Source organism: Hermetia illucens, chromosome 1 (genome assembly GCF_905115235.1).
Source record: "Hermetia illucens chromosome 1, iHerIll2.2.curated.20191125, whole genome shotgun sequence".
NCBI lineage: Eukaryota > Metazoa > Arthropoda > Insecta > Diptera > Stratiomyidae > Hermetia > Hermetia illucens.
Genome location: NC_051849.1, coordinates 41,670,284 through 41,814,170, shown reverse-complemented (window position 1 = coordinate 41,814,170; position 143,887 = coordinate 41,670,284). Strand labels below are relative to the sequence as shown.

The following is a 143,887-nucleotide window of genomic DNA, read 5'->3' as shown; positions in this document are numbered from 1 at the left end:
ATTTTTCTCGGAGATGGTTGTAGCGATTGACACTAAATTTGGTGGAGAGGTGGGAACTGTGAACGCTCACGCATACAGTGAGTTACATCCTTTTACGACGAATTTAAGGGGGGGGTCCCCATACATGCAAAAGGGGGGTGTAAATTTTTTTTTCATCAAATATAGTCGTGTAGGGTATCAAATTAAAGGTCTCGGTTAGTACTTTTCGGAAGTGGCCTTAGTTTTGACATTTGTTAGAAAGGTGGGGAGTGCGGGGGGTTGAAAGTGATCATTCCTTTAAGGGGGCCATTCTCAGAAACTACCAAACCGAAAAATCTGAAAAAAATCAGGAGGCTGCCACTATATGGTGCCTGGGCTCCGAAATACCTTCCATAGTAATATCTGTACAAATAAAGTTAATAATAGTATATTACTAGAATTTTTAGTAATTGACTGCAAAACCCCCCTTAAGTTCATGCTAGCACGACGAAATTTCACAACAATATAGAGTATAATATAGAGCATGATCTTACCAAGTTTGGTGGAAATCGTACTATTACTAACAAAGTTATAATACGTCAAAGTTGTGGCTTCTTCGCAAATTCAAGACTATGAATGTCAATATCATCCGAAAGTGGATATTCTCACATAATATATGCATATATCACCTGCTACGTACTAAGGAATACACAAAACCTTTCGTACCTGAAGCGTCCAGCTTCCGGTTTCCCGACTTGTTAAAATCGGTTTACCGTCTGTCTGTCTGTCTGTCTGTCCGTCTGTCTGTCTGTCTGTCTGTCTGTCTGTCTGTCTGTCCGTCACACGCATTTTTCTCGAAAACGGTTATAGCGATTGACACAAAATTTGGTAGAAAGGTGGGAACTGTGAACGCTCACGCATACAGTGAGTTACATCATTTTACGTTGAATTTAAGGGGGGGTCCCCATACATGCAAAAGGGGGGTGTAAATTTTTTTTTCATCAAATATAGTCATGCGGGGTATCAAATGAAAGGTCTCGATTAGTACTTTTCGAAGCCGGTCTTAGTTTTGACATTTGTTAGAAAGGTGGGGAGTGCGGAGGGTTGAAAGTGACCATTCCTTTAAGGGGGCCATTCTCAGAAACGGCTAAACCGAAAAATCTGAAAAAAATCAGGAGGCTGCTACTATATGGTGCCTGGGCTCCGAAATACCTTTCATACTGATATCTGTACAAATAAAGTTAATAATAGTATATTACCATAATTTTTAGTAATTGGCTGCAAAACCCCCCTTAAGTTCATGTTAGCAACATGAATTTTCGCAATAATATAGGGTATAACATAGAGCATGATCCCACCAAGTTTGGTCGAAATACCGCTATTACTAACAAAGTTATAATACGTCAAAGTTGTCACTTCCTTGTAAATTCAAGACTATGAATGTCAATGTCATCCGAAAGTGGATATTCTCACATAATATATGCGTATATTACGTGCTACGTACAAAGAAATACACAAAACCTTTCGTACCTGAAGCGTCCAGCTTCCGGTTTCCCGACTTGTTTATATTTGATGTTGGTTAAATTCTTGGTATTTGCTAATAATATTAAACTCAGAGTGTGAAGCGTATGAGGTTGACTATTATCAATACAGGGTTTTCCATCAAATGATTTATTTAAATCGCTTTCTAGAAAATAGAGGGCAATGGAATTTTTAGCTATGTGGCACGAAGCTGCCGTGCACTCGTCGCTCCTCACATCTTTTTCTTTTTCTTCAGCCTTCAGTTCACAAGCGGAGTCGGCTCGCCGTGATCGGTTTCGTCATTTTATTTTATCAAATGCCTGATCAGCATGTAATCGCGAGACCTTTAAATCCCCATCCAGTGTATCAAGCCACCATTGTTTTCACCGCCTTTTTGGTTGCTTACCATAGACTTCGATGTTCAGACCAATACTGGTTATTGAATTCTCGTTAACGTGACTAACGTGACCACACCATCGAGAACGCCACTCTCGCAGTTTTCCACGATCGGTGCAAACCCATATCGATCGCGGATATTCTCATTTCAGACGTGATCAACACATGTCCCGCCACCAGTGCAATGCAACATCTTCGTTCCCATTACCGCAAAACGCCGTTCATCGCCCTTTATAGTCGGCCAACACTCAGAACTATAGAGAGCAGAGGGACGTGCGCTGATACGTCGATTCCAAAGAACACCAGTTGAGGAATGCCACTTCATCCAGGTTCCGTTAATGCGTGAAACAATTTCATTACGCACTTCTCCATTGGCTGATAGCATTGACTCGAGATATTTAAATCGCTGAGTTCTGGCAATGGCAGTAACCTGCCCCTCGAGATGTTTAAATCGCTCAGTTCTAGCAATGGCAGTAACCTGCCCAGAACTGAGCGATTTCAATATCTCTGGTCAATGCTATAAACTAATGGAGAACTACGTTATGCTCCTCACATAGGGAAACACAAAACCTTTTATACCTGAAGCGTCAAGCTTTCGGTTTCACGACTTGTTAATGTCATAGCCCCGAACTTTGGAGTTTGTGTAACTCCTTGGCTTGTACGCTGAGTTTAGTTCTTTCTGCCCAGATTGCCGCCCCATAGATAATCATTGGCGTTACTATTGCAGTGTATATCCAAAGAGTTTTTTTGATCTAGCGTAATTTCCAAATATTTCACCTCTGTCTCTCGTTTCACCTCCATGTCATGTAACCTTATGGCTTTCAGGTAATCAAACTTACGTTTCCTAGTGAATGGTACTATCGTGGTTTTGGCTAGATTGATACGCAATCCCACCTTCCTGCACCAGGCGCTAGTAACCCTTAATCCAGTCTGGATTCTAACACATAGGGTATTCTCTCGTCCCTACAGATTAAAACAATGTCGTCCGCTTAACCCTGGGCCTGTATTCTAGTATTTGTTAGCACGTCCAGGAGTTCATCCGCCACCATACTTCGCATAAGCGCTGATAGTACCCCGCCCTGTGAACAACCTTGAGTACTGCTCATGACAATAAAATTTGTACCTGTCAGCATTTCTATTTGCCTACTCTCTAGCATTTTGTCCATCCAGAAAGCCAGAGTGTTTGCCACTCTCTTGCGGGTCAGGGCATCCTGTATCTCTGTGCGTGGTGTATTATCGAATGCTCCTTGGATAAACAAAAACCAACACCGTGCTATTTCTTTTGTTTCTATGACATTCCGTAGCATATCCGTCAGCCCTATTCTTGTCCCTGCTTTTTGAGCAGTAGTCTATGTATACGAATATTGACCTAGAATCCTTGACGTTCCAACTTCTTTACCTGGCTCTCAGTATTTCGTAGGTGTACCTCCGACTGGTTATCCAGTTTGCGTACGGTACGGGGTCTCGCTTGTTTTGTTATAGTTTTATTTTTTTTAGTAAAGTTACTCATTTGATTCCCGCAAATATGGGGATTAGGAAGTCTGCCCACCCCCGACTGCAATCCAATGGGCACTGTTCATATGACACCTTGAATTGGAGGAGACGCCTCCCCCGTCTTGTTTTTTTTGTTTTGTTTTTAAAATCATTTTTATTTTTAAGAAATAGGTAACAATAGTATATAGATTGGAAAAATGAACAATAAAAAACAACCTTTTAAAATAACAAAAATAACTTAAATCTAATGGTCACTGTGGGCTCTCAAAATTTTTGAATAACAATTTACAGACAGAGAAGAGAAACAGTAAGAAATGAAAATCTAATTTTACAATAAGTTGTCGGGAAATGGTCAAAAACCCGACAGAATTCACTTGGCCTTAGTGGCAAATAAAGAAATATAAAAGTAATAATAAATATTTGATCGCTTCAAAAGATACTTTTAACTTAAATTATTGTTCTTAAAACTATCATAATTATATATTTTATATTATACATTTTTTCTTTTTTTTTACAATAACATCCATACAAAAAAAAAACAAAGAATAATAACGTATGTATTTATAAGTTACAACTGGAGACAAAATCAGCACCCGTTCAGTATGTACATATTTACAAAGCCTCACCAAGAAACAAATGGCAGAACTGAGCACGGCCACCGCTAACCGGCATTCCGCAGCCACCAGTACCAAGATTTCTCTTTTTCATCCCGCTTAATGTCAATTGCTCTCGCTCTGGAGTACCTCCAGTCGAATCCCGGAGCCCCTACTGTCAAATTCGGGGGGGTATTCTATCCTTTTGTCCGTGGCCCGTCTATGTATATGATACATAACCGGATCACCGGCAGAATCAAGAATTAGACCATTCCTGTCAAGATACACGAACGCTTCGGGAGGAATGAAGCCTGTCGTGAGAGTTTTCTCGAAATACCCATCATTTGGGTAGAACGGCTGCGAAACCCAAGGGTTCTCACCATGCGAAGCAGATCGTACTATATGATTCCGAATCAATCTGACGATAACTGTGTCGATTCTTGGCACAGCAGCAGCTGCATACATCACTTCATTAGTTATATAGTGCTCATAGTTTGACGAAGCAGTCCTATTAAGCCCCGTGCAAGCACGCAGACATTTCCTTTCAAAGATCCTTATTTTCTCCATTTGGCTAGCACTCAAATTAAACCAGATAGCACACCCGTAGGTGAGCACCGGTCTAACCAAAGTAAGATAGCAAATAATCTTAACCTTCCGGCTAAGATGTGGAGCATAAAAGAGTCTTCGAAGAGACATGAATGCCTTGCGAGCGCTTTCTAGCGCGACTTTAACGTGCTCGTTAAATTGGAGACGCTCGTCAAGACGCACACCCAGGTATTTAACACACTTCTTATGAGGAATGCGCTCAGAACTATCCTCGTTCGCGACAATGTGGAAATCTCTCCAATTCCTTTTCAAGTTCCTACTGGCATACGCCAAGGAATTCCGAAACAGAATCGTTTCACACTTTTGCGCATTGATTTTCATCCGCCAACTGTTCGTGAAGAACTTAATATCATTGAACATCTTCTGAAGTTCAACTTGCACCTCAGTTACCTTCTTGTGCGCCGTGTAGGCTATCAGATCGTCAGCAAAGGCAACCAACGACCTTTTAAGAGATTTATTAAAATCGAAAGAATTGAGCAATTCGCCGGCAAATACCGCAAAAAGTGTAAGCGCAGTCACTGTCCCTTGCTGTAATCCATTCAGAACATGAAATTCTCTGCTAGTAGTGAGGTTTCCGTCCGTAATGACAAAGCACTTGCCATACAGCATACTACACATCATCGCTACGAGGTGACTGGGAAACTCATTCTTCAGGAGCCTGAAAATCAGTCCATCCAACCAGACGGTATCAAAGGCTTTCTCCATGTCTATAAGGCAAGCGCCTACGCACTCACCATTGTTAATCCGCCAGCAAATATCAGACGTTACCTTCGTTATTGCATGTATTGTCGAATGTCCAGATCGAAATCCGAATTGCGCGTTCGGCAATAATTCCTTCTTCTTTATATGCCCGTTGAAGGCTTTCAATACCAAAACCTCAAACACCTTGCTGATGTTAGGCAGCAAACTGATTGGGCGGTAGCTTTGAGGGCTGGATGAATCCTTCCCTATCTTTAAAATCGGGAATACTCGGGCTTTCTTCCATTGTCGTGGAAAGAAGGAATTGTTCAATAAATTATTGAACAAAATGTAATAATTACGAATGGCAATGTCTGGTAAATGCCTGAGGACCACGTTGGGAATGCCATCCATACCGGATGATCTCTTATTGTTTACTCTTCTGAATATGGAAGTTAACTCTACACATGAGACAAAGTAATCAAGCAGATTATCACTCGGTATGAGATCAGCCTGCAACGCAGAGCTAAATTGGAGAACTGTGGTGCCGTTCAGGCTATATTTGAAATTGTGGACATCTCGTTCTACAATTTCCGAAAGTCGCGTTGGCTCTAAGTCCGTTCTTGGCCGATGCACCGATTCAAAGTGCTCCCCTATAAGTTCGAGTTTCAGAGCATCATCCATCACGATGTAATTGCCTTGCGCATCACCAGTTACACTATTCGTGTCTATACCTGAGTCAATAAGGTGTTGTATCTCGCTGCCACCGACTTTAATTCTCGGTACAGTTATTCGTGACTTCTTCCGGAATAACGTATTTATCTTAGTAAACATGGAATCTGGATCGCTTGGTGAAATACCCTTTAACTTCTCCCGCCACTGGGAGTTCACTTCATTTACGTAATGTTGACGGATAAGATCCCGCGCGATCTTTAGAAGTGATTTGAACTCAACCAATATGGGATGATGACAGTCCCCATATCTCCGATAGATTTTGTTGACGCGAGTGAGCAGAAGGCTTTTCACTTTTTTCAACCGATTTATGGCTGTAGTTTCATATCCTTCCATATTATTGCGAGGTTTAATTTTAGGGACGACTTGTTCAATTGTTTCCAGCGTCAAGTTCTCCAGCTTGAGAAGATACTGAAGTATTTCCTCGTTGCTCAAGTTCCTGTCACCTGGTGCAATTGTACTATCGTTTTCCCCATCAAGAGGTGGGCATTCCTCTCGATATCCCCGAATAAACCTCTCTTGGAATTTCTTCCAATTTGTTTGTTTAAAGTTCAGCCTGTGGACGCCACTGTCCATCGGCAGAAGGCGAACTCTTCGTCCATCAAACAGAACTTCAATAAGAATAGCGTTATGGTCGCTATCGTAAGGAAGAGTCTGTAGTTTCCGTTGAGGATTCCTAAAATTAAAGTTCAAGCGCGCGTCAGCAATGCACAAATCCAGATAGGAATTTGCCCTGGGCCAGGTTGGACTCTCTGACCCATATAATTCACATTTATACTCTCTCTGGTATTGCTCTATTCAAGATTTGAGGAATACCCCTCTGGGATTGTTTGTGGCGTTTAGTCACGAGGTATGCTTAGCATTCAAGTCGCCAGCTATAATATAGTAATTATGCAGCCTATTCAGTTCGAGTATCGTAAACAGAGAATGGAATTCCTCCTTGAACTTGGCTCGGTTGTTTCCCACTGCATAGACTGACAGAATGTATAAATTCCCTCCTCTAGGCAGTGAAAAAAGAATACATGAGACTTCGATACACTCAAAGGTTTCAAATTCAGGCCTATTAATATGCCTGAAACGATAATGGCGACCCACAAGTATTCCGGTATCACCTCCCCCATCACAATTTCGTCTATCGTTTCTCACGAATTCAAAATCCTTGAATGTTATCGAATGCCTCGGATTGAAGTGGGTTTCTGAAATCAAGACTATGTCAGGCTGTTGTCTGGCAGCGAAATCAAGGAGCTCCGCTCTTCGATGGATTCCTACGATGAAATTCACATTAATCGCGATGATCCGGAGACCATCCAGTGGTACCGCTGTGACTGCAGACCTAGCAGCGGACATGCTGTTTGTGTAAATATTCTGTTATGCTATTTATTTTTGTATTGTGTACGTGTAGCGTATGCTGCATGTTTTCACACATGGTTAGTATTTTATTGAGGATAGTGTTCATCCCGCCACTTGCATCTTGTTGGGGCTTCTTAGCTCCCCCTTGTCGAACTACTTCTGCAAATGGGATCCCCGAGACGGTTGGTGCCGAAGGGACGGTACCGTCCAACGCCGCTGACACCTTCGTTCTTTGGGCCGATCTCGATGCTTGCTGCCTTGTGACCTTAACATTGCGGTATGCAGGACATCCACGGTACGAAGCCGGATGCCCTCCGCTTCCGCAGTTAACACAGAAAGTTTTTTCCTTGGCATCTGCTTCAGTCAGCGAACATTCAGCTGCGGTATGGTCTTTCCCGCACTTTACACATCGTAAGGTCATTTGACAGTTCACTGCCGAGTGACCATAGCGCTGGCATCTTCGACACTGGACTATTTCGCCCCTTAGCAGGCGCTCAAAACGAATGGCCTGGTAATTAAGCGACCTGATGCCGATCAGATCGCTTCCCCGGCTCTCCGGGCTTAACTACACGAGGAAGTGCGGCAGGATTCGTTTTTCCAAAACGGATCTCCTCGTACCCGTCCCGTCTCCCGGAGCATTTTGAGCACCTCATCGGGCTCTTCCTCCGCATCCAAGCCTTTCAGAAGGAAGGTTTGCACCTTCTCTTCCTTTGGAGTGTAGGTGAAGTGAGGAGCCTTCACTCGCTCGAGGACCTCCCGTGCTTTTTTGTAGTCTGCAATTTTATTACATTTGACTTGGGCTCTCTCGGCCCCCGTCTTTTTAATAACAAAATTTGAGAGCCCCGCGCTCCTATTAAGTAGAGTGGCTAAACCTCTACCACCTAATTTATAAACATTAATGGGGGGCACCCTTTCCTCCTTTTCTTTATTTCGGGTGCTAATTGTATCCCCAGTCGGACCATTTTTTAAATTTTCACTCGTACTTGCATTATTTAACATTTTTTCTTGAGTTTTGTTTTTTTCTTTAATTTTTTGGAAACATAGACCAAAAACTCACCCAATTTTCCATCTTCACTATTGCAACTTGCCTGGTTAGCATCCTCATCTGGGACATTTCCATCGCCACCGTTGTCGCCGACTCTCGTATTGTCTGCTTTACTGCTCTCTATGTGCTCCATACGGACAGATTCGCTGTCGAGAACTTGTTCGCCCTCAAGGCAGCCCGGTTCCTCCATGATTGCAAAAGTAGTCGAAGATAGCTTAACCTTTTTTCTGGCTACCTTTGGAGACGGCGGGCCCGCCTCCCCAGCCATTAGCTGCTCTGTAAGTTTTCCATTTTTTTTATCAATGTTGTCATTTGCTTTTTCAAATCTTCGAGTGTCTTCGCCAGCTCGCCATTTCTTCTTTCAAGATTGGCTATCCTCACTTTGGCTATTTTCAAGTGTGGATCCTCCTCGTTGCGGACTCCACGACCGATCCGAGTGCCCCTAGGCCTTATGGTGGGGGGCCGGTCTGGTCCACCACCCGCCGGCGGCTCGCCGCTCATTCCCGCCAAGCCAAAAAAAACGAATTTTTTCCCAAAACTTTTTAAGGAAAAGTAACTTAGATAATAACTCAAAAGTAAATTAGTTTCAATTAAGTTTTAAATTATATATTATTAATTAAGTAATATAAATATCTTTTTATATTCTTGATAAAAGTTAATTTAATTTCAATTTTAAATTATTTTTATTAATAATATCAATTTGTAGACACGTCCATTCTCTACCCCTCCCCCGTCTTCATCCATAACGTTTTGTTAATAGTACGGCCACCTCGTACAGGGTGTGGTTATCGCCACTCACTAAGTTTCTTGGCCACTGGAAAGTCACACATCACCATAGAGCTTACTCTAAGAGAGAGATACGTTGGCCTCAGGGAGCTGTATTCCGCGTCAATCTATTCAGCAGTGCACCGCTTCATCCCAAGTGTTCAAACATGCCTCCAGGACTAGATGCAAACTAGAATGTTGCGAGTTCGAGTATTACTATTATTTCTGAGTTGAGACAGTCTCGGCGGATGTCATATTTTACCTTATACTAGCAGGTGACAAGCAGTATCTGTCTATATGGAGCGCATGGCTCAGTTTATTCATACTGGTGGATGGAAGACCTACCTAAATCTTTACGGAACTAAGAAGTACGGCGCCAGTGTTGAAACGCAAGACCACGCCGAATCTCTAAGGTCTCTGTTCGCTTGAACGTAACCTTAACCCCCATAGAATTCCCACTATGGGACCAACCGCTATAACCGAGCTGAACGCATATGACCTAGCAATTCTCCTGAGACATACGAATTCTGGGACTATCCTGGTTTCCATGGTACCAGTGAACACCTGGCAAGTTTTCGTGACCAATTGCCACTTCAGATGTGTCCTCATGCAGACTCGGGTCTGATCGTCCTAATAGACCTTTTTTAGCATTCGCCTACTGTATCAAAGCCAGCAAAGCTAAGTGAATATAGTGTTTCCCGGTGCGGTGGTTTAGCGGACAGGGCTTTACCCGCCTTTTTCATCACCACCTCAGAGCACCTATTTTAAGGGAACAGCCACCTCAATAATATACGCGGAGCAACCCATCTTGTCAATTAACAAAACGTCAGGCTTGTTGTGTGGAATGTAGAAATCAACTTGTCAACCGGCAAATACATGCCATAAGCGGAACCATTTCGTAATTCGAGCATGGTTTTACTCAAGGTTTTGATTCAGGGCAGCCAGAAGCCAAATGGCCCAATGTCTCTAACGCCAAACCACACATTCTGTGCTGGTCGGGTTGCACCCACCATGATCGACGGTGCAACAACCGGTATTCGTTCTAGACCTGCCTTAATAAGGAACTTCAGATCTATCCCTTTATTTGATGCCGCGTCTGCCACGTTCTCTTTTTCTACCATAGAAACTTTCCGGGCTGAATCATTCACACCCATACGGATTTAGTGACCCACCCGTCGCAACCTACTCACCCGGATTTCATCAACAACTCATAGATTTCATCGCTATATCGTTATACTTCAAAGTTCTAGTCTCCTATTTGGATTGACATTTGCTGTTGTTGTTACTTTGGGTTTTGGTGCTAACGTTGCCACCATATATTTGCTATCATTCATATCCAGCCCAATCGTCGCCTTATCGATCTGTATGAAGACAGTTTGTACATATGTGGTTGTCCTTTCCTTAATGTCAATATCGTGAGCATAGACCAATAGTTGGATTGACTTGAAGGGAACGATACCTCTCGCATACACACAGTATCACGGATCATTTTTCCGAAAGCCTGGTTAAGAAGGATGCATGGTAGGGCATCTCCTTGTCTTAGACCGTTTTTGATGTCGAATAGTCCCGAGAGTGATCGTGCGGCTTTTATCTACCCTTTCACATTGGTCAGGGTTAGCCTAATCAGTCTTACAAATTTAGTCGGGATACCAAATTCTCTCACGGCAGTGTACATTTTTACCTTTTTTTTTATCATCGAATGGTGGCCATATATTCCAACAGTTTTCTATCGCTTGTCAGATCGCTCTTTCATAATCAGCTTTCTACTAGCACAGCGCCCACGACATCCTGAATGGCAAACAGAAATCCCCTCTTGTGACTTTACACTACTACTCACTAGAGGATTGAAAATTCGATCATTCAGGTGAAGTGGGGTCAGCTCACAATTGGTCTCACAAAACAGCTAAATGCAAAGGACTAGTCTACACCTTGCTATAAAAATAAACGAGTAGCGAATCGACTTGGCGGATATGTAGTTTCGCAATGCCAACCACGCCCTTGCCTGAGACGTCACGAGGCAGGCTCATCCGCTCTACAGCAGAATTTAGAGGTGAATGAGGAATTTGAACGTAGTAGTCCATATCCGCCACTGAACGTTTACCTGATCGGCATATGGCTTGGATTTTACCCTTATCTAAATTAAATTCTATCCGAATATCACGGTTGAACTTTTAAGGTGGCCATCAATATCAACATACAACTTGATGTCATATACGTACATCAAAGGAAGCGCCCTCTCACCACTCCTCTTTGTCCTTGTTATGGACACCGTCACACGGGATATCCAACGTTCAGCGCCCTACACACTGCTTTATGCAGATGATGTTTTCCTAGCATCTGATAGCAAAAATGATCTCGAGCAACTTGTTCAAAAATGGAATGATCGCCTCATGCAACACGGTCTCAGATTGAATTTAAACAAAACTGAATTTTTGAAGACCGATCCCCATGAAACAGGCACAATCACTGTCAGCGGCAGTGATCTGCCCAGAACTGAGCGATTTAAATACCTCGGGTCAACGCTATTAGCCAATGGAGAACTGCGTTATGAAATTGCTTCACGCATTAACGCAACCTGGATGAAGTGGCGTTCCACAACTGGTGTCGTTTGTGATCGACGTATCAACGAACGTCTCAAATCTAAAATTTACCGCAATGTTGTCCGTCCAGTCGCTCTCTATGGTTCTGAGTGTTGGCCGACCATAAGAGACAATGAACGGCGTCTTGCGGTAATGGAGACGAAGATGCTACGTTGGACTAGTGGCGTCACACGTTTAGATCACATCCGAAATGAGGATATCCGCGATCGTTATGGGGTTGCACCGATCGTGGAAAAGTTGCGAGAGAGGCGTTTTCGATGGTATGGTCACGCAATTCGTGCAAACGAGAATTCACTTGTCAAGATTGGTCTGAACATCGAAGTCGATGGTAAACGACCAAAAGGCAGACCTAAGCGACGGTGGCTTGATACGCTGGATGGGGATTTGAAAGCCTCGAGATTGCACCCAGATCAGGCATTCGATAAAGCCAAATGGCGAAGCCGATCACGACGAGCCGACCCAGCTTGTGAACGGGACAAAGGCTGAAGAAAAAGAAGAAGAAAGGTGTCAACCTGCACTTAGCACGTAGGCAAATTCATGCCCTCTAGTATTATTTAGTAGCAATATAAGGAGGGAGCGCTACACACCAAAGATGACTCAAGAAATCCCCCTGGAAAATAATAATAATAATAATAATCGTTGGCGCAACAATCCATATTGGATCAGGGCCTTGAAGTGTGTTAGAGCACTTCAATTCAAGACCGTAACGGTACACTAGCAGGCAATGTGGTCAGCATTGCGCTCGCCCGGGATTATTACCCTGATTTGACTCAGGTACTCATTCACAGCTGAGTCGACTGGTATCCGACGTCAAATCACGATGCAAATTCCACTGCCACCACTGAGATTTGAACCGCGACTTTCCGTATGATAGCCTAGTGCTCTAACCACTGAGCTATCCGGACACATTCCCCCTGGAATATGCCTTGCTTAATGCGGTTGGGTTCTGAAGTGTTGATACACCCAAATTAGCGCATCGAAAAGGTCGTATGCCATCCGCCCATGACGGTCGTTAAAAACTTTATCACTGTAGTTTCGGATCAATGCAATACAGACGTAGGACATCGATAAGAAGGTATGCGAAATGCTGTCAAAAGCACGTAATCGATATATTATAGTAAATAAAATAGGTCCATTTGACCTCTAGTTGCCTGTCCTACAACCACCAGGTCGATAATGAGTTGCTGTTTGCAACCCATTTCTGCTTCTCCGACGGTATGCTGTTGGTCTCGAGGTATGCATTTACCCTTTACCTAATAATGGACGTTACGAACTTGTAGAGGGTTGGTAAGTAAGTAATCGGCCTCGTGTCGGTGGTGTCCTACACCGTGTCCCTTTTAGAGGTTGATGTTATGGGCCAACCGACAATCTATACCGGTAAACTTTTTGTACCAAACATTTTCCACCTAATCTAGACCATGAGTCTTCTAGTTCTCCGAGCTATTTATGTCTCGTCGAACCTGCTGCTCCTCCTCCGAACCTTTACAAAATTAATACCCGGGATAGTGGCATGGCGAGTGCCTCTGGTTCTGTACACCTTCTTTGGAATTCGTTCCAGGACTTAGTGGAGACTTCAGCTGGACCGTAAAGAAAAGTGCTACTGCAATTTTTGCCTGCAGTGCAAGGTTTTGCTGATGGCGCGCCTCAATCCCTATCGACTGTTATAATAATAATCGTTGGCGGACTTCATTCAAGACCGCAATGGTACACTACAGTTTTATAGTAGAAGGCAATGTCGTCAGCATGGCACTCGCCCGAGATTATTACCCTGATTTGACTCAGGAACTCATTCACAGCTGAGTCGAGTGGTATCCGACGTCAAATCACGATACAAATCCCACTGCCGTCAGTGAGATTTGAACCGCGACCTTCCGTACGACAGACTTATGCTCTAACTACTCAGCTATCCGGACACACTGTTTCTCTCTTTATCTCCTTTCCTCCTCCCTTTATCCACGGCCTTCACACGGGATGACCCCCTTAAGTTTTCCCCTTTCCTTATTTATTAGCAATGCATTTTATCCTTAACTGCCGGGTGTGGTCATACATTCCTAAGTGAGTAATCTGGAAGAAAACAAGGTGCTTGCACTTCCCTTACTTACTCCCTGGGACGCTGCGTTGGCCGTTCAGAATGAAGCTATAAAGCTCCTCCCCCACCACTCGCGTCTTTCACAACAGAGCTTGAGATCGACTATGGCACATTATAATTATTACAGACTAGTCAGATTAAGACATCACAAGATCTAGTAAACATGAAGCGTCATTGCTTGAATATGGTGAAGCCGTAATTCATTCTATGTATTCAAAGTTATACTTTATAGTTACACTTTCCTTAGCTGAGGGTTGATTTGAGACAAAGTTGAGAAACTGATATATCTCTACCCTACACAGCCAAACGAAGTTCGTCTTACAATTAGACCTGATCGTGAGAGCCTTTACGTGCGTTCTCTGCAATGTATTGGCAGTGTGTAGGCAGTCATGTTCACCTAGAAAAAAAAATCCACAAGTAACACAAAAGCCGTTTTTATTCATGAATATAACAACACAATCAAAATCTTACAAATTATTTATTTTAACAACTTTATCAATGAATTCGATAAAATCTTTATACAAAACTTTAGGCAATTCAAAAGCAGCAAAGTGACCACCATCCTTATGATATGTACTATGGATAAGATTTGTAAACTTATCTTTTAGAGCCCAATCTAAATCATGAGCTAAATCTTGTTTAAAACGAGCACATCCTGTTGGGACATTGGTTTGAACACGATCAAGCTGAAGTGCAAGTTCACGCAAAGTGAAAGCCTCCGAATAGAGACGTTGCGATGTTGTGATTGAGTTAGTCAAATAGTAGATCATTATGTTATCCAGCAGGGCTTCAAGAGTGAACCTTTTCTCCAAACCTCCATCACTTAGTTTCCTGTAGTCTTTGTTTGTCCAAGTTGAAAATTTCTCTAAAATATAGGCAGCCAAACCAACAGGATTATGTGTTAGTACAGTTCCAATTGTATCTGGCTTTGTAGCTTGAATGTGAAAATATCCTGTTTCCTCCAGCATATACTTGAACTTTTCCGATTGTGGGAAGAAGAAATCCTCGTATCCCTCCGGAACGAAGGGTTTTGGATAATAGCTAGCAATGGTCTTTTTGATCATTGACAAGAATGAAGGAGATGCACACATGTTAGAGTGATATCCTAAAACGACCTCTGGGAACAGTGTAGCGATATTTGATCCAATCAGTGATCCCCAGTCACCTCCTTGAATGAAGAATTTCTTGTAGCCTAATCTGAACATTAGATTGCGGAATATCACAGCTATTTCAGCTGGTCCAAGGCCTGTCTTAGATGAACCCTGTGACCAACCATATCCTGGTAAGCTTGGGATGACAACTTCAAAAGCATATTTGCTATCGGCGTTGTCAACTAGTAGCGGTATCAAATCATAGAATTCTCGTACAGATCCAGGCCATCCATGGAGGAGCAAAAGTGGAAAAACTTTCTTTCCCTTTGGTGGATTTCCGTAGCGGTGGTGAATGTAATGAATGCGCAACCTATGAAATAAATGATTATTTTAGTTGGAATATGTATATATGGAGTTTTTTTATATTAAAATCTTCAAAAAGCTTTTAAAAGCTTGAAATTTTGACCGATGATATATTTATGAAAAGGCATCGACCGTCATCATGGCTCTGGCAAGAATGATGCCGATAGTTGAAGTCCGCGGCATACTTGCAGGCTGCTTCTAACAAGGGTGGTGAGCTCCATCTTTCAATATGCGGTCCCAGATTGGAATTTTACGCTGCATTTTTTATCTTGCCCTGATATACTGTACAGACGAACAGCCCCAAGAGTGAGTTCTGCCATCCGTGCCATCTCAGATGATGCGGCGTTCGTTATCTCAGGACTGGTGCCGATTGACATCTTGGCAGATGAGACGACGAACATATATGTATAATATCAAGTCTATCTCTCCTTTATCGGAAACGAGAAAGTCGAAAGGGAGAGACCTATAATTAGATGGGTACAGCGATGGGGCCACTCAAACAAGGGTCGTTGAAAACACAGGTTAATCTCTAACTAAGAGTGGCTGGAGAGATTAATCATAATCTTATCCAGTTTCTATAGGTTTAAATTGGACACAATACCTGATTATCCAAACTGGGATGGTGTCCTGGAAGGCCTAGCGTACGTATTCTTCCAATGCCCAAGATTCACGGAAGAAAGGAGGAACTTTAGGTGAAATGCTATCACCGGAAATTTTTTCCCGGAGAATGGTAGCTTCCCTGGATGATTTTGATGCGATAAATTCCATGATCGCAACAATCCAAGGCAAACTGCGAAAAGCGGAAGAGGTGAGGAAAGCACGGTTATGATTGCCGCGGGTACGCGGGAGAAGACCTAGCTAAAGTAAGCTAACTCCGCCCAGAAATGTAATACTTGAAGGTAGTTCCACGGGGCAGGAGGGAGCCGTGGGTAGTTTAAGTAGGTAAAACCCCACACACTGGTGTCCCCATACCACTGTCTTTAAAAAAAATAAGCAAAAGAAAGATAGACAGAGAGAAGGACATTGAAACGATTTTCATAAGGTTTTATTCCACAAACATGAGTGACATTACTCATGAGTGACATTCTAATTTTCAAATACAATGTAATGTAATGCGCATGTAGACATAATTCCTTGAAGGTGTGCTACAGCATTCATCGAATTTAATGAGGTATCATTGGCAGTTATAGGCGAAGGAAGCAAAAGAAACCAATGTGGGCATGGATATCAAACAAGAAGGCATCAAACTGGCCACTGAGTGAATTGCCGGTAAATCAAGATTGTCGAGGGTTCTGGAAATTTGTTTAGCACGATCCGGAAAGTAAACTTCGAAGTGTGGTGGAATATCAAAACTGCTTCGTGTCTCTGTCGGTGTTCACCAAAGAACGCCCTCTTACAATTACTTTTTGTTCTGGTTATGGATACTGTCACAAGGGACGTTCAACATCCAAAACCCTACTGCTTTATGCAGATGACATTTTCCTGGCACCTTGTAGCAAAAATGATTTTGAGCAACTTGGAATGATCACTTGATGCAATACAGATTAAATCTGAATAAAATATAATTTCTGACAATCGATCCACCATGAAATCGGCATTATCACTGTCAGTGGCAGTGACCTGTCCAGAACTGAGCGATTTAAATAATTCGGGTCAATGTTATCAGCCAATGAAGAACTGCGTTGTGGAATTGCTTCACGCATTACCATAACCTGGATGAAGTAGTCTCAAGTAGACTGAAATCTAAAATTTAACGCAATGTCGTCCGCCCTGTCGCCCTCTATGTTTCTGAGTGTTGGCCGACTATAAAAGACAATGAACGCGCGAACATGATTGTCAAGAATGCGTTCAAAAATCTTTATGCTATAGGAAAGTAGCCGGATCGGACGTTATGTTGGACTACCTTTCTTTTTCCATATTGGAACTGTGGTACTTTCCTTCCAGCCAGATGGTGTTCTATCTTCCTGAGTAACCCGATTAAAGAATTCACTGAGCCACAGTGTTAGGTTCCAGCTCTTCGCTTTCCAGAGCTCAGATGCGATGTAGTCAGGTCCTGTTACTTTCCCCAATTTCATTCGTTTCATTTCCTACTCGACTTCAGTTGCGTTGGGCAGGTGGAACTTCTCCCAATGTCGGCAAAGATTATGGAAGTGGAGGATGAGCAAATTCTTCTAGTCATTAACGCAACAGAAGTGTTCGACATCCTTTGTATGCTCGTTTCGGTTTTTGGCAAGTCGATACAGATCTGCCTCCCCATCCCGTGTGTCCACTTTATCGTAAAGATGTTTGTAATGGGCCGCTCGGGTGACAGCGATCGCTTTCTTTGCTACTCGGTTGGCATTCTTATAAATTTGTCAATTTGCGAGCGTTTTATCGTCGAGAAACTTGTGGTAGAGGCGTTTCTTTCGACCGACCTTCATTTCAGCATCGTCATTCCAAAGCCAAGTATCTCGGTTGATGCACCACTTACTTGGCTTGGTGACCCCGAGGGTTGCAGAGGCCGCTTTGTAGACCGTGTCTTTCATTTGATTCCACGATTCTTCTTCACATTCGTAATGGTTGGTAATCGCGAAAGTGAGATAATTTCTTTTCTCTTCTTACGAAATCGCCACCATGCGCGGCGATCCAGTGCGTTCCTCACGCTATTTTATCGGTGGCCTGATTCGCAGTACGGCAATCAACAGGAACAGCTTTGCAATTAGCGACGGTGGTAAAATGTCGGCGTCTTATGAGAATATAGCCGATTTGCGTTTGACTGTTCCCACTATAAAATGTAAGAAGATGAGACAATCGTTCGATGAACCATGTATTCATAAGTACAAGCTCATGGGTGTCTGCAAAATCGATTATACGCTCGCCACCCTCATTGCGCGCTCCAAGCCCCATGGCATATGTTGACGCCTAGTTTCTCACTCACATGACCATTAAGGGCACCTGCAATAATGATATAGTCACCAGCAGCTACGTTACACGTATTTGCATCGAGAAGTTGCCAGGAGGCGTCTTTCTCGTCATCATGTCGACCTTACTGTGGTATACGGCGAAGAAGTGAATAGTGCGATGACCTGATATAATGGTGAGTTTCATCAGCCGATCTTCAAATCGTTCGACTTCTTTAATGGCTTCACGGATACTCTCAGAGATGGCAATGCCAACACCGTATTGAGTATGTACATGTGCGATCTATGTCGCAGCTTTTGGCCCCAAACCAACGGGTTTCTTGCTAAGCGCGGATATCATTGCGCCTTTTCCGAAGGGCTCTTGCGAGTTCCTCGGTCTTCCCAGTTCGGGCGCAAACATTTAGCGTGCAGACACTTATTTATTTTGTTCGGACTAACTTACTAACGCCCATGCGTCAAAAACCCGTGCCCATTTCTCGACAGGACCGGGGTCCGTCCTGCCGCGCCGACTAGGTGGACGCCCTAGTATTTCTCAGAGGCTTGTTCCTCAATCGGATCATCTTGTTTCTAACGACATTGGATGCATTTTCTTGGTTAGCCTGTCGCAGGACATGTCACCAAGAGAGATCAGATAGGAGCATAATGGAATGACTACAACTATGAGAGAACCAACAAGTCTGTGAACTAGAAAAGTACAGGAAGCAACCGCACCAGGCGCGGGAATTTTACAAACAAGTCAGCACGATGAAGCCTTATACACCTTGATGCTCATCCTGCCGAGACAAAGAGGGATATTTGATTTCCGACAGAACGAACATATTGGAGCTATGGATTGAGTATTTTGATGAACCGCTCAATAATCAAAATATCGGCGATTTGAATGTCACGCCAACTGAAGATGACGGACAAATGCTGCTACCACCAAGCATAAAAGAAACAGTCCGTGCAATTCATCGGCTTAAAAACCATAAGTCGCCAGCAACAGATGGAATTACAGCCGAATTGGTTAAATATGGAGGCGATCAAAAACACCAAGTGGTTCATCAACTGATGCTCAAAGTATGGGGCAGCGGATCAATGCCTGACCACTGACAACGAGGATTATCTGCCTCATGCATAAAAAGGGGAATGTCACGCATTGCAGCAATTGTAGAAATATCACGTTGCGGAGTACCATCTATAAGATATTCTCCGCTATCTTGCTAGGCCGGATAGCCCCATACGCCCAGAACGTCATTGGCCCATACCAAAGGGGTTTCACTCCAGGCACATCAGTAACAGTTCAGATTTACTCTCTGCGGCAACCGATGGAAAAACCGTTGAGTGTGGACATCAGTTACACCATCTTTTCATCGACTTTAAAGCCACCTATGACAGCATAGCCAGGGCCATAAGAGAATTCGGTATCCCAACGAAATTAATAAGACTGACTAGGCTAACCCTGACCAATGTGCGAGGCCAGATAAAAGCAGCATGATCACTATCAAAACCACTCAACATCAACAACGGTCTAAGACAAGGGGATATCCTATCATTCGTATTCTTCAACCTGATCCTGGAGAAAGTGGTCCGTGATGCTGAGGCAAATGCGAGGGGTACGATCCTCTTTAAGTCCACCCAACTGTTAGCCTATGATGACGATATCAACATCATGGGAGAAACAACTCGAGACCCCGAGAGCAGGCGGTAATCGGCGCGAAATCTTGGACTGCACATCAATGAGGGCAAGACAAAATATATGGTAGCAACGTCAGCACCAAATACCAACCAACCAACAATATCAAAGCGCACTGGTCAAACGGGAAGAATAAAGATAGGAGAATACAATAATTTCCCCTATCTAGGGTAGAAAATCACAACCGATAACAGCTACGATGATGAAATCCGCGCACGGTTGTTGTCAGCCAACAGAGCCTATTTCAGCCTACAAAAACTGTTTCGCTCGAAACGTCTCAAAGCTCTTACTGTACATGACTATGATCTTACCAGCCCTGGAGACCTGGGTTCTAAGCAAAGAAATTTCGAACTCCTGGCTGCATTCGAGAGAGGAATTCTCCGAAGAATTGTTGGCCCCCTACATGAAGATGGACGATTCCGTAGTCTACATAATAACGAAATCTATGAGCGATACCACGACTGTCTGGTTGTGGATAAAATCCGGCTCAACAGGTTGCGGTGGGCGGGTCACTTAATCCGTATGGATGAGGATAATCCAGCCCAGAAAGTCTATAAGGGCAATATCTATGGTAGGAAAAGAAGACGAGGCAAACCCTTCCTGAGATGGAGCGATGGCGTAGGTCAGGACGCCAGACAGCTTTGAGGGATATCGAATTGGTGGCCCTCGGCGCAAAACCGAGATGTCTGGGGTTCCTTATTAAGGCAGGCCTAGACCGGATACCGGTTGTTGCACCTTTGATGATGAATAAGTAAGTAAAAGATAATCCTACGGTTTATAAACGAATCTGTGGTATTCTATTAGACAGTTTCTTCGCGTACAATAGACCACAGCAATCGATGTGCTCAAGGGCTCAGCCTTTTCTCCAGCTATTATACACAGCCTCACATACATATTGCTGGACTACTACATGAATTCCAGGTTTTCACATGAATTGATTGTTGTTGTCAGCAATCATTTGTAAAAGTCATGTTTTTCCCTTTAAACAAACACACCGAAGGGCAATGGAAACTCCGATATACAATTCAAACTGGTTTTAACTACTATATACATAAGATATGTCATATCAATATTTATATTAGCAAATCGAACGGTGAAGTGTATAGGTAGAAAAAAAAATGTAACTGGTTTTATTTGGTTGCAATAAAGTCCAATTATTTTTAGATTATAATATATATGTTTCTATGTAATAACTTGGATTATCGGCAGCACGCGCTTACCAACAGGTATCTTGCGTTTTTCATATTAAATTTATGCAATGTGCAATACACACCAGCGAGTGCTTGAACATTTTCAACAAAATGCAGTCATTTCAGCTTATTATTAGTACGTAATCACTATGTCCACGAATTACCACAATCATGTAATTTTAATGAGGGGCACTAAGTTCAGATTATCATTTGAGACTCTTTGTTCTCTTGGTCATCGGTACGTGAGATGCGTAATGTTATGAAACTCCACACCCATAAGTACTGTCTAATTGAATATGAACTGTTTCTTACCCTTGTATATTGGTTGTAAAATGTGGCCATTTGCCCAGGAAGAGTTCCCGTGATTTCCACTTAGGCAGGTACTCATCTCGCCAATATTTTATGACTTTTTGCAAGTAGACCGTGTTGAATCCATACTCAAACCCAATGCCTTCAAGAGGAGCTTGAAATTCGATTGCTTTACTCAAATCTTTCTTCAAAGCTTCGATCGCCTAGAGTTGATTGAAATAGTATCATAGTTCACTTTTTCCGTTATTATCAATAGTTTTCAATCTAATGGTACTTACTTTATCTGGGAAGGAGATTTCATATTTCACTACTTCTGTGTTCTCCTTGTAATCCGACTTCTTGCCTGGTCCCCAGTATTGATTCAGATCAAATTTGGGAGCTTCTATTGGCTTCGTAGATTCTCTGAACTTGTAGGCCGAGAAAGCAACAAACACCACAAATACTGCTAGACTCGCCCGGCATAGAAATCCCATGGTGGAGTTTGACCACTATCAACCGAACGCACCGAGAGAATCTCGCTTAATGACTACCAATTCCAAGTGGAATGGTATAATCACGCTGACATGCAAAAACACAAAGATCCAATGAAGATAGGAACGACAGTACCCGGCGTTTTGATTGCCAAAATTTATGAAATCTCTTCCGAGTTCAAATTTGAATTTCCAAACTCCAGCAACGCCCGAGACGAAGTGCGTTCGGAGTCTCTTCTGACCTTGCGAATCTCGAGTTTTCTATTTCTGATTCGGAGAACAGATACAGAGCCAGCTTCGAGCTTTCTGTGCGTGATTGCAATTCTCAGTCCACTAGGGGCTAGCATTACTATTAGTAAATGCGGTGTTTATCTCTGCTCTCTGCTGCTTGATATGATTATTTTGTATTTGTTGATAAATCGCCGGCTGTGGAAGCAAGGCAGGGCTAGCCGCTATACCGGCTACAAATACAGAAACAGAAGACCTCTGTTGATAAGATTGGGCAGTTGATTACACAGAATACACAACACATGTGAAGAAGCAAAATCTAACATAGGTCATAATTCATTCAAAGCACATAATTGTAAGGTGATGCTAACTGAACCCAGAAAATCTCTAAATCGCATTCTGCACACTAATTTAAATAAATCAATTTACTAATATAGTTACTAAACTATTATCCTAGAGGTGCTTTGATTAACATTTGTTTGGATTTTTTTCTTTCTTCACCTTTTTATTGGCTTAAAATACCCTAAAACATCTCTAGATTAATAATCAAGAGCTATATTCTTTTCTTTTTCTTCAGCCCTTTTTCCCGTTCACAAGCGGGGTCGGCTCGGCGTGATCGGTTTCGCCATTTGGCTCTATCGAATGCCTGATCTGGGTCCAATCTTGAGGCTTTTAAATCCCCATCCAGCGTATCAAACCACCGTCGCTTAGGTCTGCCTTTTGGTCGTTTACCATCGACTTCGATGTTCAGACCAATCTTGACAAGTGAATTCTCGTTTGCACGAATTGCGTGACCATACCATCGAAGACGCCTCTATCGCAACTCTTCCACGATCGGTGCAACCCCATAACGATCGCGGATATCCTCATTTCGGATGTGATCAAAACGTGTCGCGCCACTAGTCCAACGCAACATCTTCGTCTCCATTACCGCAAGACGTCGTACATTGTCTTTTATAGATGGCCAACACTCAGAACTATAGAGAGCAGCAGGACGGACGACTTTCCGATAAATTTTAGATTTAAGACGATCGTTGATACGTCGATCACAAAAAACACCAGTTATGGAACGCCACTTCATCCAGGTTGCGTTAATGCGTGAAGCAATTTCATAATGCAGTTCTCCATTGGCTGATAGCGTTGACCCGACGTATTTAAATCGTTCAGTTCTGGACAGGTCATTGCCGCTGACAGTGCTTGTGCCTGTTTCATGAGGATCGGTCTTCAAAAATTCAGTTTTGTTTAGATTTAATCTGAGACCGTGTGGCATGAGGCGATCATTCCTTTTTTGGACAAGTTGCTCGAGATCATTTTTGCTATCAGATCCTAGGAAAACATCATCTGTATAAAGCAGTGTGTAGGGCGCTGGACGTTGGATATCCCGTGTGACGGTGTCCATAACAAGAACAAAGAGGAGTGGTGAGAGGGCGCTTCCTTGATAAACACCAACAGAGACACGAAGCGGTTTTGATACACCCGCCATACTTTAAACTTTACTTTTCGGATCGTGGTAGTGCAATTGAACCCAGCGCACCAGTTCTTCTGGCACTAAGTGTTGTCGTAAAGCATACCAGATGAGTTCGTGTGGCACACGGTCAAACGCTTTCTCTAGATCCAGAAATGCAATGTAAAGAGAGCGATGCTTCTCACGGTGTTTCTCCGTGAGTAACCGTGCAGCGTATATTACTGTACAAGACTATGATCTTGCCAGTCCTAATGTATTCCTCGGAAACTTGGGTTCTTAGCAAGAAAAATTGCGAACTCTTGGCCGCGTTCGAGAGAAGAATCCTTCGAAGAATTTTTGGCCCCCTACATGAGGATTCCGTAGCCTACACAATGACGAAATCTATGAGCGATACCATGACCGTCCGGTTGTGGATAAAATCCGGCTCAATAGGTTACGGTGGGCGGGTTACTTAATCCGTATGGATGAGGATGATTCCACCCAGAAAGTCTATAAGGGCAATATCTATGGTAGAAAAAGAAGACGAGGCAGACCCTGCCTAAGATGGAGCGATGGCATTATGTGAGAATATCCGCATTTAGTCTTGAATTTGCAAAGAAGCGACCATTTCGACCCATTATAACTTTGTTAGTAATAGTACGATTTCCAGGAAACTTGGTAGAATCATGCTCTACCCTACCCTACAATTATGCATTTCGTGCAACATTGTAGGTAGTAATTACTTACTATTATTTAAACTGAAATCGGTATATAGGGACCTAGGCACCACATATTTCATATTTTTCGGTTGTGTAGCTTCCGAGAATGGGTCCGTTAAAGAAATGATCATTTTCAACTATCCGCTTTCCTCACCTTTCTAACAGATGTCAAAACTAAGACCGGCTTCGAAAAGTACTAACGAAGACCTTTCATTTGATACCCCAGGTGACTATATTTAATGAAAAAAAATGTACACCCCTCTTTTACTCACTGTATGTGTGACCGTTCACAGTTCCCACCTTTCACCAAAATTGGTACGAATTGCTACAACCGCGTCCGATGGGGCGTATGACGCGCAGATAATAAACCGGTTTTAATAAGTTTTTGTTGTACACGAAACCTTAAAAATGGATGAATATAGTCAAAATTAAAAATATCGTAGCCCTCCAAAAAATATTTTGATTTTCACTATTTTAAGGTTTTGTGTAAAGCGAAACCTTATTAAAATCGGTTTACTGTCTGTCCGTCTGTTTATCTATCTGTCCGTCTGTCATATGCATTTTTCTCGGAGACGATTGTAGCAATTGACAGCAAATTTGGTGGAAAGGTGGGAACTGTGAACGCTCACGCATACAGTTAGATACATAATTCTACGTTGAATTTAATGGCTGGGATATTGGTTAGTACTTTCCGAAATCGTTAGTTTTGACACTTGTTGGAAAGGTGGGGAGTGTGGCGGTTGAAAGTAATCATTTCTTTAACAGACCCATTCTCAGAAACTACCCAACTGACCAGAAACTACGCAACTAAATTAATGATTAGCTTCTTTAAAAATTCACTCTTTTAATTAAATTGCAATTAATTAACGGAGAGTTTGGCTAACAGTTGTTGTCGCTTTCGCCAGCGGTTGGAACAAGAAGGACGCGGAGACGGGATACGCGGGAACCGACACCTCCACGCCCGTGTCTATCAGAGAGTCGTATAATCTAGGCCTCAAAACACATATTATTCCGATATCTGCTTAAATAAGTTAATAATACCATATTACTATATTTTAGGAATTTGGTGGAAACCCCCCATAATTTCATCCTACATCTACAAGATCTGGCACTGGCACACTAATAAATAATATAAGGCATAACTTTGGAAAGTTTGAACGAAATCCAACCATTATCAACAAAGATATGGTCGTTCAAAGTTTTTCATTTCACGTAATTTTATTGCACTCTAAAACGTGTATGACGTCATCATCATATAAAGTGAACTTATCTGAACGCCGGGGTCCATGGAAACACTTTTATTTTTATTTTTTTTTAGCTTTTTAAGGTTTTGTTTGCAAAATCGGTTCAATGTCTGTCTGTCTGTAACACGCACTTTTCTTAGAAACCGCTGTACTGACTGACGCGAAATTTGGTGAGAAGGTGGGAACTGTGAACGCCCAGATATGTAGTGAGTGATATCCTTCTACGTTGAGGTTTAGGGGGGGTCCCCATACATGTAAAAGGGGGGGGGGGGTGTCTTTAGGGACTTCCGCGGCCGTGGGGCGTGCGTACACCTCATGGAATTTATCGGCTGTGGCGGACATCACCTCCCACAGTGACTAGGCCTATTTCGACCCGAAATAGCTGCTGAACCTATCTATCCGCTGTAAACGACCAAGTTATCAATTTTTGGTATTATTGGTTTTATCCACACCCTTCCAAATTTGATCTGCCATCAAATGTCTTGTTAAATTGAAACTACCTTGTTATGTTGTCGTATTCGATTTTCCACCAAGTATTCTGGCCCACTGTTTGTAGAAATGGGAAGGAATAGATCCTAAGAGGATCTATAATACAAGAACGCCATTGGGTCTGTTCTCATGGCCCCTGTAAGCTCTCTGCTTCTCAATTCTCTCTGCATTTACAGATTTTCATTGTTCCTTTATTTTTCAAACTTACCAATTCGAAATCCATAAAAGTCAATTATGTAGTCATATTCATCTACTAATATATTAGAAATACCAGCAGTCACATAATACAAAACATAAATAAACTTACAAGTTATATAATTTAACAACCTTTTCAACAAATTCAATGAAATCTTTGTATAACACTTCAGGCACTTCAAAAGCAGCAAAGTGACCTCCAACTTTATGATATGTACTTTGTATAAGATTTGTATACTTGTCCTTCAGAGCCCAGTCTAAATCATGGAGTAAATCATATTTAAAACGAGCACATCCTGTTGGTACGTTGGTTTGAATACGGTCCAGTTGAAGTGCAAGTTCACGCAAAGTAAAATTTTCTGCATAAAGACGTTGAGATGTTGTAATCGAATTAGTTAAGTAATAGATCATAATATTATCCAACAGAGCTTCCAAAGTGAACCTTTTCTCCAAACCTCCATCACTTAGTTTCTTGTAGTCTTTGTTTGTCCAAGTAGAAAACTTCTCTAAAATATATGCTGCCAAACCAACAGGATTATGTGTTAGTGCAGCTCCAATTGTATCTGGTTTCGTAGCTTGGATGTGCAAATATCCACTTTCTTCAATTACATGCTTGAATTTCTCCGATAGCGGGAAGAAAAAGTCCTCATATCCCTCCGGAATGAAGGATTTCGGGTAATAACTAGCAATGGTTTTTTTGATCATTGCAGAGAACCCATTAGCAATACACATATTAGAATGATATCCTAAAACCGCATCTGGGAACAGTGTCGCAATATTCGAGCCAATCGTTGATCCCCAGTCACCTCCTTGAATGAAGAATTTCTTGTAGCCTAAACGGAACATTAGATTGCGGAATATCACAGCTATTTTGGCTGGGCCAAGACCTGGCTTAGCTGAACCCTGTGACCAACCATATCCAGGTAAACTTGGAACGACAATTTCAAAGGCATATTTGCTATCGGCGTTGTCAACTAGTAGAGGTATCATATCGTAAAATTCTCGTATGGAACCAGGCCAACCATGCAGGAGTAGAAGTGGGAAAACTTTCTTTCCTTTTGGTGGATCATCGTATCGGGTGTGTATGTAATGAATCCGCAATCTGAAAAACGAATGAATAATTCATGTATTTAAGATATATTATTTATTCTCGAAAACGCATTAGAATCAACGAAATCACAATATTCATTTATTTTTAGTTAATTCGTTTAGATTAGTGGAGAGAGCCGCAGCTCCAAGCACTCAGACTTTTGCTAGGCCCATTGTACTATCCCCGGAGATCTCCTATTTATCGGCCTTCCGCCGACGGCATTCGCTGGCTTTCGCAAATCTGAGAACATTCTCCAGAGACAGCGAATGCGCAGACTCTTCTTCGAAGAAAACTTTACTAAGGTATCTTCGTCTGAGGTCTGAGGGGACCGTGCAGCTGCATACGAAGTGCAGGACCGTCTCTCCCTCTTCCATGCATTAGCTGCGTATGGCCGAGACCACTACTCTGACGTTTGCCATGTGGTGATTTAAGGAGCAGTGTCGCGTTCAAAACCCTGCTACGGTTTTCATCTCCCACTTCCTAAGGGATAACAAATATGTCACTCTAGGGGCTCTGGCTTCCTTCACAAAGATTCAAATTTCTCCATATGACTGCGTAAATCTTTGCCATTTTCTCCTTCAGGGTAGACTTGACACTAGATGGCCTTATGCCAAAAGCTCGTTCTGGCCCCATCGTTGTGGATTCAGAATCTTGGTGAGCCAGTCTGTCAGCCTCCTCAATCCCAGCGATGTTTGAGTGCCGTGGCATCCACATCAAGATTGTTTTACTCAGTAGGCCAAGTTTCAGTAGCACCTGATGGCAAATCCACACCAACTGGCTTGATATATCGTTTAGTGCTGATAATGCTGCCCGATTTTCGGAACAGATTCGAATGGTGCGATACCTCTTTTTTGCCACAAACATTCTTCTATTGCCACTAAAATGGCATATATCTCCGCATGGCATAGTGTCGTCATTTTTCCGAGGTTCGAGCCACTCCATAATCGGATTTCCCGAGAACACCCCTGAGCCCGACCCGTTTTCCATGATTGACTCGCCGGTGAAGATTATTAAGTCTGTAATCCCAAAAGACTCGCCACCATTTACCGACTATTTTTCTCTTCTGGTGATTACGACGGAATACGTCTTTTCGAAGAAAAATCTGGAAACCATATGATCGGGGGGCATCAGAGCCAGCTGATGTTTGCCAAGAAATTTCCAGAAGGACGCATGATTGGCCGCCTTTCCACGTGCCAATACTATCAAGCCTATATGCGTCGTTAGCTGCTTTTCATATCACCTCCAAATCGATTGGGGGTAAAATGAGATTGGCTTCGAGTGCCACGGTCGGCGCACTAGCCATTGCTCCAGTAATACTTAAGCAACCGCTGAATCTACGTCAGCAGTGTCCTGCTGTTAGAAAAGTTCAGTCTAGACCACCAGACGATACATGCATGCATTAAAATGGGTTTTATTATCGATGTATACATCCAATCAATCTGTCTTACTTATCGCAGTCCTACACTACCAGAGTAATCTGCAGGATTTCTGATATTGTTCCTGGATATGGTGCTTCCACGTTAACTTGGAGTCGCTATGTACTCCTAAATATTTAACTGTTTGTACCAGCTGGATTTCCGCCCCCGCTAAGGTGGGTAGCGTGTAGTTGCCCCTTCTGAATTTTCTGGTGAACATAACTAATCCAGTTTTCCTAGCGTTCACCGTGAGTCGATTATGGAGGTACCAAGTATGGATTACATGCAGTGTTGCATTCAGGCGGTTACATACTGTGCTCGCAAACTTGCCGCTAATTATTACGACTAAATCGTCCGCAAATGCTTGTTCAAAGACTTTTGTGTCCTCCAGGAGCCATAGCAAGGTGTCCATTACCAGGAGCCATAGCAGAGGAGAGAGAACCCCTCCCTGTGGGCAACCCCTAAGACACCTTGCGTTAACAGACTTCGGTTGGACCACTATGTGGCTCTTTCTCCACTTTAGCATGTGAAGGATCCAACTGATTAACAGCGGATCGATTCCATGCTGTCTTGCCGCGATGCAAATCGCCGCGAATGAGACATAATTAAGAAGCCATCGATCTCCATGAATGCGCCTATTCGTGTATTCTTTATCGGACATTGCCTTCTCATTTTTTTCCGTTGGCTCATGGAGTGCTGTCTCCGTGGATTTGCCTTTCTGGTCTTTCGACCCTAGACAGGAGAAATTTTAAACGGTCTCAACGTTGTAGTCTACTACCTATATTCTTCCCATTTGCCTGCTCGATCTGGATGAAAGTACACTATACATCTCGGGTTGTTCCTCCAATGATGTCAATATCGTCAGCGTAGGCCAGTAGTTGGGTGGACTTGAAAAAGATGGTGACTCTCGCATTTACATCTGCATCGCAAATCACTTTCTCCAGGGCCAGGTTAAAGAGGACGCATGATAAGGCTTCCCCTTGTCGTAGACCGTTGTTGATGTCGAATGGTCTTGAGAGTGATCCTGCACATTGGTCAGGGTCAGCCTAGTCAGTCTTATCAGTTTCTTTGGAGTTTTACCCTGGCTGTGGGGATATAGGCGGCTTTAAAGTCCATGAAAAGATGGTGCAACTGATGGCCATATTCCAGCAGTTTTCCATCGTTTGCCGCACAGAGAAAATCTTATCAGTTGCTGATTTGCCTGTAGTGATGCCTCTTTGGCATGGGCCAATAATGTTCTGAGCGTATGGGGCTATCCGGCCTAGCAAGATAGCGGAGAATATCTTATAGATGGTACTCAGCAACATAATACCTCTATAATTGCTGCACTGAGTGATATCTCCCTTTTTATGTATAAGACAGATAATGCCTTTTTGTCAGTTGTCAGGTATTGATTCGCTGTCCCATACCTTCAGCATCAGTTGATGAACCACTTGGTGTAAATGGTCGCCTCCATATTTAACCAATTTGGCTGTAATTGCATCTGCTTCTGGCGACTTATGGTTTTTAAACCGAGGAAGTGTACGGACTGTATCTTCTATGCTTGGTGGTCCCAGCATTTGTCCGTCGTCTTCAGTTGGCGGGACCTCCAACTCGCCGATATTTTAATTGTTGAGCAGTTATTCAAAATACTCTGCCCATCGCTTAAATATGCCCATTCTGTCGTAAATCAGATTTCCCTCTTTGTCTCGGCAGGATGAGCGTCGAAGTGTATAAGGTTTCATCCTACTGACTTGTTGATAAAACTTGCGCACTTGGTGTGGTTGCTTCCTGTACTTTTCTAGTTCACAGACTTGTTGGTTCTTCCAGGTTTCCTTTTTCCTTCTCCTCCTTTCCACGGAGTTCGTCATAAGCCTCTGAGCGTGCCCCTCCGAGAATGCAACATTACACAGTGTGCAGCATTCTTTCGTTCCATTGCTAGCTTACATTCATTGTCAAACCAGCCGTTCCGACTTTTCTTGCGGCTGGGGCCAAATATGTTTGAGCCGACGTATCACCTAAATACGGGCTCCAACCCTACTTGACTGTTGAAATCTCCAAATGTGATTTTGATATCATACTTGCGGCAGGCTTCGAGGGTCCGCTCAACTGCCTCGTAGAAGGAATCCTTCTCCGACTCTGCAGTCTCCTCTGTGGGGCCGTGAGCGTTTATGCGGCTTATATTTTTAAATTTGCTTCGCAAACATAGTATGCATAGCCTTTCACTTATATTGTCAAAGCCGGTAACAGTAGGTTTAATTTTTTGGCTGACTAAGAAACCTACTCTGAGCACATGGTTTACTGGATGGCGGTTATAATATATGGTGTAGTGACTCTTCTCCAGGAAACCGTTGCCTGTCCAGCGCATCTCTCGCAACGCTGTTACATCAGCCTTATATTAAGACGGAGTATCGGCTAGCTGCTTGGCAGCTCCATCTCTGTACAGGCAGCGCATTTTCCATGAGAAAATGCGCAAATCGTTATTCCGTTGTCGTTGCCGAGTTCGTCGTTATGAAATTCATCCTGTCCGAGGCTTCTGTTGGGGCTTCATAACTTTGGTTTTCCGTGTAGAGTTGTCACGCCTACCCAACCCTCAACCAGTACCAGTACCAGTTTTTACATTTTGTCCCGTTTTTAGGCTATTAATAATAGAACATTATTCTAAATATAATTTCGCGGTATTTCTAGCGATGATGATGAAAGGAACAAGTGGTTCCCGAAATATCTGCATTTGTAAGTTTAATAAATATTGCTATCGGAAAGAAAAGGCAAACCTTAATTATTTCAAATAGTAGATTATTATATTTTGGAAATTTACTGCGAAAATTGAGCATAGATACGTAAAATTTCGCAGTAATATAGGCTTTGATATGGATCATCATTCTGGGAAATTTAGTGGAAATCAAAATATTATTAGCAAAATTAAGCTTGTCATATTTATCCTCATATTACTACTCCCTAAGAGATAGAATATCAGTATCGCATCGAATTGAATATCAACAACAAAACAGTTCATGCTTGTAGTGCTGAGCTTTCAGTTTCCGATTTGTTTCTTTTTATATATTTCGAAAGAAAATATTGTTTGTTAAAATTTCAGAAAAGTTCAAGTGTTATTTTCATAGTTACGAACGATTAAGCGCACTCCGTGTGTACTTGACGCACGGATCTATAAGGTTCCGCCTCTCTAAATAGTATATTGCATATTTTGAGAGTGTGTTTATGGAAGCCAAAAAGAATAACATAAATATCTACTTCAGGGGTTTTATAGTAAATTCTAGGTAAAATTTCAATAACCTGCTAAAGAAAAATGGTTAAAAAAGCAAAATAAGATGTTTCTTTGGACCTTCTCCTCCTGGTTGTATAGACTCTGAGACCGAGAGCTATTATACTTTATCGTGCGTAGATTTTGGGTCCTAAATCTCTCATCTTCCAAGGGATATTGGAAGTTTGGTCAGTTTTAGAAAGTACCAATCGAAACCTTTAATTTCATACGGCATATGAACATAATTTAATAAAAAAAATTTTGGCAATCCCTTTACACATACTTGGGGCATTTCATGACAATATATTCTGCCGTTTCAGAGTAAATTGCAGCAATTACAGAATAAAAAATTTATTTATTAATGTAAAAGCATAATCATAAACTTACAAGCTATCCAATTTAACAACTTTTTCAACAAATTCAATGAAATCTTTATACAAAACTTCAGGCAATTCAAACGCAGCAAAGTGACCGCCATCTTTATGATATGTACTATGGATAAGATTCGTGAACTTGTCCTTTAGACTCCAGTCCAATTCATGAGATAAATCATGTTTGAAACGGGCGCATCCTGTTGGTACGTTAGTTTGAACACGGTCCAGTTGAAGTGCAAGTTCACGCAAGGTTAAACTTTCTGCATAAAGACGTTGAGATGTTGTAATTGAATTAGTCAAGTAATAGATCATGATATTATCCAACAGAGCTTCCAAAGTGAACTTCTTCTCCAAACCTCCATCACTTAGCTTTCTGTAGTCTTTGTTTGTCCAAGTTGAAAATTTCTCTAAAATATAGGCAGCCAAACCAACAGGATTATTCGTTAGTACTGCTCCAATTGTATCTGGTTTTGTGGCTTGAATGTGCATATACCCGGTTTCCTCAAGTAGAAACTTGAACTTTTCCGAATATGGGAAGAAGAAATCTTCATATCTCTCCGGAACAAAAAGTTTTGGATAATAGCTAGCAATCGTATTTTTTATCATTGCGGTGAATGCATTACCACCACACATGTTTGAATGATATCCTAAAACCGCATCTGGAAACAGTGTAGCGATATTTGCGCCAATCAATGATCCCCAGTCACCTCCTTGAATGAAGAATTTCTTGTAGCCCAGACGGAACATTAGATTGCGGAATATCACAGCGACTTCAGCTGTGCCAAGACCTGGCTTAGCTGAACCCTGTGACCAACCATATCCAGGTAAACTAGGGACGACAATTTCAAATGCATATTTGCTGTCGGCGTTGTCAACTAGTAGAGGTATCATATCGTAAAATTCTCGTATGGAACCAGGCCAACCATGGAGGAGTAGAAGTGGGAAAACTTTCTTCCCTTTCGGTGGATCATCATATCGGGTGTGTATGTAATGAATCCGCAGCCTGAAAAACGAATAATTCATTTAGCTGGGATGTATCAAATTATTTTCGACAAAGTACATGATTTATTAGAAAGTTCATTCATCTTGAATGCATCTACTCTCTAGGAGAGCAAATATGGATCTAGGGTCGAAAATGTCGCACATGTTTGCTTCCTATAGAGGAATTTTGAAGCCAGATCCATTATAATTAATCCAAAATGAATCTTTAAGGAAGCTCTGCCTTTAGTTCCCGTTGGGTTGTGGGAAACGATAAACAATTACTAATCTATTTTCATGACAGATGTTGCCATGTGTCCGCAACTATGTGGGCGCGGAATTTTTGTCGCGCAACTTCCATCACGGTCGAAGATGTGCAATGATTTTCCGTCACCAGAAAATTTCAATGAATGCGCTGGGAGCTGAATCTCCGATATATAATTTGGTTTGATTTGATAAGTTGTAATTCAAATGAGAAATACCGTTGTTTCTGTTTTGTCTGTAATTTAGTTTATTCATACATATCCCGTTTTTCGGAAATCAGTTGCACGAAATAAGTAATAAAGAAAGGATTGACTGGTTCGAAAACGGAAAAACCAACTTTTTTCACCTTAAGAACTTTCCAGAGAAAGCTGTTTCCACCCACACTTTGTTTTACAAAATTGGAAAATGACCCTCCGGCTGTTTACACAAGTATATCAAACCATATTATTGGCGAAAATAGTGGTTATCATACATTTTTAAGTTCAGTAAAATAATTGTATACAGGATGTCCCGTTTATGATGGGAGACATTTTAATGGTGGACAACACCACTTGTTTTGTTGTTTCAAGATTTCTATATATTATCTTGACAATTTGTAACGTTAGCCTTACAAAAATTAAGTCGAAACAATAAAGGAGCAGTTCAACAAAAGGACAATAATTTCAACATCCACGCACCAAAACCATCACCCAGCCTCATTCCTTTTCTAGTTCTTCCCAAATTCTCCTTTGGCAGTGTTATGATCGAGTTAGTTGAGAATCAGCCTCTCGCGAACTAGCTCTGGTCGTATAACTTTAGAGTTCCATTCTTAGTTAATTTTTTCATGTGGTTCTGTTATTCATTAAGATTTTGTGTAAGAAATGGCGCTGTGAAAAATATTTAATATTTAATATTGGAAATCACAGAATATATTATACTGAATTTCCCGTTTATTATGATAAAAAATTGGTCCATGGAATGAATACTCTATCTTTTACCTTTACTAACTTATAGCGTTTTTCGTTAAGTGTGTCAAAAAACTTGAACTTCACAAAAAAAATACAATTTCATACTAGCTCAATCATTTAATCCCAGATTTGATAACACGGTGACAACATGGTGGCTTTCATTCAGTGGATACGCCTTAGAGTCTCCTCGCGGATGTAACGTTCCACCAGTCTGATCTGTCTGAATTTTTCTGGATATCAATAGTCATTCTTTCCCAGCCCTCGATGTGACGACTATCCTAGGCACCAAAGCAAAACATGCTAGAAAAATATATTTATTCCTAGAAGTCCAAGAGTCCAACTTGGTCCACACATCTCTTCTAAGAACTGGTTATAAGTCCCTCTTTTCACTTCCAGTTCCTCACAAAATCTTCAAAAGGCGACTTGTTTCAAAATTTTTACTAACCTTTTTTAATCACATTGGGAGTTCCCAGAAGTTAACCTGTCTTCATTCTTATTGTTTTTATAAGGCAAATCGAATATCATCCAGTTGATTTTCTACGTTTTTGCACCATGCATCTTTGCTGTTTGAATCTTTTACCAATCGGTCTCGGTTAATGAAAGTATGCGATTCAGAGTTTTCAACTAAGCCTCAACCGCCAAAGGAGTCATTTAGAAGGCTTGACTTTATTCACAAAAAGTTTATTGAACTTTGTCCAATCCGTTTTCCCAAGATACCGTCTTTACATTGCAATCTGTTCGCCTGACAACAATTAGCAACATGAGCAAGAGTCAGCATGTCACCCAGTTGCTCTTACATTCTACCCTCTGAGATTAGCTCATCTTTAAATTTATTTCTCTGACAATGGTGCCATTTGGCAATGCAGCATCCATCCTTGCAATTCTCTACAAAGGATTTCGTCTCATCACGCAAACCATTCTTCTGTTTTCGATTTAGTGCTTCCTCTAGTTCCGGTCAGTACTGCTCTGATTCCATAAACTAGCAACGAACCAAGTTCGTCCGCATCACTAGCTGACAGTGGTCATTACTTTTCATGTGCCAATCGCATCTAGCTGCGCATACGGACATTTGCGTACCAGATGAGTTCGTTTTGCACACAGTCAAACCCTTTCTCCAGATCCAGGAATGCAATGTAGAGAGGGCGATACTTCTCACGGTGTTTTTTCATGAGTAACCGCGCAGCGTGTATTGTATCAATAGTTAGGCAGTTCTTGACAAACCCTTCTTAATTTACAACTATTTGAATGATTTCGCGAAAACGATTGCCAAGAATGCGTTCAAAAATCTTCACGATATGGGACAGCAACACAATTTGAAGATTCTGCTGCTACTTATCTTTTTCCATATTGAAACTGTGGTGCTTTCTTGCCAGTCAGATGCTGTTCTACCCTTCTCAATAACCCCATTGAAAAATTCACTGAGTCATAATCTTGGGTCCTAGTCCTTCGTTTTCCAGAGATCAGATGCGATATCGTCAAGTCCTGGTGCTTTCCACGTTTTCATTTGTTTCATTGTCTACTCGACTTCAGTGGTGTCTACTGGAGAAACCGGTCCAAATCCCGGCAATGCTTGGTGATGAGCAAATTCTTCCGTTGAAATCTGCTCGAAATATTCCCATCATCTATCCATCGCAGCTCATCGATAAGAAAGCAAAGTAGTTGTTAAGGCAACAGAAGTGTTCTATATCCTGTGTGCGTTGGTGGCGGCTTTTGACAAGTCGATACAAATCTCTCTCGTCATCGCAAGTGTCCAGTTTATCGTATAGATTTTTGTAATGGATCGCTCGGGTAACATCGATCGCTTTCTTTACTTTCCGGTTGACATTCTTGTAAATTTGCCAATTGACCAACGTTTTACCGTAGAGAAGTTTGTGGTGCAGAAAGCAGTAATCTAACCCCTTTTATTTTGTCTTTGAAGAATATTGTTATTGTTGGGAACTATCAAAACGAAGGTTTTGGAAAAGATTCCCTCAAGGTTCATAACAAATATCAAGTTTATCAAATGGAATCGTAACGATCTATGTACTGCAATATTATCCAGAACCGTATATGCTTCCGGAACATCTAAATTAAAAACCTGATATAACCCTAATCTCTGCGAACCAATCCTGGAGCTCTAGGTAACCCTCACCCAGAGATTCCATTATTTGCGGATATATTTGTATTCACTAATTTCTGATTTTATTTTATTTTTCATCTTCATTGTTTTATTATAACACTACTAATATGGCTAAAGTGGCTCGGCATACAAATCACATTCTGGATCCGACTATCAACTGGACACAACGAGGCAATCTTCCTAAATGGCACCCAAATTTCAACAATATTATTTTGATTTATTTTATTTTATTTATTTTTTATTCCATATCGTTTTCAGTACTCTAACTTACGGCATTTTTTATTAAGGTTTTGTTTGCAAGGTTTGCAAAACAAAACCTTATTAAAATCGGTTCAATGTCTGTCTGTATGTCTGTATATCTGTCTGACACACGAACTTTTCTCAGAAACGGCTATTCCAATTGACACGAAATTTGGTGAGAAGGTGGGAACTGTAAACGCTCAGACATGCAGTGATATCCTTCTACGTTAAAATTTAAGGGGGGGTGTAAAAACTTTTTTCACCGAATATAGTCATGTGGGGTATCAAATGAAAGGTCTCGATTAGTACTTTTCGAAGTCGGTCTTAGTTTTGAGATTTGTTAGAAAGGCGGGGTGTGGGAGGGGTTGAAAGTGATGATTTCTTTAACGGACCCATTCTCCGAAACTACCCAAACGGAAAATCTGCAAAAAATCATGAAACTGCCTCTATATGGTGCCCAGGCTTCAAAATACTCTCCACATCGATATCTGTTCAAATTAAGTTAATTATAGTATATTACAATATTTTTGGGAAAATTGAGTGAAACCCCCCTTAAGTTTATCCCAGAGTTATAGAACTTGGTAGTAGTATAAAATATAATATGAAGCATATTATCCCCAAGTTTGATCAAAATCATACTATTAGTAAAAAAATTACAGTAGCTCAAAGTGGACATTACCATATAAATTTACTACAACTAATTATCAATATGACACTGAAGTGAGTAGTCAGACATGCTAATTGCATACACATAACGGGCTACGTACAAATGGGATAGTTCTACACTCAAATATACTCACAGAAGAAGCAAAAAAAAGCTTTCATACCTGAAGCGCCCAGCTTCCGGTTTCCCAACTTGTTACCTTTACAAGGGCGATATTCTAGATCATCTGGTCGATTTCCTGCATTTTTGCACACCAGGGAACTGACTGTAGATAACCACATTTCCGACATGAAGGCGGATCTAGCACTGATATTCCATAGCGTGACAGTTCGTTATGACAATTGGAAAGATTAAAATTTCCTAAATATGTATACAAATTGTTCAACGCCTTCGACGTTCTGAGACCCTGGTTTTGTTAATGCTTATCTTCAATTCGGCTTTGTATGCTTCTAAATGTAGAACAAGCAAAGGTCATCAGCGTCACTGAAGCCTTGTAGTATTTGCGGATTTAAAACATGCGCAACATTCCTTTGGCCTAGTTCAGTGGCAATTTGGCGAGAGAGAACATTTGCTACTATGCAGCATTTCTTCAGTTTTTCTCATGTTCAAGCACCCCTCTTGTGCCTTTCGCCAAAACTCTAGAAGCAATTTCCATTCAAATGAGCATTTACTTTTTTGTCTGCACGTAAGCTTGCCCAGGTTGGCTGCTTCACTATTTACATGTGGACTTTTGTGGTCAATTTTGCCACCTTTCTTTTTCTTCTAGATTTTTGGGATAGCTCTTCCCTCTTGATCGACTTCGATCCCCCAGAATGGTATGGTCATTGGTCATGGTCTACTCGCGATATGTTATAGTGTTTAAAGAAAGTTGTTATGGCCCATTCCCACATTCAATTGAAACTTAAACTAGATATATCAACATTCATAATCAACGGTCGAATGTATCGAAAGTATCGAAAGTAATCAATAATCAAATAAAACGGTGAAAAATGAAAAGCTAGATAACCTTGGCTCCAATTAATTAAATTTTTGGAAGGACAAAATATCGCCGATTATCTTTAAATGTATGTAAAGCTGAAATATTTTTAGATTATATTAGATGATATCTACGAATACAGATATGTGTAACCTCTAACTTGAATAATCAGCAGTGTACGCTTAACAACAGATAGAACTTGCGTGTTCACTATAGGTGTAGATGAATACGTTTATGTAAGGCATAATATCAATCAATGCACAAAAGAATTTGATAAGACGACTCCATTTCAGTTCATGGTCAATAAGCACAATGGACTAACAGATTTGTAAATTGTCACACGCACGTAAACTATTATTCGAGGCTCAGTATTCGAAACATAATCATATGAAACTGAGCATATATATATATAGTATATGCATTTGTACTGACTAGTTAAATATAAATTGTTTCTTACCCTTGTATATCAGTCGTAAAATGTGGCCATTTCCACAAAAAAAGTTCACGTGCTCTCCATTTAGGTAGGTACTCGTCCCGCCAATACTTAATGACCTTCTGCAAGTAGACTGTGTTGAATCCATATTCAAACCCAATACCTTCAAGTGGAGCTTGGAATTCGAATGTTCTATTCAGATCTTTTTTTAAATTTTCGATAACCTGGAATTGATTGAAACACACTTTAGTCTACCATTGATAGTTTTTAATTTAAAAAGATGCTTACCTCTTCTGGAAAGAAGATTCTATTTCCCACCACTTCAGTATTTTCCTTGTAGTCTGCCTTGTTACCTGGTCCCCAGTATTCATCCAAATCTAATTTAGGAGCCTCTATTGGTTTGCTAAATTCTCTCAGCTTGTAAACTGAGAATGCAACAAACACTACAAATATGGCTAAAGCTGCTCGGCATAGAAACCCCATTGTGGAGCTGACTATCAACTGGTCACAACTAGCCAATCTGGCTAAATGACACCCAAGTTTAAGTAGAAGTAAAGCAGGAAAACATAAAGTGACTGAGAAGAGCTACGGCACCCGGCGTTTTGGTTGCCAAAATTTATGAAATCACTTCCAAGTTCAAGTTCAAATATTCAACCCCAAAGTAACGCCCGATACAACGTGCGTTCCGAGCTTCTTCTGACCTTGCGAAACTAGATTCTCTATGTTCAGCTCGGAGAGCAGATACATAGTTATCAGAAAGCTACGTAATGGTGTTACTATTGGTTAACGTAGTGTTTATCTCTGCTCTCTACTTCTAGATATGATTATTTTGTATTTATTGATAAATCGCCGGTCTCGCCGGCTATGAGGAGCAGGGTAGTGTTGTATATAGTATAGAGGCTAAAGCATATAAAAATAGATTAGTGTTGATAAGATAAGATTAGACAGATAATCAGGCAGAATGCACATCTGCTTATAAGGAAGCATTGTTTACAACCGACATACAGTTAGTCGCAAAAGTATCGACTCATCCCATATCATTGAAAGCGTATTGAAATTTGATTTTGTCCAAAGTGAAAACCGATCCTAATTACAAACTGTAATATTCGTTGCCTAAAAGCCAATAGATTAAAAAAAATACAATCAGCAGTATCACAAAACCTTTAATAATTTGGCTTTAAAAATGGAAATGGATCTCACAAAGGCATTGTCTATATAAATAATAAATGTTTCCTGAAATAAGTAGAATTCTCGGAGCAATTCTTTGCCTAAATTTAATAAAGTTCTGCAGATGAATACTTTAATTTTGTTATACCGCGCTTTTATGATCTTGAGAAAGTCTATTTTGCAGTTACGCCGAAAGTACATGAAGGAACGCTGACGGAAAAAGGTATATTCGCAGGAAAAATAGGAAGCGAGTTTAGAATGACCCAAAGTTTGGCGAAAACAACTATAACAAAATTTAAAACTAGAAGAGCTATAAAGAACAAACCACGTTCAGACGACCAAGTACACACGCATATGAAGTGCTATTTGTAAACGAACATGAAATAAACCGACTCCCTGGAAAATGATTTATGTTTTGTAATGGCCGGGAAAATCCAGAAAAAAATTGTAGCATATCCTTTAAGTATCTCATGTTTCACCAAATTTCATAACGACTAGAGTATTAGGTACGAAATTATAACTATTTATAACGCACTAGCACTGGTGGGTCGCCCTGGTCAATAGTGTCAATTTACAAATTGCCTTGTCAGTGAAAAAAAGTCATCATCATCATCATCAACGGCGAAACTACCGGTATCCGGTCTAGACCTGCCTTAATAAGGAACTCCAGACATTCCGGTTTGCACCGAGGTCCATTATTTCGATATCCGCAAAAGCTGCCTGGCCTACGCCATTGGCCCATCTCAGCTCTGCCTCCTCTTCTTTTTCTACCATACTTTTCGGGCTGGATCATGCTCAGCCAAAGGTGTTAAGTGACCCGACCACCGCAACCTGTTGAGCTGGATTTTATCCACCACCTGCTGGTCATGGTATGGCTCATAGATCTCATCGTTATGTAGGCTACGGAATTCTCCATCCTCATGTAGACGACCGAAAATTCCTAGGAGAATTCTTCTCACGAACGCGGCCAAGAGTTCGCAATTTTTCTTGTTAAGAACCCAAGCCTCCCAGCAATACATAAGGACTGGCAAGATCGTTGTCTTATACAGTAAGAGTTTTGACCCTATGGTGAGACGTTTCGAGCGGAACAGTCTTTGTAAGCTGAAATAGGCTCTGTTGGCTGCCAACAACCGTGCACGAACTTCATTGTCGTAGCTGCTATCGTTGTGATTTTCGACCCTAGATAGGAGAAATTATCAACGGTCTCAAAGTTGCAGTCTTCTATCTCTCGTTCGACCAGTGCGGTTTGATGTCGCTGGTTAGTTGGTTTATATATTTTGTCTTGCCTTCATTAATGTGCAGCCCAAGATGAATGAGAATGAAGTCAGTTTGTACGTCTCGGGTGGTTCTTCCCATGATGTTGATATCGTCAGCATAGGTCACTAGTTGGGTGGACTTAAAGAGGATCATTCCTCTTGCATTTACCTCAGCATCACGGATCACTTTCGCCAGGGCCAGGTTAAAGGGGACGCATGATAGGGCATCCCCTTGTCGTAGACCGTTGTTGATTTCGAATGGTATTGAGAATGATCCTGTTGCTTTTATCTGGCCTCGCACATTGGTCAGGGAGAGCCTAGTCAGTCTTATCAATTTCGTCGGAATACCGAATTCTCTCATGGCCGTGTACAGTTTCACCCTGGCTATGCTATCACAGGCGGCTTTAAATTCGGTGAAGAGATGGTGCAACTGATGTCCATATTCCAACAGTTTTTTCATCGCTTGCCGCAGAAAGAAAATCTGATCTGTTGCTGATTTGCCTGTAGTGAAGCCTCTCTAATAATAATAATAATTGTTGGCGCAACAATCCATATTGGATTAGGGCCTTGAAGTGTGTTAGAGCACTTCATTCAAGACCGTAACGGTACACTACAGTAGACTGTAGGAGGCAATATGGTCAGCACTGCATTCGCCCGAGATTATTTCCCTGATTTGACTCAGGTACTCTCACAGCTAAGTCGACTGGTATCCGACGTCAAATCACGATACAAATCCCACTGCCACCAGCGTGATTTGAACCGCGACCTTCCGTACGACAGCCTTGTGCTCTAACCACTCCGCTATCCGGATGAAGCCTCTTTGGTATGGGCCAATGATATTCTGGGTGTATGGGGCTATCCGGCCTAGCATGATAGCAGAGAATATTATATCTTATAGATGGTACTCAGCAACGTGATACCTCTATAATTGCTGCACTGTGTGATATCTCCCATTTTATATATGAGACAGATAATGTCTCTTTGCCATCGGCTCCTGGCGACTTATCATTTTGAAACCGATGAATTGCAAGGACTGTTTCTTTTATACTTGGTGGTGGCAATATTTGCTGCCGTCTTCAGTTGGCGGGATCTCCAACTCGCCGATGTTCTGGTTGTTCAGTAGTTCATCAAAATACTCAACCCTGCACTCCAATATGCCCATTCTGTCGGAAATCAGATTTCCCTCTTTGTCTTGGCAGGATGTATAAGGCTTCATCCTGCTGACTTGTTGGTAAAACTTGCGGGCCTGGTGCGGTTGCTCCCTGTTCTTTTCTAGTTCACAGACTTGTTGGTTCTCCCAGGCTTCCTTTTCCGTCTATAAAGTCGCTTCTCCACTCGCCGGAGGCGCATGCCCGCGTTCTTTGAGAATACAGCATTGCTCGGTATGCAGCATTCTTCTGTTCCGTTGCTAGTTTACATTCATCGTGAAACCAACCGTTCCGACTCGTTTTGCGGCTGGAGCCAAGTATGTTTGTGGCCGTATTTATGATAACGTTCTTCAGGTGATTGTGAAGATCATTTGTTGATGCTTCATCTCCAGGATCTCTGTTGACTGCGGTTATTGCGGCATTCACTTCCCTCTTATAGGTGTTGCAGAAGGCTGTGTTGTGGATGGCTTCAGTTTTAACTCTCATCTGATTGTCAGAGGAGATTGTAGGTGGTGTTGTAATTCGAGCCCGGAACACCATGCCGAGGAAATAGTGATCCGAGTCTATATTGGTCCCCTATATGTTCTGCCATTCATCAAGGCTGAGAGGTGGCGGCGTTCAATCAACATGTGATCAATTTGGTTGAGAGTGGTCGCGTCTGCATAGGCCCACGTATGTTTGTGGACCGCTTTCCGCGCAAACCAGGTACTTCCAACAACCATTTCGTATGACACTACTAATTGAATGATCCGCAGTCCGTTATCATTTGTCTCTTGGTATAAGCTATGGGAGCCAACGTCTCGCCTGCCTGCCCGCTACTTCCCTACTTGGCTTTTAAAATCCCCAAGTATGATTTTGATATCATATCTGGGACAGACTTCGAGGGTTCGTTCTACTGCCTCGTAGAAGGTATCCTTCTCCGACTCTGCAGTCTCCTCTATAGGGGCGTGAACGTTAATGAGGCTTATATTTCTAAATTTGCCTCGCAAGCGCAGAGTGCATAGCCGTTCGCTTATGTTTTCAAAGCCGATAACAGCAGGTTTCATTTTTTGGCTGACTATGAAACCTACTCCGAGCACGTGGTTTACTGGATGGCCACAGTAATATATGGTATAGCGACTCTTCTCCAGGAAACTGGTCCCTGTCCAACGCATCTCCTGTAACCCTATTACATCAGCCCTATAATGGGACACGGTATCGGCTAGCTGCTCATCAGCTTCATCTCTGCACAGGGAGCGCACGTACCATGAGAAAAAGCGCAAATCGTTATTCCTTCGTCATTGCCGGGTTCGTCGTTGTATTATCCGTCCAATCCGAGGCTCCTGTTGTGGCTTCGTAACTTCGGTTTTCCGTATGGAGCTGTCAGCGCTACCCAACCCCCAACCTGGAGGACTAGTTGGTACAATTTGTCCCGTTTTTAGGCGCGGAAGACTCGCCTTCATCCTTCTCCGTCTGCAGCTCTTCGTTAAGAAAGAGCTCCCAGCTATCACCACGTGGAGGTGGGGATAAGGTTTGGTAGTAGAGCTGTTGGTGTTGGTTCAGCAGGCGTTTCCCAGGTTTTATGCTCCATCCTGGGTACCAATCCACGTTTCACCCTGGGACCTATACTACCATTTGACCACTGATGTATCACTGAGATTTTTTCAAATTTTTCGGCTGGATAGGTTCTGAGAACGAAAATGTTGCCCCCCTCCCTGCGCATATAGCCCCCCTAATACCCAACATAAAATGCTGCAACTCGTTGTCTGTGTAGCAGTTCACGGAGCAGATATTCTCACCAAATTCCAAATTCCGTGACGATAGCTCTAGCTGCTATGGAGTAAATCCCATTTGATAGACAAATCAGCGACGGAGATTGTGGGTGGTGTATGGGTCACATATTCAACTAGTGGAGCGGCGATAAGGATGTGCGGTGGCCACGTCATACATTATACCATGGGTCTGACGGCTAATGACTTTGAATGGGAAAAAATAAGCGGTATATTCGTATACAGCAGTATATACATATACATAAGCAGGAAGAACCTCAAGCTCGCCATTCGGGAGAGGTGGCGTTCGAGCAAAAGGGAATATTTTATGCGATCTTCTTCGCAGGTGGACACAAACCCGTGGGGTAGCCCCTATAAAACCTTGACGGGATTCAAAGGCTGTTCATCTCCGCAGGTCACGTGCCCTACCCTCTAGTCAAAAATTATCCAGGAGTTATTTCTCCAGTAAGAGGCAAGTACTGACAGTTTCCAGTGACCTCTGAATGTGACGCCAATTCCAGCAGTCACCACAGATAAACTGCAGGTACAATAGGCGATAGTAAAACTCGCCATCCTCCGCCATGTGGTATTGCTGTTTTCCAACAGGAAGGTTTCTTTACGCGAAAACAGGGATTTTCAAAACAGAGAAAAGAAAGAGTTGTCTTCTGTTACCAAAAACGGAAAATCCCCAATAGCTTTGGCTTGCGTTTTGCGTCAATTGGTTCACGTGGAGGGGGATCATCATCCCAATCAATATATACAATAGCATCATGAAAGGACTTCCAGTCAATTGTAAGCCCTTCAACGGTCCAGTAAAAGGTGTCCGGAGGTGAAAATAGAAAGCAGAATTATAACTCTCCCAAATAGAAATAAAACCATCTTTATCGTCAAAGCCACTGGCCCACCGTCATAAAAATATATAGAACACCTCCTGCATCGATGACCTTAACACCCTTGATGGATCATTGTGGAGTAATTCGCGCGAAATAATCTCCCATTCCACTTGCTTTCCATCGATCCACTCTAATGAGAGCATTCTCAGCGAAAATTCGTTCTTGATGGCTCAATGAGGAAGCGAGTAGCCCACTGAGGAAGAATAAGAGCAAGAATGCTCTTCCTATGTATGACGAGCTTAGTTTTGAGATTTGTTGGAAAGGTGGTGAGTTCGGGGAGTTGAAAATGATCATTTATTTATTCTCAGAAACTGTCCAACCGAAAAATCTGAAAAAAATGAAGGCTAGGCTCCGAAATACCTTCCATACCGATATCCCTTCAAATAAAGTTAATAATAGTATATTACTATAATTCTCAGTAATTGGTTGCAGAACCCCCTTAAGTTCATCCTAGAACCACGAAATGCAACAATGTAGGATATAATCTAGAACTTGATCCTACCAAGTTTGGTGGAGATCGCACTATTACTAATAAAGTTATAATAAGTCAATGTTGTCACTTCTTTAGAAATTCAAGATTTAGAATTTCAATATCACCCGAAAGTGAATATTCTCACATAATAAATGCGTATATTATGTATTACGTACAAGCGGGACAAACTCACATTCAAATGTCTTTATAAAAGAACTACACAAAACCTTTCATACTTGAAGCGCCGAGCTTCCGGTTTCCAGACTTGTTATTCCTTCCCGAAGCTTACTATTACCCAATCCTTGAAAACCCCGTTTCCCAGTCATATTCACCTACAACTATGTATGCAAAAAGTTACAAGATACACAAAGTAAAAACTTTATATAACAGCACTATTGAAGACCTATAAATTATTTAATTTAACAACCTTTTCAACAAATTCCATGAAATCTTTATACAATACTTTAGGCAATCCAAAAGCAGCAAAGTGGCCACCGTCCTTATGGTATGTACTATGGATAAGATTCGCGAACTTGTCCTTCAGAGCCCAGTCCAAAGCATGAGCTATGTCATGTTTGAAACGGGCACATCCTGTTGGAACATTGGTTTGAACACGTTCCATTGGAAGTGAGAAAACACTTGCATTAGAATTCTCGGCATAAAGTCGTTGAGATGTTGTAATTGAATTAGTCAAGTAATAGATCATAATATTATCCAGCAAGGCGTCAAGAGTGAACTTTTTCTCCAAACCTCCATCACTTAGTTTCCTGTAGTCTTTGTTTGTCCATGTCGAAAACTTCTCTAAAATATAAGCAGCCAACCCGACGGGGTTATTCGTTAATGCTGCTCCAATTGTATCTGGTTTCGTAGATTGGATATGCATATATCCGCTTTCCTCAAGTAGAAACTTGAACTTTTCCGATTGTGGGAAGAAAAAATCCTCATATCCCTCCGGAACGAAGAGTTTTGGGTAATAGCTAGCAATTGTGGTCTTGATCATTGAAAGGAGTCCATGAGACCAACATATGTTGGAGTGATATCCTAAAACCGCATCTGGAAATAGTGTAGCAATATTTGATCCAATAATTACACCCCAGTCGCCTCCTTGAATGAAGAATTTCTTGTAGCCTAAACGGAACATTAGATTGCGGAATATCACAGTTATTTCAGTTGCACTAAGCCCTGGCTTAGCTGAACCTTGCGACCAACCATATCCTGGTAAACTTGGAACAACCACTTCAAAAGCGTATTCGCTATCGGCGTTGTTAACTAGTAGAGGTATCATATCGTAAAATTCTCGTACAGAACCAGGCCATCCGTGGAGAAGCAGAACTGGGAAAACTTTCTTTCCTTTTGGTGGAATATCATATCGTGTGTGGATGTAATGGATGCGCAATCTGAAAAATGAATAATTCAGATAGTTAGGTTGAATATGCATGTATTATAGTTGATATTTGTCATAATAAAATCTTGATAGGGTTTGCTAAATTTAGAAAAACAGAGAGGTTTTCTCCCGGTCTCGAAATTTCTTTGTTGATCCAGAAGAAAGACTAGCAAAACTGAACCAATTATACAATTTCGGCAGGCCACCTAATTTTCACCTCGGGTCCAGTTGCTTCTCCTTGATTAGAGTGGAAAAGGATATTAATTATAATATTATTAATATCCTTTGGCGCAACAATCCAATTGTTTCAGAGCCTTGCAGTGTGTTAGAGCACTTCATTCAAGACCGTAACGGCTCACTACAGGATTACAATACCCTGTAGGGGGCAATGTAGTCAGCTTTGTGCTCGGCCGAGATTATTACTCTAATTTGACTCAAGTACTCATTCACAGCTAAGTCGACTGGTATCCGATGTCAAATCACGATGCAAGTCCAGCTGCCACCAGTGAGATTTTAACCCCGACCTTCCGTACGACAGTTTTGTGCTCTCCACTCAGCTATCCGAACAGAAAAAGGACATTGTTATCCTATGAAGATACTTCTGAATTAATGAAAGATATGAAGAGTGCTAGAATGGTTATCCTTTACCTAAAGAGTTCTAGAGTGGGGAGCTTTGGCAACAATATAGGCTAAATTCCATGCAGTCAATGCAACATGCTTCCTTTTGTATATCAATATTTCGGAGACCACTTTACACTCTTCGTCAGTGAATCTTAATCTCACTTCTGCGACTAAAAGCTTGTTGCTTAAATAGCTAAACCTTAAGTGCTTAACTATACTATTATATACTAATTACTTATACAAACAGTCAACGGTGAATGTTACCAAGATGGTCCTTGATACTTTTATCTTGAGATGTTTCATGAATTGAGAAACTTTCCAAAGCATCTGATTTGCGGAAAATGTTCATCTCCTAGATTATCCTTAAATGATCCTTACATATTGTGTACTTCTCCTCTAGCTGCTAATGATTTAAGGGCATATACTTTTCTCGATCGCAAGTTTTGCTTGCTTGAGTAATCTGTGGTCTGGTCGTTATGTCTCAGCGACAACGAACGCCGAGAATGTCCTTCCTCAAACTATCTCGATCCATCGGTTGCGTCCTCCGATTTCAGTATCCCAGCAGTGATGTGCTGTTTTCGTCAACAGAATCTGCTTAGCACTTTTAGGGTTTTCCCACCCGTCTTCGACCTACCATACTCCCTTCGAGTACCGATTTAGGTACCCGAATGTCATCCACATTTTGAACGTGGCCAAGTCATTGGAAGTTTCAAAGTTTGATTTATTCGAAAACTTGTGGATCGTCAAATACTTCATATAACTCATTGTTGTATCTGATTCCCGATTGATCGTTTAGGTATTATTATTCTCCTCACGGCCCTCTTGTCAAAGATATTGACCAGTTTTTCGAAAGTTTGTATTTCACTCCACGTTTCACGTGTAACGTTGCATAGGCCTTATTATCGTTTTGGTCCCAATTATCCACACAGAAACAACACTAACCAGGAGCAGTCTCAAATTGATCTTGGTGTTGAGAAACTTTATTTCCAGATTTCAGGTAGGACAGCGAAAGCGGATCGCGGAGCGCTTTTAATGCGTCAAATAAAATCAGCTTCCTAGACATACAAATTGGTCGTACCCTTCGATGATCTGCCCATTAATGCAGACAGGAACAGTGCGATGACCTGTCAGATTGAGAATCTTGGTTTTGTTGGTATTTATTTTTAGTCCAACTCTACTTGTTTCCTTTTCCAAATCCAACCAGAACCATTTGGTCAAGGTTCCGATGAATGTTGAGAAGAGATGCCAGCGTCCATTGAATTCCTCCACCTTCTCCAGACAAGGCATCCATAACAAGGAGTAATAATATCGGATAATCCAGCCCTGGCGGACTCCGCTTTGGACATCAAAATTCTCCGAGATTTGACCTCGGTGCAGCATGTGCAACCATATGTCGCTCTGATAATAGATATTAGTTTCTCCGGAATGCACCTCCTGTGTAGAGCACTCCATATACACCCCCTGTTCACACTAAAGGAAGCTTTCTCGAAATCGATGAAAAGCAAGTGAAGCGAAGATCTAAACTCCACGCACTGTTTCAAAATGACCCGTAGGGTGATGAAGTGGTTAATGCAGAACAACCCAAGGCGGAAATCGGCCTGCTCTCAGTCAACCAAACTTTGGAGATGTTCTTTGATACGTTCCAGAATTATGTTAGTTATTATCATCCCGACGGCAAGGAGCACACAGATACCCCTCCAATTGTCACACTCAAAGCGGGTGCCCTTCTTTATCATCATAACGATCCATTTTTTCCCGGATTCTTAAAATTTCCGTACGACTGCATGAAGCAGATCTGCGGTAACTGCAGGTAAAGTGATAAATATCTCTGCGGGGAGACCGTCAAGCTCAACGGCTTTTCTCCATTTGAGTGCATTAAAGGCCGAAATGATTTTACTCCAGTCCATATCCGCATGCTACGGTGACTAGCCATTTCATCCACAAGAGGAGGAACCTCACCGGATGCGATACGGTTAAGAACAAAGGTGAAGTGTTCTTTCCACATTTTCAGTTGCTCGTCATGGTGGATGAGAAGACGACCGTTGACGTTGTTCACAAGGTCATCGAAATATTTACGACCATATGCAAGCTGTTATTGTCCGGATGGCTTAAGTGGTTAGAGCGTTGGGCTGTCGCAGCGGAATGTTTCACTGGTGGCAGAGGGATTTGTTATCGTGACTGGATGACCAGTCGTCTCAGTTATGAATGATTACCTGAGTCAAATCAGGATAATAATTTCGCGCGACCGCAATGCTGACCACATTGCCTTCTATAATGTACAGTGGTGTACCATTATTGTCTTGAATGGAGTCCTCCAATACGCTTCAAGGATTGTTGCGGATACGATTATTATTATATGCATGCTCCTTCGTGACATTATTGCGATTTGCGGTATCTTGCACTTCCCTGACTAACGCAATAGCTAATTCTGTCTAGTCACGGCCTACACTATGCTGAACTTCGCGGGATTTCGCTCGGTATTGGAGTACGAAACGTCACACCTGCCATCGCTTCCACGAGTTCACAGTCAGCCAGATCTTATGAAGCCCCTTCGGAGCGCGACCGACGATCAGTGTAGCACAAAAGAAAAAAGGATTTTGATGGCATCCCAATGCTCATCGATATTCTAAGGTGGGTTACTCAACATAACGCAAACAAACGTAAACGACCATCAGATGGCAATCTCTTTCGATGTCGATACCAATGCCTTTCTTATTATGCACATCAAGAATACCACTCCTAAATCTACTGCTGGTCGCAAAGTGGTGGATCTGATTGGTCGTGAATTCCAACAGACCTTATGACTGGGTCTCTGCGCTCGACCAATGCACCACTAATGACGAGGCTGTGGAATGAGCAGGCGTTGTCGAGGAGTATGCGCACATTCCAGAAACCAATCCTAGTCCGTTTTCGATAGCTTGAGTCTTTGGCGTGAGGTCAGTCCCTATCCGAGGCGTTGTAGACGTTTCGATAGCAATGAAGTTTCAAAATTTCTAGGTTGCCCACACATTTTTATCCCTTTTAGTCGCCTCTTACGACAAACCCCTCCGTTAAAAAGTACTAAATGAACTACCTATTTGGATATGAATAGTTTCTTACCCTTGAATATTGGTTGTAAAATGTGGCCATTTCCCCAAAAAGAGCTCGCGCTTCCTCCACTTAGGCAGGTACTCATCACGCCAATACTTTATGACCTTTTGCAAGTAGACTGTATTGAATCCATATTCAAACCCAATACCTTCAAGTGGTGCTTGGAATTCGAATGATCTATTCAAATCTTTTCTCAAAGAATCAATCACCTGGAATTGGTTAGAATAGTATTATAGTCCACTTTGTCCATCCACTATTATCACTAGTTTTATAACTCAAGGTACTTACCTCATCTGGAATGAAGAATTTGTTTTCCACCACTTCCGTGTTCTCCTTGTAATTTGACTTCTTGCCTGGTCCCCAGTATTCATCTAGGTCTAATGTAGGAGCGTCTATTGGTTTGGTTAATTCCCTGAACTTGTATACTGAGAATGCAACAAACACTACAAATGCTGCTAGAGTCGCCCGGCATAGCAACCCCATTATAGACCCGGAACGCTATAAACTTGCCACAGTGAAAGAATCTAACTTAATGGCTCTTTATTCGAAAAGAATAGTGTAATCATGCTGATAGGAAAAAACGGAATGAAGAAGAGAAACAAGAAAATACGGCGCCCAGCGTTTCGATTGTCGAAATTTATAAAATTGCTACCAAGTTCAAGTTTAAATATAATATTTAACTCTCAACCGCTCCCCAAGGCGCGTTTGAAGCTTTTCGTGACCTTGCGAATCTCAAGCTCTCTATCTTGGATTCGGAGAATAGATCAACATGCTCGATTTGAGCATTATGTATGGGACTCGCAGTTGTCAGTCCTCTACGATTGGCGTTTCTGCTGAGCGGTATGGTATTTGCATACCGTAGCCCTCCCACGTTCGGTATTATTCTTTCCAGAGCCATACTCATCGTGGATATTGCATGTGTTGTTTAAAACTTAACTTCGTATCTATCATCATTCCCAAGTAGTTGATGGTCGGCTTGGAAGTGATGATGTGATTGTCTATTCTAATTCGGGCGTAATTTTGTTTCTAGTGCTTTGTGATGAGCACCGCTTCCGTCCTTTTCCCCCACAAGTGCCAGTCCACCATTCTCTAGCCAGGCCTTAACAGCACTGATTGCTTCGCTAGAGTGTAACTCAGCTTTCTCTAGATGCTTTGCGACGATAGCTAATGCTATATCATAGGCATAACCTACCACCATGACTTCCTCCAGAAGGTTCACTACACCATTATGTATGATGTTCCACATCATCATCATCATCAACGGCGCAACAACCGGTATCCGGTCTAGGCCTGCCTTAATAAGGAACTCCAGACATCCCGGTTTTGCGCCGAGGTCCACCAATTCGATATCCCTAAAAGCTGTCTGGCGTCCTGACCCACGCCATCGCTCCATCTGAGGCAGGGTCTGCCTCGTCTTCTTTTTCTACCATAGATATTGCCCTTATAGACTTTCCGGGCGGGATCATCCTCATCCATACGGATTAAGTGACCCGCCCACCGTAACCTATTGAGCCGGATTTTATCCACAACCGAACGGACATGGTATCGCTCATAGATTTCGTCATTGTGTAGGCTACGGAATCGTCCATCCTCATGTAGGGGGCCAAAAATTCTTCGGAGGATTCTTCTCTCGAACGCGGCCAAGAGTTCGCAATTTTTCTTGCTAAGAACCCAAGTTTCCGAGGAATACATGAGGACTGGCAAGATCATAGTCTTGTACAGTAAGAGCTGAGATGTTCCACAGTAGTGGGTTAAGTACGGAGCCCTGTAGCACACCCGCGGAGACAACGTACTCCTTGGGTCCATCATCGGTGTCATACCAGGGCGTTCGTTCTCGCAGGTACTTATTGACAATAGCTGCGAGATAGGTGGGAACAACAATCATGGCCAGGCACTTCCATATAAGGTTCCAATTGGCCGAAATAAATGCCACTCTTCACGTCCAGCATCACCACCACGCAATATTTGCAGGTACTGCCCTTCCGTAAATTTCATTTTCGGCCAAGCCAATAATCATTTGATGGTCTCAATGGTTGATCTGGCTTTACTGCCCATCTGAAGGACCTCCCTGGCTCCCGACGATCGGAAGTAATCTATTGTAAATTACTCGCTCCAGCATTTTCTCCATAATGTCTAGAAAACATATGGGTCTATAAGCGGATGATTCGCCTGGAGGTTTACCTGCCTTAGGCAGTACCAACTTCTGCCGCTTCCATGCTGTAAGGTATTATCCCCTCGGACATGGACGCTTCGAATAATTCAACGAACATGTCCGGTCTGGATTTTACGGCGAGATTAAGGCTCTGTTCGGTATGCCGTCCAGGCCCGGAACTTTCTTATCACCTATTCTGCTGTAGATCTCCAACAGCTCGTCCGTGGTCACTGCAGGAATTGCCGTCACATTCAGAGTTCTCTAAAATGTGTCAGTGCCCTTCTCTGCTGGATGATTTTCAACAAGAGAAATAGGGCACCCATTCTGTGGGGATGACCGCCCTCTCAAGGATTTACATTCGCTTTCGAGCCGAGCTACTTAAAGTATTTCCTCTTAATAAACTAAAACGCTTTTCCGACTACAATATATTTTTATTACTCGAATTTACGTACTTCGGGAGCTACTTACTCCCTTCTTCAGTATTTTAGCTACTAAATCATTGGGAAGTTTATCTGTTTGATGATGATATTATGCTTTTTGCGTTAATGGCCACCAAATAGCAGTAATTAGTGGGTGGAGCGGTTCCTACATTTGTAGGCAGATTTTTTAATAAGTTTCGATGCACAGTCCCCTCGTCTGTGTTCATCACTTCTTCGCAATATTTCCTATTTCACCATACCTTCTGCATCGATCGGAACGATCTATACCGCTGGTGCATGCCTTTACAAGTGTCCAAGCATGAGGAAAATGAAGCACCCCTTCATTGAAACCTGCTCTCACAGGCAGCAGACATCAAATTCGAAACCTTCCGGCCGACAATAATTTCTGCGCTGACCCCACTGGTAGTCACATTGCGGTGTTTGAGTATGGCTTTTCTCACACTCACGATGGAATCTTCTTCCAGTTCTTCCAACTTAAATTGTTCTTTTAACGCAGTTCATATTTCTTCTCTGGATGTAACTTCGTCAAGATCCTTGCACTGAATGTAGATATCATGCTTTGAGCCCGAACTGTGACATTCTCCCCAAGTGAGTTCTTCACTTCGGTGCGAAAGCCGTCGGTTTTGCCCAAGCTGAATTTTTTAGCTAAAATATGAGATCGCTTTTCTGAGTCCTTCGAAACTTCCTGACATTTCCACGAAGATCTTTTAAGTCGAGGTCAAATTTCACCTTTAATAGAATCTCCGCGTAAGACAAATTGCCCTTACTGGAGATAACGATTGCCTCTGGGTGAGTTTGCACTTTTGCTTTCTTCTTCGCCTTTTTATTAACGACCTTCGCTTGCTGACGCTTACACTTGGGCACAGGCTTTTTACCTTCCGTGATTTTAGTTCCATTCTTCGGAACTGCTTTTGTATTTTTTTCCTTTAGGTGCCTGCTGATTCCTTAGAAAATCACCGTCTTTCTCCCAAATTTTTTTCTCTGCTAGCAGGTCGCTAACACTACAGTTCGATGTCACTTGGGTCACTGTTGGAATGGCAGGTTTCACCTCTCCTTGGGACCTTTTCTACCCTCCTGCAACCCTAATGATGAACTCGAGCAGCTCAATTATTTTTGTTCCAAGCTGCTTGAAAGCTAGTTTCTCCGGACCAGGTTTTTTCTCTATGAGTCTTGGTCAGATTATTCCTTCTAAACGCATCTCCCCCGTAGCATTTAACGTGCTTTCCTGTGTTTTATATTTTATCGTCTTTGACGTTGGTGGAGGTCGGAGAATTGAGGAGCTTCTCCTGAATGGGTCAATTTCTTGCTCTCGAAGTACTTCTTGTAGTCGTCTCTCTTGGGCAAATGCGATGAGTGTCGAAACCGTCTTAGTCGGCAGCGATTTCCTTTCAATCCTTCACTTTTTGCCTTCGTAATTGGTGTTCTTGGCAAGGTCTTGCTTCGCTTCAACACCTCCTTCTCCAACTCTAAATCACTTGGAGCATTAGATGCCACGGTGGTCAAGTTGTCCACCACAGAGGCACTGCCGTCGAGGGATATTGACATCCGGAAGTCCGCTTGCTCACTCCCAAAAACCGTCGGTACCGGGATTCTGAACCGGTGCACCGTAAGTTTCCTCCTTCTCTCTTGTTTCATATTAGTTTTATTTTCAGGGTATCATTCCCATAGCCATTTTGGTCCAGCCACCAGAGATGAGCAAACACTAGCCCATGCACAGTTCGAAAAGAAAAGTACATGATCACATATTCACAATTCGCCAAGCGGGGGGGGGGGGGGTGATGGGAGATCTGGCCACTCCTCACAGGTCCGTCTATCTGTCTATCACACTCATTTTTCTTGGAAACGGTTACAGCGATTGTTACCAAATTTGATGGAAAGGTTAAAACTGTGAAGCTCACGCATACAGTGAGTTACATCATTCTATGTCGAATTTCAAAAGGGTGGTCCCCAAACATGCAAAGAGGGGATTTTATTTGTCGGTAAATAACCGGTTGTGGGACGCAAAATATCATTGTACATACTATCTATTCGCGGGTAGCCTAAAATATAAAGAAACGGATTAATACTGATAAGAAAGATCAAGGAGTCTACCTATGAGAAAGCATACTTTGGAGCCAAGCGTACTGAAGGTCACAACATAATCAAATCCGCTAGGGTTCTTACAGAACCAAACCAAAAAACAATTTTAAAGCTGAATTAAGAAGTCATTATTGTTATCAAAGGGATTTCACCTACGTCCTGCAGAACTGTATTCCTCTTCGATAGTATATTGCGCTCTCGACAGTAGTGGCAATTAGTCCCCAAAACTAGCCTTTCAGATGTATTTCGCTGCTAAACATAAGTATTGGGCAGTTTCCCTACAGTGCCCTGCATGTAAACTCACTGTAATCCTAAGGCACTTTTTGGATACGTTTAAACAATCTTCCAAGTGGTTTGGTTCATATGTCCTCAGGCACGTCCTGGCTTGTTCCATCCTTGCTAAGTTCGGCCAATATTACTACCCAAATTGATCTTCCACTTGAAAGCTTCTGGTCTACAGAGCGGCATTTCTCCTCTACTACTAGCCTATCTTGTGTTTCATTCCCTTTTATTCCAATGGGGCGCAGAATTTACAATATCCAAACGGTAGCATTGAGTTTATAAAGCACTCTCGGTTAGAATGGCAATAGTACATTTTCTGTGACGTATACCGGTGTGCCCGTTCCTTAGCTAGCTCTTCCAGAAGTTCATCGAGTAGAATGTTCCATATTAGAAGCGATGGCCCCGATATTATAACCATGGTATTAGTTTCTATTGATTGAGCTTACATATCTACTGGAATCTTGTCAATCGAGGAGAGAAGAATCTGTTATCGAAATCACCTAAAGTGTCAAAAAACACTTACAGACTTACTTAGAATATCCATTCTAATGTACTTAGATGCAGACTGTACTGGGAGAGAAGGCTCTTGTTTCTAGTCTAGAGCCTATGTGCTCCCTAGAAGAGGTCGAAGTGGAATAGGCTATAAAGCGTGAATGCCGAAAGATAACCAATGCCCGGATAGGTATCACCTCTGTAAATGCTTGAGGCCAAAAACTCGACGTGGTGGAAGTCCCCGAGCAAAATACGAGAAAACTCCTCAGCAGCGGGAAAAACATGCGAATGCATCGAATGCGGATAGTCCCCATTAAGTGCTATAAGTGTCTGGACTATGGTCACACGCCAGCAGCTTGCAAAGAAAGCGCTAGGGAGCGAATGGTTTGATACACATTTTACAAGTTAACACGCACAGGAGTGCAACCGCTCACCAGTTGCTAGCACAGTTCACTGCGGATGTAAAGGCTGATCAGCGAGCAATACCCAAACAAAGACCCGACTTCAAGGCATCCCGACTTATCGTGTACCGCTGCCATCTGGGCTCGGCACGACGTTCGACTTCGTGTTTTTTCCCAAGGTGGAGGGAATGGCTTTCTATGAATTCGTTGTTTAGGGATAAGGTTTTTTAGTGTTTATCTGACGCCGAACGAACGCCGGATTTTAGGCACCGGCTTAATGCTCTGGAGGACGCCGTTTCGGGCACGAAGGAGGAAAACGGATTTTGAAAATTTTGGCGAGAACCAGCCTCGTAGTTTTAAACACCGGGTCCACGCCAACGACTCGGCGCCTAGGCTGCAAAGGAAGCATCCCTAAGCTCCGCCGTTTGGCACAGCGTTTATACGCCAACGAGGATGCATGCGCCATAGGAGCAGAGTATAGACCAGCAGAAAGGATACTCCGCAGCGCGATAAATAAAAGCAAAGCTCCCGACTGGCAGAACCTGATCGACGAGGTAAATGAGGGCTCGTGAGGAGTTGGCTATAAGCCTGTCGGCGGGAAAATCGACGCTCTGCTGAAGCCCTGCATACTAAATACCGATGGACCGCATTGTTCGGGCATTATTCTCCAGACATCATATAGGGTTGATGTCAATAGTGCGGAAAGTTTCGAGGATTGCCCCTTTTCATAATGAGAGAGCTCGAAGAAGCGGTTCTCACTATAAAAAACAAGAAATCGCCAGGTCCTGATTTTATACCAGCGAAAATTTACAAACTGATGTTCCGCCAACGGGCAGACTTGTTGCTTGGGGCATTCAACGCGTGTCTGAATGAGGGCATATTTCCTTGTGATGGGAAGGTAGCCACACTCGCGCTGATCCGCAAGGGAAAAGACAAGCTGTTATTTGCATGCCGACCGCAGTATAAGCTTGACACGGCCGGAAAAGTGCTCGAAAAGCTCATCAGGAGTAGACTCACTGAATCGATCCACGCTACCGGGGACTTATCCCCAAAGCAGATCGGGTTCAGGGAGTTCCACATGCTGTTATGGAGGTCGTGGATGCTGTTCATCGAGCCGATGCACACAGCCACTGATGTCCACGCTCGATGTCAGAAATGCCTTCAATTCCGTACGATGGACAAATATGTTAGGCACATTAGGAAACTCATTTAACGTGCCAAGCTATCTCTTGCGGATATTGAGGGATTATCTGAAAGCTCCCTACTCTATGAGACGCTAGAGGGCCAGAGGAGAATGGAAATAATGTCGGGAGCACAGTTAGATACTAGACAGCTACCTCACTCCCCCTTGCCCCTCAAGGGGGGAAATCAGTGCGAATACACACGATTTCAAATTGTTTTGCCCTTGAGGATGAGCGAGATGTACCGAAAACCCGATCAGCTGTGTTTGACATACCGCCCGGACTTGCCAATGTATTGGTGAGATTGGCAAGTTTTTGCTTATGTATAAGTGACTACGGGAAACAACTTTTTGCTATATGGGTGAGCACGCCGTGGTACCAGAATAGCAAAAGCTCACCGATCTCTCTCTTACCAATACGATTTGACCAAGATTATGCCTTTTCCTTGTTTAGCGTCTCTGATGTGTATAGATAAGCTCCTGCAAGCACATTTGCAAGTGGGGTCATTTTTGTCAGGGTACTGCCTATAGTAGATCTACTGTGGTCGGGAGTAGCACACGGATCTATTTTAGGGCTGGACCTCTAGAACGCTTCCTATGATAGTTTGTTGAGACTCGATAGCCCGAGTCGCGCTTGGTCGGTTATGCAGACTACATTGCGGTGCTTGGTTCCGAACAAACTATTGAACAGGCGCAAAGCAGGCTTGGCATATTGATGTGACGAGTAAGCGAATGAATTACTGCTCATGGTTTCAGCCTTACACTGAAAAAAACCGAACTAGTCATCTAGACGAGAAACAGAATTCCGACCCTGAGTCCCAAATCGATCGGGGAGTTGGCTATAGAATCAAAGCCAACGGTTGAATACCTTGCTTTAATGCCCGACTCGAAAAGAGCTTCTTCGGGCAAATGAAAGCAGCAGCGGAGTCTCGGCCTTCAGTCGGCTAATGGCGAATGTTGGGGGCCCTATATCTACTAGGAGACGTCTTCTTATGAGAACAACGCAATCAGTTCTGCTCGATGGCGCGGAGGTGTGGGCTCATGCCCATGACACAAACGCCTTGCTCAAGTGCAGAGATGAGGAGCTTTACGACCGATGTCTGCTTATCGCACTGTTTCAGAACCGGCCGTGATGGTAATCGCAGGAGTGATACCCATTGCTCTCCTTACCAAGGAGTGTAAAGCTGCCTACAGCTGTACCGCGGGGGAAAAATTAAGAGAGATGGTTGGCCGTGAAGAACGACAACGCACTCTTATCGAGTGGCAACTTTCTTTGCAAAATGAGTCAAGAAGCAGATGGACTGCGCGTCTCATCAGCAATTTAGACCCGTGGCTGAACCGAAGGCATAGTGAGATTGATTACTTCCTTACCCAACTTCTAAGCGGGCGTGGAGGTTTTCAGTCTTACCTACACAGGATTGGGAGGGCGCGATCTTCTGATTGTCTGTTCTGAAACACTAAGTCCTGCGGCATGTTCCGACCAGGTGTAATCACCCCACTATGGGCTAATGAATGCCTAGTTTGTAGGGCATCTTTTAGTGTATTTTGAACAGGCGTTCTCGGGGGTGATGTATTTCTTTTAAATACCTCTTTCTCCAGGCTACTTGTGATATTCGATGCAACGGTGGCCAAGTAATCCACCACCGAGGCACTGCAGTCGAGGGATAACGACGGCCGGGAGCCTACTTGCCCACTACCAAAAGTCGCCGGTACTGGGGTTCCGAGTCTTTGCACTATAATTTTTTCTCTCCTTTCTTCTTCCATATTGGTTTCTTGTTCTGGGTGTCTTTCCCATTGCTATTTTTGTCCACGGGTGGGTGCTTTTCTCCCACCTACCCGACTTGCGCATAAACATGTCCATGCACGTACACCTCCAAGTGCGTACATATGCATATTCCTACGCATCCACCGAGCATTCCCTTATCCAAACGAAAGGACGCGCCTGATGGGAGATCTGGCAACTCCGCACAGGCTGTCTGTCTATCAATCACACGTATTTTTCTCGGAGATGGTTATAGCGATTGACACCAAATTTGGTCGAATTTAAAGGTGGGTGTGAAACTTTATTCATCAAATATTATCATGTGGGGTATCAAATGAAAGGTCTCAGTTAGTACTTTCCGACGCCTAGTTTTGACATTTGTTAGAAATGTGGAAAGTGCGGGGGATTGAAATTGATCATTTCTTTACCGGGTCTATTCTCAGAAACGACTTGTTTTTATTTCATGCCGAAAGTTATCATTACCCAAGCCTTGAAAAGTGACCTTACTTAGTCATATCCACAGACAAATATGTAGGCAAAAAATTAAAAGATACGCAAAGCAAAAACTTTATTCATGAGTACAAAAGCACTTTTGAAAATTTATAAATTATTTAATTTAACAACTTTTTCTACAAATTCGATGAAATCTTTATACAGTACTTCAGGCAATTCAAAAGCAGCAAAGTGACCACCATCCTTATGATATGTACTATGGATAAGATTCGTGAATTTGTCCTTCAGAGTCCAGTCCAAACCATGGGCTAAATCATGTTTGAAACGGGCACACCCTGTTGGAACATTGGTTTGAACACGTTCCATTTGAAGTGAGAAAACACGCGCATTGAAGGTCTCTGAATAAAGTCGTTGAGATGTTGTGATTGAGTTTGTCAAATAATAGATCATAATATTATCCAGTAAAGCTTCCAAAGTGAACTTTTTCTCCAAACCTCCATCACTTAGTTTCCTGTAGTCTTTGTTTGTCCATGTCGAAAATTTCTCTAAAATATAAGCAGCCAACCCGACGGGGTTATTCGTTAATGCTGCTCCAATTGTATCTGGTTTCGTAGATTGGATATGCATATATCCGCTTTCCTCAAGTAGAAACTTGAACTTTTCCGATTGTGGGAAGAAAAAATCCTCATATCCCTCCGGAACGAATAGTTTTGGATAATAACTTGCAATTGTGGTCTTGATCATTGAAAGGAGTCCATTAGACCAACATATGTTGGAGTGATATCCTGAAACTGCATCTGGAAATAGTGTAGCAATATTTGATCCAATAATTGCACCCCAGTCGCCTCCTTGAATGAAGAATTTCTTGTAGCCTAAACGGAACATTAGATTGCGGAATATCACAGCTATTTCAGTTGCACTAAGCCCTGGCTTAGCTGAACCCTGCGACCAACCATATCCTGGTAAACTTGGAACGACGACTTCAAAAGCGTATTCGCTATCGGCGTTGTTAACTAGTAGAGGTATCATATCGTAAAATTCTCGTACAGAACCAGGCCATCCATGGAGAAGCAGAACTGGGTAAACTTTCTTTCCTTTTGGTGGACTATCATATCGTGTGTGGATGTAATGGATGCGCAATCTGAAAAATGAATAATTCAGATAGTTAGAGTGAATATGCTACATGCTACATGATATTTGTCATAATAAAATCTTGATGCAGTTATTCAAATTTAAAAAGATTGCTCTTAGTCCATCGAGAGGGAGATGTTTTCTCCCGGGGTCGGAATGTTTTCGTGGCTGCGGGTCCAGTTGATTCTCCTTGATTAGAGTGACAGAACCAGAGCCATTTTACCAAAGTCCGATCATAAAGCAAACAGATGTCATGTTTTGAGGAAAGATGTCATTGTCCATTGGATTCCTCCATGTCATCCGGGCAAGGCATCATGATAGCAAGAAGAAATAATATCGATGACATGATGCAACCCTGGCAAACTCCGCTTTGGACCTTAAAATCCTTCGGGATTTTACCTCGGTGCAGCATGTGACATTTGCGCAATCACATGTTGCTCTGATAATATGCCCCTCCTGCGTAGAGCACTTCAAATACATTCACTGTTCACACTACCTAAACTCCACGCACTATTTCAAAATGATCCATAAGGTATTGATGTGATCAATGCAGAAGGACCCGGAGCAGAAACTAGCCTGCTCTCTCTTTAATACGTTTCCAGAATTATTTAAGTTATTATCTTTGAGACGGCAAAGAGCACACAGATGCTCCTCCAATCGTCACACTCAAAACGAGTGCCCTTTTTTATCATCTTAACGATCATTCACTTCTTCCCAGATTCCTAAGATTTCCGTGCGAGTGGAAGTAGCAGATCTGCAATAACTACAAGTGTACCGATGAATAACTCTGTGCGAAGACCATCAATCCCAGCGGCTTTTCTCCGTTTGAGTGCACTAATGGCCGAAATGATTTCCCTTCTGCTTGGAAGAACAGTCCCTTTCCACATGCTACGATGACTGGTCATTTTATCTACAAGAGCAGGAGACTTACCGGATGTGATACCGTTAAGAACCATGGTGAAGTGTTCTTTCAACCTAATCAGCTCCTCATCATGGTGGATGAGAAGCCGGCCGCTCCACAGAACCATCCAAGTTTTTACGACTATATGCAAGCTCCGTCGTGAAATCATTGCGATCTGCGGCATCTTTCAATTCCTTGGCCAACGCAATAGCACACTACGCTGAACTTCTCGAAATTTAGCTCGTCGTTAGCAGTCAGCCAGATCTTATGATGACCCTTGAGAGCAAGATAGCTTTCCCAATGTCGAGCGACAATTAAATCATACAAGCGGTCGATGTTGATCCTAAGTGGTCTCAGCTCCCCAGCCCTGCGAGAAGTGGCGGAAGCAACACGCAAATGAACGTAAGCGACCATCAGATGATAATCTCTTTCGAAGTCGATCTCAATGCCTTCTCTGTGACGCACATCCACAAGACCACTCCTAAGTCTACTGCTGGTCGCGAAGTGGTCGATCTGATTGCTCATACGGTGTCAGTCAGTTAAAACTCAACTGACCTCATGACCGGCTCTCTGCGTTCGAACAATGTACTACCAATGACGAGACGATGGAATGACCAGGCGTTGTCAAGGAGCGTGTGTACATTCCAGAAGCCGATCATAGTCCGTTTTCGATAGCTAAAGATCTTCGACTTGAAGTCAGTCTCTATCCGAGGCGTTGTGGACGTTTCGATAGCAATAAAGTTTCAACTGATGTCCCTTTTAGTCGCCTCTTACGAAAAACAGGGGAGACTTTAAGTGTATTCTTAAGCCCCTCCGTTAAAACGCACTAAATGAACTACCTATTTGGATATAAATAGTTGCTTACCCTTGAATATTGGTTGTAAAATGAGGCCATTTTCTCAAAAAGAGCTCGCGCTTCCTCCACTTAGGCAGGTACTCATCACGCCAATACTTTATGACCTTTTGCAAGTAGACTGTGTTGAATCCATATTCAAACCCAATACCTTCAAGTGGTGCTTGGAATTCGAATGTTCTATTCAAATCTTTTCTCAAAGTATCGATCACCTGGAATTGGTTAGAATAGTATTATAGTCCACTTTGTCCATCCACTATTATCACTAGTTTTATAACTCAAGGTACTTACCTCATCTGGAAAGAAGAATTTGTTTTCCACCACTTCCGTGTTCTCCTTGTAATTTGACTTCTTGCCTGGTCCCCAATATTCATCTAGGTCTAATGTAGGAGCGTCTATTGGTTTGGTTAATTCCCTGAACTTGTATACTGAGAATGCAACAAACACTACAAATGCTGCTAGAGTCGCCCGGCATAGGAACCCCATTATAGACCCGGATCGCTATGAACTTGCCACAGTGAAAGAATCTAACTTAATGACTCTCTATTCGAAAAGAATAGTGTAATCATGCTGATACGAAAAAACGCAAAGCTAGCATGAGGAAGTGAAACAAGAAAATACGGCGCCCAACGTTTTGATTGTCGAAATTCATAAAGTTACCACCAAGTTCAAGTTTAAATATAATATTTAACTCGCGTTTGAAGCTTTTTGTGACCTTGCGAATCTCAAGTTCTCTATTTTAGATTCAGAGAATAGATCAAGATGCTGGATTTAAGCATTATGTACATGACTCGCAGTTGTCAGTCCTCTACGTATTGGCATTTATGCTGAGCGGTGTAGTGTTTATCTCCGCTGATATGATTAATTTTTATTCGTCGGTAAATTGCCGGCTGTGGGCCGCAGAATAACATTGTACATAGTATCTATTCACGGACAGCCTAAAATATAAAGAAACGGATTAATACTGATAAGAATGGTCAAGGCGTCTCCCAATGAGAAAGCACATTTTTGAGCCACGCGTACTGAAGCAGGTCATAACATGATGAATTCTGTTAGGATTCTGTAAGAAAAAAAGAAATAAATTTTAAAGCTGAATTAAGAAGTCATTATTATTATCGAGGGGATTTGACCTATGCCCTACAGAAATATATTCCAGTAGTATCACTTAGTCCCGTAACCAACCCGAAACTTAGAATCTAGTCTACTTCTAAGTGCTTCAGCATTTCGTCAGGCATTATATAGTCTTTCTGATATATTTCGCTGCTAAGCATAATTATTGGACGGCTTCTCTAGATAGCAGTCAAATCTAAAGTGCCCTGCATGGAGACCCACTGTAATCCTAAGGCACTTTTTGATTTTGTTAATATGTCCTCAGATGGGTTCAGGGCTTGATCCATTCTTGCTCTTCCAATATTACTACCCAAATTGATCTCATTTACTTGAAGAACAGCATTTCTCCTCTATTGCTAACCTAGCTGCGGTTTCATTGCCTTTTATTCCAATGGGACACAGAATTTTCAATATCCAGACTAGAGTATTGAGTTTATCAAAGCACTCACGGTTACAATGGCAATAGTTTATTTCCTAAAGTTTTTGGGGAGAATGAAGCGAGTACATTTTCTATGGCGTTCAAAGACTAGCTTTTCCAGAAATTCATCCAGTAGAATGTTCCATATTAACAGCGATGGCCCCGCTTTGTGGGCAATCATGCATTACATTTAAAACCATGGTATTCGTCTCTATTGATTGAGCCTATCTACCGGAATCTTGCCAATCGAGGAGGGAAGAATCTGTTATCGAAGTCACCTAAAGTGCTACCTCTATTGTTTCAGTCGCATCATATAATACCTACATCAATTAGCACAAGGTAGTTTCACTAAATATTGATTTCTATATGCTAGCTGACCTGAATGTAAAGGAGTATGTGTTAGAATGTTCATTCTACTATAGATGCCCAGAATTGCTGAAATTTGGAGGAATCTTGGGAGAAATTTTGAACGCTTATATCTCTATTAATATTGAGAATTTCGAGAAAAGGAGCTTAATTTGTGATCACTACTATCGGGGGCGGGTCTGAGCTGCAAAATAGTATATAAGGAGAAGATTTCTAGTGAAACCGCTTTCAAAATGGACACATAACTTTTCACCTCTTACCACCTTCAGGGGAAATCTGAAGTGTCTTCTAGATCTCTTAGAAGTAAATCTGGAAAAATGCTTATCTGGGTGATTTTAGTACTTTAAAAGTTGACACTGCCTATCATACTCAAACTTTTGAAAACATTTCTTTCAATAGTCTCCAGTTTTTTTTTTTGTCTATCCTCCTAGCAGATATTAAAGTGTTATTTCTCAGAGTAGTGTAGGATATCGACAAATAGGTGTTGACAAGTAGGTTTACTTTATATTCCTTGTTTTTAGTAAAGGCACCATTTATCTTTTGCGGACAGAGACAGCATATTGTTATGTCCTTTGCTAAGACCGTGAGCAGTCAGGATACTTCTGAAATCTTCTGATCGCATTGTCGTAAATCATGAATCTGTTCATATACCTTAGTCAGTCCCTGATTTGTTTGCTCGGTTAAAAAGTCTGTAAACATCTCTTCTCGACTTAGCTAGGTTCTTATTTGTCCAATTTATATCCCTCCATGAAATGATGCTCTTAATAGGGCAGCTAATATCTAACGTCTAAGTCTTCTACCATTGATTCTCAACGCATTTCGTTTCGCACCACAAAAACAGGTATGGTGTTCCTGAGAAATGGTCCATACGTAAGAACCGCCTAATACAGTTACCTACGGAACACGGTGCATAAAGGAAGTACTTTCATCGTTTCAGACTGGACGGGTCTCCAGACTGTCCCAGTGCCCCGCTTCACCTGGGGATCCATTACCATTACCTGAGATTCACCTATGAAAAAGGGAATTTAAACGATGCCCTCAACGTAATTATCGGACCCCATAAGCTCGTGGAGCAGATGCTGAGGTCAGAAGCAAATTGGAGTGCAGATAGCTCGACGAACACATGACTCAATCGTGCTGGTGTTAATTAATCCTCGCAAAGTAATACTTGTGGTCCCTCGAGGATATGGGCGGCCAAGTGGGGATGGTTTTAATTCTCCACAATGTTGTAACCTGGAGCAACAATGTCCTTTTCCACCTTTATGCATAAAAAAAATCTTGGAAATCTTCTTCTGTATGAGATCTACCCCCAGAGCACTGCAACGAGAGCAGCTCATAGACTAATTCGATTAGATCTATCGGGAAGCAAAAGATGTGAGTGCACAGAATATTGGAAGAGTTAATGGGAGAACTGAATCCAATTTTCGCAATGCCTTCTGATCCTCGAATCCGTATACATCTGCTTGGTAGAGGATATGAAGTTCTTTTGAAACGAAACAGAAGAATACGTGGCAGAATATACTATTTTTTCTGCACTGATGGCTCAAAAACAGAACTGCTTTTTTGAACAGGAGGCTTTCTGTCGAACAAAAATGAGAAATGGGCTTTTCCCTTGGGACAATATGCAACGGCCTTTTAGGCTGAAGTGTATGCGAAACTAAGAGCAGTAAGTGATCGATTGTCGAGCGGTTAAAGGGCAACCAAATCGCAATCTGTATCAACAGCCAGGCTGCATTGAGGGCCTTCAGCAGTCCTTTGATCACCTCGAAAATCATTCAGGAATGTAGAAACCGATTGAACCCTGTTTCTAGATTCAATACGGTACTGGGCATCCGCCAATTGCCGTGTAGAGGGAAATGAAATCTTAGATACTTTTGCAAAAGAAAGTTAAATTTTCCCCATGTCCGAACCAGAACTAGCAATTGGGGTGTCAGTAGCATTGACTAATGCTGGTGTCAAAAACTGGGAACAAAGTTTCCATAATAGTAAGTGGTAGGACCTTAACGCTGCTAAACCCACCAATGTCAGAACCAAACAAACCTACTGTAAAGTTTATCCTGTCGAAAAGCAGGGAGACAGAAGAAGTATTGTGGGCATTCTGACTGGCCATAATTCACTAGCTGGACTAATGTTAAGAATAGTGTGATAATTAAAATAATAAATCGAAATGGAGGCGTGCTAGACACAACACAGCCAGTGAGTTGTGGTTCCGTAAGAACTTCATGTTTCAAATGATCAGTCGGTTCTGAAAATGGGTCCGTGAAAGAAATTACCACTTTTCAGCTCCCGTCCTCCCCACTTGTGCATTAAATGCCAGAACTGGAAAATACTAATCGAGGCCTATGTATTTAAGTAGCGTAGGGTATTGTTTAAGGTAGCTTTTTCGTTAGTAGCTTCGAGTAACTACTTGCACCGGAATAGTCGGTTGATTTGACCTCTTGCCAGCTTCTGGCTATTTCGAGCTTCTGTAAACCTTTTTTTAATTGTTGACGTTTTTTGCTTGCCCCTTGACGATAACGGTGGTGTAGTCCCTAATCTACAGGCGCTTTAATTGTAATTATAAATTAATTACGTTTTGTCTTCCTAGCTTACGAATAAAATCTATCCTATTTTAAGACTGTTATTTCATCCTTCTTTATCTCTCACCGAGATGTTTCTAACACCATGTCGACTTAAGAACCCGTAAAACGCAATTATACATTATTTTCCATAACATATGACCGAGAACAGACCCCTATGGAATATCCCCCGTTATATTGCCCGTCTTCAATCCTTCATCCGAATCGTTGCGTAGCTTTCGCTGTCGGAAGTAGTGAAAGGTTGTGCTTTTTACATAATTTGGGGTTTGTGCCACGTTGAGCTTTGATGATATGGTTTCTTCTCGAAGAATTTAACGTGTCCTTGAATTCAAAAGTTACCAGTGTGCAGTATTTCCCTTTGTCAAATGTATTCTTGACTAGCTGAATAACCATTTTAGTAGTATCAACCGCTGACCGAGCTCTTCGGATGAAAAGCTATTTATTTGATACATAACCATCGCTATCTATTATCAAAAATATTGGCTCACCTATCGGCGTATCGGGTTTCAGGATCAATACAACCTTCTGTAATTTCTGGGAAGCAGACCCTTCTTTTAGGCAGTCAACAATCAAGGCCACTTAATAGGAGGGGATCTTTTATTACCAACATAACCGACTCATGAGTTAGAATCTGCCTCACCACAGAGTTGCTTGAAGTAATACTTTTCACTTTTCGTGATGGCCCACTGCAACGTTTTGCGTGCGGGTTTATACTCCGGTATGTTTCTTCAGCGTTGACTTCTCCTTTTGCAAGCATTCTGTACGGTTTTTCGCTGCTTCAGCGTTCCACCTGTAGTTGGAATCGTATTTCTGACGGAACCCCGGTATTCCACGACAATACCTCTAGAAATGTATCCTTATCAAGTCATCTTTATAACCAATCTGTTTCTAGTCTCTTCAGATTAAGATTCATTATTCTGAGTCACTTATTAATCGTGGCATATATATCAACGACTTCGAGTAAAATCTTTCCCCTTGAAGTTTCCAGCAATCCCTACCGGAACGTCGAGTCGTACCTAAAAGAAAGAATATTCCTCGCTCAGTCCATAAGGCAAATATGGTTATTGTTTCCAAAGCGATCAGGAAATCTAGTATGATATCGACCAATCTGCCAGACGGATACAATAGGGAAGATGATAGAGAGAGTCATCTATAACAGACTATTTCCCATCATCGAAAGCAGTAATGGGAGGGCAACTATGGGTTTCGAGGAGCCTCCGTAAGTATGGTTTTCCACGAGCCTAAAATGGATGCTATAAGCTAGGTGCTGAGCCTGGCAAAAGACGAACTGAATTCTGGTGACTGCTGTGCGGTATTGCCACTAGATGTCAAAACCGAATTAAATGTGCAAACTTTAAGGGAAGAAAGCGGGTTAGTTCAGTTTGCAGCTGATGGCGCCCTTTTATACTGATAACGGCCTTCACTCTATTATTATTTGGTATCTTGGTGTCCGGGCAGCTGAGTAGTTAGACCACAAGGCTGTCGTACGGAAGGTCACGGTTGTATTTTGGAAATACAATATTATTTGCATCAACTGACTTAAACGTTGTATTTTGAATGTTTGCCCCATGAAGAAGCTTAACAGCTTATTCAGCGTAAATAAGTGTTTCTCCCCATATAAATAAATTCATTTCTTTTTCTTTTCAAAATAGATTTCTTCTTGGAGTTTACCAGTATTCTAACTTTGGAAAGTCGGATACATAATCATATTCTTTCTCTTAAAAACTAAAAAGTAACACAATGAAAAGCTTTATTGTTCAGTATAACAGTACGACTAAAAACTTACAAATTATCCAATTTAACAACTTTATCGACAAAATCAATGAAATCTTTATACAACACTTTGGGCAATTCAAATGCAGCAAAGTGACCACCGTCTTTATGATATGTACTATGGATAAGATTTGTATACTTATCCTTTAGAGTCCAGTCCAATTCATGGGATAAATCATGTTTAAAACGGGCACATCCTGTTGGTACGATTGTTTGAACACGATCCAATTGAAGTGCTCGAGCACGCGCAGTGAAACTCTCCGCATAAAGGCGTTGAGATGTTGTGATTGAATTTGTCAAGTAGTAGATCATAATGTTATCCAGCAGGGCGTCCAGAGTGAACTTTTTCGCCAAGCCTCCATCACTTAGTTTTCTGTAGTCTTTGTTTGTCCATGTTGAAAATTTCTCCAAAATATAAGCGGCTAGACCAACGGGATTATTCATTAGTGCACTTCCAATTGTATCTGGCTTTGTAGCTTGGATGTGCAAATATCCGGTTTCTTCAATAAGATACTTGAACTTTTCCGACTGTGGGAAGAAAAAATCCTCATATCCCTCCGGAACGAAGGGTTTTGGATAGAAACTAGCAATGGTCTTTTTGATCATTGAGCGGAATCTGTTAGCCCCGCACATGTTAGAATGATAACCCAAAACCGCCTCCGGAAACAGCGTGGCGATATTTGATCCAATCAATGAACCCCAGTCACCTCCTTGAACGAAGAACTTCCGGTAGCCTAAACGCATCATTAGGTTGCGGAATATAATAGCCATTTCAGTTGTACTAAGTCCTGGCTTAGCTGCACCCTCTGACCAGCCGTACCCAGGTAAACTTGGAACCACAACTTCAAATGCATATTTGCTGTCAGCGTTCTCAACTAGTAATGGTATCAAATCGTAAAATTCTCGTACGGATCCAGGCCAACCATGGAGAAGTAGAACTGGAAAAACTTTCTTTCCTTTTGGTGGATCTTCGTATCGGGTGTGAATGTAATGGATGCGTAACCTGGGAAATAAATGAATATTTGAATGGGAACATGTAAATAGCTAATCTATTTTAAATTAAAATCTTTACAGAAGTTCTGAATGAAAAATAAAATTATAAATGTAGAAAATTAGTTCAGGGAAATTCATGACCAATCAAATTTGTAAGCACGTTTTGCTTATTATTCAACGTATGCTCTAGCTTTGCTAACTAAGGGGTAACTTCTTTTTTTTCAAGAAAACCAAATTTTAGTTAGATCTGGTCGGTACACTAACAAAACTTCAGGATTCAATATTTTTTGGACCAGAGTATATAGATGACACTGCGAAGACAGGTGTTCCGATTTATAGCTGAGGCTATAATCATGATGAAAACATGGGAACATGTAGTCTATGAATCCGAGTTGAGTTTAAAGGGAACTCCTCATACATGCAAAACAAGGGTGTAAACATTTTTTCACTGAATATGGTCATGATAGATATCAAATAGAAGTATTTTTCAAAACTGACCTTATTTCTGATCTTATTTTGAGTGGAACATAGAGGAGTGGGGCCTCAATATGTATGCCCCGAAAAATGTGACAGGTCTCCTTCTCAGAACCTATCCAACCGAAAAATCTGAAAAAAATTGCAATAATGCACCTACACCAAATCTAGTCCTCGAAATATATCCCGTTCCGATTACTGAAATTTTCTCTTGAGTTCATTCTAGAAATACAAAATTTGGCACCATTATAAATAATAATATAATACACAATTTTGGTAGGTTTATAGGAAACCCAATCATTAGTATGAAACTTACAGAAAGTCAAAGTTTTGTATTTCACGTGAATTTATTGCACTCCAAGACGTACATGACGTTACCATCACATAAAGTGAGCTCATATGAACAACGGAGTTTGATATATCAAGGAATATTTTGAACTGAAAAATGTGCATAGGAAATTTCTCACACAAAATGAACAAAAAACCTTTATATCCCAAGAGTCCAGCTTCCGATATTCCGACTTGTTAGTTAATCATCACACAGTTATCATACTTGGAGTACTAGTGATAAGCCCACACTAGCGAGTTAGCAAACTATCTAAGTTGATTAGCTGATTGAACAACGCGAGAAATGGTCACAAGAAGAACCTCTTTTACGCTGAAGAACGTCCACAACATTTTCTAGATATCTCCAAATGAGATCACAGATTGGTCGAACGTTGCTATCTCTTGAAACTATTGAACATACGCACATACATATAATTAGGCCAAAATTGACTCAAACGTTGGCGTAGGACTCTGTAGTGTTTGCCAGTCTCCCGACTAGCGTATGATTCACGCATGGTATGGAGCTGCACCAGATTAGACAACAAAATCCACCAAATTATCTTTGTCCCCTTTCTTCTCGATAATATATATTTTTCAATAAAATGATGAAGAAAACAACTGATGCCTGAAATACGGTATCCGTTTAATTTCAGCAACCGTTAAAGTCTTGAATCAATTGAACCCTTTGCTTCAAGGGGTGCTGAAAAGTAATGCCTTCGGATTCATGATGGGGTAGTCCGCAGTAGTTCAATACTACACAAAGGGTGTCCCAAACACATAGATATAGATAGAAACAACGAATTGTAAATTTCCAAGTCGTAAAAACTCACAGACATTAAATCCACCCGCGACTTTCAGTAATTAAGTCGTGGCCGTGGAACGGATTCTGGGGGCCCTATCGGAATCATATTCCCCACGTAGAAATCTGGGGACGACATGCTCTCGACTTCAGTGAGAAAGGTCCGGACAACCAGAGAGTAGAGTATAGCGACCCTTATAATGAGAGGAACTGGAAATATGACTATTGCCGGTCTGCCAGTGGCACTATTGTCTATTTCTTCCTAAAAACGTCAGAGAATGGCTCGTCAGAAAAAAACTTCAGCCGCAAAGTAGGGAGGACTACAGGCTAAATCTTACCTCCTCTTCCGCTTTTATCAGGAGAAGAAAGCTGAAGAAAGGTAAGCTGCAGATGTATAAAATGATCTAGTGCCGGTATGTGAAAACAGATCGATGCAGCCTGAACATAGTGAACTTGCAAAGGTTCCCAGCCGATGATATTCAAAGGGACTGCGAAAGAAGATGAAGTTTCCAGGGAATGAGAAAATGGGGGTTATCGCACCACAAGGTTTGGCGATATCCAGAGAAAAGGCGAGAAGATATTTGATTTTATCACTTCAGCAATAGAAGATTAATTGGAGGCTCTAAATCGCACACTTTCAGAGCGCTTTAAAGAGTCTTGCCTTATTTCCAAAAGCTTTGCGATGCCCTGATGCCGCTAGAGAGCATGATGTCGATAATACTTTAATTGAATGGATCTATGCTATGGTAACGAAGAGATTGCTGGGTGGTAAAATGGACGCTCACCTTATACATACACACATATCCATGACGATCAGGATTCGAACCTAGAGCAAGAAAAAATTGGGAGTATGACGATCCCCATCCCCCTCCCCTCCCAAAGAAACAGATAGGGAAAGAGCCCGCTCTCAGACGACACTTGGGAGCCCATATGCAGAGTAAGAATGCGTCATTTGGAGGAGTTACTTGCGTGTTCCTTGCTGTTACAAAGGTATAGCTAGAATTATTTTGGAACGCATCAAAAATCGCTTCGAAAGTGTAATCCACTAAGAGCACACTGGTTTCCGCTCTGGATCCTATTGCAATGTTCTAAAGGGTTTTGTTTTGGTCAACAAAACCCTTTGAATCATTGCCGAGCAGTGTTTTCAATGAATCTTGCTCTTCATCGTTTTTGAAAAGCCATTTAAAAAATAGAAAGAAAGATGAGTATCGGTTTTGTCTAGGGCAGAGGCAACCCATCAGACGCTGCCTCCCTCTACTCTGGGAGCAGCGTGACTAAAAGTAGCAACGGATTGAAATGCGCGTTTTTATACAATCGTAAACGCGACAAGGGTGCGAATTATCTCCACTTTAAAACCGAAAGTACTTTAAGCCTAAGCTAAATGTTTAGGATATGAGGGATCCTAAGAGGCAGCATCTGATTAGTTGCCTCTGTCCTGGACGAAATTGTTGGTCATCTTTCTTTCTAATTCTTAAATACTTGGGTGCTATGCCCAAAACGATGGGTCTGTAAACCAAGAAAGTGAGAAAAAGTTGCTCTCCATCTGGGTCGGTCCAACATCAATATAAATGTGGACTTAGTACGAACCGAATTCCGCTAAAGCTACATTCTTGAGTATATAGCCGTAGAATCTTGCTTTTAACACTGAGTGAAAGGTACATATGTATGTATGTGTCAAGATTATGGAAATAAGTCATGTGTGGACCACAAATGTGGAAGAAAGTTTCTTCCCAATTGGTCCGGTTCGCCATCAACTGAATGCGAACTTAGGACTCCCTTAGTCCTCAAATAAAAATAATTTTGCTTCGACCTAATTTGGATGGAGGCCGATTTCATTTGCGATTATACAAAAAAGAGCGATTACCACCCGTAGCCACTTTCGGTCACGCTGCTTGCAGGCCAGAGGTGAGGCAGCGACTGATGAGTTGCCTCTGCTCTGGACGAAACCGTAAGTAACTTTTTTGAATTTTTCCAAGTTATTATTGACAAACTATCTAAAATAAGAGAATAAAAGTATTTCAGTAAGGTTGATAAGATAACATATTAAAAGCTTATATGGAGTGGGATATATGGTAACGAGCTTTCAGTAAAAAGTGAATAATGGACTCTAGGTAGAATAGTGCATCAGAAATGGTCTAGGAATGGGAGACTGATTTAATGGATCCCGCTAACAATAACATACAGCAAACTCATATATTGATAGTATTGTCCCAATCATCCATGAACCTAGCATTGCTTTGCTAGCACGTATCGAATCGACGCTTTTTTATTAAAAACTCACCGTTCCTTGTGGGCAAGGATTTGAAAACGACCAGTGGACAAATTCCACACCAAAAGGAAATGCCAGTGGAAATTCCGGGATCCAATTGAAACATATTTCCTCAACCATCGTAATTGAGCAGAGCGTAATGTTATGAAACTCCCTGTAAACATGCACCGCCTAGTTGAACATGACTTGTTTCTTACCCTTGTATATTGGTTGTAAAATGTGGCCATTTCCTCAAAAAGGCCTCCCGTTCTTTCCACTTAGGCAGGTATTCATCTCGCCAATAGTTTATGACCTTTTGCAAGTAGACCGTGTTGAATCCATATTCAAACCCAATACCTTCAAGAGGAGTTTGCAATTTGATTGTTTTCTTTAAATCGTTCTTCAAAGTTTCGATTGTCTAGAATTAATACATAATAATGTATCTATTGTTTTAAATAAATAAATAATGTATCTACAGTTTTAAATCAAATTTTACCTCGTCTGGAAAAGAGATTTCATATTTCACAACTTCCGTGTTTTCCTTGTAATCTGATTTCTTGCCCGGCCCCCAATATTCATCCAGATCTAATGTAGGAGCCTTTATTGGTTTGAGTAACTTCCTGATCTTGGAGATTAGGAATGAAGTAAACACTACAAATATTGCTAGAGTCACCAAGCACAGAAACTCCATCGTGGATCTTGTCCGGTATCAACTTGGCACGACGAGGGAATCTAACTTAGTGAGTTCTAACTCGAACTAGAGTGGTATGTACCTATAATGACACGAAAAACGCAAAAATTCCGAAGAAGAGATACGGCGTCCGGCCGGCGTTTTGATTGTTCAAATATCTGCAATCTTTTCAATTTCAAGTTCGAATTTTCAAGTCTCAAGCAACGCCCCAAGCTTTTCAACCTTGCGAATGTCGAGTTCTCTACTTTTGATTCAGAGACCAGATCAACTGAATTTCGGCGTTATCGCCGTGACTCTGCAGTTCTCAATTTGCTTAGTAATGGTGTTTACCTATTTTGTTAGACACGATAATTTTGTATTCTCTGGTAAATCGCCGGCTGTGGGAAGCGGGGCTACTATATACAAAAATTGTGATAAGATAAGAAAGTCAACCCCTTTACCTATACAGTCCGCATAAAAGTAAAAGCAAATCAGAGAGTGGAAAGTGGAAGCTTCAGATATAAAAGGTTTTGTGGTTTTCTTATATAAAGAACTTGGTTCCACGACTGTTTTGTTGCAACTTATTGCACAACGTAACCAATCCACGTAACCATCCGATCGCTCAGGTTGAGTTCGAATGGTTACAATTTTTTTCTTCAGCCACCTTCAACTAAATGGAAGCTTGCTCCAATTGCTAACATAATTGATTGCTCTGTCATGTGGGTGTGTAACTGACATGTCAAACTGTTCACTTTAATGGGACACTAACATTTCACGATGTCCAGTCACACGAAAAAAAAAACCAAAAAGAAAGCAAAGTTGATCTACAATAATTTTGTCAACAATAATAGTAGAATTTCCAACATTACACTCAATGTTATAACCTATTGTTTATTATAGCGAGACTTTTTCTCAATTCAATATATATGGTTGCCATTTACCCCTGGGGTATAATCCGTTTGAACTTCCTCTACACTATTTCGCTACTGTTCTGTGCCAAGTGCTCTTTGGCGACCCAATCGTCCTCTATCTTGGAAGAGTGCATGGCATAGTCAGCAAAGTAATTGTCGCCCCTCTTTAATATATGACCACTGCCACTTTCGCCTTCCAATCAAAACACGTATGGATCATAATAATAATAATCGTTGGCACAACAATCCATATTGGATCAGGGCCTTGAAGTGTGTTAGAGCACTTCATTCAAGACCGTAACGGTACACTACAGTAGACTGTAGGAGGCAATGTGGTCAGCATTGCGCTCGCCCGAGATTATTACCCTGATTTGACTCAGGTACTCATTCACAGCTGAGTCGACTGGTATCCGACACCAAATCACGATACAAATCCCACTGCCGCCAGCGAGGTTTGAACCGCGACCTTCCGTACGACAGCCTTGTGCTCTAACCACTCAGCTATCCGGACACTCGTATGGATCATAGGCTGACCAAATTCTTCGTTTGTAATAGTATCAGGCCTGGAGTTTTTGAGTAACAATGGAGATCACTTTCAAGGTGGTACTTCCATATAGCAACACAGAAAGGGCACTAGCAAGAACACTGTCAATTTGATTTTGATGCTGTGATAGTGTTTATTTTAAGTCCAACTCTACTTACGTCTCTTCCCAACTCTGGAGTCATTTGGCCAAGTGTTTGAAGAAAGACGTCATTATCCATTGAACTTCTGTACATCCTCCGGACAAGCATGAAGAACCTCGCCAATAACAAGAAAAAATAATATCGGTGACAAGATCCAACCCTTGCAAACTCCGCTGTGGATATCAAAATAACCTGAAATTTTGCCTCGATAGAGCGCATAATATTTTGCGCCATCATCTGTCGCTCTGATAATAACTGTTCCGAAATGGTCCTCCTGCATAAATCACACCAGATACACCCGCTCTTAACGGTGTCGAAAATCTTCTCGAAATCAATGAAGAACAGGTGATGTGAAGATTTAAACTCCGCGCACTGTTCCAAAATGGTCTATAGGGAGTTGATATTGTCAATGCAAGAGGATAGCGAGCGGAAACTAGTCTGCTTTTTGACGATCAAGCCTTCGACATGTTCGACATGCATTCTATGGTTATTTAAACCATCTTTGAGACGATATTCCATTGCTACACTCAAAACGGGTGGAATTCCTTGGAACCATTTCAATCATCCCCTCTTCTCACTCTCTGGGAAAACTCCCGTATTCCCTGGTGCAGCAATAAATCTGCAGGGAGACTGCCATCCTTCACAGAACCATTAAAAGATTTGCGACTACATGCAAGTTCTTCTATGATTCACTGGATATGTTCCCCTAACCAACGCAATAGCAAATTCCCTTTCGCCATGACGTACACTACTAACTTCCCGGAATTTCCCATCGTATCGGAATTCAAGCGTGTCACAACCGTCATCCATCGCAGCGGTCAATAGAGCTTGCAATCCCTTCCACGATTCCGTAGCCCGCCAGATCTTATGGCACTCCATAGGTACTTGGCACCCGAAAAAAGAGCACTTTTGATATTCTTTGATATTCTCAGTCGGGTTATTTAATGTATCTACGAAAACTGGATCATATAAGCGGCATATCGTGAACTCGGGGAGTTGCAGCTCTCCAACCTAGAAGTGGCGCAACACAAAAGCGAACATAAATGACCATCAGATGGTGATCCCTTTCGAGACCGATGTCAGCGCCTCCAATATCAGCACCTCATTTATTACGCACATCCAAGGAAGAACTCTTAAATCTACTTATCTCCTACGGAAACATCAACAACCCCTCGGATAGGGACTGACCTCACGCCAAAGACCTTTGGCTATCGAGAACGGACTACGATTAATTTCTGGAATACGCGCATCCTTTCCGACAACGGTATGAAGGGCCCCTGAATACTCGGTTTCTCTAATTCGAGTGAGAATTCCAACGATATTGGCTGGACATTCAAGGCCTAAGCGAAGTAAGAAGATGGGACTCTGGGGAGTACTCCTCCCACTCTTGCGGCAACGTGCTTTTGTATTCTAGAAAGCCAAGTGGTTGCAAACGCGAATTCGGTGTCCTATTGTTTTAACTGTTACCGTTTTCTTAGCCTCGGAGCCAGTCTCTGACAGACTTCTAAATACAAGATTCCGGACTAGGTTAAGGACCACCCCAATTGTACAATGCTATGCACCAACAAACACTTCAGATGTGCGTAACAAGAAAGGCCCTGACGTCGACCTCGAAAAAGATCTTGGAAATCTGAGAGTTTTCCTGATGAGTGAGGGAAGGAATTAGTCGTCAAGATTCCAAAAAAAGGCACCCGCTTTGAGTGTGAGTGCTCCCTGCTCTCGCAAAGATAACAGCTAAAATAATCGTGGAACGCATCAAAAACATGTTGAAGGCTTCATTGACAGCGAGCAGGCTGGTTTCCGCTCTGGGTTCTCGCCATTGACCACATTAAAATCCTACGCACCATCTTGGAACAGTGTACGGACTTTAGATCCTCGCTTCATCTGCTTTTCATCAATTTCGAAAAGGCCTGCGATAGCGTGAACAGTGAGTGTATCTGGCGTGCTCTACGCTGGAAGGCCATTTCGGAAAAACTATCAGTTAGTATCAGAGCGACAGACGATGTCACAAAATGTCACGTGTTGCATCGTGGTAATACAGGGATACATCTTCAGACCGATACTATTTCTTCTTGTTATTGGTGATGTTCTTATTGTTGCCTTGTCTGGAGGACGTGGGGGAGTTAAATGAACTATGGCATCTTTCCTCAAACACTCAACTACGCTGATGACATCTGTTTGTTCTCCCACCGAGTCATAGACATTGACCAAATGGCTCTGGATTTGAAAAGGAAGGCAAGTAGATTTGGACTGAAGATAAACATCAACAAAGCCAAGTTTCTCGGTCTGACGGGTCATTGAATTCTCCCTATCTGCATTAATGGGGAGAGCATTGAAAACGTCGATTAATTTGTATATCTATGTTGGAGCGATACCATGACCGTCAGGTTGTGGATAAAATCCGGCTCAATAGGTTACGGTGGGCGGGTCACTTTATCTGTATGGATCAGTATGATCCAGCCCAGAAAGTCTATAAGGGCAGTATCCGCGGTAGAAAATGAAGACGAGGCAGACCCTGCTTGAGATCGAGCCAGAGATGGCATAGGTCAGGACGCCAGACAGCTTTTAGCGATATCGAATTGGTAGAGCTCGGCGCGAAACCGGTATATCTGGAGTTCCTTATTAAGGCAGGCCTAGACCGGATACCGGTTGTTGCGCCGTTGATGATGATGATGTTGAAAGCATGGCTTTTACCATTGGTGGTTCGAACTGGATGTCACCCGACGCATTAACAACGGTAGATCCGCTTTCTCTATCTTGTCTGAAATCTAGGAATGTAGATATCTCAACACCAAGATCAAGTTGAGACTGCCATGCATTGCTTTCCACGCCATGCAGTGGAACCCACTGTCCCAAGATCGACGAGTGGGTCGCCCCAAGAGCACCCGGCGCAGAAAAGTAGCAGAAGAGTTCGTGCGTCTCAGGAATTCCTAAGCAAGTTGAAGCGAAACGTGAAGGATGCCGCTTAAGTGTGGTTGACGTACTATACCCCATAAAGGGGTAATTAGCAACCAGCTATGTATGTAGATATATATATAAATCCTGCAATAACGATTAGCCATCTATATTATTACCTACAATGTTACTTTTAAAACCCAGGACGCAATATTCTTTCACGTGAAAAAAAATACGGGAATAACAAAACAAGCCCATTTATTGTTTACTAAACAATAACCAGCACATCCGAAAACTTACAAATTATTTAATTTAACAACTTTCTCCACAAATGCAATAAAATCTTTATAGAATACTTTAGGTAATTCAAAAGCAGCAAAGTGACCGCCGTCCTTATGATAGGTACTATGGATAAGATTGCAAACTTATCCTTGAGAGACCAGTCCAATTCATGAGCGATATCATGTTTGAATCGGGCACATCCTGTTGGAACGTCGGTTTGAACACGATCTAGTTGAAGCGCAAGAGATCGCACATTGAAGTTTTCTGAATATAGTCGTTGGGATGTTGTGATTGAGTTAGTCAAGTAGTAGATCATAATGTTATCCAGCAAGGCGTCCAGAGTGAACTTTTTCTCCAAACCTCCATCACTCAGTTTTCTGTAATCTTTGTTTGTCCATGTCGAAAATTTTTCCAAAATATAAGCAGCTAAGCCGACGGGATTATTCGATAGGACAGTTCCAATTGTATCTGGCTTTGTAGCTTGGATATGCATATATCCACTTTCTTCAAATAGAAACTTAATCTTTTCCGATTGTGGGAAGAAGAAATCCTCATATCCCTCCGGAACGAAAGGTTTTGGATAGTAGCTAGCAATGATCTTTTTTATCGTTGAAAGTAATCTACTAGCTCCGCACAGATTGGAATGGTACCCTAAAACCGCCTCTGGAAACAGTGTTATGATATGTGATCCAATCAATGATCCCCAGTCACCTCCTTGAACGAAAAATTTCTTGTAACCTAAACGGAACATTAGGTTGCGGAATATGACAGCGGTTTCAATTGTGCCAAGCCCTGGCTTAGCCGAACCCTGTGACCAACCATATCCCGGTAAACTAGGGACGACAACTTCAAATGCATATTCGCTTTCGGCGTTGTCTACTAGTAGCGGTATCACATCGTAGAATTCTCGTACGGAACCAGGCCAACCATGGAGAAGCAGAACTGGAAATACTTTCTTTCCTTTTGGTGGTTCAGCATACCGGGTGTGAATATAATGGATGCGCAACCTGAAAAATAAATAATTCTTGTAGTTGAAATATTTTACCCTAAAATCTTTAAGGAGATTTTGCAATCTAAAAATTATAAATGTACAAGTTTTTAAAGGAATATTATTGCCTACGCTATTCGGATGTGTTACAATTTTTTCAGAATATGTCCACTTCAGCGGTTTAATCTAGTTTTTTGTAGGTTAAATTTTCAACCCACAATAAATACAAAGGTTTCTAATTGACCACGACGCGGAAATAATTGTTTCAGTATCTTAGACTGCACTCTCTGAGTACCTTGTATGTTAGTACTTTTCCAAGTTAGTAAATTTATTGACTAACCTGTGCAATTGTTTGATTCTGAACTTGTCTTCTGCCTTGAATTTTTTTCCCTAACAAGCTTCAAGCAATCCTTCCTTAGATTGCGGGGTGGATTAAACTTAACTGGGGAACGTGTTCTTTTTTTAATTGAAAGGTAACATCACTACGTTTTCGCATACTATAACAAACCTTGATATTTACCTTCTTTCGGGTTATAATTCTTTGTAACATTTCCCGCTTCTGGGAAATTAGCTAAAACAGGTAGAATCGCAGAATGTGTGGGGCAGCCATGCCACCACCATAAAACTACAATTTCTATAATATTTTTTTGAATAATCAAACATATATACCTTATTGTGCGAAATGTCCTAATCTACCATGAAAAAAAACTGCTTAAAACTTCATTAAAGGATACCAGTCGGCTCTTAAGGTCGATTTCGTTTTTTGTTCTTGACACTCTAGCGATTTTGAAACAAATCGGTTCGGATGCATCTTGGAAGATAAAGCAGTAGTTTGCCCTCAGTTAAATATCAGTGGACTCGAAAAACGCTCTCAGATGTTGTGCAAAGGTTGATTATTTTAAGGTAACAATCCTCGGGGAATTGGTAGCTGACGTTGCACAGACATATTAAATTTCATCACCACTCCATAGAGAAGAAATCGCAATTGGGATGAAAATTACGAGAGTCCACTTACTATTCATTTATTTCAATAAAGTCTCTATTCGACGTTCCCGCAAAAATTTTAAGCCAGGGGCGGGAGATAATTCCATTTCCCTGACTTCTTTCTAGGCCTACTTCTGTGGGGAAGCACTTTGGACGTGAAAATCGTAATACTCCTTTAATACTTCTAGTTCAGAAGAAAAAGTGTGGAAAGGGCATTAAAGCAAGATCACCCAGATATGGCCAGCATCAAGTTAAGTGATACACATTTGTTAATTTAGGAAAGCATAAATCGGGACACAGTCTCAGTCCTAGAATCAAACCCGTGTGAGTCGACGCATTATCCTGATGCAAAAACTCCGCATTGTCTCTCTATAAATTCAACCGCTTCTTGAAAATAGCTTCACACAAACCAAGCATAGCACTCAAATGGTATTCCATGTTGACAGTTTGGTCCAGTGGAAACATCTTAAAACAGTACGATAATCGAATAAAAATGACAGCATTACCTTTGGGACATTTTCTTTCACCTTGGCTCACTTTGGAATGTATATGAAACATTGGAAAGGTCAACTTAAGCGAATTCGTCAAACCTCTCGTTAAGACTCGGATGCAGAGAAGCCAACTATCGCTAAACGCCCATGACTTTCACTAGCGCACCAAGAGAAAAAGAAAAGAAGTGGGCGCTTAATTGCCTTTGAATATGGCAAATCTCATTAAGCACGAAATCCCCACATAAAGTAAACTTGTTGAGTTAGATGAATATAAAGACGAAGAAAGATAAATATGAAGTAATCGTTGAATGAAAAGAAATACGTTCAATGGAAGCGATAGCAACAGAGGGATAACCCAAACACTCCTTCTCCTTCCATATATGTGGCATCGTCACACCGACATACCAATACATGAACTACAAGGGCCACGGGCCAATTAGCTATCTCGTACCTACCCCGCGAATACGCAATGATATTCCGTGCCTTCTAGACTTAATAGGCATGGCGGGGATCTTAATGGTCATGTGGGTGAAAGGGCAGACGGTAACAAGTAGCATGGGGTAAGGGGTTTGGAGCGCACAATGAGGGTAACCAGCATATAATCCATTTTTGCAGGCACCCATGACCTTGTTCTTACGAATACATGGTTCATTAAACGATTGTCTCGGTTGGGTCGTGTGACGGTTTTTTGAGAAGAAAGAAGTAATTATGTCACTTTTGCGATTACCAACCATTACGAATGTGGAAGGATCGTGGAACCAAATTAAAGACACTATCCATAAAGCGGTCTCTGCAACCCTCGGGGTCATAAAGCCAGGTGAGCGGTACATCAACCGAGATACTTGGCTTTGGAATGACGATATCCAAATGGAGGTCCTTGAAAAGAAACCCCTCGATCACAAATTTCTCGACAATAAAACGTTCGCAAATTGGCAAATTTATAAGAATGCCAACCAGGAAGCAAAGAAAGCGATCGCGGGATAGAGAGAGAGATTTGTTTCCACTTACCAAATGCCGAAATCAACGTACACAGGATATCGAACACTTCTGTTGTGTTAATGACAAGAACGGTACTTTGCTTACCAACCGTCGAGCCGCGACGGACAGATGGCGAGAATATTTCGAGCAAATTTCAATTGAAGAATTTGTTCACTCTCCACTTTCACAAGCGTTGTCGACATTTGGAGTAATTACACCTATCAGCACAACTGGTGCTCAGAGGTGACGGTGAGGAAGACGGGGCGGCAACCCTGTCGGCCAAACCAAAACCAAATGGCCGAGGAGATCCTCCATAGTGGTGGCACCGGGAGACGCTGTATTCACTTTGGTTTGCCGGCCGTGATGCAGTAGGCAAATGCTCCAAAGGCCTAATCAGGGCGATCAGACCCGAGTCTGCACGGGGACTCATCTGAAGTGGTAATTGGCCACGAAACCTTACCAGGGGTATACTGGTACCATGGAAACCGGGATAGCTCCTGGACTCTCATACTTCGGGTGAACTCCCGTTGTATGTGAGTACAGGTCGGTTATTTGCGGTAGGCCCTCTAGCGGGAGTTTCACGGGGGTTGTGGTTATGCTCAAGCGAGAAGAGACCTTCGGGCCTCGGCGTGGTGTTGCATTTCAACACGGTTGCCGTACTCCTTAGTTCGGTAGAGATTTAGATAGGTCTTGCATCCACCAGTATGAATGCTAAGCCATGCACTTGGTATAGACTGGTACAGTTGTTGCTTGTTTCAGCGGGGCTCTGCTTGTGGTCACAAAATCAATTCATGTCTTAAGAAGACCGTGGGATTAAGTCGCAGGACAGGTGCTCACGATAAACCCTCAAGGACTTAACTGTCAGCGCCACTGAAGTCGAGAAAGCAATAAAACAAACGAAATCGAGGAAAGCAGCAGGACCTGACAACATCGCATCTGAGCTCTGGAAAGTGGAAAGATGGGACCCAATACTGTGACTCATTAAATTCTTGAATCGGGTTATTCTGGAAGGGAAGAACGCCATTTGACTGGCAAGAAAGTACCATTGTTCCAATATGGAAAAAGAAAGGTATTCCAGCGGATTGTTCAAATTACCGTCCAATCGGTTTGCTGTCCAATACCATGAAGATTTTTGAACCCATTCTTGACAACTTTATTCGCGAAATCGTTGAAAAAAGCCATGGATCAAGCTGGATTTGTCAAAAACTGTGTAACTACTGACGCAATATACGTTGGGCGGTTACTAATGAAAAACCACAGTGAAAAGCATCTGGATCTGGAGAAAGTGTTTGACTGTGTGCCACACGAACTCATCTACAACACTAAGTGCGAAAAGAACTCGTGCGCTGGGTTCAATTGCTCTACCACGATCCGAAAAGTAAAGTTCGAATTATGGCGGGTGTATCAAAGCCGCTTCGTATCTCTGTCGGTATTCATCATTCACCACCACTCTCACCACTCCTCTTTGTTCTTGTTATGGACACCGTCATACGGGACATTCAACGTCCAGCGCCCTATACACTGCTTTATGTAGATGATATTTTTCAAGCGATCTCGAGCAACTTGTCCAAAAATGGAATGATCGTCTTATGCAACAAGGTCTCAGATTGAATCTAAATAAAACTGAATGCTCGACAACCGATCCCCGTGATATGAGAACAATCACTGCCAGGGGCAGTGACCTGAGCGATCTAAATATCTCGGGTCAATGATATCAGCGAATGGAGAACTGTGTTATGAAATTACTTCACGTATTAACAGAAGCCGGATGAAGCTGCTTTCCAGAACTGGTATCCTTTGTGATCGACGTATCAACAAACGTCTCAAATTTACCGCAATGTCGTCCGTCCTGTCGCTCTTCATGGTTCTAAGTGTTGGCCGACTATAAAAAACAACGAACAGTGTCTTGCGGTAATAGAGACGAAGATGTTGCGTTGGACTAGTGGCGGGACACGTTTGATCACATCGGAAATGAGGATATCCGTGATCGATATGGAGTTGCAACGATCGAAGAAACATTGCGAGAAAGACGTATTCAAAAATAAAAAAGTATGGTAAAGCAACTACCTTCAGCAAGTATCTTTCTGGGCTCATTGTTTTCTTCACCATCGAAATTGAACACAACGTAATGTTAGAAGCTCTGTGTGGATGTGAACTATCTAGCTAAGTATGAACTGCTGCTTACCCTTGAATATTCGTTGTGAAATGTGGCCATTTCTGCAAAAAGGCCTCCCGTTTTTTCCTTTTAGGGCAGGTACTCATCTCTCCAATACTTTATGACCTTTTGCAAGTAGATTGTGTTGAATCCATATTCGAATCCAATACCTTCAAGAGGAGCTTGGAATTCGATTGTTTTATTCAAATCCTTCCTTAAAGCTTCGATTGCCTGGAATTGATTGAAATGGTTTAGTTATGGTAGTTTTAAAACAAGTCATATGTTACTTACCTCATTTGGAAAAGAGGGTTTAAATTCCACCACTTCTGTATTCTCCTTGTAATCTGACTTTTTGCCTGGCCCCCAGTATTCATCCAGATCTAATGTTGGAGCCTCTATTGGTTTTGTTAATTCCCTGAACTTGTAGATTGAGAATGCAACAAACACTACAAATACTGTTAAAGTCGCTCGGCGTAGGAACCCCATTGCGAAGCTTATCCACTACTATACTATCCACTACTAACTTGACACAACGCGGGAATCTAACTTATTGACTCCCAATTCGAAGTGGAACTGCACGATCATGGTGACACGGAAAAATTCAAAAATTACGAGCGTTGATACGGCACCCGGCATTTTAATAATCGAAATTTATGAATCGCTTTAAATTTAAGTTTGAATTTTCAAACCTCATGCAATGCAAGCAAAGCACGTTTGAAGCTTTTCCGAGCCTGATAATTTAGAGTTTTCATTCTTAATTTGGGGAGCAGGCCACTGTGATGCGATATGGGTATTATGTGTACGAATCTGCAGTTTCCAGGCCGCTGCATACACTCGTTATTATTGGGAAACATTGTTCTTATCTCCATCGTTAGGTATGATTATTTTTTGGTAAGCCGCCAATCACTTCTATATACTGATGTAGATTAATGCTGATAAAATTGGAGAGTTAACTACTTTAAAGTACATATTGAAAACGTGCATCTAGATAAAAATAAGTTGGAAACCAAGGGCTGAACGCTTCACGTATGAAAAGTTTTGTGAACGACTGTTGTATCTATGCATATGTTAGCTGAAAATTCAAGTAGACTAATTATCAGGACCCACGACATCCACCAAAAATGGCCCCAAGACCGTTTAGGAAAGAAGAGGGGATGAGTTGCTATAATATGAATGGTCATTGTTTTCCAGGGCCGCGGAGAGAAAATCAGGGCTGGGGTGAAAATTACACGGGCCTCCTTTATGAAATATAAGGCATCCACATTCTCTTGTTGTTATGGTTTTCCTCGCCATTTTCACTGTTTTGCTTCCTGTTGTTTTCCCAACAGCTTTTCTCTGATTCCTGAAATTACTACTATTAACTCTCAAGTCTTTTATGGCATGGCTTTATGAGATGGTATTCCTCCCTTTGCTAAAAGAATAAGCTCTGAATTTTGGCGAACCGATCTCTAAAGATTTATATTCTTCTGTGCGTTCAAAAGCCTCCTTCAATTCGCTACAATTTTACGATTTTTATTAGCTAATATCACGTCTGACTATGTCAAACCTAAAAACGAACTGCGAATTCTTGGATTTTTTATGATCATCAGCAGCCACGTTCTTTGAAGAGGAGGCTGTCGAAGCATCTTCTTGAGATCTGTCAAAATAAGACTTAGAGGCGCGTAGCCGCTGTATACATTCAGGCTGCCTGCCATAGCTAACACAAAGCTGCCTTACACAACTTTACATGATTTGACTGCCGGACACTGATGTTGGATTTGTGGTAGGTTCGCGTTCCTTGCCAATATGCCCTTTATTTTCAAAACTTTTGCATCGAACAAACCGATTAATACCCCTTGAATGTCACACAAAGTAATCAAAATATGGGCCCAAGGTAATAGGGGCTCCTACATATTACCAAAATATCTTTCTTATTTTATGACAGTTTCTGTTCCCAGCTTCCGGAGAAACTCCGAGCCCAAGAGTAATCGCTCGCTTCCCTTCCCGCCCTCAGTCCTGCATTCCTCAGATAAGAATGGACTTGGTGACTATGGCCTGACTGTCGTTCTAGAACACGAGTTGATTTTTGGAATGTGTCTAAACTGCTCCACAACGGGACCAAGGGACTCCAATGTTCACTTTCTTCATCTTGAGTGGAAATTCTAGCTTTAAAACTGAACATTTTTCGATAAATAAAGTGCGATGGACTCTACTTCTACTCCAAGGGGTGAATTCGGCGTTGAATTAATATTTACAGCAACCGCCCTCATTACTTGTGAGCCAGTTTCGAACAGAATACTGGTTGCAAAACTACAGTTCGGAATAATAATATTCCAATATGTAGTACAGTGTTACGCACCAACAAAGATGTTCGATGCAGTGGAGAAAGAGATTTCCTAGAAGCAATTGAATGCAGTCCACAAGAGACTTCCTAAAGATGGTCTGAATGCCAAGATGAGTACTGACAATACCTTACTCGGACATCTGATAGAGAAATAAGGTCTTGACAGCTATAAAGATGATGGCAACTGGCCTCCTGCATATTGCTCAAGTACAGAGTTTACCATAAGGGGTTTCAAGTTATGAGCAATGTACGACTAATCAGATTGATTACATTGCGGTCAGTATCCTTAATTGGAAGCACAGGTTGAATGTTAATTTAATGGCTATTAGTAAAATGATCAATTTTATTGATGTATCTAATTACCGAACCCTCTATAACTATATATAATCTTGACTAAATGGCTCAAGTTTAGAGAAGAAGGCAAACTGAGTCAGTCCAAAGAATAACAACAACATAATCAAGGTGTTAACTTTGGCATCATTTGTTTGGGTCATGTCATCGAGGTAGTCTGTCCTAAGACAATTTCAAATGAGAAACTTCGTCGGTATACGGCCAAGATAACTGTGGACATGTTGAGGAGAAGACGGACAATGGATAGGTCACATATTAGAAAATGACGGCAAGTCCTTTGATGGCTATGCCTTGCAAAGCATATTTGATTAAGATGACAACGATGGCACATAGGTTTAATTGGCGTCCTATGAACCATTTAGGGAATGGCAACCATGTTTGTTTTTTGTCCAAACACATTTAATCCCAAAACCTTCCTCAGCCGTAATATGATTATTGGGGGTTGAAGGGTAATATATCTCTCGAAGGTATTTATAAATTCGGCACTGTAATTCACAGTGTTACTGCCCTACTATCAAATCCTACTCTTAACTTCACTTTGCTGGGAGGGTCAAACAGATACGAGTTATCTGGTCCTCCAGGTTGGGGGCTGTACAACAGACTGACAACTTATTTACAGTATATTATTAGTATATACGATGACGCCTGCAGCAACGAAAAAAGAACTACGAATTTGAAACCTGGAATGTGCCTCCCTGTGCAGAAAGTAAAAACAAGTCGGGAAACCGGAAGCTAGACGCTTTAGGTATGAAAGGTTTTGTGTATTTCTTTTATAAAGAGATTTGAGTGTGCATTTGTCCCATTAGCATGTAGTACGTGAAATATGCATATATTATGTGAAAATAGCCACTTTCAAGTGAAATTGACATTCATTGTCTTGAATTTGCAGAGGAGCGCAGATTTGACCTAGTATAACTTTGTTAGTAATAATGCGATTTTCACCAAATTTGGCAGGATTATGATCTATAATGTAGGCTATATTGCTGCAAAATTTTGTGATTCGGGGGTGAACTTAAGGGGGGTTTTCCTGTCAATTACTAAAAATTATAGTAATATACTATTATTAACTTTATTTGAACAGATATCGGTATGCAGGGTATTTCAGAGCCTAGGCACCATATAGTGGCAGCCCCCTGATTTTTTTCAGATTTTTTCGGTTAGGTAGTTCCTGAGAATGGGTTCGTTAAAAAAATGACCACTTTCAACCCCCCGCACTCCCCACCTTTTCAGCAAAAGTCAAAACTAATATCGGTTTTGAAAAGTACTAACCGAGACCTTTAATTTGATATCCAACATGACTATATTTGATGAAAAAAAAATTTACACCCCCCTTTTGCATGTATGGGGACCCCCCCCCTTAAATGCGTCGTAAAAGGATGTAACTCGCTATATGCATGAGCGTTCACAGTTCCCACCTTTCTACCAAATTTGGTGTCAATCGCTATAACCATCTTCGAGAAAAATGCGTGTGAAGGACAGACAGACAGACAGACAGTTAACCGGTTTTAATAAGGTTTTGTTTTACAAACAAAACCTTAAAAATTGGATTGTGAGAATGCGGCACAGCTTTTGTCGTCCACAAAAATTTACTCTGTAATATCAGATACTTCCAAGCAATCAAGGAACAAATGGAGTCCATAATCTTCATGATATAGCTAATGGATAATATAGAATACTCATAGAATTCGCTTGCAGAAACATGGGAATTTCATCGATTCCCTCACCGCAGTATTCACAAAAGAACATGAACCTCACCAGAAAAGAGGAAAGACGAGGGCTGCATCTAAAATCTTTGGCATTTTCTCATACCAAGAAGACTAAAAACAGGAGGAGAAGCGGCAAATCAAGTTCCTAAGGGCCACGAAATTTCGCTGCATATTACTAGGGTAGAGACGAGGTAGCTAACTGGATCGTAGCCCTTGTGGTTCATGTATTGGTATGTCATCACGTCACCAAACATTTATCATCATCAACGGCCCAGAAACCGGTATCCGATCTAGGCCTGCCTTCGTAAGGAACTCTAAACATCCCGCTTTTCCGCAGAGGTCCACCAACTCATTATCCCTAAAGGAGATCTGGCGTCCTGGCCGACGTCATCGCTCGATCTCAGTCAGGGTCGGCCACGTCTTCTTTTTCTACTATAGAATTTACCCTCATAGACTTTCCCGGCTGTCGATGAAAATATGATGCAACTTGCGCTTGCCATAGAAAGAAAATCTTCTCTGTTGCTGATTTTCCCTGGAGGGAATTCTCTTTGATATGAGCCGGTGATGTCCTGAACGCATGTGGGAACCCGGCTTAGCAAAATAGCGGAGAATATCTTATAGATGGTACTCAGCAACGTGATATTTCTATAATTGCTGCACTGCATGATATCTCTCTTTTTATGTATGGGATAAATAATGCCTCTTTACCGGTCATCAAGCATTGATTCGCTGTCCCAAACCTTGAGCATAAGCTGATGAATTACTAGTGTAATTGGTCGCCTCTACGAATATGGCGAATCAGCTTTTTGTTTGTAATTTTATGATTTCGTGAATTTTAGGAGTTGTCACAATCTCAGCGGATACTTACACTAAGATTCCCGTCGCCTACCGGCCGGTGGTAGGTCAATGAGAGAATTCGTCGAGAACTTACTGTCAGTCAGTTAGTCTGTCCGTCCGTCTTTTTTTTTTTTCATCGTTGGAAGGTGGAAAGGTTCAAAACCTACTGCTGGCTCCTGCCAAACAATTATGTGAGACTTCTACTCACTAAAACCACCTCCTTCTTCTTACACTCTCCCTACGGGACTGCTATAAGCATTGCATCGTGGGGCTGGATCAGTTCTTAACTGCGGCGCATTATTGTTCGCTCCCTTTCTTGCTTTCTTCGCAGTTCTTCATGCCTTAGCTGTTCATGAATCATTTTCAACTCAATTACCACTTGATTCCAAGCCTCCGTTAATTCCAACATAAACTCCACTATATTTCCAGGTGTTAAGGCCTGTCTGCGATCGCCTCCAGCCTAGTTCGGTGTGCTGTAAACCTTGGGCACTCAAACACAACATGCTCCGCATTCTCAGCCACGTTACCACATCTTGGGCACCATGGTGACTCGTCGTGTCCAAACCGATAAAGATAAGCCCGATAACCTCCATGTCCACTTAAAAACTGTGTTAGCTCGTAGCTTAGTTCCCCGTGATTCCTTTCCATTCATCTTGGAATGTGTGGAATGATACGGTAGGTCCAACGGCCAGTTTGTGCCTCGTTCCATCTCTTTTGCCATTTTGCGATGGATTCTCGCCGTGCTAGTTGCCGTCGAAGTACAATAGACTCACCGATTGCATACATATTGTCGTAGAGACGCCGACCTTCATCCGCCAAGATGTCTATGGGGATTGTCCCTGCCAGTACATATGCTGCTTCTCCTGATGTCGTTCGATAAGCACTGCATACCCGGAGTGCTCTTAGTCGATACGCCATTCCTAGTTTTCCGCAGTTTGATTTGTTTTCCAGAACGGTTGTCCAAACTGGAGCTGCGTAGAGTAGCACGGAACTAACTACCCTTGAAATAAGACGACGTCGACTTTGTCTTGGTCCACCAATGTTCGGTAGTATCCTCGAGATCGTTACAGCGATGGAAGATGCTTTAGTTGCAGCGCACTCAATGTGTTTTTTAAAGTTGAGTCTTTTGTCAATCATTACTCCCAAATATTTAAGCGACTCTTGGGAGTAAATTGTTTTTTCACCAACTTTAATTTTCACGGTCGTGTCTTTTATTCTTTTGCTGATTAGCACTAGTTCCGTTTTATGTTCAGCAAGTGATAGACCGGACTTTTTCAACCAGGAATTGATCTCCCATATCGCTTCATTTGCATAGATTTCGATCTCGTCTAAGCGTTTTGCCACTATTGTTACGCCGATATCGTCCGCAAAGCCATTAGTTGTCACGCCGTTAGGAAGGCGTAGCGTCAGCACTCCGTTGTACATAATTAACCACAGTAAGGGACCTAAGACAGACCCCTGTGGTACGCCGCACGTCATTGGGAATAATTTCTCTCCATCGTCCGAGTCGCAATATAATCTTCTTCCAAGAAGAAATGCAACAACGATGCGTACAATGTACTTTGGAACCTTTAGTTTGGTTAGAGCCTCTACGATTTTCGTCCACTTTGCAGTGTTGAAAGCATTTTTTACATCGATGGTCATCACTGCGCAGCATTTGTCATCTTGTATTGCAACGCGAGCCAGGCCAGTCACCTTGCTGATTGCATCGATGGTTGATCTCCCCTTACGAAACCCGAATTGCTTGTCGGATAGGCCTCCTTCCTTTTCCGCAACAGCGAGTAGCCTGTTGTATAATACTCGTTCAAATAGTTTACCAATGGTATTGACCAAACATATCGATCGATATGAGGAGGGGTCTCCCAATGGTTTACCTGGCTTCGGAATAAGTATCAACTTTTGCAGCTTCCATTGCTCGGGGAATTTTCCTTCTCTAAGGCATGCCGTAAAAACTTTGGCAAATATATCTGGTGTTGACCTGGCTGCCACTCTGTCCGTCCGTCTGTCCGTCCGTCTGTCCGTCCGTCTGTCCGTCCGTCTGTCCGTCCGTCTGTCTATCCGTCTGTCTGTCTATTACACCTACTATCTCAGAAACGATTGCTCCTATTCATACAAAATTTGGTAGAGAGGGTGGACCTATGATTACCCTCGCATGCAGTGAGTAACATAGTTTAACGTTGAGTTTTGAGGGGTTCTATACATGCGAAAGAGAGGTATATTTTTTTTTTCACTGAATATAGTCATGTCGGATATCAAATTAAAAGTCTCGGTTAGTACCTTCCGGTTTTGACATTGGTTGCAAAAGGTAAAAGAACGGGGGTCCAAAAAGAGTCAGTTGCTTCAAGGACCCGTTTTTGGAAACTATCCAACCCAAACATCTGAAAAGAAATATTGTGGTCTATATACATGGTGTCAAGGCCTCAAAATAGTCTCAACACCGATACCTGTTTAAATCAGGTTAATAATTATATTTACTTATTGTTAGTATATTTTTTTACAAATTGATTGAAAACTTCACTTAAGTTTCTCCTAGAATCATCAACTTTTGTAATTATATATGTTATACTATAAAGTATGATCCAACCGAATTTCGTGGAATTCGTACCGAAATAATTGTTGCATTCTAATCCTTTGAGTGTCAATATCATACTAAACTGAATGGTCTGATAAACTAAATGCATAAACATAGCAAATGGGGCAAATGCCCACTCAATTATCCTTATATAGGGAATGCACAAACCTTTTCATACCTGTAATGTTCCGCGTCGGGTTTCCCCACTTGTTTTTGTCTGAGGATGACAAGGGAGGGTGGAGAACCTAACGACCGCGCCTTGAAGATCGTTTGATTGTTCCGTCATAGATCCTCTTGCCGCACTCGGGTCTCGAGTTTTTCTTATTCTCCAGTTTTAACTTCTCGTGTGTTTTCCACTAGGCCACCGTGATATTCGGGTACGGCCTCACGCACCGGCTAAGTGACAAGCGAAATTCTGTTTAATGACGCGTGAGGGGCTGAAATATCCAAAAGAACCCTCTCCCCCCCCCTTACTCGAGTCTTGTTAACCGAAAAGCGTGCAAGCGCATGTCGACGGGACATTCAGTCCAGCTTCAGTATTAGTGGCGGTTAATTTCGCCATCATTTTAAGTTTTCGGGGTAGCTCCTCTCTTGACCGACTTTGGCCAGTTAAGATATTATTACTAGATGTTTTACCTAGTACTGTCAATTTTGAAAAACAAAAATGTATACACGAAAACAATGTTCACAATATATAAAACTTTGATTCGGCCTGTCCTATGTGCCCCAGTGGGCAGGACATGTAGAGCGTATGGATGTCAGAAGAATTCCCAGACGCTAATTTAGAGACAAGATGGCAGGTAAATTACCTCCAGGAAAACTCCGAAATAGATGGGAAGACTTAATAGACAACGCAAGTTATACCATGCTTATGAAAATGAAGGATGAGAGCCGTTCGCGTTGGTGAATTCCAGTGGTGAAGATATTTTTTTTTCTAAATATGTTATTGTCCAAAGATGGCAAGGTAGGGCAAGAACACCATAGGCCGTACCTGACAGTCACGTGAAACAAAAGAAGCATCAAATGAGGATCCGGCACGAGTTTTGATTTTCCCGGTTTCACGCTCCTCTTTCCCAACGCACTATGGTTTTTAAACACATGACGTTTTGTCAATGATGTGAGAGAAACTAAAGTGTCCAAAAGAACCGACATGCAAACGCATTCTGTACTTCAGTTGAAGTGAGTACTGGCGAACCTACCCACTATTTTCGCCATTCTTCCTTTAAACCCTCGGATGATCATTCTAGCCATCTCCATCCAGTTACGGTCACTACAGTGTTAAGCTAGCCTAATTCGTCAAACCGCGTCTCTATGGTACTCGTCCATCTAAAATGCTTTTTTCAAAGTTGATTTCGTCTATGAGTTTTGTAATATCCAAACCCGAGTAAGTCGATTAGCCCCCAACTGTATTATTAAATACACTATCAATTTTACGCTGTCATATACATCCATGGAAAAAATATAAGAAATCAATTTATTGTTTCGTGTAACAGCACAATCAAAAGCTTACAAATTTTCTAATTTAACAACTTTTTCAATAAATTCGATGAAATCTTTATAGAACACTTTAGGCAATTCAAGAGCAGCAAAGTGACCACCATCCTTATGGTATGTACTATGGATAAGATTTGTATATTTGTCCTTTAGAGTCCAATCCAACTCATGAGCGATATCATGCTTAAAACGGGCACATCCTGTTGGTACGTCAGTTTGAACACGATCCAACTGAAGTGCAAAAGTGCGCAAATTGAAACTTTCTGCATAAAGTCGTTGAGATGTTGTGATTGAGTTAGTTAAGTAATAGATCATAATGTTGTCCAGTAAAGCTTCCAGAGTGAACTTTCTTTCCAAACCTCCATCACTTAATTTCCTGTAATCTTTGTTCGTCGCGGTCGAAAACTTCTCTAAAATATAAGCAACCAATCCGGCGGGATTATTGGTTAATGCAGCTCCAATTGTATCTGGTTTTGTAGCTTGGATATGAAAATATCCACTTTCCTCAAGTAGAAACTTGAACTGTTCCGACTGTGGGAAGAAAAAATCCTCATATCCCTCAGGAACGAAAGGTTTTGGGTAATAGCTAGCAATCTTCTTTTTAACCATTGAAAGTAATCTATTAGCGCCACACATGTTAGAATGATATCCTAAAACAGCTTCTGGAAACAGTGTAGCAATATTTGAGCCAATAAAGGATCCCCAGTCGCCTCCCTGTACGAAGAATTTCTTGTAGCCCAGACGGAACATTAAGTTGCGGAATACCACAGCTATTTCAGCTATACCAAACCCTGGCTTAGCTGAACCTTGAGACCAGCCGTATCCAGGTAAACTAGGGACGACAACTTCGAATGCATATTCGCTTTCGGCGTTGTCTACTAGTAGCGGTATCACATCGTAAAATTCTCGCACAGAGCCAGGCCAGCCATGAAGGAGCAGAAGTGGAAATACTTTCTTTCCTTTCGGTGGATCATCATATCGCTTGTGTATATAGTGGATGCGCAACCTGAAAATTAGACAATTCTTTTAATAAGGTGAGTAAAAAGTTTAAAAGGGGTACACATATTGGGGAAGGCTATGTTTTGATTATATTAAGGAAGAAGATTGTAGACGGTAAAATATTTCACACGGGCAAGAAATGGGGTCTTGTGAAATTACGCTGAACTTCTTATGGGGAATAGGATCAAGGATGCTTCGAACTAGGGATCACTCTGAAAGCACAATTACTACCATCCAAGCAGTGTCTGTCGTAGTGAGGCTTACCATCAAAAGTTATACCTAGGTCTTGGATGGAGCTCCCGTATAATAAACGGTGGCCGCCAAAAGAGTGGAAACACAGAGTGAGGAAGGATTTAAGAGAATAGCACATAGAATGATATTTGTGTGTAGGCATAACGAAAGCACTTTCTCAAAGACTGGAAAAAAGACAACCTTCAGGGCTTCTATTGAAAATTATGCATGGACAGTGGGAAATGCATTGCAAGGTGTTTCGCAGAAAGAGGTTAGGATCGGCGCTAAAATTGACGTAAAGGTTGTTAATAAGGTACTCAACGAAGGAGAGGATGTCACAGTAGATGTGGAACAGGCTGCACCCAGGAAGAGGAGAGAGGAAAAGGGAGAAGAGGAGTTATACACCGAGAAAAACTAGAAAGTCGCAAGATAATTGAGGTGAATCAGCAGTGAAGACTGCAAATTTAATTAAAATACGAGAACGCAGGGTAGGATTACGGTTGTGCATCTGAAACCAGAAGGTCTTCAAGTTTCCACATGTAAATGGGTCCTCGCCACTAACCAGACACTCCTTCCTGCTATCAGTTATCAGTGACTTTACTGAAGTTTGCAGAACTTTAAAATGGGTGGGATTAGCAGAAGTCCAGGCAACTAGAATTTTTGCCTTGTTGCTTGTTTCATGGATCTCAAGGATGACGAGTGATTTGGACATCGCATTCAGGACCGGAATGATGAACACCACCGACATAAAGAGGAGCATCTGAAAATTGGAAAAAAACAACGCACCGACAGGTTGAAGAGGCAAGATCAAAAGCGCAGTTTAAATGATAACTGCTGAGATTGAACTGAAGAGAGGCATACAGATAGTCATGATGGTGCATAATCAAAGAGAAAAGGAAAAAGACATATACGTAGGAAAAAAACAAATTCATTCTACAGTAAGTAAAGCGACACCGCCTGTGACTCTACCCAAAGCCATGCGATCTCTATCACAACAAAAGACCGAGTAATATTCAAGATCAGAATCCAAACTCCTACCATACCGCCAGGCTTCAGAAATGCTATGACATCGAACAACAGCTTGGTTCTTGGACCTTTCACATTTTGAGAGAAGAGTTTCAAGCTAATGAACGATTCATTTGGGATGGTCGGCCCTCTTGTAAGACTTGATGAAAACCTCCTACGGCCGGAAGGAATGTTGGGCGGTGGCGTCGAGATTGTGGCGATAACGTACGTTATCTTGAAGGAAGTTGTTATATGGCCGATGGTGGATACTTCACCAGCTTTAAGCGCATTATCTCTAGTTTCTGAAAAACAGCTAAGACGTACTATAAAATATGCTTTTCAATTGAATAATGGCAGACCTTGGCAGTTCCTTTCCTCCTCCGTGAACTGTGCATTAGGGTGAGAAACGCCTTTTAAATGTTATGCAAAGATTGATCCCTTTCCGGTATCAGTTCTTGCCCAACTGCAGACTTGCGCTAGGCAGGCTTATTATGTAACTTTCTTCATCACTTTGTAAAGGGCATAATTCGTGGTTGAAACAGATTGTGAAGAAAGCATTTCAGATCCTTATGCTCATCGTTTCCCAATGCTTTTAGTATCTCTTTACTACCCACTGCCAAATTTCCTTTCGAATCTGGTAATCTACGCTGTTCCCATTCAAATTTTTGTTGTAAGTACCAAGAGATATATGTACTTCCTATGAGTGAGCCAGCCAGCCAATTTTTTGGTCAACTTAGTAGACTCGGTAAGGATTTATTGCAGATTTTAGAATGTTACAAGGACCACAAAATGATGAGAACTAACATCAAAGCAAGGTTTTGCAGATAATCGGTTTCTTTTTATATTCCACGTTATGTGCGTTAAGCCAATAGGTGTCAGGTGTTACACGCCACAAGTTAGTAGGATCACCACTCGATGTCACGTCAAATACACGGTTGATTGGAATATCGAAAGGTTTTCCCCAAGGTCTGATTAAGCTGGAATCCCAGTACATCTGTTTGACATTGAAGTCTGCAGCAAAAATCTTCAAGCGTTTTCAAGCGTGCTCCGTAAAAATAACAAATTTCAGGAGGCTGTATGTTGCCTCCTGAAATAGTGATGGGATCTCCCCATTCTACTCCATATGTGGGTGTGGCTGTCAAAAACTATAAACGAAATCGTTTATCACATAGAGTTCTATACAATTTTCAGTGAGAATGCCAGAACTTCCGTGAGCTTTGCCATTAGGGTCGGATGTCGATTCCACTGTTGAGGAGGAATGCTTGTAATTCCATTTAATGTTAGCTAATTCGCTTTTCACTGGCAAGTTATAGAAGATTTAATTTTTCGTAAGAACGAGGACTTGCAGTTTTCAACATCGGATCTACGCTAACGCCCTGGCCCTACGACAGTGAAGAAATCATTCCCGAAGTCAGTGGAGTTATAACGACTACCTGTGAGGACTCCATTCCAGGGAGGGCGCCCATCTCTGACACGGATTCTAAGTATTGATAGACGGTGAAAACTGATGAACTGCGGAAAGAATGTCCTAAACAGCATTTGAATGACCAGGACTACAATGACAGAGTACATACATATTAGCGATAAATAACGTCAAAACCCGCAGGAGCTAGCCGGCGATTTGAATGGAAATCCACAGAGAATTGGCTATGGTATAATCAGTCGATTGAATCTAATCTATTTAAAGTATTTAAAAGTGAATCAGATCGATGAAGCAAGTGCAGAATTTGATTCTGGACTCATTGTCCCCTTGACCTTTGAACTCTCTAGTGAATATAAATTGTTTCTTACCCTTGTATATTCGTTGTAAAATGTGGCCATTTCCCTAAAAAGAGCTCCCGTTCTTTCCACTTAGGCAAGTACTCATCTCTCCAATATTTTATAACCTTTTGTAAGTAAACCGTGTTGAACCCATATTCAAATCCAATGCCTTCAAGAGGAGCTTGGAATTCGATTGTTTTATTCAAATCGTTCCTTAAAGCATCGATAGCCTGAAATTAATTGATATACTGTAAGCGCGATATATGCGATATGATATATAAGGACAAAGTTCACTTTGTCCACTACTGGTAGTTCTAAATCTATACTAACTTACCTCATCTGAAAAGGAAATTTTGAATTCCACCACTTCTGTGTTCTGCTTATAATCTGACTTTTTCCCTGGTCCCCAGTATTTATCAAGATCTAATGTAGGAGCCGCAATTGGTTTTGTAAATTCTCTAAACTTGTATACTGAGAATGCAACAAACACTACAAATACTGCTAGAGTCGCCCGACATAGCAGCCCCATTGTAGAGCTCAATCACTATCAACTTGACACAGCGAGGGAATCTAACTCAGTGACTTGCTATTCAAAATGGAATGGTATAATCGTATTGATAAGGAGAAATACAAAAATAATAGCCAGAGAGTCAGGGCACCCAGCGTTTTGAATGCCAAAATGTTGGTTTCATACACTTTCAAGTTCAAGTTCAAATTTTCGAACCCCAAACGAACGACCGAACCAAAGTAAATTTGAAGCTTTTCCCGACCTGGCTAATTTCGAATTCTCTAGGTTTGATCTGAAGAGCAGATGAGCATGACTCCACAATTCTCAGTCCACTACGTGCCATCGTTAATAATAGATCGCGCTGGGTTTATCTCTAATGATAGATACAATTATTTTGACATCTGACGTCTACTGTGGGGAACAGAGTATGAATTCTATACAGACTAGTATATATAGAAACAGATTAATGCTGATAAAATTGGAAAGTTAACTACGTTAAACTATGAAAGCCTGCATTAAATATAAATAAATCGGCACAAGGAAGCGAATCGTATCTGGTATGGAAGATTTTTTGTTTGGCTTATATGAGAAAATTCAGCTTCAGATTGATTTCTGTGCTAGATCCCCTTGAACCGATAACATTAGCAGCCTTCGGATCATTGTGGAGCAGTGCGCCCAGAGTTTAGATCCATTCCGGAGAAACTATTAGTTATTATCAGGGAAAAATTGGAGTCCGGCAAGGTTGCATTTTCTCAATGATACGTTATCTTCCTCTCATCAGAGACATCTTCCATGGTTCCTTCGCTGGTGGACGTTAAGGGGTTCAATCAAACATTTCATTTCTTTCAGCAAACACATCGACTACCCTGACGGTATCTATTCGCTTGCGCACCGTCCGATGGGCCTTGACCAAATGTCTCTGGATAGTGAGAGGGGGTAAACAGATTCGGGTTGAAGAAAAAAATCATAATTCTAAGATTGATTGGTCATCGCACTCCTCCTATCCAATAATGGGAAGAATATATACAATCAACCAAATAAAAACTTGCACAAGTGCTGCAATACAACATATCCCTATCAAGTTGTTAAGCACCCGCTCAATAAGGCAATCATTGCTCGCATTTCACTTCTGAACTGTACACGGTTCATTCCCCTCTGCCAGTCCACCCGTTCTTCCCAAGCATATCGCCCCCTCGTTTCTAGCTCTCTTGAAATTCATGAATTCTTGCTCCGCTTTACAATTTAACGTCCGTCCCAATTAAAATAACCGCCTCCTCGATCTATTTTTTTCCAACATTCCTCACTTTCATGTCTTCATCTCGCAGCAACTCCGTTTATCTTAAAATGAATACACACCATCTCCCTCTTGAAGTTGACTTCCGTATTAATCGCTCCATCGTATAACCAATACGTAGTTCTAAAGGTCAACTTCCACAAAGTCGACTTCCTGGGCCTTAACAATTTTCTTAGCTCAGTTGATTGGATCGTGGCCCTCCATAATTTATTTTGGAGCCAGGTTGTCTCAACGTTTTATGATACCTTGGAATAACTACTTCCATACTTTGTTCTCATTTCGTGTCATAAGTTCCGAAGATACCCGGTTTGGTTTACAGTAGAAATTCGGGATACCTTACGTACGAAAAACCGGTCTCTGCTGAAATATCGTCACACAGGGAGTGCAGTTGAACTTTTCAACTTCAAAGTCCTACATTCCACAAAAAACTTCATTAAAAACAGTTACTCAAAATACCTATCGAATATAGAAGGCTCTCTAGCGATGTGAATTCAAGCCTTTTAGGTCTTATGTCAGATCCGGTCGGTGTACACAAAATTAGTTGGCATTTAATATTAGTAAATGTTTCATGTTAGTTTTTTCGTTGACATCTTCGAGATACATCCGCAGCTGAGCTTACAAAATGTCTGGTTTCAATCTTCGCTCCTCCTACCAATTCAAGGATGTTCATTCTTCAATCATTCTGCATAACTCCTTCTTCCGCAATATTCTAAAGTATGTTTCGGTAGTATGATGCCCTCACCATTATTGACACTTTTATGCTACAGAATCAATTCAGATAAAATTTACACGCTCCCTGCTTTTTAAAAAGAACCTTCCTTGTTCATATTACCTTGTTCGTCTTGTATTTTTTAACATGTCGTCTCTCCACCAGCGCACATCTCTCGCTGATGCATGTATCGTGTACTAAATATACCTATATTTATCCTCCGAAATTCAGTTCCGGGACTCTAAATATAGTGTCCGCAATGCGTTTTTGACGTGCCTTTCGAAGAGCTCTTATGCGACTATTACTCTCCTGTGGCAAGAATGCTTCCTGAATACAACCGCTTTGCAGCTTTATCCTTTGTCCTCATCATTTGATTTATTTAAAAAATAAGTAGCGTCCTATAATATTTTTTAAATTTTTCTTTTTTATTTTTTTTATTTTCCTCTTTTCGTCTCGGTAATGTTTTTTCTAGTATATATGAGCGAATAATTAATTAATATTTTGTATGGTAGCCATTACCTTTCAAAATTACAAGAAATCTTCCTTTCATTTCCCCTACAAGCTTTTAGATATCTTCTGCAGAAATAGGCCCCAAATATCTTTTATGTGATTCCTCAAGTTCTTTTTGCTCTTTGCTCATGATCCAACATTATAACAGACGGCAAGCTCAATATAGCAACCGCAGCTGGTATGCGCCAGGTTAGCACGTCAAGGTAACCTACTTTAGTGAGATTTTCTTGCGTAGTAAAATATTGGGTTGGGGGAAAAATAATGTCGTATTTGTGATCGAATTTTAACGCTTTATTTAACATACTTAGAATTATCCGATTTAAATCAAATATGCGCCGTTTTTCAACTCCATTATCCCACTCTTATAACCCCCCCCCCCTCCTTATTTGCAAAAAACTCACACAGCCAGTTTTCGCAAACCTCTTTTGAGGCCAACTTAGTAGCACCAAGAGCGTTTTGCATGGGCCAGAAGAGATGGTAATCACTTGGTACCAGGTCCGAACTATACAGGGGGTGTGATAAGACATCCCATCCGAGTTCCCGTAGCTTCTGGCGGGTCATCAAAAATGTGTGAGGCCGATCATTGTCCTGGTGGAACAGAACACCATTCCTATTGACCAATCCTGGCCGCTTCTGGTCAATCGCCTGTTTCAAACGGTCGAGTTGCTCACAGTAGAGGACCGAATTGAGGGTCTGGTCATACTTAAGCAGCTCATAGTGGATGACTCCCTTCCAATCCCACCAAACACACAGCAAAACCTTCCTGGCCGTCAATCCGGGCTTGGCGATGGTTTGGGCCGGCTCGCCGCACTTCGACCACGATCTTTTTCGCTTTAGATTTTCGTACGTGATACACTTTTCATCACCAGTAACCATCCGCTTCAAAAATGGGTGAAATTCGTTCCGTTTCAGCATTGCATTGCAGGCGTTGATTCGGTCCACCAGTACGGGGTGTATCTTCGACATCCACTACACCAGAACGAAATCGATCGAACCAACGCTGTGCTGTGCGAATTGTTACAGTATCCGACCCATAAACTTCACAAATTGTTTTGGCCGCCTTCGTTGCATTTTTACCTCTCCGGTAGTAACAATGTAAAGTATGACGAATTTCTTCCTTGGTGGATTCCATCTTTGACGCGCTATAACTTCAGACTGAAACGTACGATCATAAAACTGCCAAAGAGACACCTGTAGCCCAGATTGTCGTCTTCAAATCGCCGTATAGTCTGACCCGATGTGATAAGTACAACACAAGATATGTTTAAGTGTCCCCATCCATTGACAAAATACGACATTACTTTCTCCCCACCCTAATATAAGGGATTTTTAGAGTTCTTCTCTCTTATTAACAAACTCTTGAGCATATTCAAATCGTTTTTAAGGTTCTTGTTAATACAAAACCTTTTTAAAATCGTTTTACTGTCTGTCTGTCCGTCCATCTGTTTATCTGTTTATCACACGCACTTTTCTCAATGATGGCTGCCTAACCTTATCACACCAGCTTTGTTGGGAAAGTGGGAACTGTGAGCCCTATGCATACAGTGAGTAACATAATTTTAGATTGAGTTAAAGAGGGTCCACGATAATAGACCTGATCGGGATGGAATCAAGAGGCTTGTTTTGGCTGGCCCTTTGGTTGTTCTCCATCGACTTCCATGTTCAGACCAATCTTCGTAAGTCAGTTCTGATCAGCCCGAATTAAAAGCCCATACCATCGAAAACTCCTTTCTCGCAATCTCTCCATGAGCGGTGCAAAAATTAATTTGAAAAATATAAGGGTGTGCCTTTCTTTTTTCATATTGGAACGATCTACTTTATTCGATAAGCCGATTGAAGAAATGAGTTCACTGGCTGGAATCTAGAGCTTGCCCGAGCTCAGTTCAGTCCCTGTTGCTTTCCCCAACACAACAAAGTGTTCGATATCCTTGCGCACTGTACTACTTATTTGTAAAATATAAATTATTTGTAAAGAAGAAGATGCTACTTATTTAACTTCTACAAGGGTCATATATACCCTTTATGGTTCTGAATGTTGGCCGACAATAAAAGACAATGAACAGCGTCTCGCGGTAATGAAGACGAAGATGTTGCGTTGGACTGGTGGCCTTTCACGTCGTGATCACATCTGAAATGAGGATATCAGCGATTGATATAGAGTTGCACCGATAGTGGAAAAGTTGCGGCAGAAGCGTCTTTGATGGTAATCCATGCTAATAAGAATTCACTTTTCAAGATAGTCCGAAAATCAGAGTCGATGGTAAACGAGCAAAAGGCCGGCCGAAACAACGGTGCCTTGATATGCTGCATGTAAATTTGAAAGCCTCACGGCTGCAACCGGATCAGGCAAATGGCAGAATTAAATGGCGTAACCAATTACGACGGGCCGACCCCCCTTCTGAACTGCACAAAGGCTAAAGAAAAAGAACAACTAACTCGAGTGATCAGTTCCAAAACCAAATGTCACGTGTAGTGCATCGCTCACCAGGCCCCCGAGAGCTTTATAGATCGTATTTATCGCGTAAGTGAGATCTCTTCCCCCCTTTTCTGACGAAAATGCCACCATTTAATTTGCGGCGGACCGATGCGTTATACACGTTGTTTTACTGGTGACTTAACTCACAAGGCAGCAGCCAACGGCCGATCTTGAGGTGCAATGATTTCGTATGGAGCGGCTTTGCAGTCACTGACAGCTATGAAATGCCAGCATCCTATGAGGATATAAGCCATTTGCATTTTACTGTTTAGAATTGAGTCACGGATTTGTTTGGCCAACAACCAGGGCTCGTCCTGCTGGGTCAACTGACGTGAACGCTAAAGATTGGAACTATGAACCCCCACGTATGCAGTGAATTACATTGCTTCGCGTTGAACTAAAAGAAGGGTGTAGACTTCTTATTTAACCGAATTTAGTCATGTGGGGTATCAAATGAAAGGTCTCAGTTAGTACTTCTCGATATTAGTTTTGACATTGATTGTACATAGATTAGAAGGGTCCGAAAATGATCAATTACATCATCGGAATTACCTAACCGAAAAATCTGAAAAAATTATAGTGGTCCATGCATATAGTATCTAGAATTCATGCAGTGGTATGGATTTTCAAATGATGCATCATACTGAAAAGTTTGATGAAAATTCTTTTATTATTAACAAAGTTATAGAAAGTTAAAATTGCCTCTTTCGCTTCAAATTACTACTCCCTAAGAGAGAAAGTGTCAGTACCACATCGAATTGAATAACCAATATCCAATACTCAACCTTTCATACCTGAAGCGCTGAGCTATCAGTTTCCGACTTGTTTTCAATAACATTCAATTCGGTCGGGCTGCAACGGCGTCTGTCACCAAGAAAGATTAGCATAGTCGAAAATCTTAAACTACACTCTATTTATCCTTTGCCCTGATCTCACGATTTTTACTTAACCAGCACTGACTAAGAAATAATCGTCAACCCATTTGCAAATAATCGTTAGCTCTACCTTTGCCAGGAGTCATTTTCGACGAGCTTTCGTGTATTAGTTGTACATCTATCAATTTTTCAGTTCGATTCATGCTATATTTTTCTTGGACAGACAGTTCACTTAGCAGGAGTTTCATCCATACCATTCCTGCAATAACAAACACTCGCTTGTCTGAGGCTAAACTGCATACCCTCAAAGCCACTAAATTTACTTTCGTCTGATTATTCTCTTACATTGCAGACCGATCCCCAAATATCCAAGGTTGAAGCAAATGACCCAAAACACTACTCAGGAGTAATATAACAAACCAATTTATTACTGAATATAACAGCACAACGGAAAATTTACAAATTATCTAATTTAACAACTTTTTCAACAAATTCGATAAAATCTTTGTACAACACTTCGGGCAATTCGAAAGCAGCAAAGTGACCACCGTCGTTATGATATGTACTGTGGATAAGATTTGTATACTTGTCCCTAAGGACCCAATTCAAATCATGAGCTACATCATGTTTGAAACGAGCGCATCCTGTTGGAACGTTTGTTTGAACACGATCCAGTTGAAGTGCAAGTTCACGCAAACTGAAACTCTCTGAATAAAGACGTTGAGAGGTTGTAATTGAGTTAGTCAAATAGTAAATCATAATGTTATCCAATAAAGCTTCCAGAGTGAACCTTTCCTCCAAACCTCCATCACTTAGTTTTCTGTAGTCTTTGTTTGTCCATGTCGGGAACTTCTCTAAAATATAAGCAACCAATCCGACGGGATTATTTGTTAGTGCCGCTCCAATTGTGTCCGGTTTGGTGGCTTGGATATGGAAATATCCACTTTCCTCAATTAGGTATTTGAACTTTTCCGATTGTGGGAAAAAGAAGTCCTCATATCCCTCAGGAACGAAGTGTTTTGGATAATAACTAGCAATAGTGTATTTGATTATTGAAAGGGGACTCTTGACCCAACACAGGTTGGAATGATATCCCAAAACAGCCTCTGGAAACAGTGTAGCGATATTTGATCCAATCACTGATCCCCAGTCACCTCCTTGAATGAAGAATTTCTTGTAACCTAAACGGAACATTAGATTGCGGAATATAACTGCTATTTCAGCAACTCCTAGTCCTGGCTTCGCTGCAGCCTGTGACCAACCATATCCTGGTAAACTAGGGATGACAATTTCAAATGCATATTTGCTTTTGGCGTTGTCAACTAATAGAGGTATCATGTCGTAAAATTCTCGTACGGAACCAGGCCAACCATGGAGAAGCAGAAGTGGAAATACTTTTTTTCCTTTTGGTGGTTGTTCGTATCGATTGTGAATGTAATGGATGCGTAACCTGAAAAAAAGATTAATCAGTGCAGTTACAGAGTTAGAAAAATGGTCAAGAATAAAGCTAGGATGGTTTGAATTAGGAGATAGTTTGCTAGCCGAAGTCTTCAAATGAAAGATTGCCTTGGAAGATATTTTTCCGTCTTATTGGCTAAAAGTATCTAATTTAAACAAATACGTATTTCGGGGACTAACTGTCCCCTTCTTTTCAGAAGATAATCTTTTGAACAATTCGATCTCTCACGTGTTATTTCACGGAAATTCTCGTGTCCTTTCCGATGCGTGGGTCCGCACCGGATCCTGAAAAATAAATAACAAACAGATTCGCGCTACCCTACGGAAATCACAAAAACCCGTTTACTGCTAAAGAAGTGAATTTTCTCTTCGTTCGAAACCAGATGTTCGCTTTTCATTCCTTGAAATGAACACCACGCGCCTTTCCATATATTTGAACCTGCTTACAGTGTAAATATTAAGGTTTATACAATTACGACTGTTTTTATGTTTTTTTGAAGATAGTTAGCAAATATTATTTTGAACTAACCGAAGTATTGTGCATGTCATCTAGCGTATTGCACTTCACGGAGGCCATCTACTAATGCGGAGCCAGTTGCTTCTCACTTTAGTGCGGCCAGCCATTAGTACACGGCTCATAACCTTTGGAATACAATGAATTCACGTGAAATATAAAACTTTGACCATCTATAACTTTGTTACTAATGGTTTGATTGGCTTCAGACTCCTAAATTGTGTCTTATATTATCGCTTATATTGACGCCGAATTTCATACTTCCAGCATAAACTTAAGGGCGTTTTCGAGTAAATTTCTAAAATGTAGTTATGTGCTATTGTTATATTTATTTGTGCAGATATCATAGGAGGGTGTATTTTGAGGCCTAGACTTTATAGAGATGCATTGCTGTGATTTTTTTCATATCCTTCGGTTAGATAGGTCCTGAAAACGAGGCCTCTTTCACTTTTTGGGTCACACATATTAAGTCGTCACTCCTCCTGTGTTTCACCCAATATGAGAAAGAAGAGCATTTTAGAAAGGTACTAACTGAATCTTCCCGTTTGATACCCTACATGATAATATTCTGTGGAAAAAAATTTGCTCTCCCCTTCCGCATATCAGGGAAGCTCCTCTTAAACCCAACACAAAATTACGCCACTCACCAAATTTCGTAAAGATACCTCCAGCCATTTCGGAGTAAATGTCATGTGGCAGACAGACAGACAGACATTGAACCGATTTTAATGAGGTTTTGTTTCGCACAAAACCTTAAACAACTCGGGAAACCGGAAACTGTATGAAAGGTTTTGGGTATTTCTTTTATAAAGACATTTGAGTGTGTAACACATAATATATGCATATATTATGTGAGAATATCCACTTTCGGGTGACATTCAAAGTCTTGAATTTGCAAAGGAGTGACAACTTTGACCTATTATAGCTATGTTAGTAATAGTGCGATTTCCACTGAACTTGGTAGAATCATGCACTATGATATAGCCTACATTGCTGCAAAATTTCATTCTAGAATGAACTTAAGGAGGATTCCCTGATGCCGACCGATCATATGGTCGTAATCACCGAAAGAGAAGAATGGTCGACAAGTGGCCATGAGTCTTTTCAGATTACAGACCTAATAATCTTCACCGACGGGTCAGTCATGGAGAATGGATCGGGCGCAGGGGTGTTCTCAGAGAATCCGATTATAGAACTGGCTCGACCCCTCGGAAAAATGATGACCATATTCCAAGCGGAGATATATGCCATTTCATTGGCAGCAGAAGAATGTCTGCGACAAAAATGGAGGAGTCGCACCATTCGAATCTATTCCGACAGTCGGGCGGCATTATCAGCACTAAATGGCAACAACATATCAAGCCAGTTGGTGTGGAGTTGCCATTAGGTGCTGCTGAAACTTGGCCGACTGAACGAAACATTCCCGATGTGGGTGCCGGGGCACTCTAACTTTGCCGGTAATGAGGGGGCTGACAGACTGGCTCGCCGAGGATCTGGATCCACAATGGTGGGGCCGGAACCAGCTCTTGGAATCCGACCATCTACTGTCAAGTCTACTCTGAAGGGTGAAATTGCAAAGATTCACGCAACCGAGTTGAGAAATTTGGACTCTTGCTGGCAAGCGAAAATCCTTGTGAAAGAGCCTAGGGCCACTAGAGCGGCATTTTTGTTGTCCCTTAAGAAGTGGGGCATGAAAACCCTAGTAGGGCTTTTGACGGGACACCGCCCCTTAAACTACCATATGGAAAAGATTGGGGTAGTGGTTTCCGCTGTATACAGCCAATGTGAGGAGGAGGAGGAGACCGCCCTGCACTTTTTATGCAGCTGCCCGGCATCCTCAGATCTCAGACGAAGACACCTTGGCAAGGTTTTCTTCAATGAAGAATCTGCCCACTCTCTGCCTCTGGAGAATGTTCTAAGATTCGCTAAAGTCTGCGAACACCGTAGGCGGGAAGCCATTGAATAGGCAACTTACGGATATAGCAATGGCCTGAGTGCTCGGAGCTGCGGCTCCCCCCAGTTAACTAAACTAACTAACTAAAGGAGGATTCTTCAGCCAATAACTAAAAATTATAGTAAAATGCTATTATTAACTTTATTTGAACAGGTGTTAATATGGAGGGTATATCGGAGCCCAGGCACCATATAGTAACAGTCTCTTGATTTTTTTCAGATTTTTCGGTTGGGCAGTTTCTGAGAATGGTTCTGTTAAAGAAATGATCACTTTCGACCTCCGGCACTTCCCACCTTTCCAACAAATGTTAACACTAAGACCGACTTCGGAAAGTACTCACTGAGCCATTTGATATCCCACATAACTATATTTGATGAAAAAAAATGTACGCCTCCCTTTTGCATGTATGGGGACCCCCCTCAAATTGGAAGTAGAATCATGTAATTAACTGTATGCGTGAGCGCTCACACCTTTGCACCAAATTTTGTGTCAATCGCTACAACTGTCTCCGAGAAAAATGCGAGTGACAGACAGACAGGCAGACAGTAAATCGGTTTTGATTAGGCTTTGTTTTACACAAAACCTTTAAAAAAAACTTTGAAATACCTTCACTCAGAGCTCCAAGATCGGTAAACAAACTATTCGTCACAAAACATTTTTTTGCTTTTACGTATTTAACCGTATTAATTAATTCAATAATAATTCCGTCTACATGGTCTATAAAAGCAAGTCCCCTACTTATATTCAACTATTATGATTATTATATCATACATGTGACACAACTCATTCCTTGCCACCTACGGTGCGCCATCATCCCCATACATCCAAAATCATCGAAGGCCCTCTTGACGAAACATATCCAGAGCTGATGCCATATCACCAGAAATTCCAGCAATAAGATATTCCACGTGAGACAATATATTGTGATTTGTGGATCTTTCTTTGCTCCCAGATTCTTTCACAAAATAAAACTCACTCAGATACTCATGATCGTCACCTTCTAGTTCCTTCCCAGACGAATTTCCAATTACTTCTTCTTAGCTCAGGTAGAACCCTTATCTAATCACTTTTTGTCAATATATGCACTTGCAATAGCCGTAATTTAATTAAAATTGTTTTGTGGCGAGATTTTTTCCAAGCAAATTCACTACAATTCACCGTCACTACTTTTGTTATTTTTTTAATTTCTGGCCTTCTTCTAACGACAAAAGCTCTCCAATTATTAACAATCCGTTTTTCATCCATCACCACCCCGAATCGATTCACTTCCTTCAGCAGTCAAAAACAATCTCCTTTTTCACAAACCCAACCAGCTTCTTCCACTGAAAGACCAGAACCAAATACCTCAAAAGACACCAACAATCTTCCACAAGCACTCAACTCAAAATCCCCATCCAACTGATCAGCTGTCCATTCCATCAGCCGGTCCCGGTTCCATTCATTTCTTAATCCATTGACACTTGAACTTCAAATTTAAATCCCTCAGCGGAAGTAAAAATCAACTCAAATTTTTGCATGCCAAACCGTTGGATATATGTACAAAGCAAGGTAAAGAAAGGGATTATGCAATTTAGAGGGGTAATTTGGAAAGTTAAAGAGTGTTATTATGGGAAAAAAACAAAACAAAACAAAAAAGGAAGATTACATATTATTAAGTACACTCTCCTGTCGGATGGAATCGCCCATGTTGTAAAGCCGCGGACACTACACCTTGCTGACTCCTTTTGGAGCAAATTCAACAGCGCACAGTCTATACTTGCCTTGAGGCATATATCATAAAACAACAATTATTTCTGGACTCTCATGAACTTTTCTTCAAGCAGTTTTATAGAATATATACACGTTGAGATCTGTGCCTGCTGAACATCATGACTGTCAAAGGAAGTCCCAATGCGACAACATTTATTGCTTAAGAAACTTATGAGCTGAGTTAAGATACTCCACCGCAACCCAAATCGGAGCTCGTCGGTATTGCCCAAGAAATCATCCTTTTGCATTGGACTTGCTTCTCCACATATATGCTGCCATGCAGAGTATAGTTAAATTGATAACGATTTGCACATTTCTTGGAAAAGTAAGTAAAGAATATTTTATTCGAAAAAGCTGCTCACCGTTCGCTTAGCTATTGGAAGTGTACGAAAGGTAATGTTATGAAACTCTATATGAACAGCACTGCCTAGTTGAATATGGACTATTTCTTACCCTTGTATATTGGTTGTAAAATGTGGCCATTTCCGCAAAAAAAGTTCCCGTGTCCTCCATTTAGGCAGGTATTCATCTCGCCAATATTTTATGACTTTTGGTAAGTAAGCCGTGTTGAATCCATATTCAAACCCAACACCTTCAAGTGGAGGTTGAAATTCGAATGTTCTATTTAAATCTTTCCTCAAAGCTTGGATCACCTGAAATTTATTGAAATGATATTATAACTCACTTATAAATAATAGTCATTCCAATGGCACTTACTTTACCCGGAAAAGAGATTTCATATTTCACCACTTCCGTGTTCTCCTTGTAATCTGACTTCTTTCCTGGCCCCCAGTATTCATCTAGATCAAATTTAGGAGCCTCTATTGGTTTAGTAAGTTCCCGGAACTTGTAGGCCGAAAATGCAATAAAAACCGCAAATACTGCAAAAGTCACTCGACATAGAAATCCCATCGTGGAACTTGACCACTATCAACTAGACACAACGAGGGAATCTGGCTTAATGATTCCCAATTCAAAGTGGAATTGGGTGTAATCACGTTGAAGCAGAGAGAAACGAAAATGGGAGGGGAGTAAAGTATCCATCGTTTTGCATGTCTAACTTTATGAAATCACCTTCAAGTTTGAATATTAAGCCTCAAGCAATATCCAAGACAAAGTAGGTTCGAAGCTTCTTCAGCTGGGAGTTAGAATCCCATATAATATATGTATATTATTCTCTAAGCTGTGCTTCTGACCTGATGACTCAATTTCTCCTGATGATCTGCTCTCCGAATCTGAGATCAACATATTGGACTCGGCCATTATGTACGTGACCACAGCTGGAAGCAAGGAATCCTTTCTAACTGTATATGAATATGACTCTGCAATTCTCAATCCGCTACGTAATGGCGTTATCATCGGTAAAGTAACGTTTGCCTTGGTTGATAAATGTAAATACTCTGTATTGTTAGTAAAACGCCGGCTGCATATACAGACTAGACTATACAGAAGCAGATTAATGGTGATAAGGTTGCTTAGTTAGTTTTGATTCGGGTGAATACACAAATCACAACGCAATTAAATCGCCCAAAAATTACTTAGCAAGTCATTATCAATAGTCATGCTGAGTATTGTAAGTCAATATCAGATGAAGGCGGGCATGACATTATAAATTCGTTACTAGAAGTAAGAATTTGCTATGACAATACCAAGCAAATATCTTTAAATACCAATAGCGTGGTCAGCATTGTATTCAAAGAAAAAAGGCGAAATTCGTGAGAAAATGCTAGATGGATCGAGATACCGAATTCTCTCACGGCCGTGATGCCAATGATGCTCTAGGTGTATTGGTCTATCCGGCCTAGCAAGATATCGAAGGATATCTTACAGAGGGTACTCAGTAACGTGATATATAATTGCTGCACTGAGTGGTATTCCCCCTTTTTAAGTATGGGGCACATAATTCCCCTTAACCAGTCATCATGGTCCCCTCCATATTTAAGTAGTTTGGCTGTAATTCCATCGGTGAGTTATGATTTTTAGGCAGATGAATTGCACGGACTGTTTCTTCCATGCTTGGTGGTGGCAGCATTTGTCCGTCGTTTTCAATTGGCGAGACCTCCAACTCGCTGATATTCTGATTGTTGAGCAATTCATCAAAGTACTGAACCCATCGCTTCAATATGTCCATGTTTCCCTTCCCTTTGTCTCGGCGGGATGAGAATTGAGGTGTATAAGGCTTCATCCTGCTGACTTGTTGCCAAAACTTCCGCGCCTGATGCGGTTGCTGTTTTGGAGTTGACAAGTTTGTTGGTTCTACCAGGATCCCTTTTTAAGGTTTTATGTAAACATAAAACCTTATTAAAATCGGTTTACTGTCTGTCTGTCTGTCTGTCTGTCCGTCACACGCATTTTTCTCGGAGACGGTTGCAGCGATTGGCACCAAATTTGGTAGAAAGGGGGGAACTGTGAACGCTCACGCATATAGTGAGTTACATCCTTTTACGTTGAATTTAATTGGGGTCCCCATACATGCAAAAGGGGGGTGTAATTTTTTTTATCATCAAATATAGTCATGTGGGGTATCAAATTAAAGGTCTCGTTTAGTACTTTCCGAAGCCGGTCTTAGTTTTTGAAAAGGTGGGGAGTGTGGGGAGTTGAAAGTGGTCATTTTTTTAACGAACCCATTCTCGGAAACTACTCAACCGAAAAATTTGAAAAAAAATCAGGGGGCTGCCACTATATGGTGCCTAAGCTCCGAAATACCCCCATACCGATACCTGTTCAAATAAAGTTAATAATAGTACATTACTATAATTTTTAGTACTTGACAGCAAAACCCCCCTTAAGTTCACCCTAGAACCACAAAATTTTGCAACAATGTAGGCTACAGTATAGAGCATGATCCTGCCAAATTTGGTGAAAATCGCACTATTACTAACAAAGTAATGCTAGGTCAAAACTGTCGCTTCTCTGCAAATTCAAGACTATAAATGTCAATATCACTTGAAAGTGGAAATTTTCACATAATATATGCATATTTTACGTGCTACATGCTAATGGGACAAATGCACATTCAAATCTCTTTATAAAAGTAATACACAAAACCTTTCATACCTAAAGCGTCTAGCTTCCGGTTTCCCGACTTGTTCAGTTCTCCGCTCAATGAAGCTCTTTATAGCTCACTGCGCTTGCCAGAATTCCTTGAGTGTGCAAGTTTGCCCGGTGTGCAGTATTCTTCCGTTCTGTCGCTAGCTTACTTTCAGCGTCGAACCAGTCGTTCTATTTTTTTCGGCCGAGGAGACTTCTATTTATGGCCATACCAATGATAATAGTTTTCAGATGGTTGTGAAGATCATTTACCGATGCTTCCTCTGCAGGACCCCCTGAAAACTGCGGTTATTGGGTCATCAGTTCCCCTTTATAGATGTTTCGGAGGGCTGTGTTGTCGATGATTTCAGTATTCATTCTCAGTTAGAGGAGATTCGAGTTGATGTTATTATTCGAGCTCGGAGCACCATGCCAACGAGATAGTAATCCGAATCTATATTGGCACTCCTATAAGTTCTCACATTCATCAAGGTTGAGATATGGCGGCATTGCATTAGCACGCGGTATGGGCTAGCTGAGCGAATTAAACGAGAAAACGCACAAATCGTTAGTCCACTTTCGTTGCCGGATCCACCGTAGTAAAATCCACCCACTCCGAAGCTCCTTTCGTAGCTCTGTAACTATAGTTTTCCGTGTAGGTTTGTTAGCCCTGCCCAACCCCCAACCTAGAGAATCAGTTGGTACAATTTGTCCCGTTTTTAAACGCGGAGTCTTGCCTTGATCCTTCTCCGTGTGCAATTTTCATTAAGAAAAAACTCCCAGTAACCAGCACTAGGTGAAGATAGAGTATGGTAGTAGAGCTGTTGGTGTTGGCTCCGCAGGCGGGTCCCAGGTTTTATGCTCCATCGTGTGTACCAATCCACGATTCGCTCTGGGACCTATACTATCCTTTGACACATTGAGATAATTGGATTCGTCTCAATAGCTCATTGGTCACAGCACTAGCTTGTCGTACGAAAGGTAGAGGTCAAATCTCACTGGTAGCATTGGGATTTATATCGTCACTTGACGTCGCATACCAGGCGACTCAGCTGTGAATGAGTGTCTGACTCAAATCAGGGTAACAATCACGGGCGAGCACAAAGCTGACTCACATTGCCTACTACAGAATACCGTTGCGGTCTTGAATGAAATGCTCTAACACACTTCAAAGCCGTGATCCAATTGGACTATGGTGCCATGATTGTTACTATTAATTGCATTTTTAGATTTTGTTAGCACGTTATGCAACATTCAGTTCGGTGCCCCCATAGAAGAACGTGAGGACAGTTGAATGCAAAAGTTGCGATTTTATTAATGTTTATCTTCAGTCCGACTCTACTTGCCTCCTCTAAATGTATAGTCAGCAGATGTCTGCAGTGCAGTTGAGGTGTTTGAGGAAAGATGACATTCAGGGTGAAATTATGCGGTGTTTCCAACGATTGATTAATTGAAGTAATAAAAACTTGTTGTTTCTTTTTCGTTGGTGTGGGTATTTATTCTTGCAAATACCGATATTTCGGGAACCACTTGTTCCCTTCATCAGTGCAAACAAATTGGTTGGGGCACTGATGAAGGGAACAAGTGGTTCCCGAAATATCGGTATTTGCAAGAATAAATACCCACACCAACGAAAAAGAAACAACAAGTTTTTATTACTTCAAGATGACATTGTCTATAAAATTCGCCTACGTCCTCCAACCAAGGCAGCATGCAGAACATCACCTATAACGAGAAGAGAATCCACTTTCCGGATCTAGTTAGCTAGTGAGTTATTAGTTCCTCCAAAGGAGCTTACCAGCATAGGATATTCCAGATAAATTCAAATTCATGCTGTCGAAAGCCTTCTCGTAAACTACAATGTTGTTGTCACAATTTTTTGAGTTCAGATCTCCGTTTTTCCTGCTTTTTATTGATTTAAATAAGACACAGCTTTAACAGAGAGAGCAACTAATAATGATCAGACAGACATTTCCTGATGCAAAGTGCAACGAACTGACAAGGTTGCATTCTGTCGCCCATCTATTGCATCTTGTTATCAGTGACATTCGCCATGCTACCTTTTCCGGAGGATCTGGAAAGTTTCAATGGACCATGATATCTTTCCTCAAATAGTTCGACTACGGTAATAACATCTGTTTGCTCTCTCACCGGTGTAATGATTCTTCTTTTGGAAAAGTATGCAGGCAGAGTCGGATCGAAGATAAACATCAATGAAACTAGGGAACTAAATCTGACGGGTCTTCTCACTCTTCCTATCTGCAGCCGGACATCGAAGTTGTCGATCAATTTTTATATTTAATAAGCGCTGGTTCTGCCAACGCATTAATAGCGCTGGATCCATCCTCGCTATTTTATCCAAAATCTGGAAATGCAGATACCTCAAGACCAACACCAAGCTAAGATTGTTCTACGCCAATATTCCCTTTCTGATGTTATATGAGAGTAGCACATGGAAAGTGACCACCACTGTTACTCAAAACCTGCAAGCCTTCGTTAATACCCGCCTCCGCCGTGTCATTGGTGCACTCTAGGCCAAGAAATTCTCGAACAAAGAGCTGCGTCAGTGCACAGGGTAAATACCGGTAGATATATTAATTAGGAGGCGGAGGTGGCAGCACTTTAAGATAGGGTGACAATTTCATTGCTGGCTATGTGTGCAATGGAATCTACTACCCCAGAGTGGTCGAATAGGAGGTTGGACTAAAAACAGAGAAATAGAGGAAAAGTGTAGGCTTCTCGAGGAGACCTGGAGTAGCTTAAAGACATTTCGTCCAATCGGCAATGATGGCATGTAAGTGTGGTGCACGAGCTATTATCCGTTTAGAGAATATTGGATACCATATATATAAATGCATTTCAATATGCCTCCGAAAACGCAATATTTGTTTGCAATTACATAGGCTACACCGATTGCGCAAACAGAAGGCTGTCGGAACGGGTCTGGAGAAGTGTCTCCTGCGACCCTTTAATGGAATTAGAGAGATGCGGCCTTTTGATAACATTACTTCCGCAGAAGTTTCTTTTAGACTGATTTCCACTTCGGCCACTGATACGAGATTTGTCATCCACCACGAATTTTTCTTCTAATGACGAAGATGAAGAAATATATTCCCTCGTCAATGTCTTTGATAATAAAATGAAAGAAATATTATTGATTGTTTATGATGCGTACTTGCTCTCTCGCCTAGTCATGGACCTTGATCTAATGGCTCTGGATTACTTGAAGAAGTAACCAAGTAGTGTCGGACTAAAAAAGAACACCAACATAGCCAAGAATTAGTATGACTGCTAATCGCATAATTCCTATTTGCATTAATGGCCAAAATATCAATTTGTATGTCTAGGAAGTGTTGTTTGTGCCGACGATGGCACCTAGCTTGATATTGCTCGATAAATTAACAGCGATAAATTCGCCGAACTTAATATCGCTTGACATATTAACAGCGCTAAATCTTCATTAGCAGTTTTACCGAAAATCTGGAAATACAACTACCTTAACACCAATATGAAGTTGACGATATCAATGTTCTCTCTGTACGGCTTTGTTCTAGCCTAAGACAATGAAGGTCCTGGGAGTTTCCCGTGGGTACCTGCACATAATCCCATGACCCTCTCCGGATAGAGATTGATTTGGTGGCCTCAATCAGAACCCTGTCATGTCTAGCAAAACGGTACTTGCTTATACTGGGTACAAGCTCATCATATATACCAGTGGATGCGAGGGCTATCTAACACTTCTGCCGCAACTAAGAAGTACCGCGCCCAAGCTGCACAGCGCAACTCTACCTTTGAGTCTACAAGCAGCTTTGTCCGCTATATTGGCAACCACAACCACCATGAAACTCCCACAAGTAGGCCAACTGCAAGCATATACTCCATGAATTTTCCTGGAACATATATTTCAGAAGGCAATCTTAGTCCCGGTCGACATGCAAAGGAACGAACTATTCCAGTATGAGCGACAAGTGGATCGCCCTAGAACTTGCGATGGTGTGTGCACCACATAAGGGTTTAATACCACGTTTAGGTCAAAGGAGAATGCCGTCTAAACTGAATCGGTGGAGATGCTGCATGCAATCACCATGGCACGCTAGATATTGTCTCAGGTTGTAGTTCTCAGTACGAATCATCGCTGCCTCATCTGAGGTTGCCCTGCAGCCTTGACACGCCCTAAAAACCACTATTATTATTATTATTCTGTTAAGGGAAAGTCGCACCGCGTCCTTGAAGAACTATTGTGCCTCTTTTACTGGTTATAGTGTACCTATTGATCATAGTATCTCAAGCAGGCCTATAACCGTTAGGAACTTCAGTATGTTCCCTACTTTCAGATGATTCAGCTTTGCATCTGGTATTAAGTGTTCTCCCAGTTGCCTCGACCTACTTTGCACAAGTGCCGGACACTGTTCCAGGACGTGTATAGGGGTTTCGTCATACTCCTCAAAACCTGTAGGCAGTGTCCATAGATATCCCTAGCTTCCCTAAGTGATGGTTCAGCCGACAATGACCAGTGAGAATTCCCACTATGATTGGGAGGTTCTTTTTGGTGAGGTTTAAGCAATATCTTATGCGTATGGGTTCGTATCCCCCAATAAGCACCCTGGACTGCTCCATACCTGGTAGGTCCGCCCAGTACAGTTCCCTCAACCGTTCCTCTTCATTTCTTAGATTCATAGCCATGAAACCGTTTCCGATTCCCCAGAAGGGTTCTGGCCCGTGTAAAGGCGTCCCTGCTCCCTTCTTGACTAGTTCGTCCGCTGCCTCGTTGCCTTCCAACCCAGCATGGCCTGGAACCCGAAGTATCCACACCTTGTTGGTGTATTCAGTCTCTCAAGGCATTCCCATACCAGTTTAGAGTTCACCTAGTTGGACCTAAGTGCCTTGATCGCTGCTTGGCTATCGGTGTTCTACCCCCTATAGTTCCTTTGCAGATTAAAGGAGGTACATTTGTCTATGGCGTATATTTCCGCCTGGAATATGCTAGTGTACCTGCCCATTGGCTCAAAGTATATTTTCTTCGGACCAATGACACCGGCACTCGCTCTCTCTGCTGTGAGGGATCCGTCAGTGTACCAAGTAATCAGTTGCTGGTTTAAGCCGTATGTCGCAGCCACGCTCTCTCAGTTTGCCTTGTTACTCCAACGTGTTTAAAACTTCTTATCGAAGTGAAACCTCGTTGTCATGTTGTCCCTCGGTATCAGTAATTCGGGATACCGCCTAGAAAGGATATCAATCTTCCTTCGATTTAGGCAGCTCCCTGCCTCACTCATACTACCGGCCATCCTGAATATTGATCTCCTTGCATGCATCTGTATGTGCAGATGGAGAGGGGTTAATCCCAGAAGGACCTCCAGGGATGCCGTTGGGCATGTCCTCATTGCCCCGCTGATACACACGCAAGCCAGCCTTTGGAGTTTATGTAATTCCCTGGCTTTTGTACTGAGTTCGGTTCTTTCTGCCCAGATTACCGCTCTATAGGTAATCATTGACCTTACTTTTGCAGTATATATCCAAAGTAGTATCTCGTGGCTTTCCGACATGTGTCTTCCAGAGTAACTTTTGGTCTAGCGTAATTCCCAAATATTTGACCTCTGTTTCTCGTTTCACCTCCATATCATGTAATGTTATGGCACTCAGGTGATTAAGCTTACGCCTCGTAGTGAATGGTACTATGGTGGTTTTGGCTGGGTTGATCCGCAGTCCCACCTTCCTGCACCAGGCACTAGTAACCCTTAATTCAGTTTGGATTCTATCACACAGGGTATCTTCATATTTGCCCCTACAGATTAAAACAATGTCGTCCGCGTAACCCTTGACTTGCATTCCAGTATTTGTTAACACATCCAGAAGTTCATGCACTACCATACTCCACATCAGCGGCGATAATACCCCACCCTGTTGACAGCCTTGAGTGGTGTTCATGATAATAGAATTTGTACTCGGTACTTCTATTTGCCTGCTTTCTAGCATTTTGCCCATCCAGAATGCCAGTTGTTTCCCACTCCTTTGCGGCTCAGGGCATCTTTTATCTCTGTGTGCGATGTGTTATCGAATGCTCCTTCGATATCCAAAAACACGCACAGTGCAATTTCTTTTGTTTCTATGAGAGGAGGAGTAGTAGTACCTCTGTCAGCTGATACAGAGCAGTTTCAGTTGACCGTCCTGCCCGGTAAGCGTGCTGACAGTGATGTAGGGGATTACGCTTCAGAACGTTAGTTCTAATATAGTTGTCTATGACTTTCTCCACCGTTTTGAGTACGAACGATGTTAGGCAAATTGGTCTGAAAGATCTAGGGTGAAAAGGATCCTTTTTACCCGCTTTCGGAATAAAAACCACTTTTGCCCGTCTCTATGCTCTTAGTATGTATCCCAGTGCTATGCTCCCCCTTACCACCCTCAGAAGAGACTCTAAGATAATTCCTAGGCCTCTCTGGATAAGTGCTGGGAAAATGCCATCTACTCCTGGAGATTTCAGCCTAGCTTCTGAGCATACCTCTTTTGCTAGTTTCCAGCTCTCCTTCCTTCCCCTTTTATTCGTTGTTGGGGTGTCAGGCAGAATGTTGTCGCCTGCCACGGTGGGATAGGACCCCGGGAAATGAGTTATGAGAAGCAGTGAGAAGTTATGTCCTCCTCATTCTCGGTAAATGTCCCATCTCCCTTTTTAAAGCAGACAAAGGATATTCCCCTGTTTTTACCTAGAGCCTTGTACAGTCTGGTTGCTTCTGTGATCTGTTTGATCCCTTCATAGAATTCCCTGAAGCTGTTCCGTTTTGCTTCCCTGATCGCATTGCTATATGCAGTCAGTGTATTTTTATACCTCTGCCAGTCCCCGGTTTGTTTTGCCCGGTTAAAGAGTTTTCGTGTCTCTGTTATCATTCTGGCTAGGACCTTGTTTCACCACGGTACATCCCTTGATGACTTGACTGTCTTCGCCGGACAGCTGGCCTCATATGCGTCAATGACGATTGCGTTGAGGTTTTCCACCACCGTTTCTAATTTCAGTTCGCTCCTGATGTCACCGCCCTCTGGGCAATGTTGTTGCTCAAGTGCGTTGCGTAGGATTCCCAATCCGTTCTCCTGGGATTCCTTATTATTCTTTCTATTTCGGAGTTACCCTCAATGTCGAATCTGATTATCCTGTAATCAGACATAGAGGGTTCATCCGACACCCTCCAATTCCTGACCATTCCTAGTACCTCCTGTCTGGTGCTAGTCACAAATGTTGAAGTATTCCCTACGTTTTATATTTCAAACTTGTTGCTAAGAATAAATTCAAGAAGGTACTCACCTCTACGATTGGTGTCGCTGCTTCCCCAGACTTCGTGGTGGGCGTGGGCATCGCAGCCAAGAAGAAGTGGTAACGCCCTCTTCTCGCACTACTTCGTCAGTTTTGCGATTTCGTCTTTTGGGAAGTATTCCGAAGCCACTAACGGATAACTCAAATTTATTTTCCTATGATTATTCTCATGCACCAAAGCTTCCAAACCGATACCACACTAAAAGGTGGAGCAAATTACTCAAAACAATAGTCATGTTTCCCTATGCAAAAAAACAGTAGTATCATAACAAACCAGTTTATTATTCAGTATAATACCACAATCAAAACTTAGAAACTATTTAACTTAACAACTTTTTCAACAAATTCGATAAAATCTTTGTATAAGACTTGGGGTAATTCAAAAGCCGCAAAGTGGCCGCCATCATTATGGTATGTACTATGGATAAGATTTGTATATTTGTCTTTGAAAACCCAGTCCAAATCATGAACTACATCATGTTTGAAGCGGGCACATCCTGTAGGGACGTTTGTTTGGATACGTTCCAATTGCAGTGTGAGTTCACGCAAATTGAAACTTTCTGAATAAAGACGTTGCGATGTTGTGATTGAGTTGGTCAAATAGTATATCATAATGTTATCCAGCAGGGCGTCCAGTGTGAACTTTTTCTCCAAACCTCCATCACTTAGTTTTCTGTAATCTTTGTTTGTCCAAGTTGAAAATTTCTCCAAAATATAAGCAGCCAAACCGACGGGATTACTCGTTAGTACAGATCCAATTGTATCTGGTTTTGTAGCTTGGATATGCATATATCCACTTTCCTCAATTAGGTATTTGAACTTTTCCGATTGTGGGAAGAAAAAGTCCTCATATCCCTCAGGAACGAAGAGTTTTGGATAATAACTAGCAATAATGTTTTTGATTATTGAAAGAGGTCCCTTAACCCAACACAGGTTGGAATGATATCCTAAAACCGACTCTGGAAATAGTGTAGCGATATTCGATCCAATCAATGATCCCCAGTCACCTCCTTGAATGAAGAATTTCTTGTAACCTAATCGGAACATTAGATTGCGGAATATCACCGCTATTTCAGCTGATCCAAGTCCTGGCTTAGCTGAACCTTGCGACCAACCATATCCTGGTAAACTAGGGATGACAATTTCAAATGCATATTTACTATCAGCGTTGTCAATTAGAAGAGGTATCATATCATAAAATTCTCGTACGGAACCAGGCCAGCCATGGAGGAGCAGAAGTGGAAATACTTTCTTTCCTTTTGGTGGATTTTCATATCGATGGTGAATGTAATGGATGCGCAACCTGGAACATGAATAATTAATATAATTAGCACTGTTGATATAAAATACAGATACAGTTGGTATACAAAATTTCAAAGGTAAACCTAAATTTGAAAAACAACCACTAAACCCTTTTGGAACTGCAACATTACTCAGTCTGTGCCTGTTTTGGAAGATATAAAGCGGTAATGGTTTTAAGATTCTTTTCAACTTTTCTTCAATCATTGGAAGAAATTTGGAATCAACCTCAAATATACTATACATATAATCTATAAAGCAATCTACGCAAACCTCAAGGTCACAGAGGCGGACAACCACAGATGGCAGATTTGTAAAAATGTAAAACTTGCAGCGAAGAAAGCTACCTCTGGCTAAAGTAACCGATTACAAAGATTTGGCTGCCATTTTACGTTTCCATTTCTATTATTATATTTTTTATAATTCTTATTTTTTCATATTGAAAAGTAAAACGATTGACAAGAAAATATTAAACGAAATTCCAGTTTCCCCTGGAGTCTCTCAGAAAGAAGAAAATGGATTTCCGAAAAACAAGGATTTACCTATCAAAAGCTGTTGACTTTTTGGAAAATTGATTGGCAATATATTTTTGGGGAAAGAAATGAGTCATCTGAGGAGGAAGAAAATCATGAAACAAGTGGCGGCAGATATGTTGTTGTCGATTGAAGTAATAAAAACTTGTTGTTTCTTTTTCGTTGGTGTGGATATTTATTCTTGCAAATACCGATATTTCATCAGTGCTAACAAGTTTCACTGATGAAGGGAACAAGTGGCTCTCGAAATATCGGTATTTGCAAGAATAAATATCCACACCAACGAAAAAGAAAAAAGTTTTTATTACTTCAATTAATTAATCGTTGGAAACACCTCACTCTGATGTTGTTGTCGTTCCCCGTTCTTCATTTGCTCCTTGTTGATAGCCATTGGCTTTCGAACAGGATGGCCCCTTAAGAAGTACAAAATTTCCCCTTCTGTCTCGACTACTCTTAAGATATAACAAACATAGAGTGCTATTCCTCCCAATACATCTGATACTGGAAATTCCGGACTAATCTATTATAAAAACTCACTGGAGATGAACCAATAGATTTCTTTCCAAATTTAAAAAAAAATAGGTTTATTTGGCGGATCAGCAGATCCAAAGGTAGGAGATCAAACACGTCTAAAAATGTGTTGAAAAATTTCCTAAGCACCTCATGGAGAGCTAGTTAGGAGTTGGGCATGCTGTATATATCTCGTATCCCGGTAGGCATGACCCTTGTGGGACGCGTGTGGGATTCACAACCCACTAAAAACCACCCCGGGTCTCTCCAGCCCCAGCCCCGCGGGACCACCATTGAGGTATTACTTCGCGGGGTAGGTTTGCTCTTAGGCACTCATCCTTCTCCTATTTGCAGCTTTCCTCCTTCTTTGTTCTTTCAGCAACTCCTCCTGCATTTGGATGATTGGGGACCCAACCGCATGCCATTTCTCCTCGAACTCCAGCATCTCAGTAACCAAGCTCTCCGGGGTCCCGCTCCTGCCCAGCACCTGATTTAAGCTCCTTCTCTCCATCGCAAATCGTGTTCAGCGAAACATCACATGCTCTGGATCCTCCGGTATACCATCGCATCTGGGACAATTCGAAGAATCATCCAACCCACAGTGGTTCAGATACTGCTTGTAGCAACCACCGTGCCCCGTGAGGAACAGGGTAATGTGGTAGTTGGTCTCCCCATGTTTTCGCTCAAGCCACACCCTAATGTTGGGAATGAGCCTGTGCGTCCACCGACCTTTCGTAGACTCGTCCCATCTGCGTTGCCAGAGATCAAGCGACTCTGACCTTGCCGCATTTCTACGCTGTGCATGCCCCTCCATATGTCTTGCATTGTACAGGACACTCATTTCTTTGGCCAGAATGTCAACCGGGATCATGCTTGCCACCACCAATACTGCCTCATCTGATGTGGTTCTAAAAGCATTGCAAACCCTCAGGGCCATCCGCCGGTAAACCGAGTTCACCTGCTTCCGCCTCTGAGAGTTTGCAAGCGCCTCTGCCCACACAGGCGACGAGTAGAGCAGGATGGAGCGCACCACTCCGGCTAGCACCAACCTCCGGCAATGTTTCGGCCCACCAATATTTGGCAACATTTTTGCAAGTGCCGTGGTGGCACTGGCTGACTTTTGGCATGCATACTCTAGGTGTTCCCTAAAACTCAATTTGGTGTCAATTATTACCCCCAGGTATTTGATAGCCGGCTTTGATACGACCGTATGTCCACCGACCTCCACTTTTACAGTGTTATTTTTCCTACGTTTCGTTATTAAGACCGCTTCCGTTTTCGCGTCCGCCAAGGTCAGCCCGGCATTTTCTAGCCAGGACTTTACCGCTCTCACTGTTTCCGTCGCGTGAACCTCCACATCTTCTGGGTGTTTTGCTGCAACAACCACAGCTAGGTCATCAGCAAAGCCGACAATCGTAGTCCCCTCTGGGACGGGAAGAGCAACCACCGCATTATACATGATATTCCACAACAGGGGACCAAGTACCGATCCCTGTGGTACCCCGGCTGTGACAATGTACTCTTTGGGGCCCTCATCCGTCCCGTACCAGAGAGTCCTCTCTGAGAGGTAGTTTTCCACCAAATTCGCTAAGTATCCGGGGACACCTATGTCAGCCAACGCCCGTTTAATTCTATTCCAGTTGGCCGAGTTGAATGCGTTTTTGACATCCAACGCCACCACGACACAGCAGCCGCCAGAAATCAATGCACCTTTTGCCAGGTTTACCGCCATGCCAATTGCGTCCACCATAGAGTGGGCGCGTCGGAAACCAAACTGGCGTTCCGACAAACCATTGCTGGCTTCGACGATGGGCAGGAGTCTGTTGTAGATGACTCTCTCCATCATCTTCCCCATTGTATCCAACAGGCAGATAGGACGATAAGACGCTGGGTTTCCAGGTGGCTTGCCAGACTTCGGAAGCAACACCAACTTTTGCTTTTTCCACTGGGCAGGGAATATTCCTTCTTTTAGGCACGCCTCGAAGGTGTTGGCGAAAAGTTCGGGCCTAGTCTTCACTACCAGTTTCAAAGCTCGGTTGAGGATGCCATCCAAACCTGGGGCCTTGTTGTCACCGAACCTACCACATATTTCCCGCAGCTCCTCCACAATTACAGGCGGTATTATGCCGTCGTTTAGCTGGACAAAAATTTACCTTCCCCTATTTTCGTGGTGAGGGAACAGAGTAATAACAATCTGTTTCAGGAGGCGCGGACAGGTCACCTGGGGTGATTTCCGCAGCCTTTTCATAACCACTCTGTAAGCCTCGCCCCAAGGGTTTATGTCGGCATGGTCGCACAGCTGTTTGAAGCAGTTCTTTTTGCTCCTCCGAATGGCTTCCTTTAGGCGGCCACGCAATTGCTTGTGTACCTCCTCTCGACCGTCGCCATCGGGTTTTCCCCTGAGCCTCTGGCAAAGCCTCCTTGCCCGAAAACATGCGGCTCGCAAACTTGCGATTTCGTTGTTCCACCAGTAGTTGGGTTGCCTACTGGGGAGCAATCACCTTCTGGGCATAGTAGCATCGCATGCTTCCGTCACTCATCGAGTGATCTGGGTGGCTTTCTCTCCAGCCGTACCATTCAGGGATATATCGGATTTGAGCACCGCGGAAAACGTGTCCCCCTCCAAAGCTTTCACTGTCCAGCCAAGCATACCACCCGGTATTCTGCGAAAACTCTTTTTCGAGCTCGAGCATGCAGATTGCCTGGTGGTCGCTGTGAGTATAGTCCTCACTAACATGCTAAACGATTCTACTGGCTAAAGTGACACTCACGTATGTCAGGTCCACTATAGACCCCAGGCCCCTTCCCCGGAAAGTGTACGAAGGCCCAACATTCGCCAGTAGCACGTCCAGCTCCGCGAATGCTTCGAGGAGAACACGTCCCCTAACATTAGTTATCCGGCTGCCCCATTCAAGAGCCCACGCATTGAAATCGCCTCTTAGTATGATCGGCCAACGTCCTCTTGCATCCAAAACAAGAGCAGTAAGCATCCGCTCATACTCGACGAGTGTAGCGCTGGGTGGAGCATAGGCATGACCCTAAAAATGATTAAGTAGGGTAATTTATTAGAAGTAGTGAACGAAAAAATTAAGCAAGTCGAAAACCAGCACCTGGACGATTCATGTATGAAAGGTTTTGTGTATTTTATATATCAGACAATTTCAATAGACATTTGTCCCATTTGTACCTGCTCGACACGTACCGTAGCATACGTTCCGCAAAGTTTATCCTGTCGAAAAGCAGGAGGACTTGCAGGTGTATTGTGGGTATTCTAACAGACTATAATTCACTAGCTGGGCATATGTTCAGAATAGGAATTACTCAAGATGATACGTGTCCCTCCTGTAATGAGGAAGTGAAATCCACGGAGCATTTCTTATGTGAATGCCCCGCCCATGAACGCATCAGGCATCAGATCTTTGGTGCCGATGTTCTCTTCTCTCGATACGTTAACAAATCCGGAATATTCCGTTAGACGGGGGTGGCAAGTACAATGGGCCAACATGGCCTGAGTGGTCAGAAGCTGTAGCTTTTCCCCCACCATACACACACACCTAACCAGGAATGTATATGCATATATTATATCAGACTATTCCCTTTAGTGTGGTCGTGACAGATTGCAGTAAATTTGCACCAAAGCGATAACTCTCACCTACTATAACTTTATTAATAATAGTGCAATTTCCACTGAACTCGGTAAGATCATGCTTTAGATTATAGCCTAATATAACCTAAAATACTACATACTGCATGTCATGATGACTTAAGAGGGATCCCGAGTTAATTACTAGAAATTGTAATGATATACTGTTATTCATTTTTTTTTTATCCGAAATAAGGATAGCTGCGATCGTTATGGGGTTGCACCAATCGTGGAAAAGTTGCGAGAGAGGCGTCTTCGATGGTATGGTCACGCAATTCATGCTAACGAGAATTCACTTGCCAAGATTGGTCTGAACATCGAAGTCGATGGTAAAAGACCAAAAGGCAGGCCTAAACAACGGTGGCTTGATACGCTGGATGGGGATTTAAAAGCCTCGAGATTGCACCCAGATCCGGCATTCGATAGAGCCAAATAGCGAAAACGACCACGCCGAGCCGACCCCGTTTGTGAACGGGACAAAGACTGAAGAAAAAGAAGAAGATACTGTTATTCATTTTTTTGAGGAAATATGGGCACGGAGGATATTTTGAATCCTAAACACCATATAATGGAAACTTCATGATTTTCTTCAGATTTTTTCATTGAGTAACTGCGGAGAATGGGTCCGTGAAAGAAATGATCACTTCTCAGTCCTCGCATTCTCTCTTTTTGCACCAAATGCCACAACTGCCAAATTTAGAAAGTATTAATTGACACCTTTCATTTGATATCCCACATGACTATATTCGGTGAAAAAAAATGTAAACTTTCCTTTTGCATGTATGGGATTCCCACCCCAATAAAACCGGATGAAATATAACCAGTTCATTGAAGGAGTTGACAGAAGTAATCAGATTCTCAGCTATTATCCCGATGTCACGAGCTAGGTTCATCCGCTCGAAGCAGAGTTAGGATGATACATTCGAGATTTGGATATAGTAGCCCATATCCGCCGCTAGACGTTTACCAGATCGGTTTTCGTCCACGGCAATATTCCGAATGCATACGTCAGTGAAGAGATAGCGACATGCGGCTCGTGATGACCTTTGCAGATGGCTTGAATTAAACCCTTATCTAATCCAGATTCCATCTCAATACCACGGCTAAACAAGCTAAGCATGCAGCTTGATATCAACTAAGTACATCAAATACATCCTCGGACAGAATGTTGTTGGTCTTGAGGTGTCCATTGACCCTTCCACTGATAACGGACGTTATGAACTTGTATAGAGTTGGTAAGCAAATAATCGGTCTTGTGTCTTTTAAGGAAAAGGTAAGTAATTCCTGCAATAAGGAAAGGTGGAAATTCCTCAGGCAAACCTAGGTTATGATATGTGTCAACCGATCATATATACTGATAAACTGGTTTATGGCTTGTCAAACCTCCTCGTCAGTCACATCCGCAAAATCCACGCCAGGCATACTGTGGTTCTAAGTTAGAGACGTTGTACCATGTCATTTCTGGCTGCACTATTATGGCACCGGTGCAATACATGAACAGGCATAATGCTGTATGTAGGGTGATCCATCAGAAACTTGGATATAGCATGGGCCGATCACGGGAACATGTTCGGTTTACCGATATGAGTCACAGGCAATACTCGGTAGTACTGCTTACAGCAGGTATTGGGACCGGCAAGTTCTAACTAAACACCACATACCGCACAACAAGCCTCACGTCCTGTTGACAAGACGGGTCGCTCCGCGTATATTATTGATGTTGCTATCTCCCGTAATAGCGGAAATACGTTAAGTAGAAGGTGAACTATACGCCACTGACCCGGGGAATCAAAGAAATTTTGCATTTCTAGGGGTTGGTTGTAGTTCCCATAATATTTTCACCTACGGGTATTGCAACCAAATATCCCACGGCTTCCCTTGATGTGCTGAGACTCTCACACAGTTTCGTCGAAACCATTCAGAAATACACTATGTTATTCTGCAGACGTGTTCGATGTTGCGGAGAATTCTCGACGGATTTTTCTATTAACCTACCACCGGCCACCACCGCCAAAGCCCCTATACATTTTTAAGTAGGTATCGACCGAGCTTAAATGCTTGGCACTTAGTGCTAACTCGGAGGAAATAAATTAAACATAAAAAAATGTTTATTTGAAATGCAATTCCTTCTTTATTTCTGATACCTGCAATAAAAATCTAGAAATCAGTAAGCAGTCGTTAACGAACAACCTAAGAAAAGCCAGAATTTTCTGTTCTCTTTAAAATAATTCTATGAAGTAAGTAAACCTTTCTTCCTGGACCCTTGCGTTAAAATATAATAAATGTCTTACGTTCCCTTTATCCTGTGCAGGGGACTTCAGTCTTCCTTTCATTGAATGGATGAGTTTTTCCTATCTTCTAATACACCCTAAATATTATATATAACTCCCTCATACCTAGCTCTAAATTACATCCTTGACCTGGTTTTTACCAATACTCCTTACAATATTTTCCTTTTGTTTCCTCAGTCCCGAAACCTTCAAATTCAATTTCCATGCTGCGGATTTCATAGCCTTGATGCCGGATTTCACAGCCTTTCATCAGTTAATTGGAGAGGTGAGTTTCAAAGAGTGTCACCACACACCAGACCGTCTCCTGGTTTTATAATGTACTTAAAAAAGTGATTCCTTCTTTTGTTTCCATCTCTTGTTCTTCTGTATGAAGATACCCCTAAGATCCTCCCAAGGTATGTGAAAGACAGTCTCTCAGGTCGCTTTAGGCACTTTATTACGAAGAAATAGCTCGGATTTCAATCAAAGCGCTCAAAGGTCAATAATTTACTGGAGTTTACTAACTTTGTCATAAAGTCTCTGAAAGATAGAACAAGTCGGGAAGCCGGAAACTGGATGCTTCAGGTATGAAAGCTTTTGTGTATTTGTTTTATAAAAAGATTTGGGTGGACATTTGTCTCATTAGAACCTAGCACGTAATATTATGCATATATTATGTCAGAATATCCACTTTCGCGTGAGGCTGACATTTAAAGGCTTGAATTTGCCCAGAAGCGACAACTTTGAACTATTATAAGTTTGTTAATAATAGTATGATTTCCTCCAAACTTTATATTATAGCCTACATTGCTGCAAAATTTCGTGACTCTAGGATGAAGTTAAGGAGGGTTTTACGGTCAATTATTAAATAAGTGTCAAACGTAACATAAGACCGGCTTCGGAAAGTACCAACTGAGACCTTTCATTTAATACACCACATGGCTAAATTTAAAACCTCCTTTTGCATGTATGTTGGCTACCGGAAGGCTCGGTTCGTGATTGATGCCGCCAAAGTGGTTTTTGAACTGATCAGGAAAGCCTTTGACGAAGGAAAATAATGCGCGTTGGTGACTCTCCACGTCAAAAACACATTGAATTCTGCCATATGAAACCGTACCATCGAAGCGCTCATCGCGGCACAAACGCCAAATTATAAGTTAAGTATAATTTTCGACTAATTCCGACAGAGGAAGTTACTTTACGATTCGGATAAAGGGTCAGGGATATACGATATAACGGCTCCACGGGGGTCTGTTCTGGGTCCTCTGCTATGGAACATAATGTATGATGATATTCTACGGCTCCCAATACCTAAGCAGGCTGTTGTCGTGGGATTCGCAGAAGACGTTGGGGTGGCCATAACATCCAATCACCGTGAAAGAGTAGAAATTTATGCGAGTGAGGCTATCTGCACGATTAAGTTTTGGCTTAAAGAATTCGGACTGAAGCTTGCCGAACAGAAAACGGAGCTGATACTTTAAAAAAAAACCGTTCAGATCTGCATCGGTTCACATACCTTTCGCTTCCAGCTATCGCTAGACTACTTTGGAATAACTTACGATTCAAAGCCTAGCTTTAAACCCCACTTAAAGTTTACTGAGCAAAAAGCAGCGACCATCAGTTCGACATTAGCAAGGATGCTTCCAAATATAGGTGGCCCGAAACACAGCCGACGATTACTTTTATCGCGAGTCTTCAACTCTGTTCTTTGCGGCGCCAGTATTAGCATCTGCGATAATAATTGTAAAAAATCCCAGACAGTTTCAAGCTGCATATCGGCTAAATGCTCTCCACACATACTCCGCCTACCGGACAACATCCTATGAGGCAGCATGCGTAATTGCGGGGATGATTCCTGTGGATGTTTTAGCCGATGAAGGAAGCCGCTTGTACGAGAAGCAGGAAACGAGCCTTAGCAAGCAGACTTAGCGAATGAGGTCATTGGCTGCATGGCAAATAGCATGGGACCAGGCGAAGAATGGTCGGTGGACATACGACTACACGAAACCCTGGCGAGACGAGTTACGACTTGACTCAATTCTTAAGTGGACATGGTGGATACAGAAAGTACCTCTATAGGTTCGGTTTGGATGAATCGCCGAATTGTCTTAAATGTGAAGGTGCAGCAGAAAATACAGAACACGTTTTCTTCGTCTGCGGAACATTCAAACGCCCAAGAAGAAACCTCGAGAATGAACTCGGGTCCCCGTAAACGGCGGAAAATCTCATTAGCTATATGGTGAATTCGAATACCGCATGGTATGCAGTAGTTGGAGCGGTGGAACGAATACACCAACGACTAAAAGAAACAGAAGCTCAAGGCAAGCAAAGAAGCCAAGCTAATGCAACTAACACCACATAAAGCAGAAGCAGCTATTCCATGAACAGTTAATAAACTAAACAGCCCCGCGAAGCAATTCCAGGACTGTGGTCCCGCGGGGAGATTGTGTAGAAAATATGAGAGGTTTTAATCGATAAAAGTCCGGCATGCACGTCCTCAATTCTAGATGCGTTATTTTACATAAAACCTTAAAAAAATATCCATACAGCCTATATTGACTTTTCTAAAGCCTTTGATTTCGCTAAACATTCTCAACTTCTCAACTCAGATCGTATGACTATCCATCAGCTGTTCTCTCCTAGTTGCGATCGTACCTATAGTTTGTGGTAAGTTATGTACAGTCTCCCTGAGTAGTTCTGTCTCGATTACTCTCTTTCCTGCTCCCTTTCCAGTCTTTTTCACCATAAGTGATCTCCTTCCTTATTTTAGTGAGTTTAGTTTAGTGGATTGAGCCGCAGCTCCAAGCACTCAGGCCTTTGTTAGATCCATTGTACTAGCCCCGAAAATGGGAGGAGTTGCTTCCGTTTATTACATTATTTATGTTTGTAATTTTTAATAATTTTAAACCACAGGAAATCGGAAAAACATGAATATGAATCCAAAAGCACCGCTCCAAGTGTGGTTGATATATCAAAGGTGCTTCCAGCCTTCGTTAGTGCTAACAAAGAATGTATCGTCTTCTATCTATCCTGCGATAGGTGCTCTATTTTATCCAGATTTCCTTATTATTTGGGATATGAGGGAAGTTAAGTTCACACCCAGTTGATATCGGACCAGACCAAGAGAGCAACTTACTTTCACTTTTCTGTGGTCCACGGACCCTTCTTTTTCGACTTAGCACCCAAGTATTCAAAACAAGCGACTAACGGTTTCGTCCGTTAATCCGTATGAATGAGGATGATCTAGCCCAGAAAGTCTATAAGGGCAATATCTATGGTAGGAAAAGAAGACTAGGAAGACCCTGCCTGAGATGGAGCGATGGCGTAGGTCAGGGCGCCAGACAGCTTTTAGGGATATCGAATTGGTGGACCTCGGCCCGAAACCGAGATGGCTAGAGTTCCTTATTAACGCAGGTCTAGACCGGATACCGATTGTTGCGCCGTTGATAATGATGAACGGTTTCGTCCAAGTGAACTTAAGATCCCTCGTATCCATTAATAATAATTTAGCTTAACTTAGGCTTGAACCATTGGCGGCTTTAAGTTGGATATAATTTGCACCTACGTCGTGCTTGCGATTATATAAAAAGAAAGCGAATTCCTTATGTTGCCGCTTTCGGTCAAGCTGAAAAGGTGAAGCAGTGCCTGGTAAGTTGTTTCTATCATGGGCGAAGTCGATAGTCGCCTGTTTTGACCTCTTCCTGTTCTCCCACGACAAAATTAACGTCAGACACTAGATAGAACAATGCATTATGAAATAAAGGTAAGTTCCGGCCTATTTCATAGTAAACATATATTAGTAAAAGAGATTTCTACATGGAAATAGTGAAAGAGGAATAGCGACTGATTCAGTGGATGAAAATTCCTCCATTGATCATTTATGCATTAGTCACTTCTGTCTTCTATTTCGTGGAAAAACCTGCCTGAATAGAATTTGGTAAGGCTTTATTCCCACGATTTGCTCACTGCTTTGAAATTCCGTGGGAGAAAAGTAGCACGTAGCATTTAGATTTCCCCAATAGTATATAATCACGCAGTATACTAGCTTCGTTTAAAACGTACTATTAGTAAGAGCATCTTAGCTAGCGTCGTGTATTTTCAAATAAAGAACAGGCTATTCGAAAACCCAGTGTGGGCTCATTGTTCCCTTGCCCATTGAAAGACTTCAAAAGGTAATGTTATGAAACTCTATATGAACAGCACTGCCTAGTTGAATATGGACTATTTCTCACCCTTGTATATTGGTTGTAAAATGTGACCATTTCCGCAAAAAGAGTTCCCGTGTTCTCCATTTAGGCAGGTATTCGTCTCGCCAATATTTTATGACTTTTGGTAAGTAAGCCGTGTTGAATCCATATTCAAACCCAACACCTTCGAGTGGAGGTTGGAATTTGAATGTTCTATTTAAATCTTTCCTCAAAGCTTCGATCACCTGGAATTTATTGAAATGATATTATAATTCACTTATAAATAATAGTCATTCCAATGGCACTTACTTTATCCGGAAAAGAGATTTCATATTTCACCACTTCCGTGTTCTCCTTGTAATCTGACTTCTTGCCTGGCCCCCAGTATTCATCTAGATCAAATTTAGGAGCCTCTATTGGTTTAGTAAGTTCCCGGAACTTGTAGGCCGAGAATGCAATAAACACCACAAATACTGCTAGAGTCACTCGACATAGAAATCCCATCGTGGACCTTGACCACTATCAACTAGACACAACGAGCGAATCTGACTTAATGACTCCCACTTCGAAGTGGAATTGGGTGTAATCACGCTGAATCAGAGAGAAACAAAGTGAAATGAGGGAGAATAGGAAGGCACCCGCCGTTTTGATTGTCTTAATTTATGAAATCACTTTCAAGTTCAAGTATGAATATTGAGCCTCAAGCAACGTCCAAGACAAAGTACGACCGAAGCTCCTTCTAACCACAGTTTGGAGATGGGTTTCTGAACAGACAAATCTCAAGTTCTCCTGCTTAAATTCAGAGAGCAGATCAACATGCTCGACTCCAGCATTAGGTGCATGACCACAGCTGGAAAGAAATCTTTTCTAACTGTGTGCATGACTCCGCAATTCTCAGCCCGCTATATTATGGTGTTATTATTGAGTAATGTGGCGTTAACCTTTGTTGCTAGATAAGATGATTTTGTAATTATTAGTAAATCGCCGGTCGTGAAAGTGGGAGAAGATTATACATGCTATGCATATACTTATATATAGTACACACTAGAATATACCGAAATAGACTGATAATGATGGGTGATAAGGCGGTTTATAAGGAATTTTATTTTTGTTCCGGGTGAATGCGTAGATCATAAAGCAATCAAGTCGCGCTAGGATACTATAAAAAACAAAGCCTTCTAAAATTGAATTAAGAACTCATTATTAATAGTCATGGTGACGATTAGAAATCAATATTAGATGGAGGGTGTACTACTCTAAAAAAAATCGCAAAAGGTGCGGAATTCAGATGACGTTAGAATACGTATACTACGCCAATGCGACTGCACTGTCGGTTCCTAGCAAAGCGCTCCAACTCTCCCCATGATTTCCCGAGACGCTTGCACCCTTCCTTCACTCTTTTGTGACACGCTGCTTTAGGATATCCCACGTGGCTCATATGTTGACAAAATTCTCCATTTATCATATATCAGGCCAAAGTACCCCGATTACAAGACAGGGATAAAAATTAGCGAAGACTTAGAGCTCGGAATAACAGTGTTTATCACTTTCTCTATACTGTTCTCATACACATAGTAGCACAGAGTTGGTTGGTATTGAGAGTTACTGCTGTTAATGAATCGAGTAAAATCAAATTTGCCCGTTAATGCAAATAAAAAAAAGTCCGATGACCGGTCAGACTGCGAAAGGAAATCTGATTTTGCTCTGTCTCGGCAGGATGCGCATCGAGGTGTATATGAGCTCATCCTGTTGACTCATTGGAAAAACTTCGGCGCCTGATGCAGTTGCTCCGTGTACTTTCCGAATTCAAGACTCTCCCAGGGCTTTTTTTCTGTCTGTGAAGTCGCTTCTGGCGGTCAAAGGATAGTATATGTCCCAGAATGAAACGTGGATTGCTTCCCACGATGGAGCATAAAACCTGGGAAACGCCTGGTGAACCAACACCAACACCTCTACTGCCAAATCCTGAATTCTTTATGACACTCAAATCTTTGCGTTTTTTGATTGAGTGGATCCTTCAAACCTCTTCTGCACAATTTTATTTCATTAAAAACGCAAAATCTTAAGTAAACCCGTTGTCCTTTTTTCCATAGTGCAAATCGCCAGACAAATTTTTTGCGACATAAACTGAGAGCTGTCAAACCCACACTAATAGCAGTATCTCGCTAAAATTTCAGAAAAATATCGAAGGTTATACCAAGCTACAAAATAATAATTTTATTGCTGCGAGCACGATTCAAATAAACCAGTCGGGGTCGGAGCCTACTACAGCAAGATTATAAGTGAGCACTGAAAAGGAGGAAGTCAATACCCTGTAGGCCAAATTCTATCAATGAAACAGGTGCTTAGAAGATGCAAGTTGTGATATACGGCACACGTCGAACTGGACATTTCGATCCCTCACATGTCATTGCCAAAATTCACGTGGCTCTTCCAGTGCGTTAGTCCACACCTGATCCTGGAAAATAAATCGAACACGGGGATTCGCGCGAGGCTAACGAAATAACCAACACGCAAGTTAAACCTGGAAATAAAAAAATTAAAAAACAAACGGCTCGACAGTGCGTGTGGAGCCGTAAAACTCTAGACTCGAATGCCACGATCGAAGAGGAGGATCCACAACAGCTCACATTCTTGATCCATGCTTCCGCTGCATCAGATGTTTTGTGAGGTGCGGCTTCTGAAGTTCCCGGCCTTCTTTGACATCCCCAGGCCATGATTTTAAAGGCTGTCCCTAATTTAAAAAGAGTCCTACGGAGTTAAGGAGGGGGACGGAAAAGGGGGTCCTCAAGTTGATAGAGCGCTAATTCCAGTTCAATGTCATCATCATCATCATCAACGGCGCAACAACCGGTATCCGGTCTAGGCCTGCCTTAATAAGGAACTCTAGACATCCCGGTTTTGCGCCGAGGTCCACCAATTCGATATCCTTAAAAGCTGTCTGGCGTCCTGACCCACGCCATCGCTCCATCTTAGGCAGGGTCTGCCTCGTCTTCTTTTTCTACCATAGATATTGCCCTTATAGACTTTCCGGGCGGGATCATCCTCATCCATACGGATTAAGTGACCCGCCCACCGTAACCTATTGAGCCGGATTTTATCCACAACCGGACGGTCATGGTATCGCTCATAGATTTCGTCATTGTGTAGGCTACGGAATCGTCCATCCTCATGTAGGGGGCCAAAAATTCTTCGGAGGATTCTTCTCTCGAACGCGGCCAAGAGTTCGCAATTTTTCTTGCTAAGAACCCAAGTTTCCGAGGAAGACATGAGGACTGGCAAGATCATAGTCTTGTACAGTAAGAGCTTTGACCCTATGGTAAGACGTTTCGAGCGGAACAGTCTTTGTAAGCTGAAATAGGCTCTGTTGGCTGACAACAACGCATGATAGCGCATCCCCTTGTCGTAGACCGTTGTTGATGTCGAGTGGTCTTGAGAGTGATCCTGCTGCTTTTATCTGGCCTCGTACATTGATCAGGGTCAGCCTAGTCAGTCTTATTAATTTCGTCGGGATACCGAATTCTCTCATGGCCGTGTACAGTTTTACCCTGGCTATGCTATCATAGGCGGCTTTAAAGTCGATGAACAGATGGTGCAACTGTTGTCCATATTTCAACAATTTTTCCATCGCTTGCCGCACAGAGAAAATCTGATCTGTTGCTGATTTGCCTGGAGTGAAGCCTCTTTGGTATGGGCCAATGATGTTCTGGGCGTATGGGACTATCCGGCCTAGCAAGATATTGGAGAATATCTTATAGATGGTACTCAGCAACGTGATACCTCTATAATTGCTGCACTGTGTGATATCTCCGTTTTTATGTATGAGACAGATAATGCCTCGTTGCCAATCGTTAGGCATTGATTCGCTGTCCCATACCTTGAGCACAAGTTGATGAACCACTTGGTGTAACTGATCGCCTCCATATTTAACTAATTCGGCTGTAATTCCATCGGCTCCTGGCGACTTATGATTTTTTAGCCGATGAATTGCACGGACTGTTTCTCCTAAACTTGGTGGTGGCAGTATTTGTCCGTCGTCTTCAGTTGGCGGGACCTCCAACTCGCCGATGTTCTGGTTATTCAGTAGCTCATCGAAGTACTCAACCCATCGCTCTAATATGCCCATTCTGTCGGAAATCAGATTTCCCTCTTTGTCTCGGCAGGATGAGCATCGAGGTGTATAAGGCTTCATCCTGCTGACTTGTTGGTAAAACTTGCGCGCCTGGTGCGGTTGCTCCCGGTACTTTTCTAGTTCATAGACTTGTTGGTTCTCCCAGGCTTCCTTTTTCCGTCTGTGAAGTCGCTTCTCCACTCGTCGGAGTTCGTGATAAGTCTCTGCGCGTGCCCGCGTTCTTTGAGAATGCAACATTACTCGGTATGCGGCATTCTTCCGTTCCGTTGCTAGCTTACATTCATCGTCAAACCAGCCGTTCCGACTCCTTGTGCGGCTGGGGCCAAGTATGTTTGTGGCCGTATCCATGATAACGTTCTTCAGGTGATTGCGAAGATCATTTGTTGATGCTTCCTCTGTTGCCTGCGGTTATTGCGGCATCCATTTCCCTCTTATAGGTGTCGCGGAGGGTTGTGTTGTGGATGGCTTCAGTGTTCACTCTCACCTGATTGTCAGAGGGGATTCTAGGTGGTATTGTTCTTCGAGCTCGGAGCACCATGCCAACGAGATAGTGATCCGAGTCTATATTGGCCCCCCTATATGTTCTGACATTCATCAAGGCTGCCTGTTGTGGCTTCGTAACGAGTTGTTTTCCGTGTAGGGTTGTCAGCCCTACCCAACCCCCAACCTGGAGGACCAGGGGGAGACTCGCCTTCATCCTTCTCCGTCTGCAGCTTTTCGTTAAGAAAGAGCTCCCAGCGGTCACCACGTGGAGGTGGAGATAGGGTTTGGTAGTAGAGCTGTTGGTGTTGGTTCAGCAGGCATTTCCCAGGTTTTATGCTCCATCGTTGGTACCAATCCACGTTTCGCCCTGGGACCTATACTACCCTTTGACCACCATCAATGTCACCAGCGTATAATCATAAAATAGTCAACAAAAAAATTGATATAGCAAAAGTAAAAAGTATAAAAAATGAAATATAATGTAAAAGAATATATTAAAATAAAATTACACAAAAAAAGGAAAAAAATACTCATAACCAAGGAACTAAAGCAAAAGAATACCGCAACCAAAAAGAAAAGAAGAAAAAAAAACCCTCATCCAGAGCTCTGTATTCCTTTTATAACTAAATACATAGTTGTTTAATTCTTTGTTACGCTTCTCATTAAGAATATTTCTCTTTCACATGAGAAGCCGCCACACTGAAATAATATCCGCTCGAAGAACGAGCAAGAACAAAAACAGATTATAGACTTCTACTAACCTTCCTCAAGACAACTCAAGTCTCTATTCAATGTTGCTTGTATATAAAATAAAAATCACGGGGTTCGATCGGCTGTCCTTGCCGTTATAATTCGAGAAACAAAATTGGACCACGTTCTTTTGAACTTCGCTAAATATCACGGAAGGGTCTTCACGACTTGATCGTTACAAATTTTTTGCGGATGGCTAATAAGCAATAATTAAATCCATCGGGGCAAGCTCTGTCAAGGCACTACTACATAACTTCTTCGTCGTTGTAACTTTTCTTTCATTACTTTATGGCTTCGCTTTTTCGACGGCGGATTCTTCTGGTCCGGAATCGTTTCCCTGGACAGTTTGGAACCGGTAATTCCGAATGAATAAATAGCTGACCGTTTTATTTCAGTATAGATCTGAATCTCAGAAAGAAATTCCGCTTTTCAAGTTTTGGTTTTTGGTGTTTTCGATATCTCCACTAAAGATGACTATTTTTGGATTCGATATTATTCTTTGCAACGTAGTTCAGCTGGACAACGTGCAATAATGAAACCCACAAAATTTTGGAGCATGGCAAGCTACACATTGAATAAAGTCAGCAACTTCCAAAGATCTCTATATTTAGAATTCTAACGACTTCTATTCGAAAACGTATCAAAAATATCCGCTACGATCAAGTATGATCTATGCCAAATCCCAGAACTCCACCACCTTTTCTTCCGAAGACCAAAAACGATTTCCCATCCCACCTCCCGCTAAATCAGCTGTCTCCTCGATCAGCTTGTATCCGATTCCGCTCATTTTTTATTCCACCGACGCTGGCCCTAAAATTCAAATTCAAATTGGCTCAACGGAAGCAAAAATGAACTCACATTTTTGCATGGCTAAATGCATGCATATTCGTTCTAGGCCAGGTAAACCGATGACCCTGTGTGCGATCAGCAATACATAACTGGGACTAGTTGAAGTACCAACAAAAAAAGGTCAACGTATATTTTCCCCGGTCAATAATTCAAATTAGGTATTCAAAAATGGTAAATGTTGGATCCAAAGGGAAGTCAGGATAGGAATTATGCAATCGAGAGGAGTAATTGGGAAAGTTAAAAAATATTTTAAAGAGGAAAAAGCCAAAAAAAGGAAGATTACATATTATTAAACGCACCGGCTCCCATCCGATGAAACCTGAGAAAGGCGAACGACATTACGGTCATATTGCAAACCCGCGGACACTACAGATTTCCCGTTCATCTCAACTGCCAAAAGACACCACTGTCCCGATGGTGACTTCACGATTACGGAACTCTTCTTAAGTTTCAAAGATTCCATCACACAAATTTGACTTCTCCGTACGAGATACTACTAAACTCCTTACTACTGAGACACTACGTTCATTGGATTACGAACTCGGTTCTTCATTTTCAACAACCGCCGTTTCGAATTTCCGAAGTTCTTTAACTTCTTTATTACTTTCCTCGATTATTGTTCTGGATATCATTCCCACAACCATTTTTGTCTATGGGTTGGATACCGCCTCATAAGCATGTCTATGCCTGCACATCTCTAAGTGCATACATGTAGCTTGTATTCATATGCATCCCCCAAGCACAATTATATCCGCGCCAAAAACGTGGTTGAGTTCAGGCGACTCTATCGGATCAAACCGGTTACTTTAGCTATTTTGCTCTTGTCGTACACTTTAAGCCCCACTAGGTCTTCTCCGTATTTATTCAGAGCCCGCAAGCCTTAAGGGAAATAGGATGCTCAGACGATCATCTTGAGAGGCCGAAGACAACCTAGAGGGAGGAGCTATTCCAGCAACCTAAAAAGTTGGCGAAATTGACCGCCTGCAAAGACTAAACCTCGATCAAAGTGGTCGGTTGACACATTCTTGCACGCCTCAATGCTGGCCAGGCTCAGGAATGTGGGGGTCCTTTGAGCAGTTTGATGGAGCTTGTTTTTGCAGCCGGACCTTCACGGTTAATTTTGCCAACTTTCTCGATTTCTAGGATAACTCATCCCTCTAGGTGGTATTCGGCCACTCAGGACTCTTGACGGAGGGGAATGATTTGTCGCATCCGTAGGCGCGTGTTGCTGCAACATGAACTCTTGGAGTTTAAGGCGAGCATAGCAGCATGGGGGTGGGTGTTCGTAGGTGGCAGCTAATCAACGGTCACTGGGATTTAAAAATTTTTTTGTTTGTGCTAGAGCCGTGTAGAGTGGAATTGGAAGTGATTCATTGGTCTCCCGAATTTCAGCTTCGGACATTAAGTAAGGTGGATCCCAGTAGATTTTTTTTATAAGACGAGAATTGAAAAACGCTGGGATTCGGAAAGGAAGTTGGCGAGAAAAGGGATGGATGTCGTGGAGGGGTAGTCGGAAAGTCAAGTAATTAATTTGATGAGATAGCGGTGCATAGTTTTGATGTAACGACGTTAATTACCTTTTGGTAAATTTGTGAATGGGCGTGAGGCGACAGAATAAAAAGCCACAAAAAACATAGTCTGCCAAGAGGACGTAATTAACGAACGCCAAAACGTTGGACGCCATTTGTAATGAACTTACGGGAAATAGGATGATCAGACGATCATCCTAAGTGGCCAAAAGCGACCTAGAGGGAAGCATTCCCAGCAACCTTAAAAAGTTGGCGAAATTGACTGTAAACATCCACCCGCAGACTGTTCGGTTGACACGTTCTTGCTAGCCAGGCTCAGGAATGTGGGGGGGGGGGTCCTTTGAACAATTTGATGGAGCTTCAGCCTTTGCAGACGGACCTTCACGGTCAATTTCGTCAACTTTTTAGGTTTCTGGGATGTCTCGTCCCTTTAGGTCGTCTTCAGCAACTCAGGAGGGTCGTATGATAATCCTAATTTTCCTTTAGGTTCAGTACATCTTTCCGCTAGATCTAGAAGAAGAGGAGGTAGCTCTAGTTTGAGCGTCCCGTCGGAGGGAAAAATTTACCCGCCCTTCGTTGTCTGTCAAACATAACTTTCCAACGTTTCCAATACAATTTAGTTTCGAGTTGTATTTTTCTCTTAAAATAAAATAACCCTGCCCCCCCCCCTTGTTTCAATTGAAGAACCAAATACATTCTCTCTATTATTCATTTATATTTATTTATTCATGCAACATTATACAAATTATTTAATACATATACCGTGGTGTTAAAAAATGCGAAACATAATTTTTCTTCAGAGATAATCATAATAAAATATTTATTATATAACATTTCCGTATTGCTGGACAATTTAGGAAAGGCACAACATATCTTCTACCAGCCTGGTGGCTTTTGTTGGTAGGGGTAGCCACCTTGTTGTTGAGCAGCGAAGCTTCCAGGGTATGTGCCATAATGTTGATTTGGTTGTGGACCTTGTGGGAAGCCAGAGTAGTTGTAGGCATCTGGAAAAAATCAGATGGTAAATATTATCGACGAGCTCATTAGCAGGCTTGAATGGATAGTTACTTGATGGGTAAGGCAATGTAGCGTAAGGATTGAAACCTTGTGGCATGGGTGGTGCAACATAAGCCGGATAAGGAGCAGTGCTGCTAGCTCCATATGGTACGGGCATACCCGATATTTGCATTGGGTATGGAACGGCACCTGGCTGGGCAGCGGGTGCACCTGGTTGGGCAGATGGTGCAGCTGGCTGTGGTGTAGAGCCGCCATCTAGAAAATTGCAAATTGTAATTACAAATGCATTACAAAGAATCCCTTTATATTTACCAGTTGTTGTTGTATTGTAGTATGGTGGCACACTTGGAGTAGGAGCAGGTGCTTGTCTGCTAGATGCTTGTGTGAGGTCTTTCATTAATTCGTCTTTTTCCGTTTTTCGAGCGAAACAAAAGTCGGTAATTTTATTTTGGAAGACAACCAATAGCTGCATAGTCAGAAAATTGAGTAAATGTGCTGAAAGGTAGGTTACTTCAAATATATCGAATTACCTGCGTTAGATCGTTATAGAACTTAGTGCCTTCCTTCAGGTTGTTTTGCAACTCAATAAAACTGTCATATGCAGTGGCTAGTTCACTTAGCAATCCATCGCGCGAGGTACTGCTACTTCCGCTGGCCCCAGCAAATTGTTGATGTGCTTCTTGAATGTCACTGACAAGAGTCTGTTGCCTCTGAATGCTGTCTTGAACTTGAGCCTGTAATGGCTGCAAGACTTTACCGATTTGTGGAATGGATAAAGCAGGTTCGTTGATGGTCCCGTCCTTGGCCAAAACTTGTAAGAACTCACTTTTCATGTCAATTTTGACACCTTTTAGTTCGGATTCGATGACATCCCTTTCGGCTTTAATAGCATCGACCTGAAGTGATGGAAAAGGGATAAGTTTGGAGTATTAATGAGCGAAGTTGTTTTAACGTATGCAAACAGATATAATTAGAATATGGAAGTAAAATTACCGATTCCATTAATTGTCTTAGACGCTGAACTGCTGGATTGTTTGCAATCTGGACACCTTCACAGGATGGCAACGCTTGTTCGATTTTGTCAGGTGACTCAGACAATAACCGAATACCCTGAAAAAAAAACGTTCACATTTTTCAAAGCGTCTAAAAAAGACAACTAAATTTCTTACCTTCATGTTACTTTCAAACTTCTGCCTTACAATTTTATCAGCCTCAACTGCATTATTGATAATCTCACGATATTTGCGTGCATTTGATCGGAACATTTCAGTCAATTTTTCGGAAGGAACTCGCGTCCAACGCTCTTTAAATTGAGTTCTCAATTGGTCATCAGACGTTTGTTCCTCATTTAACATTCGTTCGGCTTCGTCCAAAATTTCACGATTACGCGTCAGCAATTCAGGCAATTCTGTGATCAAAGTTTGAATACTTTCAATTCCTCCTTTCTGCCTCAAATCTGCGGCCTTCGTCAAAATGGACGGCGGAAGACCTGAACCAGAGCAATCCATCTCAATAGCAGCAGGTAAGTTTAGTGAAGACAGAATTGCATTCAAGTTCTGAGTGGCTTCACGCAATTTCATTATTTCACCATTGACAGCCTCATTTTTGCGAGCTTCGCTAGCTGAGGCGGCTTGATGAATTACTACCGGCACCAAATCAGCAAATAAGTCCTTGAAGTTTTGACTCATTGGTGAACCTATTGGTAGGGATTTTGCTAATTGGACCTTTCCTGGCGTAGATAGTGATTTTACGTCCGGAATCATTTCATTGTAAATGAAATTATTGTCCTTAACAGATTCTTCCAAGTTCCGTTTTGCACGGTTCAGATATTCGTTTAGCAGACCTGCATCTCCAGAGCGTGACTGTGCAGCCTGGAATAACTCAACGGCGTCCTGCAATCGAGCGATTTCTTCGCCTATTTTCTTACTTGAACGGCAAACTAAACTTTCAAAGAATTGCGTCATGGCATGGTAACCTGCCTGTTTGCCAGCAACCTAATGGGAACAAGAAATTATGAAAGTTGGATACAAGGCGGATTAATGAAAACATACGGTAGGTATCCAGTCCTTTTCCCAAACGGATTTTACGGTATCCTTTTGCATGCCACGTAGAGC

The 143,887-nt window shown here is 41.9% G+C and overlaps 8 protein-coding genes and 1 pseudogene across 11 annotated transcripts in view; all 9 read right to left on the bottom strand.

Annotated features, from left to right (window-relative positions):
* Positions 1-14,245: 14,245 nt before the first annotated feature.
* LOC119657159 (juvenile hormone epoxide hydrolase 1-like) lies at positions 14,246-22,112 on the bottom strand. Its single transcript, XM_038063944.1, has 3 exons — positions 21,634-22,112; positions 21,359-21,558; positions 14,246-15,288 (listed from the first exon to the last, which is right to left on the bottom strand). Exons 1-3 carry the CDS (start codon positions 21,826-21,828, stop codon positions 14,295-14,297), a joined length of 1,389 nt encoding a protein of 462 aa, XP_037919872.1. The 5' UTR covers positions 21,829-22,112; the 3' UTR covers positions 14,246-14,294.
* A 4,135-nt stretch (positions 22,113-26,247) lies between these two features.
* LOC119655559 (juvenile hormone epoxide hydrolase 1-like) lies at positions 26,248-39,630 on the bottom strand. Of its 2 annotated transcripts, none has more exons than XM_038061496.1 (3): positions 39,174-39,630; positions 38,910-39,109; positions 26,248-27,246 (listed from the first exon to the last, which is right to left on the bottom strand). In XM_038061496.1, the coding sequence occupies exons 1-3, from the start codon at positions 39,366-39,368 to the stop codon at positions 26,253-26,255; spliced, it is 1,389 nt and encodes a 462-aa protein (XP_037917424.1). In that variant the 5' UTR covers positions 39,369-39,630; the 3' UTR covers positions 26,248-26,252. The 2 variants fall into 2 exon arrangements, with proteins under 2 accessions (XP_037917424.1, XP_037917415.1); XM_038061487.1 differs by lacking the exon at positions 26,248-27,246 and adding an exon at positions 32,226-33,267 and having other exon boundaries at positions 39,174-39,622.
* A 6,329-nt stretch (positions 39,631-45,959) lies between these two features.
* On the bottom strand, positions 45,960-51,293 carry LOC119647013 (juvenile hormone epoxide hydrolase 1-like). The gene is made up of 3 exons (XM_038047751.1): positions 50,953-51,293; positions 50,674-50,873; positions 45,960-46,966 (listed from the first exon to the last, which is right to left on the bottom strand). Exons 1-3 carry the CDS (start codon positions 51,145-51,147, stop codon positions 45,973-45,975), a joined length of 1,389 nt encoding a protein of 462 aa, XP_037903679.1. The 5' UTR covers positions 51,148-51,293; the 3' UTR covers positions 45,960-45,972.
* Positions 51,294-59,999: 8,706 nt separating this feature from the next.
* On the bottom strand, positions 60,000-63,514 carry LOC119646589 (juvenile hormone epoxide hydrolase 1-like). The gene is made up of 3 exons (XM_038047082.1): positions 63,082-63,514; positions 62,803-63,002; positions 60,000-61,046 (listed from the first exon to the last, which is right to left on the bottom strand). Exons 1-3 carry the CDS (start codon positions 63,274-63,276, stop codon positions 60,053-60,055), a joined length of 1,389 nt encoding a protein of 462 aa, XP_037903010.1. The 5' UTR covers positions 63,277-63,514; the 3' UTR covers positions 60,000-60,052.
* Positions 63,515-68,996: 5,482 nt separating this feature from the next.
* Positions 68,997-74,819, bottom strand: LOC119661769 (juvenile hormone epoxide hydrolase 1-like). Its single transcript, XM_038071243.1, has 3 exons — positions 74,374-74,819; positions 74,096-74,295; positions 68,997-70,039 (listed from the first exon to the last, which is right to left on the bottom strand). The coding sequence occupies exons 1-3, from the start codon at positions 74,566-74,568 to the stop codon at positions 69,046-69,048; spliced, it is 1,389 nt and encodes a 462-aa protein (XP_037927171.1). The 5' UTR covers positions 74,569-74,819; the 3' UTR covers positions 68,997-69,045.
* A 4,459-nt stretch (positions 74,820-79,278) lies between these two features.
* LOC119647021 lies at positions 79,279-85,666 on the bottom strand (annotated as a pseudogene).
* An 8,481-nt stretch (positions 85,667-94,147) lies between these two features.
* Positions 94,148-98,977, bottom strand: LOC119646308 (juvenile hormone epoxide hydrolase 2-like). The gene is made up of 3 exons (XM_038046725.1): positions 98,529-98,977; positions 98,225-98,424; positions 94,148-95,204 (listed from the first exon to the last, which is right to left on the bottom strand). The coding sequence occupies exons 1-3, from the start codon at positions 98,721-98,723 to the stop codon at positions 94,211-94,213; spliced, it is 1,389 nt and encodes a 462-aa protein (XP_037902653.1). The 5' UTR covers positions 98,724-98,977; the 3' UTR covers positions 94,148-94,210.
* A 5,996-nt stretch (positions 98,978-104,973) lies between these two features.
* On the bottom strand, positions 104,974-133,677 carry LOC119661368 (juvenile hormone epoxide hydrolase 1-like). Of its 3 annotated transcripts, none has more exons than XM_038070685.1 (3): positions 133,323-133,625; positions 110,695-110,894; positions 104,974-106,016 (listed from the first exon to the last, which is right to left on the bottom strand). In XM_038070685.1, the coding sequence occupies exons 1-3, from the start codon at positions 133,515-133,517 to the stop codon at positions 105,023-105,025; spliced, it is 1,389 nt and encodes a 462-aa protein (XP_037926613.1). In that variant the 5' UTR covers positions 133,518-133,625; the 3' UTR covers positions 104,974-105,022. The 3 variants fall into 3 exon arrangements, with proteins under 3 accessions (XP_037926613.1, XP_037926614.1, XP_037926615.1); XM_038070686.1 differs by lacking the exon at positions 133,323-133,625 and adding an exon at positions 110,959-111,226; XM_038070687.1 differs by lacking the exons at positions 104,974-106,016; positions 110,695-110,894 and adding exons at positions 120,835-121,874; positions 133,059-133,258 and having other exon boundaries at positions 133,323-133,677.
* A 7,779-nt stretch (positions 133,678-141,456) lies between these two features.
* The window catches only part of LOC119656177 (programmed cell death 6-interacting protein), a 17,597-nt gene continuing 15,166 nt past the window's right edge, over positions 141,457-143,887 (bottom strand). Inside the window, exons 4-10 of the mRNA XM_038062527.1 lie at positions 143,825-143,887; positions 142,943-143,767; positions 142,767-142,883; positions 142,304-142,669; positions 142,086-142,239; positions 141,825-142,028; positions 141,457-141,760 (exon numbers count right to left, since the gene is read on the bottom strand). The exon at positions 143,825-143,887 is cut by the window's right edge and continues 62 nt beyond it. Of these exons, the coding sequence (XP_037918455.1) occupies positions 141,633-141,760; positions 141,825-142,028; positions 142,086-142,239; positions 142,304-142,669; positions 142,767-142,883; positions 142,943-143,767; positions 143,825-143,887 (1,857 nt within the window). The 3' untranslated portion in view covers positions 141,457-141,632. The remainder of the gene's footprint in view (positions 141,761-141,824; positions 142,029-142,085; positions 142,240-142,303; positions 142,670-142,766; positions 142,884-142,942; positions 143,768-143,824) is intronic.

Excerpts from the sequence above, each read along its gene's own strand:
- LOC119646308 (XM_038046725.1), bottom strand. The coding sequence starts at position 98,723 with ATGGGGCTGCTATGTCGGGCGACTCTAGCAGTATTTGTAGTGTTTGTT. Across the intron at positions 98,425-98,528 it reads AAATTTCCTTTTCAGATGAG|GCTATCGATGCTTTAAGGAA; the intron begins GTAAGTTAGTAT and ends AATTAATTTCAG. Across the intron at positions 95,205-98,224 it reads TTTACAACGAATATACAAGG|GTTGCGCATCCACTATATAC; the intron begins GTAAGAAACAAT and ends TCTAATTTTCAG.
- LOC119647013 (XM_038047751.1), bottom strand. The coding sequence starts at position 51,147 with ATGGGGTTGCTATGCCGGGCGACTCTAGCAGCATTTGTAGTGTTTGTT. Across the intron at positions 50,874-50,952 it reads AATTCTTCATTCCAGATGAG|GTGATTGATTCTTTGAGAAA; the intron begins GTAAGTACCTTG and ends AACCAATTCCAG. Across the intron at positions 46,967-50,673 it reads TTTACAACCAATATTCAAGG|ATTGCGCATCCATTACATCC; the intron begins GTAAGAAACTAT and ends TTCATTTTTCAG.
- LOC119655559 (XM_038061496.1), bottom strand. The coding sequence starts at position 39,368 with ATGGGGTTTCTATGCCGAGCAGCTTTAGCCATATTTGTAGTGTTTGTT. Across the intron at positions 39,110-39,173 it reads GAATCTTCTTTCCAGAAGAG|GTTATCGAAAATTTAAAAAA; the intron begins GTAAGCATCTTT and ends AATCAATTCCAG. Across the intron at positions 27,247-38,909 it reads TTTACGACTGATATACAAGG|ATTGCGGATTCATTACATAC; the intron begins GTAAGAAACAAT and ends TTCGTTTTTCAG.
- LOC119657159 (XM_038063944.1), bottom strand. The coding sequence starts at position 21,828 with ATGGGATTTCTATGCCGGGCGAGTCTAGCAGTATTTGTGGTGTTTGTT. Across the intron at positions 21,559-21,633 it reads AAATCTCCTTCCCAGATAAA|GCGATCGAAGCTTTGAAGAA; the intron begins GTAAGTACCATT and ends AATCAACTCTAG. Across the intron at positions 15,289-21,358 it reads TTTACAACCAATATACAAGG|GTTGCGCATTCATTACATTC; the intron begins GTAAGAAACAGT and ends TTTATTTCATAG.
- LOC119661368 (XM_038070687.1), bottom strand. The coding sequence starts at position 133,517 with ATGGGATTTCTATGTCGAGTGACTCTAGCAGTATTTGTGGTGTTTATT. Across the intron at positions 133,259-133,322 it reads AAATCTCTTTTCCGGATAAA|GTGATCGAAGCTTTGAGGAA; the intron begins GTAAGTGCCATT and ends AATAAATTCCAG. Across the intron at positions 121,875-133,058 it reads TTTACAACCAATATACAAGG|GTTGCGCATCCATTACATTC; the intron begins GTGAGAAATAGT and ends TTCATGTTCCAG.
- LOC119661769 (XM_038071243.1), bottom strand. The coding sequence starts at position 74,568 with ATGGAGTTTCTGTGCTTGGTGACTCTAGCAATATTTGTAGTGTTTACT. Across the intron at positions 74,296-74,373 it reads AAATCTCTTTTCCAGACGAG|ACAATCGAAACTTTGAAGAA; the intron begins GTAAAATTTGAT and ends TATTAATTCTAG. Across the intron at positions 70,040-74,095 it reads TTTACAACCAATATACAAGG|GTTACGCATCCATTACATTC; the intron begins GTAAGAAACAAG and ends TTTATTTCCCAG.
- LOC119646589 (XM_038047082.1), bottom strand. The coding sequence starts at position 63,276 with ATGGGGTTCCTATGCCGGGCGACTCTAGCAGCATTTGTAGTGTTTGTT. Across the intron at positions 63,003-63,081 it reads AATTCTTCTTTCCAGATGAG|GTGATCGATACTTTGAGAAA; the intron begins GTAAGTACCTTG and ends AACCAATTCCAG. Across the intron at positions 61,047-62,802 it reads TTTACAACCAATATTCAAGG|ATTGCGCATCCATTACATCC; the intron begins GTAAGCAACTAT and ends TTCATTTTTCAG.